At 30.3% G+C, this 122668-nt stretch overlaps 12 protein-coding genes across 16 annotated transcripts; 6 read left to right on the forward strand and 6 right to left on the reverse strand.

The window, feature by feature from the left end:
* Positions 1–9004: 9004 nt before the first annotated feature.
* Bma-igcm-4 (Uncharacterized protein) lies at positions 9005–18043 on the reverse strand (the record flags this gene model as incomplete). Its single annotated transcript, XM_001897693.2, has 8 exons — positions 9005–9275; positions 9536–9866; positions 10048–10300; positions 10694–10983; positions 11181–11339; positions 12053–12263; positions 13754–13890; positions 17737–18043. The coding sequence occupies 8 exons, from the start codon at positions 18041–18043 to the stop codon at positions 9005–9007; spliced, it is 1959 nt and encodes a 652-aa protein (XP_001897728.2).
* A 1906-nt stretch (positions 18044–19949) lies between these two features.
* Bm8552 (Uncharacterized protein) lies at positions 19950–21925 on the forward strand (the record flags this gene model as incomplete). 2 transcript variants are annotated; one of them, XM_001897691.2, is made up of 2 exons in its annotated part: positions 19950–20006; positions 21692–21925. In XM_001897691.2, the coding sequence occupies 2 exons, from the start codon at positions 19950–19952 to the stop codon at positions 21923–21925; spliced, it is 291 nt and encodes a 96-aa protein (XP_001897726.2). The 2 variants fall into 2 exon arrangements, with proteins under 2 accessions (XP_001897726.2, XP_042930467.1); XM_043074533.1 differs by lacking the exon at positions 19950–20006 and adding an exon at positions 21192–21206.
* A 7744-nt stretch (positions 21926–29669) lies between these two features.
* Positions 29670–50702, reverse strand: Bma-hlb-1 (Uncharacterized protein; the record flags this gene model as incomplete). Its single annotated transcript, XM_043074534.1, has 24 exons — positions 29670–29714; positions 30063–30176; positions 30555–30743; positions 30957–31094; positions 31193–31297; positions 31379–31489; positions 31597–31701; positions 31842–32052; positions 32453–32542; positions 32819–32900; positions 33093–33156; positions 33265–33400; positions 33483–33631; positions 33875–33979; positions 34157–34327; positions 34592–34653; positions 34894–35038; positions 35356–35487; positions 35637–35750; positions 36141–36242; positions 43807–43902; positions 46097–46255; positions 46737–46855; positions 50627–50702. 24 exons carry the CDS (start codon positions 50700–50702, stop codon positions 29670–29672), a joined length of 2820 nt encoding a protein of 939 aa, XP_042930468.1.
* A 3742-nt stretch (positions 50703–54444) lies between these two features.
* Bma-hpo-12 (Uncharacterized protein) lies at positions 54445–56466 on the forward strand (the record flags this gene model as incomplete). Of its 2 annotated transcripts, XM_043074535.1 has the most annotated exons (8): positions 54445–54564; positions 54943–55141; positions 55362–55486; positions 55571–55679; positions 55773–55835; positions 55921–56012; positions 56135–56222; positions 56354–56466. In XM_043074535.1, the coding sequence occupies 8 exons, from the start codon at positions 54445–54447 to the stop codon at positions 56464–56466; spliced, it is 909 nt and encodes a 302-aa protein (XP_042930469.1). The 2 variants fall into 2 exon arrangements, with proteins under 2 accessions (XP_042930469.1, XP_042930470.1); XM_043074536.1 differs by lacking the exons at positions 54445–54564; positions 54943–55141 and having other exon boundaries at positions 55424–55486.
* Positions 56467–57814: 1348 nt separating this feature from the next.
* On the forward strand, positions 57815–60346 carry Bm8554 (Uncharacterized protein; the record flags this gene model as incomplete). Of its 2 annotated transcripts, XM_043074537.1 has the most annotated exons (8): positions 57815–57901; positions 58002–58220; positions 58296–58476; positions 58612–58725; positions 58819–58897; positions 59136–59232; positions 59541–59702; positions 60239–60346. In XM_043074537.1, the coding sequence occupies 8 exons, from the start codon at positions 57815–57817 to the stop codon at positions 60344–60346; spliced, it is 1047 nt and encodes a 348-aa protein (XP_042930471.1). The 2 variants fall into 2 exon arrangements, with proteins under 2 accessions (XP_042930471.1, XP_042930472.1); XM_043074538.1 differs by lacking the exon at positions 57815–57901 and having other exon boundaries at positions 58110–58220.
* Positions 60347–62863: 2517 nt separating this feature from the next.
* Bm6312 (Uncharacterized protein) lies at positions 62864–65870 on the forward strand (the record flags this gene model as incomplete). Its single annotated transcript, XM_043074539.1, has 9 exons — positions 62864–62974; positions 63457–63558; positions 63946–64029; positions 64262–64372; positions 64472–64653; positions 64775–64830; positions 64923–65116; positions 65338–65581; positions 65749–65870. The coding sequence occupies 9 exons, from the start codon at positions 62864–62866 to the stop codon at positions 65868–65870; spliced, it is 1206 nt and encodes a 401-aa protein (XP_042930473.1).
* Positions 65871–68354: 2484 nt separating this feature from the next.
* Positions 68355–73102, reverse strand: Bm5203 (Uncharacterized protein; the record flags this gene model as incomplete). Its single annotated transcript, XM_043074540.1, has 8 exons — positions 68355–68456; positions 68577–68630; positions 69274–69599; positions 69973–70303; positions 70729–71012; positions 71390–71647; positions 71894–71956; positions 73033–73102. 8 exons carry the CDS (start codon positions 73100–73102, stop codon positions 68355–68357), a joined length of 1488 nt encoding a protein of 495 aa, XP_042930474.1.
* A 2805-nt stretch (positions 73103–75907) lies between these two features.
* Bm1904 (Uncharacterized protein) lies at positions 75908–78216 on the reverse strand (the record flags this gene model as incomplete). The annotated part of the gene is made up of 6 exons (XM_043074541.1): positions 75908–75986; positions 76106–76168; positions 76612–76729; positions 76962–77092; positions 77648–77756; positions 77952–78216. 6 exons carry the CDS (start codon positions 78214–78216, stop codon positions 75908–75910), a joined length of 765 nt encoding a protein of 254 aa, XP_042930475.1.
* Positions 78217–95754: 17538 nt separating this feature from the next.
* On the forward strand, positions 95755–99972 carry Bma-unc-129 (Uncharacterized protein; the record flags this gene model as incomplete). Its single annotated transcript, XM_001897683.1, has 9 exons — positions 95755–95902; positions 96022–96162; positions 96614–96675; positions 97056–97277; positions 97581–97731; positions 97938–98101; positions 99160–99348; positions 99533–99655; positions 99781–99972. The coding sequence occupies 9 exons, from the start codon at positions 95755–95757 to the stop codon at positions 99970–99972; spliced, it is 1392 nt and encodes a 463-aa protein (XP_001897718.1).
* A 4279-nt stretch (positions 99973–104251) lies between these two features.
* On the reverse strand, positions 104252–108043 carry Bm4325 (Uncharacterized protein; the record flags this gene model as incomplete). The annotated part of the gene is made up of 14 exons (XM_043074542.1): positions 104252–104476; positions 104673–104770; positions 104907–105006; positions 105133–105370; positions 105540–105659; positions 105808–105885; positions 105980–106059; positions 106191–106251; positions 106351–106412; positions 106579–106721; positions 106923–107028; positions 107162–107204; positions 107385–107608; positions 107924–108043. The coding sequence occupies 14 exons, from the start codon at positions 108041–108043 to the stop codon at positions 104252–104254; spliced, it is 1698 nt and encodes a 565-aa protein (XP_042930476.1).
* Positions 108044–110087: 2044 nt separating this feature from the next.
* On the forward strand, positions 110088–116951 carry Bm12605 (Uncharacterized protein; the record flags this gene model as incomplete). Of its 2 annotated transcripts, XM_043074543.1 has the most annotated exons (21): positions 110088–110211; positions 110522–110625; positions 110905–110975; positions 111220–111402; positions 111580–111762; positions 112309–112375; positions 112511–112672; positions 112948–113037; positions 113118–113287; positions 113475–113628; positions 113701–113842; positions 113975–114075; positions 114147–114245; positions 114650–114834; positions 115138–115231; positions 115305–115535; positions 115937–116039; positions 116176–116290; positions 116382–116472; positions 116632–116795; positions 116897–116951. In XM_043074543.1, the coding sequence occupies 21 exons, from the start codon at positions 110088–110090 to the stop codon at positions 116949–116951; spliced, it is 2688 nt and encodes an 895-aa protein (XP_042930477.1). The 2 variants fall into 2 exon arrangements, with proteins under 2 accessions (XP_042930477.1, XP_001897716.2); XM_001897681.2 differs by lacking the exons at positions 111220–111402; positions 111580–111762; positions 112309–112375; ... (13 more) ...; positions 116632–116795; positions 116897–116951 and having other exon boundaries at positions 110905–110979.
* A 1228-nt stretch (positions 116952–118179) lies between these two features.
* On the reverse strand, positions 118180–120847 carry Bma-map-1 (Uncharacterized protein; the record flags this gene model as incomplete). The annotated part of the gene is made up of 9 exons (XM_001897679.1): positions 118180–118314; positions 118420–118532; positions 118707–118744; positions 118855–118960; positions 119086–119220; positions 119344–119444; positions 119594–119760; positions 120033–120257; positions 120701–120847. 9 exons carry the CDS (start codon positions 120845–120847, stop codon positions 118180–118182), a joined length of 1167 nt encoding a protein of 388 aa, XP_001897714.1.
* Between the last annotated feature and the right edge of the window lie 1821 nt (positions 120848–122668).

Genomic DNA, 122668 nt, shown 5'->3' on the forward strand with positions numbered 1-122668 from the left:
TCTATCTATTCAAAAAATAAATAAATAACGGCAGGAATGAATTAGGAAATGAAAAGTACCAAATAATTAAAAACCGAAATTCATTTAAATTCCAGCATTTCTCACTCAAGTGAATAGATGTAATTGTAGGGAATGAAATGAAATGAAATGAAATGAAATGTGAAATGAAATGGAATGGAATGGAATGAAATGGAATGGAATGAAATGAAATGGAATGGAATGGAATGGAATGAAATGGAATGAAATGGAATGGAATGGAATGGAATGGAATGAAATGGAATGGAATGGAATGAAATGGAATGGAATGGAATGGAATGGAATGGAATGGAATGGAATGAAATGGAATGAAATGAAATGAAATGGAATGAAATGAAATGGAATGAAATGAAATGGAATGAAATGAAATGAAATGGAATGAAATGAAATGGAATGAAATGAAATGGAATGAAATGGAATGGAATGAAATGGAATGAAATGAAATGGAATGGAATGAAATGAAATGGAATGAAATGGAATGGAATGGAATGGAATGGAATGAAATGGAATGAAATGGAATGGAATGGAATGAAATGAAATGAAATGAAATGGAATGAAATGAAATGGAATGAAATGAAATGGAATGAAATGAAATGAAATGGAATGAAATGAAATGAAATGGAATGAAATGAAATGGAATGAAATGGAATGGAATGAAATGGAATGAAATGAAATGGAATGAAATGGAATGAAATGAAATGAAATGAAATGAGATGAAATGGAATGAAATGAAATGGAATGAAATGAAATGAAATGGAATGAAATGAAATGGAATGAAATGAAATGGAATGAAATGAAATGGAATGAAATGAAATGAAATGGAATGAAATGAAATGGAATGAAATGGAATGGAATGAAATGGAATGAAATGAAATGGAATGGAATGAAATGAAATGGAATGAAATGGAATGGAATGGAATGGAATGGAATGGAATGGAATGGAATGAAATGGAATGAAATGGAATGGAATGAAATGAAATGAAATGAAATGGAATGAAATGAAATGGAATGGAATGAAATGGAATGGAATGGAATGAAATGAAATGGAATGAAATGGAATGGAATGAAATGAAATGGAATGAAATGAAATGAAATGAAATGAAATGAAATGGAATGAAATGAAATGGAATGAAATGAAATGAAATGGAATGAAATGAAATGGAATGAAATGGAATGGAATGGAATGGAATGAAATGGAATGGAATGAAATGAAATGGAATGGGATGGAATGGAATGGAATGGAATGAAATGGAATGAAATGGAATGGAATGGAATGAAATGAAATGGAATGAAATGAAATGAAATGAAATGAAATGGAATGGAATGAAATGGAATGAAATGAAATGAAATGAAATGGAATGGAATGAAATGGAATGAAATGGAATGGAATGGAATGGAATGAAATGAAATGGAATGAAATGGAATGAAATGAAATGAAATGAAATGAAATGAAATGAAATGGAATGAAATGAAATGAAATGAAATGAAATGGAATGAAATGAAATGAAATGGAATGAAATGAAATGGAATGAAATGGAATGAAATGAAATGGAATGAAATGGAATGAAATGGAATGAAATGAAATGGAATGAAATGGAATAGAATGAAATGGAATGAAATGAAATGGAATGAAATGGAATTTGAAATGAAATGAAAAAGAAAAAGAAAAAGAAAAGAAAAGGAAAAAGAAAAGAAAAAAAAAACAGATGAAGTGACTATGAAATGATTGTTGTAGAATTTTGGTGCTATTAAAGTAAGTGCTGTTATATTTGATTTGTTGAAGAGGAAGCGATCAAATAACACATATTTCAATAATGAGAAGCTTATTTCGAAATGTTTGTGAATTATAAGCACTCGATGTTAAGCAATCTCTAACACCTTTTTCACAGGCAATTGGTAAAAAGTGAAAAAGAATATTTGAGGAATAGTGAAAAATCTTAATAGCAAACAAAAATTTTCAATTCTCATCACTTTCTTCAATTATTAGGATACATTTCGTTTGTTAGCAATGATTTGTAAAAGAGGTCAAAAAAAATTTTTTTTCTCAATTTTCATTGTAGGAGTTAAATTTGATTTAACAGTTTTTAAAATTACTGCGCTAAAAATCATTCATCTATCATCATTTTAACCATTAACAAAAACAAAAAGTCATCTTTCAAAGTTTAGCAAATCCAAACACAATTAAAATAAATGCTTCGCAAATAGCACTTATTCGAAATTTTCTTACGACATAAAATATTTGTTTATGTTATTTGCTATTTTGCTAGGCTGAACCTAAATTAATTTCAAAATTTCGATTCTAAATGACTAATTTAATCACAATTTTATACCTGCTTTATTTGTATATAATGTTAAAATGTATGTCATCTAGCTAAAGTAAAAACACAATTTCATTTTTCTTTTTTTTTAAATGAAGTCTATTTTCATCTTATAATTATTTCACAGAAAATCAAAAAGAATGGGTAGATAGGTTTGCTCTGATCCTATAAAAGTCCATTCCTTGCAAAATTTAATCTAAAATTCAATTAGAAAATGGAAGGCGAAGCTACTACTTTGTCCCAGAAACCTCATTTGAAGCAAAACTATACGTCAAAAAATTCATTTTGTCTACAGAATATTGGGATAACAAATTTCAAATTTGTGCATGTCAATGGACTACGAAGTCCAAAATTCATAATGCAAAGAAAAATGATATAAGTTGAATGGTATAAAATGCCAAATTGATATTGTTATTGAACCTATCAAAGATTCGTTAAAAGCTGCCGGATGTAAACAAAATTATTTCGAATTGCTAAACCTGTCTTTTTTCTTTTAAAAGGAGTTTTCTTACTTTTTTACAAAAAGCATAGGAAAAGGAAAAGATTATCAAACTTTGTAATTATGCCACTTCAACTTTCCAATTCCATGATGGAAATAATTGAGTGAGTATGCAAATATGTTTGAAATAGCCGGAAAAAAAAATTGTGACTTCTTAAAAATGAGATAGATGGCATCTGATGGTAATGACACTGATTCAGTATTTATCATTTCAATCTTCTTTTTTTTCCTTTTTTTTTTTTTTTTTTTTTTTTGGGGGGGGAGGGAGGGAGTAGAGGGGAGAAAGAAAAATAACAATAACTTTTCGTTTAAAATTCGAAGTTTAGAGTTTTGAAAAACTACCCGAAAGCTTTCGTTTTATTTCTGAATTCAAAAGCTTACATTTGTTTTATGTTTTCAAGACAATCAATTTCTGGTCATTTATTTTGTTGGTAACCATAAGAATTATCCATTTAACTATTCCATCAATTATAACATTGCTTTTAGATAATCTTCGTCATTTCATAAATTGTTTAACTCATATTTAAATTAATTGACAAATTTATTTGTTATGGCTAGCAATCAACCACATCAATGAATTTCTTGGCGTGCTTTTGACTTCGATAAATCTAAATGTTTTTGTAATTAAATGATGAATACGTTCCGATAATTACTTCGTTTCTTATCCATTACTAAATGAGCCATATGTTTATATATATATATATATATATATATATATATATATGAATAAAAATGATTGCGTAAAAATTTAGTATTTTTGACTGAATTTAAAGTATATGAATTTTTAAAAGTAAATTTTAATTTCAGTTCAAGGAGTAACAGTTATAAACTTATGACTTGAAATGTATAACATTTGTTAAGTGGAAAAAATGGTGGGGAAGTGAGGAATGAAATTCAGCAATGTAACAAATTTCAATGTGAAATTAACTGCAATTCAGCATACAGTTTTTAAATAAATTATCAAAAATATTGAAATTATCAATTAGTTCAAAAAATTTTTTTGAAAAGTTTTTCATCAAAAAAGATTAAAATTTTTAATTAATTTCTATATTATAGATTTAAAAAAAAAAAAGGCTAGCACTGATTTCAGCACATGTCTGTTTGCTTCAAATTACATTAAAGCAAATAATGTCAATTTTCTAAATGTATACATCAGCATTGTTTGCTTCAAAATTTCGTCTGTTTATTTTTGATTTGGAATATTTTGTTTGTTGCAAAAAAAAAAATTTGCTAAAATAAGTATGAAAAAAAGTTTGTCGAAAAAAACTTTGAAAATGTGATCGACTGATTGCGGGGCGGAGAAGGTGAGTTAAAAACAAGGGAGGAAAGAACTAAAAAAAAACGCTATTGTTTATTGATCATTTTGTTTATTATGTACAAATGAAACTAGTAGTTTTAATTGAAATTGAAAACTGTTGATGACAATAAGCAAATAATGCATCATTTTATTCCAGTGAATAATGTGTCATGATTTTTTTAGTTCTTTTTTATTCAAAATAAATTTATCACATTAGAATCGATTAACTGTATTAAATTTATATTACAATTTGCACTTTTTATAATATTATTTTGTTAATCAAATATTAATATTGCGCGCACGCAAACGAAAGAAAAACATTAAGTTCATTTGAATAAATAGGCGAAATTTCCCTTTTTTCTCTTTTAATAAAAAATAAACAAAAAAAGTTGTTAGTCATTAGAAAGAATTAAAGAAATCATACCAATCATGTGTCGAATTTTATTGTTCTAAATAAACATATATATAACATATTTGCGGGTAAAAAAAAATTAAATGAATAACAAGACAAACAATAATACAAAGTTATTTGTTCATCTTGTGGAATATGGAAAATTCTCGTCATCGCGAGAGAATCTTGATAATAATTTCATACAAATTACAAAAGTTTTTAATCATAATATATTGAGAGCAGAAAGAAATGAATGAGGATAATCAAAGGAAACGTAGTTTGATCTTGAAAATACTGAAATTTCGAAAAAAAATAATATATGAAAATCTTCACTTAAGAGAAAAAGAGCAAAAAAAATTACCTTTGAAATAACTTAGCTAATATCATAAAATTATAAACATATCGAAATGAAATAATTAATAAAGCAATCATTGTAACATAAATGTAATTTTTCTTCGAATTAAAAAATGATATTATTATTCGAATTTCGATCATTATATCATCAATTGAATGTTATGCCTAAAAAAACAAGAAATTGAAACAAATAACTCATTCACATCTAAATATTTAAAAAAAAAAAAAAAAAAAAAAAAAAAAACTTAAAAAAGCAATTTAAGCAATCATTTAGCAAATAACCGAAGTTAACTAATAAAATTAAAAATAACTGAATTGTATTTCAAAAAAAAAAAATAGAAATTAAAAGGTTTAAATGAAAATTAAGATTAGAAGTCCATCTGATTTTCGGTCAGAAAAAGAAAGAATTACAAGAAGGCGAACGACAAAGTTAGAACGACTTGGAAAATATATATATATGTATGTGTGTTTGTTGGACACTATTGAAATGTTGAAAAGTGTTGAGGAGGAAGTGAACTCTAAAGATGAACGAGCTAAAAGATGCTATCAAAAATCTGAGAATGTAGCTAAACAACATCAAACGTTCCATAATGGTCTGTAAACATAATAACCTCATTCATTTCAAGTTGCTATTAATGATTATAGATACTTGAAGAAATTGAAATGTGAACTATGAACTATGATATCATAAACATAAAATATTTGTGATACATTTATTAATCATTTGAATCTTATTAATTCTGAAGTGAGAATCAAATGATATTGTTTCGCGGTGATCGCTTCTGTTTTCTCTTTGTCTTAGGAAAGGAAAAAGAATTATTTATTTTGGGGTGCAATGGAAATTTCTGTTTTTAGACACTTAAATTCATTTGGTATGCTTAATAGTTAAAAGCAGTAATAAGATTAGTAACAAATATAATATTTTCGAAATATGTAAGTGATAATGAGAGCAAAGTTTCATGAAACGAACCTTATAATTAATAATAATAATAATAATTATAATAATTATTATTAATAATAATAATAATAAGGAAAATTCTAGCTACTCTGAGGAAATTCCAAACTTATACATGCATAATAAATCATTTTTTTCATGATTTCTTTGTGTTTTGATAATATTTAAAAAAACTTGTAGAAAAAAACACATTTATGTTAAATATTGTGATCATTTAGCATAACATCAAGGAGTCTCGAATGCTTTAAATAAAATAATACCATTTTTATTGTTATGAATTGATTACCGGGATAACTTTATAAATTCCCGATATGGTATGATTCACAGGACCGAATAAAATCGTTATCGTTGATCATAGTTATAAGAAAATGTTAATTATCTCTCAATTTAAAAAAGTGTTCATTTCTACCATTCAGGAGATTTAAAAAATCCATAGTATAATAAGATCAAAATATTTGTCAGTTACGAGGATTTCGAGTAATATGAAGAAATTAAATTATATCGATAATTTCTTGGAAATTTCAACAAAATTATAGTTTCGAAACAAAAGTAATACTGAGATTTTGAGCAAATAATTTGGCCATTCTAAGATAAAAATTATCAGTAATGTGTTTCATCTCATCAGGATATGTGAATTGATGTGCTATACTTGATTTATTGCCAAATGAAGTTTGAAAACTTGAAAAGTAATGCAGTATTTTGTCCGTCATTATCGTACTTCCATATTTTTTAAATTTTTACATACTCTCATGAAAAATACAATATTTACATTTGTCACTTAGTTCGTGATGACTGCTTGTCATGTTTATTTTTCTGTATTTGAACTGTAGAAAAGCTAATTGCTAGAGATATTTCGAAATGTAAAATTTTCCTCAGGATTATAAAGTTCACTCCATACTTTATGAACAAGTTCCTCACTCAAACTTTCATGAATTATATCAAGTGAAAAGTCAAAAGTCAGCAACGTAATCAATGACTTCCTTCCTATTTAAAAATTTTTATCCATTTCTTTTTATCATTTCTTATATATTTATACGTTTCTGAAAAATGTTTAAAATTGTATTTTATCCACATTTTTACACCAAATTAACAACAAAAAAAATATGAAAAACATCGAAAATTAAAAAAAAAAAAAAAAAATGAAACGGCACTACTCGTAAATACTCCATTTCAAATAAATTGAAAATAATGATGCAGATAAAGCTCTTCAATCAGAAAAGTAAATTTTTAAAAATTTTAACCGATAAACTATATTTCATTATATGTTAATGTCACCTAATCAAAAAGTTTTTTTTTTTTTTTTAATGGATGAATATTGATGTTTTTTTTTTTTTTTTGATGGATGAATATTGATTCGTATAGTTTATCGATCAATACAAAAAAAATAGCAATATTTTTTCATATTAAAAAAGGATAAAATTTGAACAAGCAAAATAATTTTATAGTACTTTATCCAAGAACTAGCACAAAATTTTGTTTTCTTTTTGAGGAATGAAGAAGTGCTAAATGGAGGAAGAACAGAAGAAATTTTTTGTCAACTTAGGACATTGGGAGGCTTCAAAAGCCATACCTTAAATGTGTTTAGAGAATAAGTGCACTTTCGACAAAATCAGAACTTATATTGAACAGGAAGCAATTTTAAGCTCATGCTTCAAAAATATTTCAAATTTCAGTGCGAAATTTAGAAGTTCGGAAAGCAGTAAGAGCAAAAAAAGTAAGAAAAATGAGGTCTGTCAAAAAAAAAAAACTTCCACCACTAATTTCTAAAATCTTATTTATTCTGGATATAAATACACAAGCATTTTAATAAAGATTTTACAAATTCAGTAAATTCAAAAATAACATATTACATGCTTTTTTCAGTTATTTAAGATTTTTTGACAATATGTTTTCGATTTATTCATTTCATTTACAAAACCACTAATTTAAAAAATAAGCAAAAAAAAAAAAAAAAAAAGAATGAGATCTAATTTGATAAAGGGAACGGCTTTTCTGATTAAAATTAAAAAAAAAAAAATTTATTCAATTAAGCTTTAACATTTCGTCCTTACCTGACTAAAAATTTCGAAAATTCACCGATGAAAAAATAATTTGAAAAACAAACAAAAACATAATGCAACGAGATAACATCCATACTTTTCAAAAAGCGAATAAAATTAAAATAAAACAAAAAATTGAATTCCACAATAATGTTTCGCCTAATTCAAATTATTTATGCATCTAATGGAATAAATCAAATATTGATAGCATATGTAAACATTCAAAGAGGCAAGAGAGAGAGACAGGAGAAAGGAAAAAAAAAAAGAAAAAACAGGCGGAAAATGAAAGTACTAAGCTCATCGTACATTAACGAAATAAAGAATTCCTTCAAAATAATTATAATTAATTATCATTTTGCACAAATGTGAAAAAGAAAGAAAAAAAAAAAAACACAAATATTTTTTAGCAAAAAAAATAAATCGTTGCTTGTGAATATTAAGGATTGAGAAATATATAAAAGTGGAATGATTTTATAACTGATAAAAGGTGAATTTCTTTGTTGTGAGGATTGATCGTAGCACAGAGTTGTATCATCAAATGATATCCTATTTCATCCCATAATGAAGACACATTTCAAATGTTTCTCTTTATGATGAAAATTTAAACAATCAAAATAAAAATAAAAATTTGGGCATGCTTCCGTGCCTTACTGATGTTTAGTTTAACTTCTCCTTAAATTCAAATCTAATTCTTATTAAATTTAAATTTAATTTTGAAATAGAACCATATTCAATGCATAAATTGCACCAACAACAACCAAAATCATTTTCAGTTTTCATATTAACTTGTTACATATATATATATATATATATATATATATATATATAAGCTGAATTAATTTTTTTGTTATATACTGCAAATTATTCTATTATAAATTAATAACCCGAAAAAAACAATATTTCATTTTAAATGTTCCTAAAATTATCAATAATTAATAAATTATCATAGGATTGATTTGTATCGCTAAAGACTAAGCAATGAATTAACTTTAGCAACAAAAACAAATGATAAGAAAATAATGGGATCAAGCTCATCGTCACAGTAAGAAATACCTAATGTTATACATAAAGAATGGTTACAGTTCTGAAATTATGCATACTAATCATTGGATGAGTCACCTTTTTTGTATATTACCAGTGGTAAGGAAAAATTTTTCTTGTTGTTGTCGATCAAGATTATCAGTCTGACCGTATGCTACTGATACCGGATTATAGCAATGTGTAGAACGATTTTTTAATAAATTTTGATTTATTTCAACGTCAGTATTATCACCTTTGATATGCATCCATTTAGACGAACTTACGTAATCATCTTTTAATTGATATTTTGTTTCACCACCATTTGTACGTCGGATTGGTGTTGGACGTGTACCACTTTCAATTATCCTAAATACAAAAATGATTTGGAAATTCGACAAACATTTTCTCTCTCAGTTAATTTTAATCTTTTGATTTTTTACATTTCACTACTACCAATATTTCATTATATTGTTCCTTCACATCTCAATGATACAGTCTTGTATTTCTTGGCTCTGCTAGTTTCTAAAAAATTTTATTATTAATTTAAATTTAGTAATTTTATTCATATTAGGTCCAGCAAATTGAAGTGCAAAAATTGAAGTACTGGAAAAAGATGAACAACTTACTTTTGCAACTTTTTATCTAGACTAGCACATTGAGGATAGTATGTTGTTGCTGTTGAATTGATCATATAACGATCGCCAAGTTGATTGTTCGGCATTAGTAGCTGTCGTTCAGAAGGTAATGCCGGAGCTTTCGGAGGTGGGAGATTTGGAGGTGGAGGCCTTAATGAAAATGAATACCGAGTGCTTGTAATACCTTGCGCCGACTGACTATTTTTAGCAGCTTGATTCTTCCGTAAAAAATGAATAGCATATGTTATTAATGTAAATACAATAATGAGCACTAGTAGACCACCGTAAAAGTAAAGATTTGACAATACACCATGATCTGATCCTGAAAAAAAAAAAACAATGTATTCGTCCTGAATATTCATTACGTCAGTTGATCTTTTTAAATAACATTTAGCTGTATTAACATTGTTAACAACAAATGAACAATAAATAATCTATCATATGACAATAAAAACTGGTCTTAAAATTCGAAATCAAAAAAGCGAAAATTTTCAAATGCTAACTTGCAATGACATGAAGATATGCCGATCGATAAGCGATATCACCATGAGCATTTGTCACCACACAAAGATACGTCCCAGAATGCTCATATCGTACATTTGGAATGATAAGCCTGTTTAGGCTTACACCATCCGATAATTCGGCGCTTGTTTCCGGTTTTTCCAGTAGTAAAAGATGCATATTGTTTGCATGAATTAGTGTTGCATTTGCATTTGTTTGACGAATTACATTCGGATCTTCTATCCGTTTCAACCACTACAACTATGGAAAAAAAATTTTTTATGTGCCACAAAATGTATTACTCATCTTACTGTTCCATAATTACAGGTCGTTTTTTATTCTGCACAAACATTTCGAATCGTTAAATAGTTTGTTCCCACTAGTTTAATTACTAGTGCTTTTATAACGGTTTATCTCTTTTTTAATTCAACACTAACTTTAAATTAAGCATTGACTACATATGACACTATCTATCTTAACGTTAATATCACTTAAACTTATATGAAAATCCGAACTGGCATCAATTTGAATATTATAGTAACATTGTTTTCAGAATGTTAAAAGTATCAGAATGAGGATAAGAAGTTGATATTAGTGAAACTATATGTGACGTAACCACGCCACCTTTAAGTGCGTAAATAATGATACCTTAATAAGCGGTTGTTGTTGATTTTTTACTTTACACTGAAATTGAGCAGTTCGACCAACTCGAACAGTATTGTTAAAGGGTTCATCAATGACTGGGTAAAGTTGTGCATTTGTCTGATCAATAGACCAGCTTTCACCATCCAAACCTTCGAAGAAATTTTCCACATAAACGTGAAATGATGCTTCAATGCTGCCATGTTCATTTTCTAGCTTACATACATATTTACCACCTTCACTAGGTTGTACATCGCTTAGATAAAGTATTGCCGAGGAATGGTGATAAGTAATTTCTGAAATATTAAAAAATTTTCAAAAAATGTCATTCAGAAAGTGTATGGATTACATTTTATTATGATAATTTGATTTTAAATGACAATTATCATTTTCTTAATTTTGAAAAGTAACTAATTACAAAAAATTTCATGAATTGATGTAGGATAATCGATAATAACTAATGTCATTTCCACATTCATTTCCAAATTAATACCTCGTTCTAGTGCCTTGCCATCTCTTAGCCAAGTGATATATGGCAGTGGATTTCCTTTTGCTGGACATTTTAGCAATAAAGCACCACCAATTGTTATCCTTATTGGATTTATCATCCAATTTCGAATTTCTGTTTCGTTCTTCCACACTGGTGGAGATGCTATAAGTATTCTGTTCAGATGAATAACTAAATATAATCTGAATCCATCAAATTTGAAATATATTTTCCTATTGTATTTGTTTAATTTAATAAATTCCAGTACAGATTAGCAGTGATTATAAATGAATAAACAATAATAGAATCTTTTTGCTTATTCTCCAACATTTGAAAAATCTGAAATATTTTGAGCTGAATAGAATTATTTTTTTTTTTTTAAAACAGATTTATCCACTCCGAAATGTCACTTATTTCATATTCTGTTGAAAAGGTATGATTTCAGTTTATTTTCTGATATGATATGAATATTGTCAAATGGCTCACAGAATTCTTTAAATTTTAAATACTAAAACCCCCAAAGAAACTTTCCTTTCTCACTCATTTAATTAAGAAATTCTTCCATTTATGGATTGATAGTTTTGCTGTTTTCTAATCGCTTGAAGCATTTTCGAAAACTTCGTCAATCATTACCATTCTTTCAAAGCAACAACTCTCAGTCAGATTTTCTCATTTTCTACTTATCTCTCGAGTGATAACACTATTTCCTTCCCTTGTCTCCTCCAGCTGCAAATAAAAATTCCAACTAACTATATTCCTATCCAATGATGTATCAACTTTTAGCATTCACTCGTACAACTTACATTTTCAAATACTGATTTCAAAATATCATCACAGTGCTTGAATTCAATTTGAATCAAGTAATTAAAATAAATTACCATTAGTAGTGAGTGTCAGTGTACTGTCAGTGTTTTCTTCATTCTCCACTGCTGGATCGTAAAAAGTTACGGTGAAATTTAATTCTCGATGTCCAAATCCATTAACCACTTGACATTGATATATTCCACCATCAGATAGCTGAGGATTACGAATTTTCAGTTCACGATCTGATCGAGCTAATTTGAAGTGATTGTTGAAATCGAATCCAATCTTTAGAAATATATGAGATTTTTGAATTAAGACATTTCCGAACAAAGGATTAATGCAAGTAATTTGAAATTTCTGTTGATTGCAATGCTTAATTCTTAAGAAGTTAAGATAAATGGATCAAATATAATTATTTACTATGTCATAAATTAATCCATGTAATCAGTAGCATAAGTTTTTTTATGTCTAGTATTTCTGTAGACCACTAGCTTCCACATTAATGACCTTTGATCTTAAAATGGTTGTAGTATTAACCTTCAATTCCCGCCTCAAGTACACAATTCAGTGGAAATAAGGAACTCCAGAGAAATCAAGAAACAGTATAATAATTAAATTTACGATAAATGATTGCGTTAGACTTCCTTGTGACCGGGAATCATTTTGAAAATGTTGCAAATATATTAAGTGTAATTTAAAAAATTAGCACTGAGTAAATTTGCTTTATTTTAAATATCAAATTTTAGGTTATCAAAATTACTACTTTTTATTTGCAATAATTCTTGTTTTCTCTTTCTTTTTTTGTGACACAAAGACATGCTGAATAAATTCACCTAATACATCCTCCTCTTTTCACAATATTTTCTCCTTTTTCTTTTTGGGGAGGTAATTACCTGAACGATACCCATACAACCAACATAATAATATGAATTAATCGATACGAAAAATATATGAATTTTCTTTTTTTAAGCTAAAATTTTATAAATTTACTAATTAAAGGCACTTTTTTAAAATATTATCTGAGTGACATAGCTTTCAGTGATAAGAATTTAACTGAAGTAAATATAAACATATAACGTGTGTGTGTGTCAAATTGTTATTCATAAATGCAAAATAGTTAGTGGGGTATGGATGATAAAACTTAAAAGAATGGAAAAGGAGTAAGAAAAAGAAAGTAAACTTTGGGAGATGATTGATAAGGTTTAGATGCATTATCAATTCAAATATGTTAGCAGATTCAAAATTGCTTCACAAAAAGTAAACTGTCCTTCTCTTCCATCATTTATTAGGAAGAGAATTTCACTTAGATTGAGAATATGAATTTGTTTACTGCTAGAATTATATTCTTAAATGGATAAATATATTAACTTTCAAGTATTGGAAATGATTAATAAAATTTAATTTTATATATTGATTATAAGAAAAATTGGTTAAGATAAAGGAGGAATTAGCTTTTCTTTCGCATATATTTTACCTTCGTTTAACTCCTTTAATCCATATAATTAGCTATAGTTTTGCAAAATTTAGCATTACTCAACAATATTGCCCCAAATTTCTAATGCAAAACCAATCATCAGAAAATTTCAATTAATTAACAGTAATTTAATTGATGGCTTATTTTAATACTGAAATTTTTATTATATATTTGAAAAGTTTTTTCAACAAATTCCAAGGATATTTTGAAGAGGAAGAGAAGATAGAATACGAGGGAAGGAAAGACAAGAAGATAAAGAGAAGACAACAAAAAAAAAATGGAAAGCTACAGATGAACTTACCGGTTCATCGTTTTTCTTCCACTGAATCATCAAAAGGTCATCGTTCTTCTCTTTGACAGGACAGATTAGTCTAAACTGCTTCGTTCCAACTGGAACACGAAATTCTGTTTGTGACGGTATTGATAAATCTGGTGGAGCTGAAATTTATTTTCTTTCTTCAGTCAAAAAAATAAAAGGTTCCCCAGTTGAATTATTGAAAATTTGACATGAGGAAAACAAATGAGCAATATTTGAATTGATAGATTGCTATTGCAAGATTTCATCGATCATAAAACTACGATTAATGTTAAGTTAGTGTAAGATAATGGAAGAAAAACAAAATAAAAGCAAAAGTTACAATTTTCACTATTTCAATAGAATTTTTTAATCTTTTTCATCTACAACAGTTTTTTATCAATCAGAACAGATATATTCAACATAAATTTAATTCAGCTGAAAGTGAAGGTATGAAAGGAGAGAAGAGATGATAAATTGAAGTTGTAGCCATTGTACCAAAAAAAGAAAAGATCGTTAAATTTGACCTTTTAACTTTAGAGTACATTAAATTCTTTACTGATGAACAATATAAATTATCATGTTTGTTTGCAATTTTTAATCTCAAACTTCCTTTTTTTTCTAAAAATTCTTCCAATATTTCATTTTTTCAACATTTTCTCATCCTCTTTCTCTTCATCTCTCCATTTCATTCGTATTCCATACCCAATGTGCTTTAAATATAAAGCAGTGTGACGTTTAACGGTGATAATTTTGCGAACATTTCAATCTTCTCTCTACCTCTTTCTTCTCGTCACATTGGGGACACTGAAGAACAAGAGAGGGAGAAGCGAAGAAGAGAAGAAAAGAATGGGTCTATTAAATAGCAGTCAGTCCATCAAACGAAAGAATCAAAATTATAATGACATTATCAGAGTGGACGATCTTTAGGAATAGCTAAATATCAGTGGCCAGTTTGCACTGGTATGAAAGAGCGAACAAACGATAATGAAGCAAAATGCAAGCGCCTATTCTATGTGTCATCTTTAAATTCTTCCTTTCCGCTTATCTTCCAACAGCTCCAATCTATCATAAGTTCTATCTCTATCAAGCAACAAGATTAAAATGGCAATTTTAGCAAATTTTGGGACGAAAGAGAGAAAAAGAAAGCTTGAGTCAGTCAGTCAGTACACTGTACTATATTTTTCATTTTTATTTCACCATATTTTCGAATTCAACTGATTCATTTGCTTATATTGGAAAGAACTGTCAAACTTTCATACACACACATACACACACACACACACACACACTCCTTTCATCATTACCCCTCTTTCTCTATTTTCGGGTGATATCTACCTATTAACACACTGGTAGCATAGAATAATTGAGAATAGTAGCCGGAAATAGTAGCAACAATTGAAATTCATTTTTGTTTGAAATATAAATCAAAAAGAAAAAAAATATTGTTTCATATTTTATTCTGAAAATAATATATTGCTGTTAATAAACTACTAATGAATGATTTTGATTTACTCATAACTTTTATAAAAATTACAATTTCATTTAGAAAAAAATAACGACAAAAAAAAAAAATGAAAGAAAATAGATTATAAATAAATTGTGTGCCAAATATAGATTAAGAATGATTATCAACATGATGAGCACTTTTTATTTAATGGATAATCAAATGCATGAATGAATCCATCTGATTTGCTGGAGATATGTTTTTGCTATCGTCCTATTATTAATACGCTAAATGACCTGTGCAAAATTTGAATAATCCGGATGAAATTTTGAAATTTTCAATTTCTACAAAGATCTTTCGTTTTTTTTGTTGGAACACCTTTTTTTTTCCTTTTTGTTTTGAATTTTAGACAATTGGGTTAACTTTATTGTGTATTCTTTTTCTTTTTCTGTATGCCAGCTTGATTTGACATAAAATAAAAAATTTATTCCTCCTCCACAATTTTTTTCGCAAGTAATTTTAGTTGAGCGGTGTAGCTCAAAGAGTGGCGGTTTTCAACAAAAACCATATTCATTCTTTCCTCTCCTATATTGTTATATTGTTGAGAAAAGAAACTGTTTCCTTTTTCCTTCCTTTTTTTTGTTAAATTATCAAAATTTCCCATTTTTCGGAGTATTTTCTATGGTGTCATTTAGGTGCCTTTAATGGAAGTAATTGAAAAGTCTTTGTGAAATAAAAATTCAGTGTTCCCTACCAACTTGAAAATTTTATGCAAATTCATGATAGAAATTGAATTTTAGTGTTCTGAAAAGTATATTCTGTATCATTTGTCGGTACATTTCAAAAAAGGAAGGGGAAAATGAAAAAAAAGAGGACGGAAAAAAAAACCTATTTGAAACTTCACACGTTTACCACTCAGGATTATCCGGACTGTCACCTGAATTCCATCCATTATTTCACTTAATCATCAATTTCACTATTTAATGAGAATTTAAAAAAAGAGAAAATTTGGAAATCACCGCTTTTTCAGTTTTAAACATCAAACACTGTCTGTCTGTCTGTTCATGGCAAGCAAAACATAATCAGTGGAGCAAATTTCCAGCTGATAAAAAGAATTTGAAAAGGAAACATGTTGCAGTGTTTGTATCGAGCACGCGCATATCATTTAGTAAAATATCAAACAATTTCGTCAAAATTCTCAGTTTTTTTCTTTAATTGGCAACATTAAGTATTCTTAATAGTCGAACATTTAATGATCCGAATAAAATTCACATACTGAACTAACTATTTCAATTGTACAGAATTTTAACAACAAAAATATTGATTAAAAAATGGAAAATAAAATTCCTAAACATTAATTTAATAATTATTACACAAAGTGGCTAAATTTATTTTCATTACTCAAGCATCAAATCATTTTGTCAACTTTTTATTTCAATGTTTTTTTCCAGACATTATAAAGCAGAACAATTTTGAAACTTCTACTGATGCCTGGCATTTTAGAGAAACGGATGATAATTTGACTCTAAGCTGGTGGACGATCTCAGGAGAGTTTGGAAAATATTATAAGTGGTCAGTTGTTGTGCATCTCACTTCAAACAGACATACATCAGTCATTTTATACGAAAAATGACCTTGAATACCTCAACATCGCAACTATTCACTAAATTACAAGTAATTATTAGGAATAAGCTATTAAAAATTTGACCAACTGAAGCAGGATAAAATGGAATAAGTTTGAAAATTAGTCAGCAGCATAATGGAAATCTTCCGGGCAACTCTATTCGGAAATATTCACGCTAATATCAGGAAATAATGTGAATGAATGAGTTGTCTCCCAGATCTCGATGATTATTCAGATGAAAATAGGTTATCTTTCAATGACAACTTTATATTCTGATTGCTTTCTAAATTCCTACAGAGTGAAGCTTAAACTTATCAAAAGATTTGAAGTGTATGAAATAAGAGAAATTATATTATTCACATCTGGAAGGTAAAAGTTGTCAAATTCGGAATAAATCATCCGGACTTCTACTTTTGTAAAATTTCATATTTCTGATTGCATAACCGTATAATTATCGAATTGAGAAATTGTCAAATTGTCAAGGGGGGGATAAGTTACTTAATTATTTTATCTATACTAATAACAATGCTAACAATGTTCTGTAATATCATCGCCCCATTTTAACTATGTATTTTCATTTTCATTTTTTTTTTTTCTACCGCCATAATTATTATGCCATTCTTTCATGGTAAAGTAGTAGAAATTTAATCCATTAATGGCTGCAATGTTATTTTTTAAACTTTTACCTTAGAAAAACTTCAGGAAAAAAAAATTTTTTTTTAAATCAATAAGACTAGAAATTCTATAATTAATCCCAATGAAAAACATAATTTAAATATCATTTAAGCAACAAAATAAGACGATACAATTAATAATTTTTTCCTGTTTTTGTTTTCTGCAAAGATCAAATAGAAGTGAAGAATAAGGAGGCAGAAATTGAACCAACAAGACATAATCAATAATAGGAAATAAACTAACATCGATGTTCGGTAACTGCAGCTGCTGCTGCTGCTGCTGCTGCTGCTACTGCTGCTGCTGCTGAATGAGTTTGTTCTGGAACAATTAGCAGAAGTGTGGTAATGAGTGGTAAGGCAATAAAGAATGATGAAAATGATGATGCATGAGACGAAGCAACAACATAAATGGTTGCCGTAATTGTAGCAGCTGTGGCAGCAATAGTAGCAGTAGCAATGGTAGTAGCAGCAGTAGCAGTAGCAGTTGTTGTTGTTGTTATTGTTGTTGTTGCTATTGTTGCAGCAATAATACTCGACAAACAATACTTCATTCGCCACAAACAATCTTCCCGCTACCCTCCTGCAAAAATAATTTATTGCCTGAGCAATAAATCTATTTCGCTCCTGTGTGCACATTTCAATTCTCCGCCCGAATTTATTAGCCCACTCCCTATCCCGCCTACCATCTACCCGCACCTCTCCCCTCCACCACCCCGCGCCTCACCTCTTCTACCTCCTTTTTTCCCATCCTTCATTTCATCGAGGACACAAACAACCTTGTATAATGTATTTAGATATGATAACCACTTCTTTCTACTGTCCTGTGCTCTTTCTCTTTCAATTCCTCCCCCCGCTTTTTCTTTTTTTTCTTCGCCGTAATTTGGCGATCATTCCGTAGATCCCGAAGGCCAAACCCAAATATTTTATCGATGATCTCATTCATTGGAGATAATTGCTTTTATTGATGTTTTGTACACCGTTAGGGAACGGTTAAATTTTTCAGAATAATGGTACTTAATGAAGTATTCAGTTGGACAACTAATTAATTAATTAATTGACTGACTGACTGAATTTAAATTCTACGGAACTACCAGTAACGTTCAGGTAATCTTTGATACTTGAAATTTTCTATCCAGTCAATAATATGTCACTAAACATGTTCCGTTCGTGCTTTCAACCAGTCTTGATGACATTCTCGTCCCTAATTTTCGCGCGTTTTTAGTGAGGAAAAAATGTGGTGCTGCTACGGCTGGCAAATTGTTGACAAAATTCATTTTTCCTAAATGTTGCAAATAAAGAAAAGGACGAAAAATTAAAACTAAAGGTTTCGTTAAAATATAATTGAAATGCTATGTAATGCTCAAAAATTTTTAATATCTCTTACAAAAAAAAAAATAAATATAAATATTTTAACAAGTATTTTACGTAAATTTAAATTTTATAATACTGGGACAAATTAAATTTGTTACGAGTGAAATGACTTCAAATTTCATAAATTTTTTCTTATTACTGCCGGAAGAAACACATTTGATATTATAATGAATTTATTATAACGGGTGGTTAGATATGAATGAGTGACAAATAAACGAAGTCAGAGAATAATTTTCAGTCATCCAAATTTTTAGGAAAATATAAGGCTAAAGAGAAATACAAGCATATATATATATATTGATGGAGAATGCTAACATTCAGCCAATGAAAGCTTTTGAGAATGACACATTTTGGTTTGATTTCATAATGAGATTTCCCGTCTGTCTTAAATTTCAGTGAAATGCAAATTTTGGTGTTGCTTTGATTGGCAGGCATATTCCAGAATAATGGCATTTCTTAAAAGTCCATAAAAATGAGATTGAATCCCCATTTTCGATTTCATTCTCTATTATTGTCTTTTGTTTTATTTGCATTTTGAGCATTATGTTCGAGTAGATCTATCTATATTGCTAATAATTCTAATATGCTAATTTTGTAGGGGGGGGGGGGGGGGGAGGGGGAGGGTTTATAAAAGACCAGAATTTGTTGTTAACCGGATAACTAATTAGGGGTAAAATTTTGCATCTCACAAAATTATCCTATCAAAAGGTATGAGAGGAAGAAGACCACAGGAAAGTAAATGAGGAGGGGAGAGGGGGAGAGGGGGAAAAGAGGATGGGATGAAATGGAAAGAGAAGAGGAAGGGTAAAGGAAGGTAAAATCAACACAACCAAGATGCCCCATAAAACATTCCGGAGGGCAATAATTTGTGAATGTAACACGAAAACAATTAATCTTCTGAAAATGACAATACATTTCGATATTCTTTTTTTTTTAAAAAAAAAAAGAAACTCTTTTTTAAGAAATTCCCAATCTACAGGAAGATGAGAAAACGCGTTTTCATATATTTTGTATGCTTGTCTGTCTATGTGTTTATTTTTGTCTCTGTGGCTATTTGTTGATTTGCTCGTTTCGTGAGAGGAAAGAATGGGTCTGGGGGCAGCTGTCTATCAATCGGGGTTAGCTCAGGAAGTAATTCTGGATGTTAGTTGTATAATCCGCTTACCAGTAACACATCAGAAATGTCCTGCGCTTAATTATCACCTGTAAATGACCCTAACAAAAATTCCCAATATCATTGCTTTCTCCGTCCAATCTTTTTCATTATAAGTATCATTTCTCAATTATATTCCACCACAAACATAGACAGGTATGTGAGACACACACACAGAGACATACATTCATCACATATGGTACTTATCATTACATACACATATATTGTCAGTGACATCATGCTTTAATTAACGATTGTTGATGTAAATAGTGCAGATGATTTATGCTGCTAAAGACTTTAAGTGATGAAATTATAATTGTTTATTCCTTAGCTGCTTATTTCAATATTTAAATAGTGCAACAGTTTCAAATCATATTTCAGACCAAATATGATTCGCATTTATAAATCGTAATTATCATTATTGTCACTTATCGTTTGATGATAATAGATTATTCATTTAGATCAGTATTAAAATTATGCTTATTATGATGCTTATTACTATTACTATTATTATTATCATTACTATTATTATCACTATTAATATTAATAATATCAATAATAATTACTGTTGCTAATTATTATTATTATTATTATTATTATTATTATTTTATTATAATTATTAATCATTCTTTTAGCATTTGTCTATTTTTAGTGAAGGAAAATCTGTCAACAAAAATTCTATATTTTTATCAATTTGTCCTTTTGCTGATAATTAATTTGCAACATGATGATAACCATCGCACTTAATCATCGCTGACATTACAATATACATGCCAATTCATTAGGTAAACAATGATATCAGCCATCATCTTTTTGGTCGGGAATAAATCAAAGGAAGTAAAATATTGCTTGCAAATATTTCTTAACAATTATTTCATTACAGTATCTTGATTTCAAGGTTAAAATGGTCGACATAAAGAAAATAAACAAAAATATATAAAATTGTGTTTGTCAAAAATATATTTTGGGCGTGTTATTAATAATAAGTTTGTAAAATGGTCTTTTTATAGAAATTTAAGTACACTGCTTATCAGTACAGTTAAAATAGTGAGGTAAGCATTAAGCAATTAAAAAGTGTTTATTCATTCGCTTCGGACTGTTTGGATGAACAGATAAGAGACTAATTGGCTAATTGTGGTTTATTATTTTCACATTAGTGATAAGATAAATTGGAAATGTCTCATACAATTGTATGTATTAAATTATTTGTTGAAATAATGTAACATCATAAAGAATGGTGTGATGATGAAATAAGACTAATGAAAAAGTGAAGGAAGATTTGACAAGGTGTATTGCATTATTCATAAACATAGAAGATAGAAAGTTTGCATCATAACGTCTTTTATCATAATTACAATATTAATAAATGAGGAAGGTAGAAGGATAGACAGAGAAAGATAGAAGTTAAAGACATAATGGAAGTTTGAAATTGATGAATTTAAGAAACAAAAAAAAAAAAAAAAAAAGAAAAAGCAGTTGCAAAAGATGCTAATTGCAAGAAAGCCATACTAATAAGGAGACATTAGTCTCCTTATTAGTATGGCTTATTTTTTGTTTTTTATTACCTCGTTTATTTTTTTGCTGATAAATAGCATGAAAGAGGCCATTTGTATAAAAATGATTTATTGCCTGCCTGCTCATTCATGATAGTGGTATTTAGTGGTGTTAAGTATAGTGTAATAATGATAATAATAATAATAATAATCGTGATGATGATGATAATGATAATAATAATAATGATGATGATGATGATGATGATGATGATGATGATGATGATGATGATGATGATGATGATGATGATGATGATGATGATGATGATGTTAATGGTAATGGTGACGATAATGCAGCTGGAGAGGGAGTTGAGATGGGGAAGGTTGGAAGAGGCGGATGGACAGACGCACTTCCGTGACCGGAGGAGGAAAAAGGATTTTGTCGAGACTTCTAACCTATCCCGCTATATGTCACCTCCCTTCAAAAGTTACACTGTATATTGTTTGTTGTTTGTCCTTTCTCAAATGATCTTTTCCTCCCCATGTAGGCGTTTTGAGAAGTGAAGTGAGTGATTTTGGAAGATGAGGAATAAAAAGTGAAGGAGGAGGAGAGTGATGAAGTGGACATTTAGATGTCCACTTCAGGTTCTTGGTTTATGACATACACAAAGAGATCCATTATGTGTCCAGGTAACTGCAGCAGTAATAGTATTAGTACTGTTATTAGCATTATTATTATTATAGTAGTAATATTTGATTGCCAATCATTGATGCGAATAGCCGAGGGAGACAGGAGGAAGAGGTAAGGGTACACCAGGTTGAGCGAGCGATCATTCGTAGTTGAGCAGTTGCGCATAAACTATCAATCGCACATACTCGTAATGGATCATTGAATCTACCGCAATGCATTTTGCATTATTTTCGTTACCCGATCATATATCCGCAATTCATTATCATTATTCGATCATTTATTTTCTGTCATATTTAACGAAAAGTATTGGGATATTTTCGACATTTGTATTCATCATATTGGATAAATTAATTATAACTCAATATTAAACTATATTAGTCAAAATTAAAATATAAATAAAATATATTTCAATGCTTATTAGGATTAAGTTTATCATCGATAACAGCAATTGATTGAGATATGTAAGTTAATAAGGGGATAAGAGGGGAAGGGCGAGGGACGGGGGAGGGGTGGGGAAGGGAGAGAGAGAAGGGACGAATGATTTCATTTGTAGGAAATTAGCAGGAAAAAATCGATTGAAAAAAAAAGTTGAGATTTTAAGAAATGGAAAATGAATGCTTTTTCTAAAAATCCATTTAATGTATATTTACATACATTGGAACGCGACAATATTTTAACTGAAGCAGACAAATTCTCCTATTGAATTTCTAAAATAAAATACCTACACAATGTTCTAGTTAATTTTAAAAGAAGAGAGAAAAAAATATTTGTACTTCTGTAAAATCGAATTGTTACAAGTTATCCTCGAATTTTAATCAAATTTAATTTATCAAGTGGGACAGTTGATGAATGGTGATAAAAAATAAGAACATGACAACTAATGCCAAATGATAATAGTTTTTTCTTAAATAATCAATGTTTAATAGTAACAGTATTAGATTGCATTTGAAGGTTTCTGTATTAAATCTGCAGTAAAGTGTTATTATCACAGAATTTCATGTAAAAACAATTTTATGAAATTACATGAAATTATCGTTCAAAAAGATTACCAAAATAACGTAGAAGTGTGAAGAGAAATAACAAATTTCACTTCTTTTTTTGTTTAAATGTAGCATTTCAATGTTCACTTTACTGTTTTTATTAACAGAGGACCTCAGTAGCTTTAATAAAAAATCATAAAAGGTATTGAACTATGAAATAACAATTAACATTTCTTTCTATTTGTCAGCGATAAAAAAAAACTTCTGTAAAGCCTAGGGTAACTTTTTTTTTTCTGAAATTTACCATTTATCATACGTTTCATCTATAAATGAAGAACTGCTGTTTTTATGAAAATTTTCGAACATTTTTAAACAATAAATTTTTTATTTCTTTTTCTTTTCCTTTTTTTTTTCTTTTTTTTTGGAAGGAAAACATTGAAAGGTTGGGAAAATTTTCTTTATTTTTCCTCTTCTTTTGAACTGTTTTAACTTCCGGACTAGCATCTGCTTCCTGCAATCAAATGCAGAAGCATCAGTCACGGTGGGTGATGGTACAACTGTCACCGTCATTTCTTTTTTACTCATCAAGGCTTGTCACTCAAGATTCCGTTATCTGCGAAGGAACTGTTCCTTCTTCCTTATGCTATTTTAAAACTGTTACTACTAAAAAGTTGCTTTGAAAACGAAAATAAAAAAAAGAAAATGCAAAAAAAGAGAGATTTGTTTTGTCTTCTCTCATAAAGGATATTCTTTTTTCATCCAAATTTGACAAATTTTTAACGATTAATATTACTACTCAATGCATATCAATCTTTCTTTTTAATTTGATATTTTCTTCGGCCTTATTAGGATCGATTTCGTTGATTAGCCTTATTATGAATATTTTAAATTTAATGCTTTCAAAAAAAAAAAATTTTTTTTATTCAGTAATGGATAAGGTATTAAACAAGGCAACTGTTGATTAAATAAAAGTGTGAAAGATTATACAAGTTAATAAGTTTTCATTTTAAATGCTAAATTCATTTGTTTAATAACTGCAATATATTTCGATGCGTTAACTTTCATTTGCAGTGCATTGAATTCATCAATATCTGTGACTTTCCGTCTTATTAAAGCTCGTTAGCATTAAATTTAAAAACAAATGAAGCCTTTGTTGTTAACGTCGTGGGACTGCTATGAATTTGCAATGAGTTAATTTCAGAATGAAAAGAGTATGAAGCAAATTAATCCTTAAGTTTTCCGTAATTTCAGAACAAAGTGGGGAATTCTAGCAGGGGTAAGATAAAATAGTACATAGACTAAATTTAAACAAAAATAGCTTATAAATGCTAACGGAAATCTTTTTAAATGCTAATTTATATTCGTCTTCTTTTCTTCTTTAAACTTTTCTTTCTTGATTTTTTTCTCTCTTCTGCACTCTCTTCTTTCAACTTTCTCCTCGCAAATAGCATCCCGAGAAATTTTCACTGAATAATCTAACACTTACTGAAAGTTGTAGTTTTAAGAAAAATTGGAAATTACGAATTAGTATTTTGTTAACTTCTGTTGTTCAGTCAGTTAATACAACAAACTGTGACTATCTCGTTTTTCTTCTCTTGCACTAACGAATGAATATCATTATCAAAATATAGTTGTAAATGACAAACGTTGACATTTCAGTCGAAAAATGACCTGTAACATCTGCTTTTTGAACAACAAACAAATAATAGTTAGCTTGAATTTAACGTTAAAAAAAAAGGAAAAAGAAAAAATGGGATAAATTTTGAGTGGAAGTTAAAAAGCTAAAAGTGTTTAAATTTTAAATTATCCTGCTAAGTTATTATATAAAACCAAATGTTATCTTTCCACACATCAGTAAAGTTTGTTAAAATTTATGAACGCATAAATATTAAACTGAATGAAATATCTAGACAATAATAGCATTTGACGATACATTTTCTTGGTTATTTAATGGATATTTAATAAATAATTTCTAATATTTTATAAACTTATAAAGTTTTCTTTTATGCATGTATCTATTAGATATAAACTGATCGGTTGCCATCCTATATAAATCATTAAATTAAACTTAATCATTCATGTTTTTTGGGAGTGAAATAATTTTCAATAAATAATTTAATTCAAACCTACATTTTGAATCTAATCATAAATGATATTATTGGATATCAGTAAACAAACGTTAACGAAATTCAAATTTCCAAAGCTTCAGAAACTATCAGCGTTATCTTCAAAATTTCAAGAAAAAAAAAACTTTATCGTCTTTCAAGACTTCAAGAAAATATAAAAGTTCTCGACCTTATTGTATAAAAAGTATTTTAAGATTTCGAATAATTATCACTGCTAAATGAAGTGAAAAATAAGTTTTTATTATTTCACATCTTAAATACAAAGATTATTAATTTCCTTATAATAACTTATAAAGATTCAAATTTTAAAACGATCAACTTTCTATGCTTATGTTCCAAAAAATTTTAAATAAGTACTATGGGTGAATGACATGACCTGGAAAAAAAATCTTTTTTTTTTTGATTTAAAGATTTCAAATTTTAAGGAAAAAGTCAGCAAAAGTCATCATGGAGATGCATTTAAAGTTTTTAGAAATTCATTACTAACAAAAAATATTTACTAAACAAAAAGAAAACCATTACACTTATGTTTAACGGATTTCGTTTAAAATTAATTAATTAAAAAAAAAAAAAACGATAAAAAATATGCTATCATTATTAGTAACCACTAATAATCGTAATTGATTATTTCTTAATCTCTTATTTTTTATATGGATTCATTAAATATTTCATCAAATTGATACTGGTGATCAAATCATTTCAATCACTGAATCCATTTATTAGCATTTATACAGTTTTACTGTTTTTATGGCAAAATATCAAATTTTACCATTTGATGTTTAAATTTGACCATTTAACTGAAATATGTTTTATAATTTGTTATATAATTATGAACTTATAAAGCATCCAATTATAAAAAAATTTTCAGTCACATTCCTAAAATACAATATGAGAAATTGACAGAGCTAAATTTCCGTTTGCTTTAGAGAGATGTAATAAAAAAAAGGTGAAATAATTAATTGTAATAAGTGGAAGAAACAAAATGACAAAGTTAAATGTATGATATTTCGAATGCAGCGTTTTAAATGTCTAAAGTCAAATCAAGTGAATATCTCCGATTTATCTCTTTGCACTGATAAAACTTCAATGGGTAATTTGTATACAATATTATTTTGCTTAAATAATAAACAAAATGTTTAAGCGATTAATATTGCAATAATGATTAAACGATCGTATCGGCCATACAGTTTCATTATCATTAAGAAACATATTGTACTAAATAAATGAAAAACCCTGATGATACGTAAGCAGGATTACGGAGATTTATAACTATCAGAAAATCGGTCCTTTCCTAAACTATTCAAAAATTATAGTTTAATCTTAGTTTTTTTCAAGTATGCTTTTGAAAAATTCTGTGAACTTCCGTAATACTTTAAATAAAAGATCATTTCTATGTAATAAAAAAAAAAAACAATTAAAAGTTCAGAAATCTCTGTCTTTACTCTCTAAGAGTAACTGTCAACTTCCAATTTATTAATTTCGATAATAAAGTTTACAATTAATTAAAGAAACAGTTAACATTCAATAGTTAAGCAGTCTACAAGCAGACTGCTTAATTATTGAATCGAATTATCAAACAATTCGACGATATGATTCTGAAACGTACGTTACAACGAAATGGACGAAAGTGATTGAGTCCAATGATCCTTTAATTAATTCAAATTAACCTCAGTACAGTTGCACTTATCTGATTATGTTGCTTCTTCTATTTAAGCACATAATTTTAAAAGGGATGGAAATTTAAATTCGAGGTTGTAGGCAAATTGAAGTTATATCGTACTGCTTAAGCCAAATTCATTTTAGCAGAATTTGGTGAAGAAAAATCAATTTAAATTCGCAAAATCAGCATAAAATCTTAGGTAGTTTCTTTTGCATCCATGAAAGTATGATTGTAGAGTGGTGAGGTACCTGTTAAATACCGGTGGATACCTGACGAAGCGATAATCCAAGAGCTGAAGTTTCAACATCTTTAAATAATGGATTCTGAAGAAATGAGTAAAATATTGCTGATTAACTTTTTCCACTTTAAAGAAGTTTAACTGCTGCTAAATTAGTTTCTTTTTCAAGTCAAATTTCTGATCAAATTGGTCCTCCTTCCACAGGATCAACTAAATGAGAGAACGAGTGCCGGAAATTATAATTCAGTAAAGTCACTTACATAACCGTAATAAACTGGAGAATTTCTTCAAATAATACATTCCGGACATATGTAGTGACTTCGGAAACTATAAAGTCCGTTTAGGAATAAAATTTGGGCATATTTTGATGGTTTTATCAGCAAATGCATTCCCATTTCAGAAACAGCGACGGAATGGATTACAAAATGCTTATGATAAGTTGAATAACGCCTGAAAAAAAAAATGAATGGTTCTGGAAATATCTCCATTTCACCATTACAATCTCGAATTTCTATATATATAAGCAGTAAAATAAATTTGATTATGATTAACAATCTGGCTGATTAGATCATTCCTGAATATTGTTAAAATTATATTTCTGAAATATATTCGCTTAAACATATTACTGTTTACTGAAAAGAATGATTAAAAGTAGTTCATTATAGGAAATCAGGTATAAAGAAGAGAAAAAGCATAGCATACACACTATTCTATCATATTTCCATTCAGTCTGTTCTTTTATCACCCGTGAAATTTTTGGATAATCCTTGCTAGGCTGCCTGTTATTTTCAAATGATCTAATCTTTGCAAAATCATTGCTAATAGTGTCAAGAGCATCTCTTTTATTATGAGATTTGGAAATTTTAAATCAAATTTTATATCAAAATTAAATTTTACTTTTCAGTACGACTACTACTATCATTAGTAACATCTAGTTTTCTCTACATATATATAAATTCATTAAGCAAAGAAACTTGCCGGGAGAGAAATTAAACAATTCGAAATGAGATTGTAGATGAGACAGTAGCATTTTACGAAGTGAAAAATTGCAGGAGAGGAAAACAGGAGACGGGGAATCCTTCTGATGACCCTTGTACAGATTGATTATGCCGCATTTAAGATATCACCACTATTAGTAAGATATCTGTATGGCATGCTTACCTTAATTACTTGCTGTAACAATAATGAAATATGTTCTTCAAAAATTTTTAAGTTCATTTTGACACCTGCATGGTTTTATAATCAGTAGAAATTTGATTAAGAATAGTATGCATATATCCAACCCTGTGGTTGAATCAGATTTGACTAAACATAGTTTACATTATACTGGCAAGCACAAACGCGTTTGAAATTTAACACTGACTATGAGCATTTTGATGGGAAATAAATTTCCGTTTTAAATTACGCTAGAGCTTCACAAAATTTGGACTTGTAGCGCCAGACTTGAACAGATCAAAGGTAAACGTATGTAAGTGATGTAATAAAAAATCAATACAGCTGTGTACTTTTTATGGACAAAACATATGCAAAATATCAAATATACAAACAAAATATAATTTTTTTTAAATCAGATAGTTATCAAAGCAAAGCAAAAAGAAAGTAGAATTCAAAAAAATATTTTAATGCTTTAATATTAAAGAGAAATTTACGAAAAAATACTTGTTTAAACATAAAGATAAATTGTATTATTAAGGTAATCAACAACTATTATCAACCAATTTTTTTAGTTAGATTTCAATGCTTTTCTTTGCCTGGAAATTTATTCCTTACCAACGAACAACTGATGAACATATGGAATAATTATTACAAACTTGCTAATTATGCAAAAAAATTAATTTAGAAAATATTTCCCTAGAGGAGCCTGAAGCTAATCATATTGGAATAAATAAGGACAATCGAATTTTAATTCAAATTAAACGCTGAAACCAAAATTGCGATTCCTCTAAAATTAATTCATTAATACCTAAAAATTCAATAGAATATAACAATATTGTTGAAAACAATTAGTTAATTTCAGTTAAACGACGCACAATAGTATCAAAATATTAATGCAGATCAGAAGAAGCAAACAGAGCCAGCATACAAATTCTGCTATAAAAAGAGAAACTGAACATTTAATTAAATGGCATCTGGGTAGGTAAACAAGCAAATAGTCAGGTAAATAAGTCATACATCCCTGCGACAAACTTACCTCCTCTTTACTTGCAATAATTTAAAACTCAAAAAGTAATCTGCGCTGTCTGAGAATTCAGAAGAGAAGAATGAAATGGAGGAAATTTTGCTAGGATATGATGATTTCAAAAATTCTACGTGGGATTACTTTTTTCGGATGGAAAGTATGAAATGAATATTAAAACAAGCATTTAAAAGAAATCATAAAATTTATATAAATATACCAATCCAAGATGCATCAGTTGAATTGAGCACAATCAAAAAGAAAAGCAAGCTTCAAGTAACCAAACAGAATATTATACGTTCGATGATTCAAGCGAATCCAGAATACTTTCCGTAATCTAAAAATATGGTATGATAACAGCAGACATAATCATTCCCAAAGCTGTAAATTTTTTATATATTTGAATAAGATAATCTATTATATTAGGTCCCCATACTTTCTAGCAAGTATTTCCGTTTCTTTATCAAATCACAGTTCAATCTAATTTGTACATAACTAAAGTGTTAACTTTTCTTCTTTCAGTTCCCTTATACTTTCATGTTTTCTTTGCTAAATTCCTCTAATTACTTTTCAAGATACATAATTATTCCATGAACAGGAATTTGGAGGAATAATTCCTGTAGAAACTTTTTTTTAATATTTTAAAATGGATTTTAAAAATGGACAGAAAAAAAAAATAGCAAACTTGTTTTTTATAGATGGATTTTGAATCAGAAGGTGGACAGACTGGTTCGTCTGGCTCAACATACACTTCATTTTTTCCTTTCTTACGTGACAAAAGGAAACCTTTCTTCAGGAGCTAAAATAAAAATTAGATTTACTTTTTTAAAACTTTTTATAAATGAGAAATTTTTCTTGCAATCAATTCAAATTTGAAAAATAATGTGAAAACATTTTTTGATGCAGAAAAAAGGGAATTCTCGTGAGATAGACTAATTCAAAGTTTCTTTTAGTAACATAGAACAGAAATTAACAAGAAGATTGGGTTTCGTTTACATCATATCTAAAAAGCATATCTAAAAAAGATAATAAATAACTCTGAAAAATTCTACTTGTCCTAATGAGAATAATCATTTAATTAAATATGTCATAAAAACCAATTCGTAGTTAAACTTATGATTTTGTAATGGTAACTTAATTTTTGGTATCGAAATTTTAATCGAGTGTTGTAACTTGCCTTAATTTTCAATAAGGGAGACATTTGGACGACAAGTGGTTGTGCAAGCACAGCTCTCTTATGACTAATTACCTCTTGACCTAATAACTGATTGAAATGAGTTGCAAGATGACGTCGAAGAAGCGTTTTGTGAGCAGGCATTTGCAATACTTCAGCTAATGTTTCTGCAGTGAAAGTTGGCTCATGCACCTATAGGAAAAGAGAAAAGTTGTATTTTCGAAAACAACAGTCAAATTTTATAAAATCTGGAAGCAAAACATCACCCTTAATATTCATTAAATTAACAAAAATGCTGTGAAAATACGAAACAAATTGCTTATACTATCTCAGGTAAAGGGCAAATGCCAACCATTAACATTAATTATCATTCAATTTTTATCACTGAATTTGCATAAAACATACCATCAGTGCACCATGAATTCCGGCACATAAAAGATTAGGTGTAAATTCAGCTAAATCAATTGCCTTTAGCCATTCACATGTACAATGATGTGACCATCGTTCTACTTCACCTGGACATGCTCCTTTGTGGATTAAATCCTAAAAAAGCATCCAAAATGAATTTCATACTACTTACTGAAGCTGAAAGACATATGCTATCTATTCGAATAATACAATAATGCAAGATGATTACTCACTGGATTAAACCTCTTTTCCAAACGATTTGGATAAAAATCAACCGATCGTAGGAATTGTACGCCACGAGCGATTGTCGCATGATGAAGAGCAGAAGTGATTTTCATCTGCAATAATTTCACGTGATAAGATACGATTCAGTTAAATTTTTCATCTTATTTTTTGAATTTAAAAATTTTTAAGCCTACTTCGATCAAGTCTTGCGCAGTTAATAGTGTTAACATTTGGCCGTCAATCATATTTTCAGCCATACTTTCACGATACTGTGGTAGTCCGATGTCGTCTAACCACAACAGAACCTTTAAATATAAAATGAAGTAGATTAAATTAATTTCAAGACAAACCGTTCCAACACTAATAATATGTCATCAACCAATAAAAGTGGAAATTCATAAATTTCACCAACTTGATGCAAATCCATACGATCCGCAGAATCTTTAATACCACGACTTATACTAGTCAATATGCAACGGAAACGCTTTCGATGTAACGGGTTCCTCATAAGTAATTCCTGAAAATCTTATCGTAATGCACGTTCAAGTATTTCGTTTGTTTACGCTTTACTAAACATATAAAATTCTCTCTTATACTAAATGATAGCAATGTCATGTAGATTCTAATAACTTTGTATTTTGAATTACTGATCAAAACCTTTTCGTATTCTTGATTTGTCATATTCAACAAATGTCGACCACTACGTATAAAACGCTCAACTTCGGGTACATAAACGCTGAAACCAATTTCCGCCATCCATTCACAAATCTGCTCTTTGCTCCAATCAACAAACTGTTGTAACGGTGGTCGAAGTGCTATAGCGCCGGATATTGGTCCGTAAATAGGTATCCGTGATGAATGTGCCGGTCTGAAAGGTACGATATATATTCGAATTTCCAGTGAACCGTTTAAACTTCTTAACAATTTTCCTAGCAAATTATGAAAAATTAAAAATTTGTCGTAATTCGTTACCAGTTACGTTACCAATTGCAGTTATCAGGATACCACACTACTACTCAATTTCCCTTCATAAGATCATATTATACCATTTTTTTTTTTTTGATAAATTCTTTTCTTAAGATTTCCTTTATGTCACTAATACACTACTAATACATTAACTTCCTGATCTACATCAAATCATATCAAAGCAAATGAACAATTCCAAAACTCTTTCGAGAGATAAATTTGAATGCATATTTTCCACATATCTTAACTTCCTCCTGCTATGCAATTCTTTTTCAATCAAAACTTATAAAAAGAAAAGAAACCTCAAGCCACCCGTATGTTGAAAATCAACAGATTTAATTTCTTGCGAAGCACTTCTTGTGAGTTTGCCAAATAAATTCTTTAATGAAGATCTGGAATTAGCGTGAAATATGATGCGCCTTACTGAAACAGTAATAATTGAATTCTGCTAGGGATTTTTAAATGGTTTTTGTTTTACATATCCTTGCCTTATCATTTCTCTCTGCTTCCCTCAATATTTCATATTTAAAGCAACATTGCATTTCTTCAAAGTATCAATTGAGATTAAAGGAACTATTCCAGAGGGATATCATGAAAACGTGGTATTTCTTGACTCCTCAACGGAATGAATGACACATGATAAATTAATCATGAACTTCTAAATATACCTTGTTTTTCCACGTTTAAATTTTCCAATTTCAATGGAAGATCTGGTTTGTACTCCTCGCATTATTTCATCATCACTTTCGGCTTTAAGAAAAGAAAATTTGAATTATGTGGAAATTTCAATCAATATAGATGTTTAAAACAAGAGCTGAAATATTGGAAATACATTTATTCTTTAAAAACCTGCTTTTTTTTTTTTTTTTTTTTTTTTGAGAAGAATCAATAAAATGCAGTACAGTTGAAAGGACTTATTCTTAAATTGGCAACAAAATTTACCTGATATACCTCCCGAAGATGTTGCAGAAAGCTTTTTACGTGGTAGTGTTAAAGTTGAAGCAGCCTGCAAATAACGAAAATACATATCAAGTCATATCAAACTATTGAAAATTTAACAAAATATGAAAGAAATGTAATTCTCAAACATCACTTATACACTATTTCCCCCTACCTTACGCGCGAACGACCTGGAAAAACTTGGATTCTGAAATGTATCGTGCTTATGTTGCATTTCATTTCCGATACGGCGCAATTCATCTAGTTCAGCAGCCAATTGTCGAGCAGCCGGAGATGATGGTGAATGATAGCTAAAACACATCAAAAATTTGATTTTCTGATTTCAGTAGGTAACTTCAACAATGTTCACATTTCAGGCATCTTAAATGATACCTGGGAGCAGTACGACTAATTGCTCTGGATGAAAGAGGTGGTAGAGTGATACTAGGATCGTAATTAGTTTGTAATCTTGGAGTACCCGAATTCGACCAACTATGTTGCGGTGATGCTGCTGATAATGATGAGGTATAGGATGATGATGACTAAAATAAAGCATAGTTCATTTTCTTAAACTCTGAAATTTTGCTGCGTCAAAAATTTTATGAATCAATTAGTAAAGTGATTTTTTTGCAAACTATTTTCTTTTGAAAGGTTAGAAGAAAGAAGTATTTATGGAGCATATGATTGCTGAAGCTCAGTAATTCATTTCAAATAGTTATAGTTCAAATTTTTTAAACTTTTCGCTTTCATCTTATAATTTAAAAAATAAACAATAATTTCTAAACCTGTACTGCTGAAGGTGCTCTTGAGGCGATAGCGCTTCGCTGCTGGGCATTACAAAGACTGGTTGGGAAAGATGAAGAATGAGCAATATGTTCGTTCGCGTCATCCTGAAAAAATCAAAAGATTTTGGTACGTCAGTGATAATTGTGCTACGTGGTAATATATAATATGATATGTCTGTGGAATGCCTGATGTAAGTATAGATAAAAATTGTTGAAATTCTTGCAAATTTAAAGATGAATTTTAAAAAAATGCATTTTTTTTTTTTGATAATGATAATTTACAAGCAGTAATCGTCTAAGCTGAGCATTGATATCGAACGGTTGAGGAGTTTCGAAATTATTTTGAATGTAACAACGTGGCAAAGAGATCGCAGGTACTGCACAAACATCACCATCACGTCCGTTACGACAATGCTCATCTAAGGCATTTCTCAACGAACTAATTTGGATATTCTATAAAAAAAAAAAAAAGAAAAAAGAAAGAAAAAAAGAAAAAAAAAAAACAGTGATCAATTTGAGGTGAAATTAAGTAGTCAAAAATAATTTAAACAAGTGAGAGAACATCATTTTTTTTTTCTTTTTTTCTATTAGTTCGAAATCTACATTATGTCAACTTCAATCATTCAAAACTTGTTTGAACTATACCATCAGATGCATGCAAATCAATTTCAACTTTCAGAAGATTATAAGTCAATTAAATAATTAAAACTATCTAACTTTTTGTTCATTATCCATAATAAGTCGTTGTACGGCCATTCGTAAATGTACCATTTCAGTTGCTAAAGAAAGTAGTATTAGAAAAATAAATAATCTATTTATATGAAATCTCAGGAAATTCACTCATTCAACTTTTTTTTTCACTGCAAATTGCTTTGCTAAAATAATTTTTCTCTATCGGAAATTAGATCCTCAATGGGAATTTACTGGAAGATTACGGTTTTATATATTAAAAGAATCAGGCAAATTCTGTGTTCTACTTACTGGGCCGATAAAATGAGCTAATTACGAGCATTTCTAACCTTGATCAGTTTCCGCACCGACATTACCACCAAGCACTTGCTGATATGGCAATTGGGAATGAATCTGAGTCTTGTAAATCTGTGGAGGGAGAGCATGTTGCATAATAAAACCTTGCATTGTTTGATTTAAATGTTCAATCTCAGCCTAAAATTCCATTCCCATTTTCAGTTTTTCCATTTTTGTAAACTATAATACATTACTGCTAAATTAAAAACAAAAATATAAATTATGGATAACAAGAGCAAAAACTCATCTGAAAATCCCATTTTTGCATTAAATAATAGCTTGTGCATAACTAATACTAATAACAATTTAGACAAGAGAGAAATAATCAATCATCCTTGATAATTTTAGACAAACGCCAAAAAAAAACCATATCACACTTCAAAAAAGTGCTATGACATGTAATGCTCAAAACGTTACCAAAGAAAAGCTGATCAAAAATTTCAACTTAAACAAACCTGAGAAAGTTGAAGTTTTCGCTCTGTTTCCATTTTCTCCTTTTCCAAGGTAGCATATTTGAGTTTTAAATTCGAGACTTCCGCTAAGAGATCCAATTTTCTCGACTCCAAATCACCGTTGCTATCAACACGCTATAATCATAAATACTCGGAATAATTCAGAGTTCAAGCTTTGAAATAGTTAATTTAGAGTTGAAAAAAAAAAAAACCTTGTTATGAAGGAATCAGCTAAATAAATGAAAGTGACTGCAAAATAAATGGTATATATAGACAAGAGTGACCTCTTGTAGCAATTCTTCGGTTGAATCCAAATTGTTCGCTTTAGTTGCCAAAAGATTTTCCAGGTCACGTATCTTTTCCTTCTGAGCACCGACTTGTTCTGTTAATATTGTTACCTAAAACTATCCATAGGATGGATAGCTTACTTGGAAGTCGTATTGAAAAGCAAAATGAACTTGGTGATATTAAAAAAGTTAATGATAAAATAATCTATAATAATTTTTTAGAATTGTTCAGAACATTTGTTGAGAAAAAAATCCCTTTTAAGCTATACATTTGTGGTAAAATTAAATCTGCAACCTAATATGTCATAAATCAGTCAATGTTTGAAATGATTTCAGAAGAGCAAAATTATCAATAGGACACTTAACTGATATTTATTGCTAGCAAGTAACAGAATCATTAAATTAATTGAAATTAGTATGAACCTCCACAGTGTTATAACAATTTTAGAACAGATTTAACAATCCCAAATATCACAGTCTTCTCAACAATGATGCAATTACCTGCAATGACAAACTATCACGAGCCATTGCCAGTCGATGCAATTTCTCTTGCAATTCTGGATATTCTGGACAAGATGCTGTTGACATAGATGGTGACGGGCTCTGCAAAAGGAATCAAATCTAGAACCTGGTGCATAACCAAAGCAAAAAATTTCACTTCAAATTGGAAATTTATAAAATTGAACTAATGTTCTAATCCAAAGGAACTGCTTATAAACATCACGGAAATGTAACAAATTCTTCATGATGACACACTAATCTATTTTTTTTTACTGCTTCATTCCCAGGCTCTAAATTCAGTGGCCACAAAAGATGTTACGCCTATTTCTTCTTCATTCGCTCCCAACACCATCTTATTACATATACATTCATTGCCGTGTTTGCTAAAACCTTATTTGTTTCAAAAACGACCAAAATTTAGATTTAAAAATTTGCTAAAAACTTCCGATACTGATCTCATTTCCATCAACTGCACCTAAATTAAAATTTAAATAAGCAGTTAATTCTAAGTGAAAACCTTAATTAGAATAATTAAATAATCCCTTTTTTTTGTTCCATGGTAACTCATTAGTGAGTACAGCAAACAAAATTTTCAAATTTAATCCAGCAAAGAAAAAGGCATAATAATTTCAGTGAAAGATAATACAACTAGGATGAGGTTTTTCCTCTTCTTTTTTTTTCAACAAAAATGCAATTTCAATAAGAAAGAAAAAAAAAGATGATTCGCTTCAGATTACGGCCGTAATGAGTTATGCCTCACATCCCTCAACTTCCATCCCTCTGTATATCGCATACCTCTTTCCGCTTTAAATGACATCCATTTGGAATAATTGTTCCCCAAGGATTTGCGGTTTCAAAACTGACATAACAAATAGTACTAGTTAAGGTGTTTCGGTCGAGAACAGTAATTGGTATTTCTTCAGAATAATAATAAAGAGACATAATTACGGTCATTTATGATTATTTTTCCAAGTATTATTTGATCAATGAAAAGCACACAACGTTGAATTAGTCACAGTAAGGCTTATGTTGCATTTTTCTTACAAAATGTTCTAGAGAATATTCATTAAAAAAAAAAAAAATGCCGAAATCACGATGAAACATCACCTAATTTAAAGTTTCAATAAAAACAGTCTGAGTTATTAGCCGCATCATGTGTACTTCCTATAGTTCATATAAAATTATTCAAGTTACACTCAAAGAAAAGTGGTGAAAAAGTTTTAGCAATTGCGCTATGCTCTCTTTTTTTTCCGTTTTTTTTTTCTCAGATAGTGAAAATATCGTACAAATTCAATAAATTAAAAAATTTCAGACAATAATTGCAAATATTTCTTGAAGTTGTATTAAGTTTCAGAGATAATTACATTTAAAATAAGTTCAGCATTTTATTCCAAAAATAGAAATTATAAAAGGAAAAAAAAAAGAAAAAAATACGGAAGCTACAATTCAGACTTATGAAAAAAAATTTGGCAAATGAAATAATGTTAAGCAGTGAAGAAATAGTTAACCAAATAGTTTTGCTTTCATACTCCCAGGATCATTTCCTAAAAGCAAGCGCAAAACCATCCGCGAGAAAATATCAATACTCATTAGCACCCAGGCTGCTTTCATCCTAGGAAGGAAGCTTAACGGTGGAACTTCGCCTTTAATTGAAATTCCAGAATTTTATAATAGATCGAATCAAAACAATCTAAAGAATGTATCTTTTAATTTAAGCTATAGAAAACATTTTTAACTTTGTTTTAAACATTTCTTATTTAATTCATAGGAAATAAATGTGAAGTTATTTCTCGAAATTATCCCTTAATAAATAAGATTAAATAGTAACTTTTTATATCACACTTTCCATAATGGACTAACAGCAATGATACTCGCAACATACTGAAGTGTAATAAACAAATGTGATTGAAGGCAAGTAATAAATTAGCAAATACTGCATATATCATTTTCAATTGATAGACGATTGTTGTTGATGATATAACAGATGGAAGATGGAAAATTGAACTTACTCTGGATGTCCAACTACCAGCACGTGGGGCACGATATAATTCCTGTAAATTGACACTGCCAGCATATAGACCGGTTGGAAGTCTCATGAGATAGCATTCAGTTGTTGAGCCGTATTTGGAGTCGCTCAAACTACGATGAATTCGGTGTTGTTGTTTGGTAGAACCACGAAATCCACGATAAGGTGGTGGTGGAGGGAGGAATGAGCAACTGGAACCACTGCTTAGCGTACTGGAGAAGCCCGAATCGCTATAGTGTGTCACGTATGGAAATAACGGACGTGATGTTGCCGTAGATGACGACGCTGTACTCCTTCAACACAAATGCAATGGCTTACAATATTAATGCCACTCACAATTCAGTAACCACAAAATCTTGCAACAAACACTTTTCAACACATTCACACTCACACTTATCTGTTCACGTATTCTTATATACTTTCACATACATAGATGCCAGATAATAGTGAAGTTGATATGTTTCCATGTAGCATCTTAAACCGTGTTGAATCAGGGTCATCTTAACAGTTGCTTTTGGTCGCTTTACTCTAGTGGAACTTTAGTTTAAATGTTTATCACTTGTTTTAGTAAGAATACCTTAGCAGATGTTTAACTATTGTGAAAGCAACTGATTGATTAACTGAGAAAGAGGCCTTTCAAGGGTCCAATCTTGGGCCCATCAATGAATGCAATAAACAAAAGACATTTTAGGGAATAAATAGAGAAGAATAGGGGGAGGCATAGTTGACAGAAAAATAGATCTGCACAACCAATATATTTATATGATATATATAACTAAATATATGTATCTATATACCACTCGGATGGATATGAACGTTTTAATTTATTCAGCAAATGAAACTTAATATAATAACTACTGATGTAATATTATCTTAATACAGCCGATTATATGGAAAGTGGGAGAGAACAAGAATAGCAAGAAAAATAACTATTGCTAATTAACACAAGATTCAGCCAAGACTAAAATAACAGTTAGGAATATATTGGTACTGGTAGTCCAAATTCACAGCACATTCACCAAAGCTCATTGATGTCAGCACGTTAAAAGGAAGCCCAGCTGATATCTTTGTCCTTCTTATCCTCTTCTCTTCTCTCCAAAACAAAGCAAAAAAAAAAAAAGTTTAACTTCATTAAAATGATTTGGATATGTGTGCATGTAATGTTAAACAATTATAGCAATATATAAAACCAGGAAACTCCGCTAAATGCAAAGAAAATGGATGAAGGAAACATCAGCAATCAGAAGGAAATACTCATATCGATAAGCTCATTTGCTAGAATGCAAATGAATGTCAAAAGCATGCTGAAGCACAAATTAGAAAAAAAATGCTTCCACTTTTTGGGGTGCCGTTTTTAATCTTTCTTTTCTTCTTTTTTTTGAAGCCAAGCTAATACCACTTTAAGGTCCATTCCTTCACTATTATCAGCTCCTTAGCATTGGTTGCTCATTCGTTTTGTTTCATAGACATTTTTTGATTTAGTTATAAATTACGCCTACCGTTTGATTGCATATTGTTTTTCATTCCAACGCTTTTTAGCATTCTTGTCGTTCTTTGAAATGTTGTTTATATATATTATGCATGAGTTTTTCATATATATATATATATACTAACATTTAAACGTAAAAAAAATTTATTATTTTCTTAGATTTGCTTCTTGAAAGCTCCAACAACATTATTATCAGAAGTGAGAACCTCTTAAAAGAACCATTACACAAGCTCTTGAATTAATACCAACATCACATAACATCATATTTATCAATTTTCACATAATCATATATTTATCAATTTTACGCTATGGAATCAGATTTTATTGGCCTTCTATTCCCGTTTTTCAAAAAATTTCATGAAATATTTTATGTGAAATTTGTTTTGTCTTTTGATAGAAAAAAAACTGTATCATTACTTTACAGTTTGTTTGTTAATGTTTCCATTTCAGAAATTTGGAATAAACTGTCTTTTTTACAAACTATTGTAACCATAATTGGTTTAGTTTTTAGGTGATTTTTTTTTGTATGAAATCATTTCAAAATTCAAAAATTTAAAAATTCACAAATAATTAGTTTGTGAATTTTTAAAAGTTTCAACTAACTCAAAAATGTGACTGAATGAACAATAAATTTAACACACTTTTGTTATTAACAACAAAATAAATTAAATGATTCGAGTTATATCTGAAGTAAAATTTCGAACCCATCCTTTCTAAATTGAAAATATATCAAACAAAATGAGATAGTCATACATAGGTCATATTCTATTTATACACTAATTTATGCAAAGCATAAATCTGCAACCGGTAATGCTCATTACATTTTCATATCAATCATCAAGACGAAGTACACACACACACCGTCATAAGTTTATCTCCTTATCACTTCTCACACAAGCCAATTTGAAAAACACCTCAACATCCCACTGCCAATATGGAAATCTAAAAATGGGAAAGGAAGTTCTATTGTAAAAACCTTATTGATGATCGATGATCTTTGAAAACAGCGCTTCCTGTACTACTTCGTAATGAAGCCAGTGATCGGATGCCAAAACCATCTTCTACATATCGATGACTTCCAATTTCGGCCATACTATTCCAGGAAATATCCAAAGCGTCAGTTGTTTTAGAAACAAACTACTAGAAAGTACGTTATCACAGATCGTCAGGATGAATGAACTGATATGAAAATAAATTATAGCTAGTACAGGTGATAATAACATGTCTAAACTTCTGGTGCAGCAGCATAAATATTGAACTTGCTAGGTTTGCAGGATATATTTGAAATGATTACAGCATCCAGGATGAACTACAAAATAATAATATACTGATCGGAATGTTTATTCTAGGCAGGATTAACCGTTCAAATGATCCGTTATAAACTTAAATCGGTTCAAAGTAGAAGCTTAAGCTGCTTCTGCTGCTACTGTGGCTGCCACTGCAACCACTTTAATTGCCAACGGTAGAAAAGTGTAGGAGAAACCATTACACATATGCTTCAAGATTTTGGAACAAATACACAACTGTTATCAGTGCTTCCTCCTCTTTATACCTTGCAAATGTATGGAGAATTTACTCTTATTCTCTTGCCTAAAATTTTGAATAGTGAACACCAAACAGATTATTATCATAGCAAGAAATGCACCGAAGAATTTTGCTGAAATTGATGCTTTATCCTATTATCATCATCATCAATCCCAATGCCATTGGTAAGCTCTAAATTAACTTTCAAAATGAAAAAAAAAAAAAAAAGATGGAAGATGAAAAAGGAGATGATAATTTCCTGATTGAATAATATACTTCGTAATGTATGGAAATCAAAGATTAACTGATGCTAAATTTGATAATTAGAAAGTCTTAAATGTTTTTTGATAACTTAGTTGATTAGTTACGATGATGAATTTGTTCATTACAATGATAAAAAAACATAATAGACAGCTAATGATATAAAATATTTATCAGTGCAACACTTCGAATTGTTGCAGTAATATTATTACTCTGTCACTCGATGTTATTAATGGTTATCAGATAATTTCAATTTTTTTTTGGAAAACAAAAAGTATTTCAAAATTGGAAATGTAAGGTTTCAAGCTAATTAATTTCCACTAAGGTATTACATTAATTGCTAATAGCACCTGATAATATTAGATGTTAACATCACCCTAACAAAACCGATAATAAGATAACCTTCCAACAAACTTATAAAGTTAAATAATTCATGTTAATATCATTAATAACAATAAATTATTCTTTCTCAAACAGAAGGGAATTAAATGAGAAGGTATGCTAAAATATTATTGTATTTTATAGTTTTTAACTTTAAATTATTTAATGTACTTTTTTGCTAAATTTTTTGCTAAACAATTAGTAGTTGGAATTTTAGATCTGAATTTGAAATGCTAAGTTGGCGTTACATTCTTTTCATCCGCAAATAATTAACATTGATTCAGGATGAGAAATATGATGTAAGCAAGAAAGATTTGCTAATAAGACATACATACATGCATACAAACACATATATATATATATATATATATATATACATTCCACAACAGCAACTGTTCCACAAATGAACATTCCTTAACTTTACAATTTAAGCTTTCGAGAAATTTTTTAAATAGCATTCCTCACCGACAATCTACCATTCATATGATAAATGCTACATATCCAAAAGTTTTATAATAATTGTATTAGTAAATGGTAATACAATAATGGACAAAATGATGAATTATTGCTAGTATGAGATGGAAATATGTTTTAATCCAACACTTTTTTCAATTTCAATTTTAAATCTTTTATTTATATGGAAATGATACAGCATATAGATTTAATCAATGCAAATCATAGATTTTAAAATGGAAATTACTACCCATACCTGAGATATTGAATTTAATAATTTAGTTTTTGATACGCAAAGATAATGATAATTAAATTATTATCTATAATGCACAATGACATTATCCTCTAAAATTTACATTAACTAATGATTGATGGCATACATATACAGAATGAAATTTGGACGAATTATCGAGGAATAAAATCCGAAAATAGAAAACCCGATAATAGTATCACTTTTTGCTCTTTTATTTGTTGCAAAATGCTGATGGTACCATTTCCCCATAGAATATTGCTTTCCTTCCAATATTCCATTTTTTTTCCTACTCATATAAAATTTGAGGTCATGAAAAAAATAAAAAGATTCCGTAAAATTGTCAATTTTTACAAACTGATATTCTCGTTACCCACCGTAATTAATAATTATATTTCTCGTTCACATGAGAAAGAAAAGATGGTAGTGGTTATTATCAATTATTATTTTGAATGTTTTTTATTCTTTCGTACAGTATCGAATAATTCTATATTTAATTATACATTCTTGAATGAGGAAAGAGTCTACCTAATAAACATAATATATACCTATAGAGCACAAGGTAGTTATTTGTTTTCAATAAACTATGATTGAAATCAAGATTCGAAATTTAAATTGAAGCTTATCTTACAATCATTAATGAGCGAGCATATCGCACCAAAATCAGGGCCAGCTATTCAGTTCACACACTGTCTTCCATGATTTCCCAAAAAAAGACTGATAGACCGATAAAGATGATATAAATCATTTGGCTATCAATGATTCAATTTTACAACAATACGTTATGGTATTTTCGAATTAATGGCTAGCAGTTGCAATTCTCATCATCGCCATCGTAACAAAAGGCATAACTTACATTTTATTATAAGCACCATTCTTTTTTTCTTTCTTTTTTTGAGTTAAAATAGATTTAAGCATATTTGATTACTAACACATTAAACACATATTTACTACTTCTGATTTTTAAGCATGAAAATGATGAAATTTCAAAACCTATATGTTTAAATTAAGCATAATGAAATAATTCACCAACACTAGAAATATCAGAGTGAAAAATAAGAAGTAAAAAAATAAGAGCAACGAAGATTAAGAGAAGTGAAAAAGACACTAAACTCTTTTTTTTTTTATTATTATTTTTTTCTCCTTTTTTTATTCAATGTAAAATTATCGAGGCAACATTAAATATGTCATTTAAACAATTTGTTAATCATTTTTTTTAAAACAGTCATATTAGGGATTCATTGCAATTTCCAGAATTGTAAAAATTCAAATAAAAACATACCATTTTGCTAATTTCCTCCGTAGCACATAACCAATTCATAATTTTCAATCGAGTTTCTAGATCAGGTCTACTTGATATCTCGTTTCGATCAATTGCCTTGAAAAATTTTTATATGCAAAATGAGTTGAAACAGATATACCGTACATGCATTATAAATATGTAATCGAAAACTACTAAATATTTATACATTACTCTATTATTAACAAAGCACATATATAATCTGTTTTGTTGCAATTTTTTGTTTTTTAAGTTGTTTCAAAGAGAATATTTCTACTGACCGGAAATTTCTCTTAAACAGAAAATTCTTTTCATAAAACACGAACAGAACAAATGAAACAGCATTTAATATATTTTAATCCTATCAGAAATTGGCTGCATTTCAGTTTTATGACCTAGCAGTGACTGTATTAATAAAATAAAACTTTTGTTTCTCCTTTATGTGCTTTTCATCCAATAACCATTACACAGCAATTGTCACTGAATCGATGTTAATATCAATGATATTTTCTTTCATTTATCTGTTACCCGTTGATTAGTTCATTAAATCTTATTCATATAAAATTTTCCAGAGGAAAATTTTCAGAAATGTAAGTATTATTGCATCCCTCAAAATCATTGTGTTTTAACCCAGTCCGAACAGCAAATTGTAAAGAAAGACAGTATCAAAAGTGGGAAAAAGCAAACTGTTTAATTGACATTACTTGATATCGGAGTAATGTTAATTTAAATGTGTGACATTCAAAAACTGACACTTCGGATAAATGCCTGTGCTCCAATGATGATACAATAAAATTCACGAAAATCAATTTCAGTAATTGTGATGAATCATCTCAACTATTTTTCAGCTAATTATATTTCTTTCTTTTTTTACCCACCTATTTGTTGTTTGTATATTAAGAATGTGTTGTGCATCAGATATAAGCAGTATGTATTTTTATGTTCATCTTATGCTACTATATTGACTGAAGTACAAATAGCAGCTGATTTAAACACTTAAATATAAAATGATTTGTTGCATATGTGTAATAATGTAGAAGTGAGTAATAGAATAATATCCGATTACGCGTATATATTGACAAATTCATCTTTGATTAATTCAGCTAGCATAAAATCATAAATAAGGGTTCAAATAAAGATATAAAAATTGTAGTGTCCGCTAGTAAGGAACAGTAGTAGACTACAAATGACTAATGCGGTTTAATGACCAGTCAACTAAACTTGCAAATTCAACATCAAAGTGTAAAACCCTCATGACATTTATTTCTCTCTCCATGAAGAGTATAAATTTCTAATGAATTGTAAACAACGGTTCATCTTTTGAAGGACTCTCTCACTATTAAGATATATTAGTACAAAAATTCCTCTAACTACGAAGAAACATTTTTATTTCTACTTTGAAAAATTGTACTTGAAATGGGATTCAATAATGCTAGATGAAATAATGTACACTGCATTAATTATTATTAAAATAATCAGATCATCCGTCACAAATGTTCTGCCAATAATGACACTAGCTACATACTGAACACAGACATTCAAGATAAACTCATCCTGCTAAACCACTCTGTTCCGTCCGGCAGATGGTTGAGTATTAGTTGTTCAGGACGTATGATCCTCGGCGATAAAAATATGGCGATGTATTTTCAACCTATTTGAATTCGCTCAAACTGATGTCTCATGATGCTTTGTAATTACCACGGTGATCCATTCAATCCAAGACAAAGTAACCATGTTTCAATTAAAAATGAGTAATGCACCTATGATAAGAATTACCAGGATTACCAAGTGTCCTTTCTTCCCTTCAGTGCATACAGTTATTTGTCATCATCAAAACAGATTTGCGTAAGCATTATACAAATCAGCTATAATCCTTGACCACTAAGAAAAAACAAATAACCACTAGGTCTATATAATTCAAAACGAATAATCATAGATAAAACAGATCCGCCTAACCCAGCTCAATAACCTAATACAATATAATAAGTATCCAATAGTTTTATGATTAACAATATTAATAATTCTCTGCTTCAACACATAAACAAAAGTCATGCCACAAAAAATATTCATATTAAATAACAAAAACAAACCAAATATATATATATATATAAACTATATAAATTGTATTCATTTCAAACATTTGTTTTGAAATTGTAAAACAACTTAACCTTTTGAAGATTGGAGTTAAGCAGTTCTGATTGTTTATAACAATGAAATAAAAAAAAAAAAAACACAACCAAATCATTTTTCAACTTCTGTATCCGAATAAATATACATACAAACTCAGTTTTACCTGCAGAAGGGTATCAAAAATACTGATGTTAGTTGAGGTAGTAGATGAGGTAGGAGCATCTGAAGTAGGCATGCCATCACTGCTACTTGTACCTGAATCTCGATGATCATCGTTTTCATAATCCATCCAATTATTCACCGACGAATTCCAATTTAATGCCTGCAGAAATTAAAAGAAATTTATTGTATTACATTGATCGCAAATAAACTATAAATTATTTTTTAACATGTTCAAAATTTCTTGCATATTTATAGATTAATAAAATAAAGAATAAATTTGCATGCATATTTATATATGTAAGGAAAAAAAATTAACTTCCAGTGATCTCTTTCTAATTTTGAGTAAAGACATCATAAAAACTAAAATCTCTCTGTCTTTACAAAAGTATCATTGTCATAAAATTCTGAAGACAAAAAGGGAATATTTTAGTAGAGTCAAACTATTTCTTCTACATGCAAATGAAAAAGTTGTTCTGCAATGGCCGCTCTTCAAAATCTGAGAACAACAATTTCAATGAATTGTTATACGGAGGCTCTGACGCCAATTTGCAGAACGTCAATGAACATTTTGTGAACAGAAATGAAAAAAATTTGTACAAAAAAGAGGGAAAAAAGAAAGATAACTGTAATGTACCACAAACCTGCACATCACCTACTGCAACATTAGCTTTTTCTGGGGCGCTATTGTCATTATTATTCATTTGTCGTTTCGTTTCAAAAATCGTTTCAGCAATCTCGATGCCACCTTTCTGTTCAGCACCTGAAAATTTCTTTCATATCCAATAATGTGCATTTTCAACTGGAATATAAGAGTGAACTATTAGAACCACTTTACAATTTGATTTGTAAGCAAAGAATTACAAGGACAGAATTACAAGTCATAGATACGATTATGGAATGAGATTAAATTATGATAGTTTAAAGTACATAAAAATTCAATTAAAGAAGTGTTTTTACTTTCTTTTATGAAAGTCAATAAATGATGCGAAATAATGAAGGGAATAATTAATGCAAATAATCATAGTCTATAAAAGCTAATTATATATATGCAAGGCTTGTTAAAGCTAATTGATATTCTTTAAGAAAGAGATTAACCTGAGACCAACTAATAAAACCATGAAGTAAAGCTTTATATCGATCAAAACTTATCTTATGAAAATCTACCTCAAGAACCGAAGCTAACTTGATATGAATTGAAAAAAAGGTATGGAATGCTTATATGTCTGTCCTTGACCACTGACCTGGTCAGAAACTTAAGGATAAGATTTTATGACTTGGCACAACTCCTTTATCTAATTCTATCCTAGCTCTCCCGGCATTCCTCCCACATCTCCTAATTTCATCCAGTCATGGCCCATTGCCATCATGATTCGAGACTCAAAATTAGGAATGGATCATCAAATGCGTTGCTTCATAAATATATCATTTTTCAACGCTTAAAAGTACTTGTTTAAATTTAATTACGGTTTATTTTATTTTATAGTAGAGAGAGCTAATCGTCTACATCATCCTGTAGTGTTTATAAAAGTTGAAAAAAATGAAAATTGCTTTTGAACATTCCAGAAAAAAAATTCAGAGAAAAAAACTTGATATTTTTGATGAAAACAGCGTAACAAGAGAAGGAATATAAAATGGTAAGGTTATTTTCCTCATTTTTGAATTCAAATATGATATTTTAGCCAACAGATATGCAGCTTTCTGAATCACTAATTAGTCGTTTGATAAGGTTGGAAAAAAGTGAGAATTATTACAGACAGAACTTAAAGATAACAGTTATATCACTGGTTTTTATTACAAACTGTAAATCTTTCAAAGCAAACGGAAAAGGATTTTTCGAACGGCTTATTTTTAAATTTAGTTACAAGCAATGATGTTTTATGAGATTTATTGAGCCAAGTTCATACAACACCTTTGCATGTTTATTTCTTTATAACTATAATTTGATTGACTAAGTTAAATCCAACATTTGAGTTTTCAGAAAAAAATACAATGGAACATTAAACATTGATTTTTGACATCTCAAATGAAATAATAAAATTTAATCAAAATTACTTGGATGATGTTGAAACGAATTTCTAAGTATCCAAGCTGTCATACTTTCTCTTAAATTTATCAATATGAACTAATAATGCCATTATAACTTTTTCTCTTAGAACATCTGTCTCCTGTTATACTTTAGTAGTGCCAACTGTTTCTGGCACTAACGTTGTGATGAAATATTTGATCAACAAAAGAAAATTTATTGAGATAATGATGATGCAATATGGCATAGTTTTCACAATCAGTTAAAATTTGGACATTCGGGCAATAACTTTAAGAGAGCGAACAATTAGTCGGGAAAAACTCAGTATTTTTTTTTGCGAATGATGCTAAGCTTTTTTCTGAATAAGGAAAAAAAAGTAGAAAAGATGAATAAAAATTAATTTTAGAACAGTGAGTTGGAAATGATGAATTAATGGAATATTCGGAGAGATTATAATAAATTATAAAAGAAAAAAAAAGAAGGCAAACATTAACTTAAACTAGCAACAAATGAAACATCATATAAATTTAAACTGTATATTATCAGTAAGTTTAATTTATCATTCACTATGAGGCAGTCAACTCGAGGAAAGAGAGAGAGAGAGAAAGAGAATTGAAGCCATCTGGTGAAAACAATGAGGGAAAATGTTCGAAACCTAAATCCTTATTTGAACCTGAAACTTTGTTCAACGATTAGCTATAATACCATTAAGGCAAAATGTCAGTGATACCATCTTATCCCACTTCAACCATTAATCTAACTTGTTTAGTGCAGTTGCAAAAATTTTTTAAGAATGAAAAAAGTTCAAAATGTTTATGAAATGTGATCCGAGAACGGTAGCAATTGTATGTTTGAAAAGACCGAATTGTTAAAAGGTAACGTCGATACTAGTGAATGGAATCACACACAGATACACCTAACTCGCACAGACACACACGCACAACAACGAAATAATGGACCGACCAATTGTGGAGAGGAAAGAATCGATAAGTTGTTAAATGCCTTCGAAAGAAAAGATGAAAAAGAAAAAAAAAACGTTGGAAGTTGAATGAACTTTTTATCCTTTAATGCGTGAATCACTGATATCAACGTAACCGTATCTCTTTCGATGTGAATGAAGCAATTATTCACTTCTTGAGATTTCTCTCATTTTTTTAATACCGCAAACACAATTACCTCTGAAGATGTTTGATCTTATACCAAAATATCCCACTTGATGATACTTGAAATATTCTGGAAAATGTTAAAATCGATCTGATAAATTATGCATTTTAAAAATCCCTCGATTCTTTTCTCAGAAAAGAATTGAATGTTGCTTGCATACAAATTTGATGAATATGTCTAAAAGTAACGAGGCACACAATTGAAATTAAACAAGCATCAAATTAAAAGAAAAAATTTGAAACGAAACAAATGGCAAAAAGTTTTAATTGAACAATCAGCTTATAATCTTTTTAATACGACACGGCGTAGAATTGTGTGATATCAATTCAGATTAACATTTATTCAGTTCTTCTGATGTGATCTATAAGATAAGATAATAAACCTATTATTCAGATATCAATAGTGACAAATGAAAATGAAATATGAGTTCCAATGAAAGATGCGGACTGGCACATATGGTTAAGTAAAATGAATTAAGTGATATTAATTAACAAATTACACAAATTAGAATAATTAAAATTATACATTGGTTCGAGAAGAGAGATAAAAGAAGGTGGAAGAAAATATAGCAGTATGTTGTATAGTTGCTGAAGTACATCAATCAACAACTCTCTCTCTGGTATTTCAAAAAAAGAAAAGAAAAGGTTTACAAAACGCTAAAAAGATGATAAAGATCTATTATTCAAGTAGCAATAGTGACAAATGAAAATGGAATATTAGCATTTTTTGGAGAGGAAAAAATGTTCTCATTCTTCCTTTTTTCTTAGAAAAACTATTAAGAAGAAATTGAATTATTTAAAACGGAAGAAAAAAAAGGAAATAAACATTGATAAAAAAAGAACATTCATAAAAGCAAATGATCTGTTCCGATGATGACACAAGTACATATCGCCAACGTGTATAATCGATTTCATCAAAAATTCTGGCATACAAAAATTTCAATTCGTCTATCAATCATGGCTTTAGCCAATTATAACTGATAATCTAATTTCCTCATGTATGTTGCGTACAATGCTCGAGACTTTCACATATCTCAATACTACTTATTTTTTACGATATGTACAGGATGCGTGATTGTGGTAATGAAAAATTATGGCTGAAGTATCAAATTTTAAAATTTATTTTTGAAAGAAAAAAAGCTTACTAGCTCGTTGAGCAAATCATTTCATTACCTTCATTTTTTGCTTAGAAGAATTAAAGACAAATTGGATTTATGACAAGTATATTTACATCGGTATGTCACAAATGAATGCTGCATTATGAATGAATAGAAAATTTTTATTAGAATTAGATTTTATAGTTTGAAAAATCTAATTAAAATTACAAATAATGAAATTTATTTACCATCAACGATAAAATTGAGCTCTTCAAGCGCTAAATTGAGTATTCGATTAGCTTCTTCCAAGCCACCTTTATTCATTATCACTCGTTTGTTCGAAAGAAAAAAAGAATTTCACGCTGTAAAATGAACCAACAATTAATTTTTATTACACACACACAAAAAAAAAAAAAAAAAAAAAAAAAAAACATCAGAAAGTTTCTATTGAATGCATTTAATTAAACTGTTTTCTTTTTAATACTGTAGTCAGTGAATTTTCGTGTTAGCTTTCTGTACCAAACTGTTTGATCAAAGTGTTTCAAGATGCATTTTAAAAGCAAAATTTAAAGAACATCGGTAGGAACAAGTGATAACGAACATATTGAAAAGAAGCAAAACACAATTTTAGAAAATAGCAAAACAAAACAAAAAAATCCATGATTCAGAAATAAGAAAAAAACTTTTAAATCAATCAATAAATAAAAAAAACTTTAAAGTTTTACAATCACTTTATTTTTTCTTCTCTTGTTTTTTGAAAACAAACAAAAAATGTCATCGCCCCATAATCAAAATGTATATTATTTGTGTAAGACATTTCAAAAAAAAAAAATTGAACATACATCATGCTAATAACGGCATTACTGAATAAATATTATACTAAATAACTAAGATATTTCAAATTTCTTTATAAGTAACATCTGGAAAGCATATGCAATTACTTTTCTCTCTCTCTTAAATGAATGAAATATAAGTAATCGGTATAAATCATGACAGCTACACACCGATTATTAATGATCGGAAGATCCCAATGCTTAAAGAAAAATTCAAATTCTAATACTGTGGAAGAATTAACGGCAATGAATTTTTGTTTGTTGGGAATGTGGCATACCGATCATAAGTGATTTTTCACTTCTGCATAAATTTTTATATATATATATATATATTTTTTTTTTGCAAATTGATTTGAAATTAACAATGATGCATATATATATATATATATATATATATATATATATATATATATAATGCATATTTCTACGTAACACTTATAATGCATAATAAAATATTCAAAAAAAAAAAAGATTCCATGATTGAAAAGAAGAGAGGAGAGAGAAAAAAAAAAGAAAAATAATGAAATTTAGCAACTAATGAGACTTGAAAGATGGTGATATTTCATCTGGTTATGATATGTCATATTTTGATAAAAATGAATAAATCAGTGTTTAATGGTGATTTTTTTTTTTTTTTTTGCAAATTGATCTGAAATTAACAATGATGCATATATAGTATGTACGGTAGCATTTTGTGAATGTTTTGTTAAACTGTCATTTTGTTAGGTCCTTTATTAATTCGAATTATATAATTTTTGTTGGTTAATATGTTGTCAATATTACTATAATTTGCTTTTAAAATTGTCAAAATAATATCCACGATTAACGTCTTTAATGAATGCTTTTCCCAATGTCCAAAATAACCTTGATTTATTAAAAAAAAAAAAAAAAAAAAAAAAAAAAAAAACCATATTTAAAAAAAAAATGAAGCTCTAACTTATTCTCTAACCAATATTTGGTTCTACTTCAACAATAGCCAAACTGATATGCCTTTTCCTTATTACATAATGTTTTGGCCAAGTTGGTCACTTTATGTGGAACATGAAAAACGAAAAATGAATGATCGATGACAATGACAAATATGGAATTTTCCAAAAGTATGGAGAACGAATGAAGAATGTTCCCAGCATATGTGATCGTCCTCCTCTTCTTGATAGGGCACTTTTTTTTATTATCTTTTTTTGTTGAAAGTCAAATAATTTCGCTGAATGAATGTGCGGACTATTATCGCTAAAATATGTTTTGCTTTTTTTTGTTTTTCAAAAAAGAAAGAGATGTGAATTTCTGATAAATGGAAAAAGAAGTTAGTAAATGGTGTTATGCTTTTCATAAACGGTAAAATTTTTTTGAAAACTTTTTCTCAAAATAAAATCACAAAAAAACAACTAACTAGATGAGACCAACAGAAATATGTGAAAGTAAAAGTAATAGTAACAATCCGTTGCACTAGCCAAACGAAATGCGGCTAAATGAATGTTGACAGGATAGACGGGGTGAGGGGAGAGATAGGTAGGTTAAGAGGGAAAGAAGAGGGAAGGGCAGCAGGTAAATGAGAAAGAAGACAAGGAGGAGGAGGCAAGGACATTCATTGTAATATGTGTATACGGTTGAAGACAGCTCAACAATAATGACAAGTGGTAATGTGACATCCATCGGTAAGGAAAACGTGACAGAAGGACAGAGGACAGCTCGCGTCACCAAAAAGCAAAAGGAGGATGGGTATGAGCGTCTCGATATTTTGTCGCTTATATTGTAGCGGTAATTACAACCCAACTTCCTCTGTATCTCTTATTCCACTAGAGTTCGGTTAAATTTTGACCTCAACTGGCTAGTTACATGCTAAATCCCATATAGATGGATATAACGTCTGCCGTTACCTGAGCAATAACAATTAGAATAAATTTTAAATTTTAATGAGACTTTCAAGAAATTATTTAAAAAAAAAAGGGACTGGATAAGTAACGTATGCTTGTTTACATACGTCATCATCCAAAAGTTATTTGCAGCTATTTTGAGTGATGACGTATGGAATTCAAATAATGGAAAGCACGACAGCTAGTTGTAATTAATGAAAACAACGAAAAAACTGATTTTAATTTGGCAGTTAAGCCGTTCAAATTTCTTCTTTTTGTTTTATTATTGAAGTTAGAAAAAAAAAAAAAAAAAACATTATAGTGATAAAGATAGGTTAGGTGATACAAATTAGTATCGAACATTTCAAGATTTTTTTCTTGTTTATCAGCTTTATTTATGAAACTCACCTACTCCATTTTGAATTCAATCGATCTAAAATTTTGTGTGAGTTTCTTATGCTCTTGCAGGTAATAAATGTTGAAATAGTTGGGTATATTAGTTGGAACTCATTAATTAAAATCAAATTTAAATAACTGACAAGTTTAGTGCGAACTAAAAAAAGTGATAAAATCGTTGAATCATTAAATAGAAAGTTGCAAAGAATGACCCACCAAAAATTAAATCTTTTGTTTACAATGTTTCATTCCGAATAGAGAGAAGGGAAGAAAGAGAGAGAGAGAGAGAGAGAGGAAGGAAAAAAGAACGGGAAGAAAGCTGTTGTCCCGTTTGTCGAACGTTTCAAGAGGGGATTTTGATGGTTTCTCGAGCTTGGGATTTGGAGTTGTTTGGAATTTAGAAGAAATCAGAATTTAAAAAATAAAGGAATTAAATGCAATGCATTCATTTTATATTATTACAAAGAATAACGTTCAAATAATGAACAATAAACATTTAAGGTGCTCAACATTGGGATAAGCTATCATCGAGGTTGAAATGAAAAGCTGACTTAGTTCGAGATGACAGTACTAGATTCAAATTTCAATAATTATTAAGAAGTTATTTGAAATTCTTGAAATTTAAAGCGAACTTGGCACCGAGTTCCGGAATTGTTTTTGTTTCAAGAAGGTGGCACAGGCACTTAAGGCTTTTTTATCGTATTTACGCATTACTGTGGATATGGCGATGGAGTTTTTTCAAACTTTTCAGATTTTCTTAACTAAAACAATTTCGATTTAGATACTGAGTTTTTCCAGAGTATTAGAAGTTAATGAAATGGCATATCATAATTTTTCCACTTACACCAATAAAACATGTTGTTCAGTATTTTAGTTTTCGAGGGAGAGAGAAAAAAAGCACGTCTTAAGAATAGTGAATAAAGGTATCAGTAAGCTGTGAAAATTATTTAAAAATCATTTGTTGGAAATTAATAGTCTGAAAATATGATTGGATATGGTACCCAAGAATTGACATCGGTTGAGTACAGTGAAGCGGGTTTGATTACTGGAGTTGCGACGAGATTTCTTGTACAACCTCTTGATGTTTTAAAAATTCGATTTCAAGTATGTAATCAGTTCAGTTACATAGCAAATTGCTTTTTTTCAACCAAGTTGTTTAGTACAGCATGTCTGAATAACAAATAGCTGGCTGCTCATCATTTTATTTTATTAGCACATTCAAAAGGCTACAGAATTGTATTAGGGGACCAGACTAAGATAAATCTGGAACTGAAGTAACAGTAGTGCAACTTTTAATATCCTGAAATCAGTTCAGGTAAAAATTCTTTAAAAAATGTGTCTGTTTAGAAATAAACTTCATATAGTTGTCCTTAAAATCAGTATTGGACAAAATCCTAGGCATTTATAGGTTATTGTAGTTTTTTCTCAAAATGTGACATAATTGCTTTTCTGTTTGTAAACTTATTGGCATTACTGTTTAAGGTGCAAAGAGAACCAACATTCGGTAAAAGTAAAGGACGGTATCATGGCATCTTTCAAGCTTGCTCACGAATTTATAAGGATGAAGGATTAGTGGCATTCTGGAAGGGTCATGTTCCTGCTCAAGGATTATCCGCCGTTTATGGAATTGTGCAGTTTGCCACTTTTGAGTTCCTTACTGAACAGGCAACTCAATACCCTCGTATGTTTCCACAACTTATTCGGAAAATTGTGTAGAAGAAACTGATAAAAAAATATTGTGAATACTCTTACTTTTGATTTTCTAATTTCATACCTTAATTTAATCTGAGAATTTCAAATAACAAGTTTTCTGGATTTGTTTTATTTCTGTTCACATATTACTTTCAGCAGTCGTTTTCCCCTTCTTTTTCAGTTAAAAATTTGTGAAAATTTATTTTAAGTTGCAAATGAAAATCGACGAATAACGGATATAATATGCGGAGCGTTAGCTGGATGTGGAGCCATGGTTTCCTCATTGCCGTTTGATGTTATCAGGACAAGATTAGTCATTCAAGACCAGCATAAAGTACATTTCTATTGGATTAGTATTCCGGTCTAACCGTAGTGTGCAGATATTAGAGATACAGTTTAGTAATTATTAGGATTACAGATTTATAATGGGATGTTACAAGCTGTGATCTTCATTTGGAACTCGGAAGGTTTCCGTGGTTTTTTCCGAGGAATCACTCCATCTTTAATTCAGATTGCTCCTTTTATTGGTTAGTCATTGAAATAATTCGGAATTCTATTGTGTTTTAAAGTTTATACCTGTTTCATTTTCAAATTAAGGTAAATAACTTTCTATTTTGCAGGCTTGCAGTTTTCCTTATACAATGCTCTGAGCAATTCATGGGAAAGACTTCCATATTACTTAGGTATGTCACGAAGTTTCTGGGTGCGAAATTTTGTTGTCACTCTTTCCAAACTTTGAATCATTGAATCTGATAGAAAAATTTTCAGAATCTTTTGGATCGTTGTGTTGTGGTGCCTTGGCTGGTGTAATATCGAAAACAGCGGTGTATCCCTTAGACGTTGTGCGACATCGTTTACAAGTTTGTTTTAAGTTAAGCATCAAAATTTCTGTTAGAAAGAGCGAATAGCATGAATTTTATATCATGTTATTAAAGGTCTATTGCCGAACTTAATTGTTACTTAATATAATTAATTTGTGTAGGCGCATGGCTTCGGTCGTTTCAATCAATCACCATGGCATTCGATGCATTCCACTATTACGACCATTCTGAGAGATGAAAAAGTTGCAGGTATTAGTTTTTTATATTTTGGTTTAGATATTTGTTATTAACTTTTTCCTTCTATTGCAGTTTTTTGGTTTTGGTTTAAGTATTTGCAATGTCTTTTTTTACAACCGCTTTCCCAGTGTTCCCTTCTATAGGACTGTTCAAAGGATTATGGCCATCACAGCTCAAAGCTGCTTGCAGTTCCGGTTTAGCCTTCACGTTTTATGAAATTTGTCTGAAAGTAATGCAAGATCTCAAATCGCACTAATTCATGTGATGATACTCTTTATATTGCTTGATCAGTTTTAGTTACATTCAAAGTTTATTATAGGTTGGATGTTTTTAAATTATGACTCATATCACATGGTTTGTATAATTTAATAAAGGTTTTTATTGTATCAGAGGAATAAATTATCTAGCCTTAATCATTTGGAATAATAAAAAAATGAATGGAAGAGTTCGTTCTAAATATGAGACTGTATGAGAATATTGCAGTCATAACCGTTAAGATTTGAGTAAGACAGAAGTCTTATTTATTTTTTAGAAATAAGTTAATAGTCATACTAATACTTCATCTCTGTCTTTTGTCCTGTGTTTCTTATCAATAGAACAGTCTGGATAAATTTTGTTATTCTTTTTCATTGAGTGAACGCTCGTTGTTTTTGTATTTTTTCTGGGTAAAGTCTTTATCGATTCCGTCATCTCAGTTGTAATTTCTATATATTTTGTTTCGAAACATGGTCAAGGGTACTTGATGCATCTGGAGTCTTCAGTGACTTCTAGATTATATTTGTACTGATCAAATTCAACTACATTTCCATTTTTAAGTTAATGCTTATAGTCACAATTGTCTTATATTATTTCTTTTAAAGCTTTATAATATATTTATATGTTTGAAATTTGCAAAGTATAGTACGTGACGCATATTGTTTATTTGATAGTACAAATTATGAAAATTATGCGAGGTATTTTTTGTATTGTACGAATGAAAAACATTTATTTGTAATCTGTTCGCTTGATCATAATGAGTGTTACTACAGCTTTATCTTTGAAAATTCGTTGTTGAAATCCCTGGCAGCTTCTACGTATATCGTTAGGAATATGTAGCGATGTAGTGAGTCATACTACAAATATTTAAAACAATCACAGTATAAGGTGTTAAATATCCTAGTCAGTTCCTCCGGCGAGCGAATTACTATTAGTTGTACTCATACTGAAAAGGAAAAAGCTTTATTTGAAAGTTTCATGTTGGGATTAGGTTCGATCGAAGAAGTATATGTTTCCGCACAAACGGACATCTGGTTGCTGTGACCAGGATTTTCGTTTTAGTTGGTCTCGGAGGTTTTCTTTTTGAAGAGAAAGTGCGCATTCTTTGTAACTCACAAGGTTTCGCATATTCTGACATAAGAGCTATTCAGGCATGTAAGGAAGACGCGAGTGTGTGTTAACCGTTTGATTGATTTTCTATAGCTTTGGATTTTGTAATTTCAGGTCGTTTAGAATAATTTTTGGTATTCAAGTGTATATATGTCTTTGTGCAGAACTCTTCAGATTATTGAGGTTCTATTGCGGAAATTAGGAATTAATGTCCAATTGTTTTTACGTTGCTATAATTGATGGACATTTCTGAACTGCAGTCAGTCTCGCTGGAAGTTGAGCTCGATAGTGATATATATCCATCTCCTGCTGCTATCACAAAAGAAGTTTTTTTATGAAAAATCACAATGCAGATTACTTATCAGTGTTTAAATACTATAGAATATATATATATGAATTAAAGGCGCTGGGGTTCTATTTTTTTAGGATTATGGAGAGGAATCGATTTCTTTATTCTCTTTCAATAGTCCTCCTCCATGTGCATGGGATTTGGTCCCGGAAATTTCCGAAAACATTCCCATTACTGGATTACCAATGCGTGGATTACAGGAAGTAGAACTTTACCTTAATCCTCCATCACGTGGTTCAATGCTGAATTGGGAATACGTTGCCGCTGAATTTGGTTTTTCTAATAGCAGAATCATGGTTTGTATAATTTTATAAAATTATCAGTTTTTTTTTTTTTTTTTTTTTTTTTTTCTTGATTGAAAAACTTTCTAGCACTTGCGAACATCTACAAACCCGACTGCGGATGTGCTACTAGAGATTATTCATCGTCCTTTAAAAAACTTACTTGATGTATTGGCAAAAATCAATCGAGTCGACGCACTTTTATCACTCCAACCTTATCTTGAGAATGTGGTTGGAACTGGTAATACGGAAATATCGAGTTCTGATTCAGGTTTATTTTATTTTCGCATTTGATCATGTGACTAAAGATTTAGTCAGCTTCATTTCCATAGTGAAATGATAAATTAATTTTAGGGTAGTTTAAATTCAGACTTTCGTAAAATTAAACAGAAGTATTTTTTTGCAGGTGCTTATATGAATGCGGCAAAAAGCGATGTCCTTATATATTCTTCATCTTCGAGCAGTAATTCAGTACGTCCTACTGCGTCGAATGCTAATACTATAATTAACAACCAAAAATGTAATCTTTCACTCTCAATGAAGTTCTTAAGACATTTCCAAAACCGAAACATATTTCTCTGAAGGGATATGAAAGAAATTTGATATTTTACAGTTATTTTGGTGACACATCATGAATTTGTTACAAATGTTGCGTTGCGGAAAAATTACAAATGGTTTCTGAAAAATTTGAGGTGATGATAGATTTTCTCTTTTTTAAGATAGTAATTGATTTCCTCAGACTCTGTAATTAGTCCATAAAATGTATGTGGTAATTCTTGAGAAATCTTTAATCCAATCTCCCAATTGGGAAGTATGAAACATATTTTTCTCCCCACATTTTACTAAGTCATTCTATGAAAGCTGAAATGTGTAAGCAGATATTATAATAAAGGGATTAGCAACACCTTTTCATAGTTCTATTTATTTCAGGAAGCAAGCTAGGGAAATTAGCATGTCAGTATTTGATATTAACGATTACTTAGAGGCAAGCTGCCAGTTCGAAGGCCTACATACTTTATTTGCTGATGTAAGTTCTTGTTCAATATTTAATTGTTTGAAAAAATTCTGGGCTTAATAACAAATATGAAAAACTGTCCAATTAATCAAGCAGTTAATGAAATCTCCCTCTCGTTTCACTTCCCAGTTTGTTAAAGTATGGGATGTCATGATTGGATTTGATTTTTTATATCCATTCTTTATATGATTTTTTTTTCTCTTTTATATTTTCTGGATTTCGTTTTAAATTATCCTCTCCCTCTATGATTTATTCCGGATGTTGGTTGGTACTTATTTAAACAAAACAAAAAAAGTTGAGTAAAACCCCAATCAATTTAGGCCTCTCATATTATTTGTGTTTTCACGGATGATTATATGGAAATGTTAAAATCAAATGGAAAGGAACAAGTAGTGACTGTGAAGCAATATTTGCATAAACTTATGAATGGTGAATTCATGGAGCAAGGAAGTAACCAACGTTTTTGTGCCGTAATTTTTCAGGTAACCAAAGTATGGATTTTTTCAACTGTTTATGTTATGTAGAAGGCAAAGGGCAATGTTTAGCAAAACTTTCCAGTTTCTGTACTTTTCTGCTACGAACATCTTTCATGATACGAGAGATGGGAAAATTAAGTAGTGTCGAAGGACGAAGGACTCATTCGGAAATTTCAGTCATTTCCAAAAGGACACTACTTGGCAGCTTTAGTCAGGCAGTCTAATCGACTAACAGTTCAACTATAATAGTTTGGCAACTGTGCTGACTGTAAAGCCGGAATGAGTTGATGACAGCACAATTTTTACTGAATTGTTTTTTAAAGGAAGATACAGTAGCTTACGATCATTCTTTTTTCTTTTGTCTAAAAAAAAGGATACTACTTGGCAGTTATGGTAAGTTAGTCTGACTAACAGTTCAATCCTAACGGTGAATTGGTATATCAATAAATGTCGAAGCGAACGAAGTTATATACAAAAGAAACTTCTGATGTATGAAAAAGTACAAAGGATAGAGTGGAAACGCCCAATTGTTAATATTTCAGGGAACAGGGCGTGATATGCTTCCCCTTGGCTGGGCCAAGAGTACACTAGTGTATGAATTCCCTGCCAATCATGTACAGCTGTTTCGAAAATTGTTTGCAAAACACTGAACTGAACTAAATGCATATATTTTCAGTGAATTCAGAAGAATGAATTTGTGTGATTTATATCTTTCATGTATGCCTGTTGTCACTCAAATTGGTAAGCTAATAAATTATATACAAATTTAAATGACAAAACGTGCTTTACTAATTAAAATATTGTGCAGTTTACTAACTGAAAATATTGTGTATTTGAAGAATTGAACCTTGAGTGAGCGATGCAGAAGGAAACAAAATATACATGCAGAATTATGGTTACTGCGAAAGAGGGGCTATGGGTAGAATAAGTCTCTCACACTTCACCAAAAGCACTGACCGTGGCCTTATCATTTATGATATTTTAAGAGCTTTTGATTTTCACCGAGAAGAGATTTAAGCTGATTATGATTCCGACTTCCTATGATGTCAGTAGGATTTTACTCGCTTATCTTACATAAATTGTCAACTATTTCAACTTAGACTTGACTAGTTCGACTTCTCAATACAAGCAATTAGAAACCATATGACAGCTACTTGATATGATATGTGTACGTGATATCCACAAGTATACTATGGTGCGGCAGTTTTTCAATCTAAACCCATTCAATCGTTCCCAGGCAACCTTATTCGTGTTGTCGTTGATGGTATTACTGTATTCTATCACCTTATTCAACTTATAAATTTAAAACAGAACAAGGAAGAGACGATTTCGCCACTTTGTTTGAAATCCCGGAAGACAACGAAAAGAACCTAAGCTAACTGGTTCATAGATGTTATGCATAATTAACACTGGATAGAGTTAAATAAATTTCCGCTAAAAGTAAGCTTTCTGAGCTCTATATAGCACTGGACAATAAAAGAGGAAAGGATAGGAAAGATAAAAGGTGATAGGAATTTTCGGATATTATAGCAAAATCCTGATGCCTACGACGTCTCGGGGTGTTTTCGGGATGAACAATAATTATGTTGTAGCATTGTGACAAGTGGTTGAATTTTGTGCTGGGAATTGTTTTTTTTTTTTTTTTTTTTTTTCACTCTTTTTGCCTCGAATTTCCCTTTTCCAGGAAATTTGTTACTAACAGGAATATCTTGTAAATCCTTCGATGAAGTCAAAAGATGCACAAAAGTAATACCTAGATAGAAAGACCACAAAATCTTACAAAGTGTCGAGGTAACAGGTTTCCCAGTAGCAAGACAAACCACTTATTAGATTCGCAAAATGGCCACAAACCCAAAGGCGATAGTAAGCTTCATATCGACTGAAGTGAGTGTTGAAAGAATGACGAAGTTGACAGATGTGGCTGAGAATTGAGAGTAGGAGTTATGGCCCAGTGGTTAGTCATTTCTAATTCCTAAATTATTAATGTATTTCTTATCATCCCATGTTTGTTTGGTAGCACATTATCATTGTACTGATATATTTTTCGTGTTCTACCAACGATTTTCATTTAATTTGTTACCAGTTTCTTCACTCTTTGTTTTGTCCATGTAACGCATCGAAAAATTTTTTTCCATAATAAAGATTTTGTGGTTTATTTAATTTTAGTTAAAGTAATCAGGTCTTGGCTAAGTTTTGTAGTACAAGTAAGACTGAAATTATGTAACGCAGTAAATATCTCACGTTGTGGATTTGTGAATCTAATCTAACAGATGGCTGTTCATATTGTTTTGTTGCTTTTGCTATTAGAAAAGATCAATTTTACCGCTGTTAATTTTTTGAATAATGCAATTGGTTGTTTAAGAATGGATTATGATTATTTTTGTAGAATTTTAATAAAATATATCCATATCATTTCGGATTACGTCAAAGGAGTCAACATGAAGATAGGATGAATAAATTCAAGCTAACTGATATATTTCAGGTTACTGTATGAGAGACATGTGGCTGTGAAAGTATATGTCGATCGGAAAAAATTAAGTCTTCAACTCTGTAATCTGCAACAGCACACTCTAAATTTTGGTGACAACTAAACGTTAACATTCTATATTCTTTCCTGACATTATCGCAATTACATTGAACGTATGTTTATTATTTTGTTTGTCCTTCATTAATCTGCTAAATGCTTTGTCATACCTCTCACGAATACATTGATTTTAATATTTGCAAGATGAATTATGAATTACTGTAATCCTTTAAAATCATCTCTCTTCGGTCTTGCACATTCTTTTTTACCTTGTAAGGATATATTTGAGAACAGTTCATTAAGCAATACTTGTAACGTTGCGAGATGATTTAGATCTGCAGTAGGTTTCACCGAAGACTTAGTAATTCATACTTCGACATTATTTTTTGGGATTAAAGGTTTGAGGTAAATAATATTTTGTTTTATTATATATACGGAATGTACATTAAGATATTCCTTTATAACGTAGTTAATTTCTCGACTATATATTGTTGGTAGTGTGACTTGTATTTATTTTATATGTCTTTTTTAAGCGCAGAGTTGTAAGAGGAAAAATTATCTTTTAATTTATAAAAAGTAACTCTTGCTTGTAATGATTTCTTTTCTTCAGCTAATCGCGTTATTCACTGCTTTGGTAACAGAGATGAGTAAACAGTTGTTCTCCTCGAAAGCGGATAATCGAATAACTACTGTGGTCGCTACACCTGGTTATGGACCGGATCGACAAGTTGAAGTACAGTACTCCGATACTAAGGTCATTGATTGGAATTTATGTTTGCTGAAGTAAAAAATAATGCTAAATTTAATTCTAGTCTTCGTGGAAACAATGAAATACAGTTATATACATACCAGCATTTGTATGATGCTCAGGGTTCATGGTTTTTTCGTCCTTTGTTGGATAAGAAAGACCAAAATTATCATCTGTATTATGAGATTAATAACATAGTCCGAAGGATAGTAAACAGTACCTCATTTTGGCATACTATGATGTACTTTTTTTTTGTTCTTTATCCGTGGTAACCATTGCCCTCAGTTAGAGAAATTGTCACGTAAGATAATGGATTTTGTGCAAACAGAATCGCAATAAGTGATAAAATCTAGCAGTGTCAAAGTATAGCGGAAAAAGACATTGATATGACACTTCCAAAAAAAAAAAAAAAAAAACGAATTTAATTTCTGAAGTTCTTTTATATTAGTTACTTATTTGGTTATTATTATTTACCATACCATTTGCAGGTAATAGGCAACGGTTCTTTCGGAGTGGTTTATCTTGCCAAACTTGCTGATACTAATGAGCTTGTTGCGATCAAAAAAGTTTTGCAAGATAAAAGGTTTAAGGTAAATTTTAATGAGTGAAATTCAGTAATTATTCATTATAAATGCATAATTTTTCTGTTATTACGTGATATTTCATGTTTCTGATGAATACCCATACATTTCATTGCAATGGAAAACTTTAGTCATAGTGGGAGCTGAATACTATGAAAGGAATTTACGGGAAAGCTTCTGCAAATAAGTATGCTTTATTCATATGATTATTGCTGTAAAGGCCTGTATTCTCGAAGGATATGCAGTGTTCGATTAATGGATTTTTCTTTGTTCTCGATCTTAAATTGTCAAAGTTTTGTTTTTACTGTTGTCTTATATGGACGTTTGTTTAGTCGTTCTTGTATTAAATGAGTGATAGATTTTGAAATTAGAAATGTTGAAGGTGAAGCTTTTCAGAATCGCGAACTGCAAATAATGCGCAAATTGGAGCATCAAAATATTGTAAAATTGAAATATTTCTTTTATTCTAGTGGGGAAAAGGTATTTCATTTCATACGACTTTTATCAATGCTTTTGTATAGTATGTTTTCATCACATTGTATATCACACTGTTTCTGTTCTTGTACACTTTTTTAACGTTTATATGGTGGAATATTACTTCTGTGATAAACCACTTAACTTAGATAGAGGTTGGTAATTCTTCTGTTCTCTTTTGATTTGTTTTTTTTTTTTTTTTAATCTAGTAAAAAATGATTTACTTCATTTGCTTCAGAAAGATGACTTGTTCTTAAATCTTATACTCGAGTATATACCAGAAACTGTTTATCGTGTTGCACGGCATTATTCGAAACAGCGACAAATAATACCTGCACTTTACATAAAGGTGAAATTTAAATAAAATTTGTAATTACGGACCTTTTTTCCAATTAAATTGCATCGACATATGAAGTTTAATCGGTGTTTCAAAGCATTCATGTTACAGCTATATATGTACCAGTTATTTCGAGCATTGGGATATATCCACAGTTTGGGCGTTTGCCATCGAGATATCAAGCCGCAGAATTTATTGCTTGATCCAGATTCAGCAGTGCTGAAGCTTTGTGATTTTGGTTCTGCAAAACATCTTGTTAGAGGGGAACCGAATGTGTCCTACATTTGCTCTCGGTACTTTTACCAATGTTGTTATGCTGGCATATGTTTGTTTTTTTTTTTTTTTTTTGTGTAAATTCATGTTTTCTTCTGTTTTATTTGATTATTTTTTCTGCATATACTGTTCTATTTTTAGCTACTATCGTGCCCCCGAATTGATATTTGGCGCGACGGACTACACAACGAGCATTGGTAAATACTTAAATATTTCATTTTTTCATATTGCTGTAAAATAGTATTTGAACATGGAATCAGTTTTCCATCGTTAAAGTTTTTGATTTCAGATGTTTGGTCGGCAGGAACGGTGCTTGCGGAGCTTTTGCTGGGACAGCCAATTTTCCCTGGCGACTCAGGTGTAGATCAGCTCGTGGAAATCATTAAAGTGTTGGGTACACCCACACGTGATCAAATACAGCAGATGAATCCAAATTATACTGATTTCAGATTCCCGCAAATCAGAGCTAATCCTTGGCAACGTGTATGTCTATTAACTCATTACTTTCTGTTTTTATATTTTTCGAAACTAAAGTTGTGTAATGTATACTATCATTCATCATTATCTTAATGTTACTGGATTACATCATGACATGAAGCTAATATATCATCTCTTAACCAACACAGATCATATCTTTACAATGAAGTCATCACTCGTATTATTCATCAGTCATGTTCCAGGAGTATAGAAACTCGTAATTTCAGGTGTTTCGTCCACGAACTCCCTCGGAAGCGGTCGATCTCGTCTCACGTCTTTTGGAATATACGCCTAACGCTCGGCTGTCACCACTTCAAGCATGTGCTCATACATTTTTTGATGAGTTACGCCATCCTAATTGCAAACTGCCAAATGGTAGACCAGTGCCACCAATTTTCGATTTCTCTGAACAGGAATTGCGCATCGAACCTAATCTTAATGCTGCTCTTTTACCTCAGAACTCAGCAAGAGGTCTGGTATTTTTCATTATTACTAAATTTGTTTAGATTATGTTTAGTTTGAATTTCTTCTTAATGAATATTAGAACAAAATCTTCATTAATTTAGTTGTTCGTGCTTATGATGTTTTTTTATCTGTTTTTTTTTTTTTTTCTGCTTTACTTATTTGTTGATTTTTAGGACCATCAACGGCAGCAGTAGGTAGTTCATCATCGTCACCAGTGGAAGCTTCATCAGTGGCAGGGGCTCCAAGCGGTTCCACTTCAGCTGTTAATAATGAGCCAACTTCCACGGATGCGTGAACCTCATACAGTGAAAACCTGTTTATGAATTTTGCTGCAAGTCTTCTGTCGGTAATGATAATTGCTGACTTCTTAAAATCTCTTTCTGTCTTTGTTACTTCTTGTGTGTGTGTGTTTTTTTTTTGTACATATTTACAGGTAACAATTAAATTTGACTGAATATTGAATCTAATTTTTTTTTTTTTTCAAGAATTTCGCTTTTCATTTTTTCAATTTGAAATTTCATGATAAAACAATATTATTTTATTATCCTGTGGAATAAGTCATTTGTGATCCAAAAAGGTGATCCTTACGTGATTCCGGATGGTTTCGGATTTCAGATGTGATTTTCTTTTATTACATTTTCGCTTGTTTAAGTTGCTTTTTTTTTCACTTTTATTGTGTATACGCAATTGTAAGAAATTCTCTTCAAGGGAGTGGATCTGCATTCACGAAAAGCTTAATAACTTTTTTGTTTGATAAATTTTTGGTTCGACATTGTATAACTGTGCAGCTCTGTATGATTTAGATGTTCTGATGAACTCAAAAAATTTCATCTTTCTATGGTAATTTGCACTGCATCAGCTTTATCCATATGTTGTCGGCAAATATTTCACTGTTTATTCTTACCCATCAATTTCTTCATAGAGTAATATTTTAGAATTATGTTATTTCTTTTTGAAAACATGTGGAAGTAAATTTGATAGCTGTATTTCCTTTAAAGTTTTTCCACATTGCATAATATCTTCATTTTTTATCAAATTCTTGTGTTCTAGAACTTATCATTTGCTCTGAAAGAATTATAAAATTTTTGCAGTTCTTGTAGTGCATTTTTTGTACTTTAATAGATTAATATTATTAGCACGTGCACCTACTTATACATATTCTGTTCAGTTCTGGTTTTTGAGCAGTTTCTTTTTAGTTCATTTGCAGTTCATATCTTGAAGTAAAGCAAAGAAACTCTTTAGAGTGTGGGAAGATGCAAGTTTCTTTTTTTTTCCTTACACTAGCATGTAATATGTGATCAGTAATTTCTTTAAGTGAAATTGTGGCAGAAGTATAACTTTTGCAGTTGGTGATTATTACTGCCTGCTTTCTACATGTACTACTGCTAATTAAGTTTTACTTTAAAATCCACCCATTTGAACAATAATTTCTCCATTCGTAATTACGTTGTGTTTATACATATACAAATATTTTGCTGTGCTTGTCGCATTTCATATCTAAAATGTGACCGATACTTTCTGTATTTTCTCTCAACAGCAATACTAAATGATTTTCTAACAATTCTGATCAGTTTAATCGTTTCTAGTTTCAGTCGTTCAAATATTTGTTTCGAATTGTGTGAAACATGTAAGAGCTCAATTGTGGGCTGTTTTTTTTTTTTTTTTCTTTTTTTTTCTTTTTTGTGTGACATATAAAGAACACCACAGTTGTAAATGTTTCTTATTCTATAGAGATTCCGTACCTTACCCCGTTTTTATGAATCGCATTTTCTGTCTATTATGGTTCTATACAATCAGAATATTTATTAGATGATATTACCGGTTTATTTAGCAGAAAAATTACTACTAGTTGCTTATTATTCATTTCGAACGTACTTTCTGGTTTATCAAATTGAGTTTAAATCAGTTGTCAGAATATCAGCGCGAGTGTCCTTCCAGTCCAGTGCAATTTATGACAGATCTCCATTGTTGTAACGATGAGAACCCCATCTCTTAATGTTAATAAGCATCTTTATTAGCTTTTATTATATGTAGCAGTGAAATTAGTGGAAATTTAAAGTCCTTTTTTTTTCGTTCCCTATATTACTGTCCTGTAAGTATCATGAAGTTATCGCTATGTTATTTATCGATAATGACATTTAGTCTAGTTAATTTGATTTGATAGGAAAACTTTGGCAGAGACGGAGACAATGTAATGCGAAATGTTATCAATAATGTTAACTTCTTTGAGTCTTAAGTATCGTTTGTTATTTACTTAGTGCTGAGATTCGTGCTATTCTCTTTTCTGTAAGTGTAAGCAATACTATATAAGCATGTAAGGTATTTCAATGGTAAGGATGACTTATGTAAGACACTGTTGACTGGGTAAAAAGAATTTAGTTGGATTTTGTTCCGATTACTTAACTAATTACAATCGAGTTAAATTCATTGGTGTAATGGGTTTTTGAGTAGCCATGCAGAATAATGAAAGTCTGAAATCCTTTTTTTATTGGAGGGGATTGTGCTACGTACTTCCAACTGTATAAATTTAGTTTCAAATTTGAGTTGAAGGTGTAGTTTCAAATGAAATTACTCATTACTGAAGAATTTTTTACCCAAACAGTCCTCTGCGTTTACCACAATCTTTGTTTAAAATCAACATATTTATCTAAAATGTTTTCCCAGAAAATTCCTTTAAATTGTATTTTTTTTTTTGCATATAAATATTCATTGATAAGAATACGGACAGTTATTGAAGATAAAGATTTTTGAAAGTGCGCAATAAATTTAGCATAACTCCTCAGCAGATAGGATCGTTTCCATCCAGATCTCGACTCAATCGTAATGGAACGAAACCAATATCACCTTGATTTGGACCATTGTTTTCAGCCGAAACATATATCTGTATAAAATATTCTTTCTTTAAATTTGAAAACTTCAACTGAGATTTCAATATTTAATTCAGTGATTTAGCATTAAGTTTTTCTGAATGAAACGAATGCTATGAAATTACTGAATCAACCTTATACGTTCCAGTCGGCAGTTCGGTGCATTGAAAATTCCATCGTCTGCTTTCCTAAGGAGATTCTAATAAGTGATTTGTATTTCAAAGCAGAGATTGTAGAATTCGTAAATTCTTTTCAGTTTCCTAATTATAAAGGCATAAATATATGTATATATATATACTTCAAAAACACCACAAATCAAGATTTCATTTGAAAAATGAGTTGTTTTTGCTTAGAGGGAGTTCCAAAATAGTAAAAGTCTATTCAATTTACTTATTCAAGCATAAAAACTCATTTTAAATATTGATTCAGTAGTAGTAATGTCAGTTAAACTTGATACTGTAAACACCTAATAATTGATCAGGAAAAGAGACTTCTATATAATTTCTATAATTTTAATGCTTGAAATGGGGACAGTTGGAAGCCATGAGCAAATTCCAGTTTTACGACTTACAAATTTTATTCATCACAGATTTTGTAAAGAGCGATTGAACAGCTTAATTTATGTGATATAAATTGCATTTGTACTTATTTACTGAGTGTTTTTTATTTCGATGCAGAAATTATTTCGCATTATTTTGACATCGTAATTATAATTTTTTCTCGAATTAACATGCATCTTGTCTGCTACATAGTTACGTTCTAACTGCAGCGCATTTTGCACTAAATTTTTACTTTAAACAGTTTAATGATGAAGCAGATTTCGTTCATTACCTGTAAATGGCCATCCTTAGGGATACCAGTTTTTGAGTAAAAACATTTTTTGTTAAATTCATCTGTACACATTGTGAAGCGTGCTCCTTCAACAGCAAAATATTCATAGAAGCAGAAGTGCACTGGATGTGTCCAGGTTGAAATACTTAGCATCGGGCTGATAATCTGTCGGATAGAATTTTCGGAATTACTGTTATAAGATGCTACAAGGAATGCATTCGTTCCAGCAGGTGGTACCATAATACCGCTCAACGGATTTGAAAAGCCGTCAGTTCCTGTCGATGCCATCCATCCAGAAATGCCTTTTTGCCATCCACAGTATTTCTCTGTAGATTCATAATGCTTAAATTCTAACAAACTGGCTATAGAATACTTGGTAGACAATTTTACGGAAAGATACTACAAGAAATTGTGCGTGTTTCTGCTAGGTAGTTGAGATGTATAACATTTCATCTCATTTTTATTTCTTCTTATTAAAGATGATGTGCGAGTTATTTGTGAGCAACAGCTAGTCTAAATGATGATGCAAATATTTCGACTCGATACGACGTAAATGCAGTAGATTCTGCTTAGGGCAAAGTCTCAACGTCTTTTTCTTTTTCAATACAAACTTTCTTAGTCTTCATCAGTAGTGGTCAAAATTTGTTTCTTTTTTTGATGGGTAAAAATATAAAAACAATTGTCACAACAACACCTTACCAGCAGGATTGCAGGACAGTTTCAAGCATTCAAGCATTAGAGAATCTGCTAATAAAGGTGATGCGAACTGTAGTATGGATGACTGCTGTAGATTGGACATTTTTTGTGTGGGACCTAATTCTTGAACTTCAACAAGACTGTTGCTAGAATCTTGGAAGTTATGCAAAGGAATCAATCGTTTAGCTTTTTGTTGCTGTGGTTTATTGAAATTTTTGGTTGTAAGTGGTGTTGTTATGATGCAGTCTGGTACAAGATTACCACCCACAATGATATCCTGTACAAATATAGCACCGCCATATTTTCCAACAAAATTATCACCTACTAAAATAATCTGAAATATAGCAATTTTAAGAAAAGTTCAACATATTTCTATCACTACAATTTGAAAATTTTCGATTTTTCATATTGAGAGATTAAATTGTTAGCATGCAGATATAATTTCAAATAATGGACGTTACTCTGTTTTCAAGAAATTTTGCGATATTTTGAAGGGAAATATCAAGGCAAGATTATTGCTCTTCAAATGACAAAGTGGAATTCTGATGTGATTAAAATTTAGTACTATAATTTTATTAACTATGAGTTCAATTTTAGATAGAAAATCTTTTCTTTCTTTGCTTATCAGTATGCTTCTTGCTTATTTGGAAATAAATCAGTCTATTTTTGAGCACTAATATTATCATAAATACATTCTTCTGAATTACATGCATGCTTAATTCGGGGACTTTTTGACCAGTCATAAAATTTAAACAATACCTGGGCAGGTGTAGTGGGATCACGTGGTTCGGGTATGTTCACAGTAACCGGCATGCCATTTTGTATAGGAAACAAGATGCAATTTGAATGGGTTTGATCGATATTGGTATTACGACTACAAATCTGTAAATTTGGTTGTTGTTGAAATGGTCCATCTGAAGAAGATCGCCAAACTGTAGCGGTGAGTTGCAGTGGTAATATAATACATGGCAACAAATCGGAAACAAGTTGTCCACTACCCCATGTACGGTGATTACCGGATAGAAGTACTGCTGCTGATGCATCTAAAAATGACTGAAATGATTCGGTGAAGAAAAAAAAAAAGACTGATTTAGTCATTGAAGAATAGCTAAACGATCAGCTATTACATTGTTTATAGTAGATAGTATGCATTACTTTTATCTGTAGATTTTATATGTGTGTATTTGAGCTTTTCAACAATCAAATAACGATTTTTTATAATTTACCAAACGTTCTGAATTATCGAAAATTCAACTGACTGATAAGTTAAATGAAAAATATGAAAAAGGATTGCAATTGGTATTTGTGGCTTTCACGAGACTAATGAACATTCAGAGTTATAAAATCATCGAAATTATATTGACCAGGTGAATATTGTTACCTGGATCGAGATTATATACCGTACGGATTATTGTCTGACCTGGATGATGAGTTGTTTGAAGCATACTGATCCATGGTTCTGCTTCCGGAGTGGACAGCAACACTTTCCAGTCCAGTTCATCTTCATTCGTATTGGACCATCGACAATTATTATCAAATCCATGACAATTCAAGTCAGAAGCCTCCTGTACAACATCCAAATTTTCTTGTACATTTACTGGTGCAGTGAGCAGTGATAGGTACTCATCCTTTACAGCATTAAAATCAGTTGCGTCCATATACGATCGTAGACGACCAGCTTAAATTTTCACTTTTAATTTTTTGAATCTTCATACTTCCTACGAAATGTTAATCGGAAATTTTGTTAGATAACAGAAACTAAAGTGAAAAAAATTATGGGCAACATTGAAAAAGTACAAAATGGTTAAAACTGATGTTCTAATTGGTTTTAAAAATTTGTACATCAAGAAGCATTAAATGATGCCAACCGTATTAAAAGTTTTTGCAGTATTTAGGGATTTAGAAATTATTACAATAAAAATACCTGACAGAGCCAGCGGATGGTGTGGATAAGTTTCATAATAGACTGGTGGAAAGCATCCATTACCTGTATATTAGATTAATTATCTTACTTCTATGTTGACAAAAAGTTTGACATTTCAAGTAAAAATAAAAAATTTTCTAAAAAATCCTTAGATAAAAAATATCTCATAATTTTTTTTTCCATAAAAGTGTTTGTTGCAGCTGCAGAATTTTCCCTTTTTTTGCGTTCAATATAAAATATCAATGGCAAAATAATGTACAGTTTGACTAATATCAAGTTATGACCTTTTGTCTATTTTTAAAGTAGTGATTAAACAAATGCAACTCCAGCATTTTGTAATTAAGGTAGAGTTAAAAGTTTATAAGTTAAAGTAAGCTCCTATAAATATTGAGCTAAAAGGCAAATCATTAAAAATAACTTATTGAACAAGCATAACTAGAAAACATATTGCAATAACAATACATTTAATTTTACTTCTTATAATTTGCTGATAAAGATATGTTAGCAATTTATGGATGATAAGCTTGCAAAACAGGGATAGAGTAAAAGTAGCAAGAGAATCAAACAACTCAATACATGAAATTGTATTTTATCATCCAATGGTCTGAGAAGAACAATAAGTTGGCAATGAAATATAAATATTTCTATATCGGTGGAAAAATAAAACTTCTGAGCAACTTTTCGGACACATTTAATTTCTAGATACTTGCAAGAATTATTGCTATAATCTTTATTGCCACTGATTTTTTCGTTTAGGAATTCAAAAAATTTTCGGACTTACTCTACTTTCAAAATCAATTTCACCATCTAAAAATTTTAGTGATTTGTTAATTAACATTTCATATTAACACGTGAAATTAAGGAAGTGATAAGAAATGTTATAAGAGAAAATGAAAATGAGAAAAATATTTTCACCTTCATATTTGTATTATTAATATGTGTTGATCGTAAAATGGTGATGATCATGATAATGATTATGATGATTTTTGTAGTTGCTATCGCCATTCTCATTATCATAATAAGTAAATTTACTATTATTACCAATCATTACCTTCCCCTTAATCAATAAATTTCAAATTCATCCATGATTATTTCAATTTTAGATGTGTCAAGAAAAAACGAAAGAAATTCTAACTCACATATGAGTAAAGAAGAATGGAAGTTGTAGAGAAAAAAGCAAATGGTCAGTGGTTGGTGAAACACCACCATTTCATGCGAACAGTATCGTTTAGTTCAGTTCAGGAATTGAATCACCACTGCCAGCTCTGTCCCGTCCAATACTCTTATCGGATATCCATTAATTTCACTCCCTTTCCCTCCCCCTTTTCCTCTTACCCGTTATCCGCCCACCTATGGAATGCTTAATCATTATATATTGCATTTAATCGGGAGCATTTAAATATTTGTTCGTCCAGTTTAGCTGAATTTAATGCTCGCGTACAATATTCCCTTTTCCTCCTTAACTTCATCATCTGTCATCGTTCTGTCCAATCCCTTTTCCTTGTCACCTCAATTCATCCTTTCTCCTCTTTCGAATTCATTGACCATTACCTTTAAAATTCCATTAAATTTTTTAAACACGAAAATAATCAGTTTTACTTGTCAATATTGAATACTTTCGGCAACTTGATAAGCATTTTTCTGATGCATTAGATTTTCCCATTAATGATTGAAACAAAACCCTTATGTATTTAGTTGTCATTTCAGGATTTCCGGGCATGTAAAATTCAGAATTGTAGGATAAGTAGCATTCAAAATTTATGAAACCAGAATAATTCACCGCTTGAGTTTTACTTGAAATATTCATGTCCCCATAAAGGAGATGAAGGCAAAAGGGTTCATCACAGAAGAGGTCAATGAGGTTCTCTTTTTCGCATATTCAACACTGTCACGAAGGATCTCTGACTCTATTTCATTGGTCAACGGAAGAACTGGTTAAACCGATTAACGTATTCGAGTCTAATTCAGAGAAAGAAAAGAAAAACACCCTTACATTTAAAATGTTCACCTTCATTTGGAAATATATATATATATATATTTGGAACAGTTTGGTATGCTTTTGGAAGACAAATAGGAAAAAAAGATGGGAAGTTCAAAAATATGCATGCATAGATGGCGCAAGTTGAAGCATGCAGTGATTATTATTATGTGCAACAAAATTTAAGTGAAGTGAGAATTTTCTGAATTCCTCTAAACTTTAGACTTCAACTTCATACCGAGTATTACAAAGAAACAGAAATGAACAACGAAACCCATGCCAATGATTTTACTGAACATCAATTGTAGCAGAAAATTAAGGTACGCTTTTCAGTAATTTTAATTCGTCAATAATATGGTTTTTGAATTAGTGGGAAAAGCATTTTAAGAAGGAATTTAACAACGGCTAGTAGAACATAGGTAAAAGATGAAAAGGATAACTATGATGTAATTACTGTTTAAGCTAAGGCATCAAGAAATGGGCCATAAATATTTTCATGTGATTTTAATAAACATGCCTTTTTTTTTTTTCAAACAATTTCAAACCATAACAAGATATTAAAAATGCCTGATCGATTCTTGCATCTTGCATAACAACGGTAAAAGAAATATTCCGGATGGGAATACCGTTCCTTACCGGACATCTTACTGTAGATCGTGTCTTTTCTTTTTCTTTTTTTCATATATTGTATATTGATATATGTAAAAGGTGAATGAAGTGTAAACTGCAATCTTTTCAAATATATTTATCAAACTGAGATCAACCATAGAAATTACGAAGAAAAAAAAAAACACTGAAATCATTTTACATGAATTTAGATTTGATATAGTTATAAAAGCACTAATTCTAACAGGGCAAAGTAACTCTAAGGAAGCATTGCAACCGTAAACAAATACATTCATGTATCATATGAAAGGTTGTAGGATGCATAAACTTTGGCAGTGTATTTTGACAGAAAATGTTTGGCAATTTAATTGAAATTTTTCCTAATTCACATTAATATTTTCAAATTCTAACCTTCCATATAAGTATATGAATCAAATTTCTGACTAACCTAACATTACCGCATCATTTCAAGCTTCTCGTTTATTACAATATTTCTAGAATTTGAACGAATGACTAGATGAGTATAATACTGAAACTTTGTTGCCCACAAACTCGAACATATATAGAGAGGAATAAATATTTTACAAGGAGCTAATTATATATAGTTACAAGGAAGTATTTACTTATTCTCGCCTTCATTCTTTTAAAATAGATTAAAAATTTGAATATAGTCCACATGACATTTCTGATTTGTTTCCTCCCTCTTTGCTCACCAAAAAATATGAAAAAATTATCGAGACTTCCTAAAAGGTATTAAATTAAAAGTAATGATTCATGCATTAGTTAAACTAAGCAAAAGTAGAAATAATATATATTGAAATGAATTTTACTTTGCATTTTACGTTTTGATGTTACAAGTAAAATGTTAACATGACGACTACATCAAAACAATGAAGAAATCATTTTTACCTTATTAATTAACAAATAAAAATGCCTGGCAAATTTAATAGTATAATTTTGTGAAGGAAAAAAAAAGAAGATAAATAGAAAACACACAGCCTTTTCACATCAACAAAAGCGATGTGATCAAAAAAGAGGACATTATTAATTATTTGTTGAAATTCTTTTTTGTTCCCGGAAGAAAAGGAGAGAGAGAGAAATATTCCAGTAACAATTATGAAAACTGATGACAAATGCAGTAACATCCTTAACAACCAATTACATATGATATTTTAAACATTAAAGCGCGGATGGGCAAAATAAACTAATATGAAAGAAAAAAGAGAAGAAATTTACTTAGGGAAAGCAAAACATTTCTAAAATGTATGGTTTTATTCAAAATTTTAGTCATATTTTTGTTACAAACCGTTGAATATTGATGGAAAGTTTAAATTCAATCAATTTTCCGAGAAAATTTTATGAGATTAAGCTTTTTTCTTTCTTGTTTTTCCATTATTTTAATTATTGGAACGTCGGAAAAAAAAGTCATTTTACAGTGGAATCAAGCAGAAACATAGAAAAGCTAAAAATGTGACAACTGGTGAGAACCAAATAACTATCGCACCACATCTAAAATTATGGAATTAATATTTTTGATGCTAACATAGCTTTTTGATCTTTTTTAGCAATTTTATGAGTTTTCCCTGTATTACAAAAGCGGACTATCATCAATTACGTTAATTACTTACGTTTGATTGGCAGGGCACTTTTTCTCACAAATTTCTCCATAAAATAAATCCTTGCAACTGCATCTGAAAGCATAAACAATTCACTGCGTTCCGTTTATTTGGTCAATAAAAAGTACTGAAAAAAAAAGAAACATTTGGAGAATTTCTGAAACCTTATGGATATTTGCCCAATAAACTTACATTTGAGAAAGATTAGAAATCGTCAGTAAATTAAGAATATTCTTTTACAGTTAAATTTAGCACACCAGAAATCCCTCTCAAATATTTTTCAAGTGCCGTGGCTAAGAGGATGTGGTACATCCGCATGAGAAGCTAAAATGACACATAAACGAAAGTAATAAAATGTTGGGATGCAAGTAAAATGTATTATTTATTGCATTTTCCTTTCAAATTATACCGAATAGGTAAGGGATCCGGTCCGGAATGCCTTGAATTGAGTTAAAAAGGAGAAAGTCGGTAGTGTTGTGAATATTGTTCATTTGAAAAAAGATGTAAATGATGAGAACCTTCCATCAATAACTTCACCATCATTCCTACATTTGATAATCTTATCACAATTATCGCCTTCATATTCATCGGCACAACGACACTTATCACCCGCATTGCGCCATCTCCTTTCATGCTCTTCAAAACATTCAAAATGAATAATAGCTTTGTTATTAATTAAACCATAATTGGTATGAATAACCATAAATAAAGGATCGAAAAGAATATTAGCATATCGACGCATTTTTTTTTTCCTTTCCCTCTCTCTAACAAATGCCTCATTAAAAAAAACTTCAAACTTGGTAATTAGTTAAAACTTGAATTAAATGATATATAATCAAAGCAAATGTGAGCGGAAATATCTGGTTACCTTTCGGAGCCATACGCCAACAGGCAAGTCGTTCGCAATTTCGTCCATCCCATGGGGCCTTACACATGCATTCAATCTGTTTAGAGCCAATAGCAATCGTTCCATTATGTTGGCATGAATTTGGTGTACATCTAAATATTGTTTCTGTTTTTTTTTTTTTTTTCTTCTAAAGTTTTCCAGTCCGAAATCGACAATAGCAAGAGTGATGTCTCCATAATCACTTAGAATGTTAAGGACATTAAATTTACATCAATGTCAAGGTGGCACTTTTTCAGTCATTTCATAAATTATTAGATTTACTTAGAATTATTGGAATAATGATAAAGAGAAATTAGAGTATTACGGATCTTTCATTTTTTTTTAATGTACTGAAATCATTTTAACATCAAGAATGATTAAATTGGAAGGATTTTTTTTTTTTGGAACACTTGTAAATGAAGTTTCATTGCACGAGAACAATTTTACCTATGATGCCAGTATTCATTCTTTTAGTTCGAGAAATTAAAAAAAATCTCCTTACGGTAAAATCTCTGAATATGGAAGGATATAAAAAAAAGAAATTATTCAAGGATTTACATTACAATTTCGAATTGTTAATTTAACTGACAAAATTTTCACTTTTGTCACATAATTGAAGATAATTATGGATGTAAAAATTAGCAATCTGAATAGAAAACAAAGCTTACACGCTGTTGTATAGGGAGAAACCAGTTGGACAACCATAGTATTCATTACAGATAGGCCCCTTCCATCCAGGCTTGCATTCGCATTTATTATTTTTCATTCTTCCATGCACTAAATATGAAAAGTTTATTTTAGAGTTTTAAATTTTAAAATTGTTGATGTGAATCATTTTGTAATTTTTTATGAAAATCTAAGTCACGTTAAAAATATACTCTGTATTATGTCTTGAATTAATCAATGCTAATAATTGCTTAGCTATAGGGAAAATTTCGTCTAAATTTTGCATTGATATTACGAAAAATTCACCTCTCAAAGTACGACATTTGATTTCTTCATATTCGGAACTGAACTCTTCACCACCAGCTTTAGCTTCTGAATATTTATCACATTTTTCCAGACTTCCATCTATGATTCCATAACCATAGTAGGAATCCAAACTACAACCTTCTGGTATCAAATTAAGTGGGACCAAATCAACGTATGCATCATCTTTATCCTTATGTCGCTGTTGACATATTATAATTGGCGCTATTGACATGCACACTAATAAGTGTATCGCTCCAAATTTCATTACTGGAATTTTAAAAAAAATAAAAGAATTATTCATCAATGTTTAGTAAGAAAAAAAAAAGCAAATAAATGCGTAAACGTACGATGGATTTTTTTTTTTAGCATGAATAAAACGAAGAATAAATTTCATTACAATTATAAATTCTTATCAAGCTAACTATCTCCTTTGAATCGAGAAATATGAAGTAAAAAATTTATCACCTTAAATAATTACATTACTCATTGACATCTGTGAAAGTCGTATTATCATTGATTACATCATCATTTAAATGATGTAAAAAAAAAGAACAAAAAAAAAAATGTTCAACAATAAGACACTTTTTTTTCTTAAAACAATTTTTAATGTATGAAAAATAACGAGAAAATAATACATTTTTAAATTTTGTTTTTGGCTTAAAATGAATGGTAAAAAGAAGTATGAAAAACTCTGTGGAAATTTTAAATAAAGTAATATATGCGAGAGAATCATTTCATCTTTTCCTTCTTTCCTCTCTCTCTCTCCCTCTCTTGATGACGATAATAGTGAATTTAGATCAATAGAAAAGCATGAACGGATGTTAGGAATAAAGAAGGAGGGAAAAAAGAGATAATTAAAAAGATGAGACGAGCTAGTTTTATTTTAAAAAAGACAACTGAAAAAGGTTGCTAAGAAATGAACTAATCATTACAAATAAGTATTAAGTAACTTAAATTCACAATAATTATAATAGTAACATCAAAACAATAATGAAAGAAAGTGTCGGAAAAGCGGAAAAAATATTTATTACACATTAAATGTTTAGAATAATGTTAAAGATTCATTTCTATGAACCAATTCGTTATTCCTTTGTTATTTCTCATTTTTGAAACAGCGAATCCTTTATCTAAACCTCAAATAGTAAATATACATCTGTCTTCATTATAAATGTTAATTTGCTAAGCTAACCCACTTCCTATATCTTTAAAAATCTTCTCTAATTAGTTGATAAAATAGACACGATCGGTGGCAGTCTTCTCAACCTCCTATTCAATAATACCATTTATTCCTCCGCTGTTTCGATTATTCAACTGCATATTGTCTCGACGCATTTATAAAGAAAATGAACAATATCTGGGTTGGTCTTGCTAGCAGATAAAGAAATAACGAATAACAAATTCAAAGTAAGTCAAATGAACTTAACTAACCCAAATCATCAATTCTTCTGACCAAAAAGTTACTTGAAATTTACTACAGAAAGGTAGTAAACGATATAGGAATAGAAATAAATGAAAACTCGAAAAGGAAGAAAAGATATTGGGAAGTTGACCAGAAAGAATAAATTGATCAGTATGAGAGGATAAATTACAATTATAATAAAGTGTAGAAAACAAAAGAATCAACACTTAACAATGCCAGATGATTGATAATTTCATGGCATATGTTTTTAACGTCACAACATTTATGGAAATATTAAAAACAAACCTAATAGATGCAAAAGGAAGGAAAATTGGATAAGTGATAAATGTTAAGAATAATTATTCTTCTCTTTTCTATTTTCTTTTTTCCATTTTTAAAGTGATCCTGATTGAAGGATTTTCTATTTTAAATTATAAATTAAATTTGCAAGTTGGTAAGCTTTATGAATTTCATTGAAGAATAAAGTTTCTTCCGCCATTTTCATATCTTCAGTAGCGCTTCTATGCTGTGCCAAGCAACTCTCGGAAGCTGATGTACGACTTGCATTCTTGAAATGATTAATGAATAAAGCCTATTTTTTTTCTCTTTAAGGTTTAATTATTCAAAAAAAAATATCAAAAATATATACGAAATGCTGAGGACGGTTATAAGATTGAAATGAATTAATGAAGTGGTTAATTTTGCAAATGGATAATTTACTTCCGTAATTTTTTCGACAGCATTATACTTAACGCTCGAGATAAAAGTAGAGAATTTCTTTGGTATATACATTACCTGAAGGATGAGTTGCCATGGAGATTGTTCCTGAGAAATCTATGCTTACCTTTAATACAAAGTGTTGAATTTATCCAAGAACTTCAAAAATTCTACAAGAAAACTTACATGCAAACTTGCCATTTTAACCAAAGGGGACAACTCCCACTAGGCCCTCGATTGTTCTGTGGTCCTAACCTAAATCATTGATGTCTGGCTCATGGAGTAACATTTCTTTTTTGCCGTAGTCATCGATAACAGATCAGTACATTGCATATGCCAGGCAGGTTAAGAAAAGATTTTCGAATGAAATAATATTTGGTTTATTTAGGGTTCGTATGAATTGTTTTTCAAATTAAGCAATTTTAGTTCGAAATTTCTTTTAAAAATTTGTTTTAAATTAACAGTGAGAAGATCTCATCATGCAATTCGCATAAAGTGAAAAATGAAACTCTTAAAATCGAATATACCTATAAGTGTTTTTTTTTCTTCAGATGAAGAGCTCAAGAAACAATAACGATCTAAAAAACTTACTATTAGTTATTAATTCTATGCTACCGATTCACATGCCATGAATAGTTTGAGAATGCTTGATTACGGTTCGTAGTTTACAAATAAATTTAAATTGTAAATCCTAAAATGCGACAAATGTCAGAATGATGTCGGTTGCTAATCAATAATTCCGCCATAATTTTAGATAAACTACCAATCCAATAATGAAAGTATAAATTCAATTCCTATAATGCACATAATTTGGTAAAACCGTTTGCTCAACTTTCGCCATCAGGAATGATTCTTTACGAACATAATTAGTGGTTGATATTAAATACACTTTTGGATTATTGTAACTTAAAAATAATTCTTGAGTTAGAGAATTATGCTACTGGGTAGATTTGATTTATTAAAAAGTAACAGCAAAGATTATGAAAATAAAAAAAAAAAAAAGATAAACAAGTAAGTTAAGAGGAACAATAAGAATAAACAAAATTACACAAAATTGATGTTTGATCAACATTATATGCTATGTTTTCTGAATGTGCGCAATATATACGAATAGAAATTTGGCGTATTTAAAATGAATGCTTAGCAAAAGAAAATCAATGTGGAAGTAGTTAGTATTCAAGGAAAAAGAGTTGTGAAAGAATGAAAGTGAAATTGAAAGGCCATAGAATTAACTTCGTCATCTCAGATAACACATATCTTTGAGCATGTCATTGGCAGTGTTTTATTTTTCATTTCATTTTAATTCATTTTCTCAGGATGAAACAAAGCAGGAAGTGACACAAACACATTGGAAGTAGGTAAGAATATGATTTAGTGAGTTTAAATATAGCACTGAAAGAGGAATTCTATTTTTCTTTTACACTGTCAATGTTCGCTGCTAAAAACATCACATCACATTTTTGAAGTGAAAATAACATAAAGCTATTCACATAATAGATGTAAAGCAAAATTTTGGTTGGAAATATAAACAAGCATTCACGAAAAGTTCTCCTTATCATCTTGTCATCATCCTGTCTTATTGTTATCTCTCCTTTTGTTATTATCTTCCATAATATGATTTATTAAATCTTGTGATGCAATATGACAGGTCGTAGACATCTTTTAGAAATGACACAATGCTAATTAAAATTATTGAAACGGACTAATAAGTTATCATTGTGCATTAAAGATCTTTATTCAGCGGAAATTAATATTATTATATATAGAAAGTTTGATGAGGAAAATCACTTGACTGTTATAATTTGAAGAATTATTTTGCTAGCATATAAAATGATAAAATACAAAGATCAATGGAAAAATGTGTGAAAATTTCTGATTGAAAAGACACCAACAGCAAAAATATTAATAAAAAGAGGATTTTCGCATCTTTGTTCCTTTTCCCTTCCTTCCCGGGTTTCCCCTTTCTTCCTTCCTGAAGAGCAGTTTAGAAGTCTCTCAGTCTTCCTGTATTTCCTTCTCTTCTTTGTGTTTGATAATGTTTTTTTCTTTTTTGTTTTAATTTGTTTTATAATTTATTCTTTTCCACACTAATCTTATCTCCTTCTATCTTCTCGACTTATTTAATTCCATCTTATCCATCCTAATGTTGACAAAATCCCATGAGCTTACATTTTGTTTACTCTTCCATTTAACATGGCACATTGTATTTCCCATGTTTTGTAAATTTTTTCAATCAGCAAATCACATCATTCCATTAACGTAAGCAAAGTAACGCTTTCAATGAAAAAGGGGAATGAACTAATGTCCGGACCATGTCTCTTTTTGTGTTCCCAAAAAAACATTTCGAATGGAAGTGTTCAGAAGTAGTTAAACTTTATATTAATATATTAAATTTCTCGCAAACCATTACTGTAAGTTTTTTCACACACATATATCTGTGAATCATTTTTAAATTTGATGGGAAAAAAATGAGGAAAAGTGCAAGAAATCAATTATTCAATGTACAACGAAAGCGTCTACTAAAAATATCATTGTTGAGAATACGATATCAGAGTGAAAATACCTCAGTTATAGGAAGAGGATGATTAAACCAATTACATTGAATCACTAAAACAATAATAATTATTTAGGTAGTAAAACAAATCTAATAAACGTATGAATGAAGAAGGTAATGTACTACTAGAAGGATCTAAATTTAATTCCTCTGAGAGTTTAACTTTATCGATGGTAATATTAGTTATAGTGCATTGCTTAATAAAGATGAAATTAGTTGAAACTTACGCAGATCACTTGTCTCAGTCCAAATGCTGAGTAAGAGCTCTCTTCTAAGGAATAAGATAGAATTTTAATTGCAATCCTTGATCTATACTATTTTGTTGTTTTGAATACAAAGAATTATGAGATGTTAAAAATAGTTTGAGTTTAAGAGAAGTTTAAAATCTTGGAATAGAATGCTTGATGTATGTTCTCTTTCAGTCTTTTGCAAATGTTTCATAACTTCAATAAGCATCAATAATTTCAAACAATGATGAAGTGAATTGCTATTTTTTTTTTTCTAATATTGCAAATGATATCTATGTCTCTGAATATCAGTCGTACAAATACGAAATGTGAAATACCAATAATTTTTTTTCGAAAAATTGGAAGAATATTCAGAAGTGCATCGAGTGAAGCAGTCTGATACCTGATATATGATTATGTCTGACATGTAAATTCTCCAATGACATGATATGCTAACGAATAGTCCTTCCTAAGAGGGGAAAAACTTTCCAAATTCTTTGAGAGTCTCTGTTTCAATAGAAAATATGCTACAGTAAGCTAAATTCGGCGTTGTGATTTTTTGTTTTAATATATTGAAATTTGTTGAAAATTTGTATTTCACTCATTTTTTGCTTTGTTGTTTCACTGTTTTATTTTGTTATTTTTCACGTAAAAAAGATTACTTTTTTCATTATCATTCGCTACTTTTTCACGAATTAGTAGTGATAATACAAACTGCAATTTTACATGTTTCAAGAAAGTAAATGAAGTGAAATTTCTTATAATGAAGCATATCAGATCTGCTTATAATATCGAAAATTTCTCTGTAAGTAGTTTTTCCTAATTAGCAGTTATAGTTTGTAAGTTGTCAGATACACAAAGGCAAACATAACTTTAAACGTTTTAGTAAATTCCTAACTGTACCATTTTTTTTCTTTTTTTAATTTCAGTTCAAGGTATCCAACTGTTCAAACTTATATTAGTTGATAAGCGGTTAATTATAGGATAGTGATAATTTAGTTTTTGTAAATCTATTAATCCCTCACCCCAGGATTTTCACTCTCATAGTAGCTTAGGACCGTGAAGCGTGAGAATGAGAATGAGTTTGTAAAATATAATAAACGTGTTTGTAAATAATGATTTTTTGGGTGCATATTATAGAAGATAATATATATATCCTCTATTCTCGAAGAAAAAAAAAAACCTTTATAACATTAAGCAATCGATTACTGCTTAAATGTTATTGTCTCTTTTTTCAAATTATCATATATATATATATATATATATATACGCACACTTCTTTCTTTGATTTCAGAATCAAGAAATTTAGTTTTCATTGGACAAAAAAAAAAAAAAGACAGTCTCAAGAACGAAAGCTTAAATAACAAAGTCTCATATAGATCAATTTTGTTCCCCAATAAAAAGCATCGCTTATACTATTTCAAGAATAATATGTTAATATAATTTTTAATTTGCTGCACACAATTAACAAATTTTAAATTTCGTAAATAATCGAAAAAGGATTTCAATATGTAAAATAGATGAGGAAATGAAATTAGAAAAACATCGGTACTGGTATGAAGAACTTTGCAATTTGATTATTTGAAGATACTAAAATCTAATGAAACATAGGAAGTGGTATTGGCACAACGACGAATTATAGGTTGTCGATTTAGTCAACAAAATTGAAATCGAATAATACTTAATGGAGAGTTCAACCGTTTCAACAATTATTTCTGTTTAAACCTCAGTTCTTCCTGAATACACTGAAAAGCGGCAACAAGTTGCACCATCTAAGAATTTCATCATTTTCCTCTTCATAATTATTATATATGGCGGTCCTATCACCATCCCTTTATTGTTGCTAGCCTAAACTGCTTTCCAAGTGAAATTTAAATTTCAAAGATGGGAAAATCAAAATCTTTTGAAAAATATCTAAATAAAATATACATTTAATAAAAAATAAATTCATACCGTTTTATCCCAAACTTTAAACTTTTGTAACTTGTAATGGAGAAAATTTATAGATACTTTAGTATTTAAACAGTACGAAATATGCGGAAATTTCTGATTTCGTTAAGTTCTCTCGAATATGTAATATCTATAATTAGTAAACTTAAATATGTAAACTGTAAACTTAAATACCTAATATGAAATGTAATAAAGTGGTAAACTTAAATACCTAATATGAAATAGAGCAGTCTTAGAAGAAATTACTTAATTCATTAATAACTAAAATTTTCGTATTATTAAGAACATAAGGACACTATGATATTATATCAAAACTACTTCTTAGCAGATATTTCGATGATACTAAAGCATACTGATTTTCTTTAGATTTCCAATCATACCAATCAATGTAATTTCAATACGAAACTGAATTTAATTTAAATTAATACAAAGAAAAATTTTAACTGGAGAAAAAGCGAAAGCGAAAAAGACAAAAATATCGAAAGGGAAAAGGTAGTGGAGACAGAAACGATTACAATTTTATTTCTGAAATTGTTGCAACAATAAAAAAAAGTGAAGAGTGAAAGTTTATGAAAACGAAAGGAAAGAGATAACATTAAATGAATTCTAACTGATAAGAAGGAATGAAAAGATGTCCAAAATGTTATCGGAAATAGGAAATCAAGGGCAAAGGCTATGTTGAAGAGGGCAAAGAAGGAAGCGACAAAGTTAGTCTATTCAATATTATTACTTTTTGCACCGTTTTTCGAAAAAAAAGACTGGCCATAAGCGATAAGAAGAGAGGATAAGAGGGACAAAATGGAAAGAGAAGAGCTGCGCTCCTGTCCTGAACTGAACTGCAACTGCTGCTACGACTAGTAGACAGAAACGGAAAAATAAGCTTAAAATTGCTACGATGAAATCGTGGACACATTATCCATGCATTCTCTTTCCAGCCACTCTCCTCCTCCGGCTTCATTTTCATTTGTTCTAATCTCTTCTCCATCACCGGAAATTCTTTTCACACCACTAATGACGGCAAATTCATTTACCCTATGCAAAAGTTAGTTTTCTGATCGAAAATCAGAGAATCATAAAAATTTCATCAATGATTTAGAAAATATTCAGCTTGTACAAATGTCCAAAAGTTAACTATAGCAATTAAATTTTCTCATGATCAGCTCTTAAAAAGAGCTCACCATGGATTTTGTTTTTTAACTGATTGGATTTTGTTTGGAAAAGAAATTAACATTAGAAATAAATGCTAAGCATTTCTCGAATTTCATGTCATCTATCAAAAAATATTTATCCCCGCAATTGCACTGCTAAATGCATATGTACTAATTTTATATAAGATGTCGGATAAAAATGCTTGATTAATTGCAATTTTCATATTTTGTTTTCAATAAATCAGCCTAAATTTTTATGCATTTTCCTTTCAAACCTAAAAATAATTATCATGTGTTTTTAAATATTAAAATTTTGTAAATATGTATGATATCATTATAGGCTATGAAGCAATTTCAGTAAGAGAGTGTAGCATGCAATTTATCAAAATAAGTTGAGCCAGTGTATTCGGGAAATACGAATACAAGAATTTAAATGATTTTCAAATATTAATTTCAAAATATTATCATTAAAATTTCCTATAATGGTTAAAATTGAATTAAGATCAGCAGGAAAGTTATTGAACAAAATTCTGGGATATAGATTTATGCCAGGTGGTTTGGTAAACTTTATTGAACAAATTTTGGTTAGATCTAGAAGCAGAAATTTCGGGAGAATTACATCTCGAAAATTCTTGAAAATACTATCAAATGATATTAATACATGATCGAACAACTGATTAGTTGGAATAAAGGATTTTCAAAAGGAAATTAGGAAGATTGAAAAGAAAGGAAAAATAGTAGCTATGTATGAATTTAATGAAATTGAAAAAGTTAGACATGAAGCTTATGCTAAATTAAAGTTAATGCCTTAGCATTACTGATTAAAATAAGCTACTCATTATCATTATCATTGTCAACACCATCCTAATAGTAATCATTAATACATTGGCTATTATCATCATTACAAATTAGTCCCAATTTTTGTTTTCCCAAAACTTTCCATTTATAATTAAAATTCTGTTTTGATCATTTTTTTCTAACCAGCCAATTTTTGTTTTACACTTTCAAACATTTAGTAAATAGGAAGCGCTTCAGCTTCAACGAATAGCTTCTTATCGAACATTTAACATCTTAAGCGAAAAGAAAACAGTAGTAGTAGCGGAAACAACTTACTTGTAGTTTGCAAAATAAATTTCAAATACTAAAAGGATGGACAAATAAATGGTAGAGAACTAGCAATGGTATTTTATATTTTACTATTACTCTTCTAAATTTAGTAAATAAAATTTGTTTATTTAATTATAAGTGAATGAGAAAATAATAGCTAAAAAATATGAGAAGCACTGATAATAGCATAAATATAGTCTTATAAACGATTATGAAAAAATACCACTAGCAAGGAACATTGCATTCCATTCAAACAAAAGCTAATGTTTTGATAGGAAAAAATATCGTCGATCGGATTGATAAGGAATTTTCCTGAAAAAGAATCGGATTATAGAATGAATATAGATCTTGTGGAGATCTGTTTGACTGGCTGTAAAAGTTAGATTATCAAGAATAAATGATCTCCAGATTCAAAAGGCTAAACATAACAAACGGTAAATTTATGGAAAAAAATTTTATACAAATCTGTGAAAATTAAAAAGAAATTTCCAAAATGATAACATGATGATAGAGCAATGCTGATGAAAATACTATTATAATGGCGCTGCTGGGCAAATAATATGTGTGTTGAACAACGGATGAATTAAATCATTGGATAATTGCCGAAAATACAAGAACTTAGTGCTTCATAAATTGCGTACAAAAACTATCACATTAAAATATATTAAAAATTTAATATTAAATAATCGCAACATGAGATCCCATTCGATTCAGCTCATATTTTTATTACGAATGAGTTGCAATATTGATGCTTGAAACCTTTGTGAAATTTCTGTTAATTTCCAAGACTAAATCTTTCAAAAACGTTTTTAGAGTTAAAAAAAAAAAAAAAAAAACAACGGTTATATATAATCTCTAATATACTTCTGAAGGTGTTGCATTAATCCTAAGAAATTAATAAGATTAGTGAGAATTCTTTTTGAAGTCGAAACATTAAAATTCAATTTTTTAAAATAAATTATTTAGTATTTTTAGAGAAAAAAAGTAGGTTAAATGAAGATGAATAGCATAATCGATCTGCAAATTGTAAGTAAACCTACAGGAAAGTAAAATGATGACGACAAAAATGATACGGCTAATATGGCCAATGATTAGGGAAGAATATTTATCATTATATCGATCTTTTTTTTCAAAAAAGAATCAAACCAAAGAATTAACTGATGCAATTTCCAGTTCGGCACTTTCTTATTCATTCAGGAAGTATTCCACCTTAGTGACGTGTGTGTGTGTGTATATGTGTAATACATGTGACAGAAATATGCCGTCACATGAAAGTACTTCATTGTCATAAAATTTATAATCACTGATGTAAATAATCATAAATTAAGAAATTTTTGAAATAATCGAAAAAAACTTTTTTAAAAGAATTAAGCCTTTTAATTTTCAACATTAACTGAAATTTTTGATGTTGCCGATCTTGAACTTCACTGTACAAATTGCACATACCAATCATATAAGTTAATTGAGAAGAAAAAATTTAACTCTTTTTGTTTAGTTCAAATTCACAATTTAAATTAGGTCTGCACAAAGGATTTACTGCCTAGAAATCGCATTCTAATCATTTGTGCAAACTTAATTTAAATTACATCGCATCGATAGTAATTGAAATTTCATCAAAATGAAAAGCAAATTATTACGCAGTCACAGGAAATACTGCCTGCACATTTTCGATTTACAAAAAAGCTTTTTATACATCGACAATATACTGATATTATTTAGTAAAAGTATCAACTAATTTAGCTATTTATTAAGATTTTTTTTTTCCTAAAATATTATTTACTGAAGAGATTGATAAGGACTTGTAAGATGAGCAAAAAAACCAAAATTTCATATATTAAATCAATTTTTCTTTTACAAAGGTTGAACAATAGATCCTTCGGAATATGTGAAAAAAAATTAATAAAATAAGTCGATTTGCAAGTAATAGACTTGAAGCCTTGACACATTTGTCAAGCAATTTGAATTTTTCCGCTTCCTTAAGTGGAAGAAAATTTAATTGAAATTTTGCCAAAAAATCATTATATATAATAACAGGAGATATTCCTGCATAGTTTCGATTTATAAAAAAAAAAGTTTTTATACAGCGTAGATTTAAGACTTCAATACATTGTGTATTGCTTCAGAAAATTTTTGCAGCTTTTGCTAAGTAATTCGGAAATCTTTGGTATGTCTCTGAAGAAAATTTTGTTTACTACCTATAATGATATGATAATTTGCTTTTGTACCTTTTATCAATTGCTATAGCAATTTAGCTAAAATCCCGAATTAGTCGAAATGGAAGTGCAAAGAGGGAAATGCTTTCCCATTGATTTTCATTATTAAAAAATGTATTAAGGAATGAAAGAAAAGAGCTGCTGGATGGGAAGAAATATATGAAGTGATTAAAAGCATAAAGGATAAATTCAGTGAACTATTGGCATACAACCTGTAAGTCAATCATTCTTACCAATAATGTTTTTGCTAAGCAATAAATAATTATTTTAACGTCGATTGTGCAAGCGAAATCTTTCATTATTATTCAAAATTTTGGTTGTGTAGCTTTTTGTGAAACTTCAGCATTTAGCTCTTATTTAACCCTTTTTTCCTACTTGTTTTCCGTTTAAAATTTGAAAATTATTTTTCAAAAAAATTATTTGTTTATGGTTTTTAAATTTCAACAATTTAAACATGTTAAATAAAACGTAGATGTAAATGAAGTCCTCGAGCTTTTTTAAAACCATAAACAAATGAATTTTAAATGAAATAAAACTTATCCACTGACAATTACCACAAGATTATTGATCAACAAAAAGAAAATACTGGCATAATTGCTTAATATAAACATTGCATAATATAAGAGAAAGTTTTGGACAGAAAGATTAGCAATTTTTAAACTAAGATAAATTGTGCGGTGAATTAATCTGCTCAAAACAGAAAAGGCTCATAACGTTGTTTTGAATTTGATTAATTTTAACTCAAATAAATCGCTTTTGAGTTACGAAATCATATAGAAATCTATTCATTGGTTTCTCTTATGCTTCTGCAATTAAGACTGCTTATTTCTGATAATGTTACTGTGAATTAAACATAGAAATTAAAATTTTTCAATTAAATAAAACATTTTTTTACCTCGTTCTTTTCTTTCTTTCTTTCTCTCTCTCTCTCTTTCCTTTTCTGTTTTCGCTCTCTTTACTTGGTTAGTTTAACTGACTTAAATTTTTTCCTCGATTCCAATACTTTTTTCTCATCGTTTCAGCAAAATTTATTTGTTAATATTAAAATTGCTTTAAATAATTACTACTTATAACATTGTTCCATATAAGCCTTCAAGACAATAAACGAGAAGAAATGCATACCTAAAAAAGCTTTAATTACATCTGAACTGTCTGGACAAGTTGATAGCCCATGCTTATGTATCTCTTAACATCATTTTTTTAGCCAACTTAAAAAACTTATGAAGGGAAATTTATGTGAATTTTCAAAAAGAAACTGAACTGTCTTATTTGATTAAGCTGAATTCTTGAAATGACGAAAAGAACTTGGGATGAAATTTAAGCAATACAAGTACCACATCAAAAATACTGTCCTTCAATGTTCTTTAATACTGTTTGCATTTCACTTGTTATTGAAATCATAAAATTTTCCAAAACTTGTTAAAAATTATTTAAATCATAAAATCAAATTCATTTTAACATTTTATTTCATAATGTTATCTTACGCTGCATTATCACCCTGAAAGTTTTACGTAACTCAAGTGTGTAGGCAATTATTGCTGCATTATATTATGCATGTTTTTCTTTTTCTTTTTTATTTTTCTCGTTTTTTAATTTTTTCAGCTGAATCGATTATCCTATTGCTTAACCTTATTTCCATAGACGGCCCTCGGCTTAATAAATCTGCTTTGCGTAGACCTGTCCTAAGCGGATACTCTATGCTTAACCTATTTTGCTATATTTCGTTATATGTTTTTCTTCTTTACCAATATGGTATCTATATATTTGCAATATATGCCATGTACCTGTGTTTGATATCTATCTTTTTTGCATCATCCACTCTTTCCAATTGCGCCACGTTGATGAGTAAACCGATTTTTCTCTCAAAAAAGATATGGGAAAAAGAAAGAACAAAAATTCATTAGATGAACGGATGACTGAACATAACAAACATGAAAAAAGGAGAAAAAAGTGGAAAAATTGCGTGACAGTTCACTGACTGCCGATTTTTCAAAAATGTGACAGGCAGAAGAGAAATTGTGTGAATTTTTCTTTCCTTATTAAAAAATGAATCAAAATAGTTTGGAAAGTTTTTTAAGGCTCCAAAGCCTGAAAATAAGCTTATTTTACTTAGAAGATGATCAATCAATTCATAAAATGTTGAATGGGATACAATTCAGCAGTGTCAAGGAAAGGTATTTTATGAACTTAAATTCAAAACTTAATCCCAACATTAACAACCTTTATGGAAGTTTATCTGGTTCATTAGCTGCTGAAAAATTAACATTACAATATATTATATAGAAACATCAATCATTGCTAGCATTTCTTTCCTATGCTTTCTCTTCCATCCTATTTGATTTCTAAAATTATAGATATTATTTTTATTGAACTTTAAATGGCTTGCAATTGCTTAACATTTTTAGCCTATCCTTAATATCTCAGAATGTATATAATTCAACAACGAAACAGAATTCGTTCATCAAAATAGATGAAGCTAATTAATAAACATTGAAATATAGAAATCAATTTTAGGCAAATTCAATGAATATAAGTGGAATGAGGAGGGAGAGAGAAAGAGAGAGAGAGAGAAGGAATTGGTATATTTAAAGTATAATGATGACGCTCTGCAAGTATAAATCTTAAAAAGTATGAGATTACAGATGTACAAAACATTAGAGCTACAAGAATATTACCGCGAATTTCTGAAATATGTGATAATGAAAGAATTAGTTGACAAACATCTGGAGACTCATAAATATTTTGCAAAAATGTAACTTATTAAATGACTAACTAGTTGAATTAGATAACCGACTTTATAAAATGAACAGTTTCATAGCAAATTTTCCAAATTAATCATTGCTACAGAACCACTCAAAATTAAACATACCGTGTATCGTTCCTTCCATTTCCTCGTGGAATATTTAGAAAAAAACATGTTGAATGTTGTTTCTTCAACAAATCTGAACGATAACAAACATATCATAAGCATTTGAGATTCTTCATATCTTCCTTCAGAACAACGAGAAAAGCAAAATCCTCCATACAAGCTAATATTACACTTGAAAATGCCCATTCATCTTTTAGATCTCACTAAACTTTTCATTATTGTTCCAAATAATTAGATAAAAATAAATGAAACACCTGGAAAGCATTTGTTTTATACATGTAACTTCTTTCTTTCCTTTTTTTTTTTTTGGACGTAACAAGGGATTTCAAAAAAAATCTCGAAGTAAATTAAATTCAGGAAAAGGGAGAGAAAAAAAGATCATTGGTAACTTGGACATGAATTAACATGAGTCATTAACAAGTTAACAACTGCGAGTTGAAGTGGTATGCTGATTAATGACCTAAAGGAAAACGAAAAAGGGCAAATGATAAAAACGAATTATGCACTATCCCACGAAACTGAATGTGACGTTTAATTTGCTGATATTTGAGTAAAAAAATACTGACAAGAATTTGATTTTGAGTGTTATTCCAAGGCAGTAAGCTGAAGCTATGAATTATTAAAAGTGTTCAACTTAATCAGATGATGCAATCAGAAATATTACCATTTAATTGAAAACACTTATTTCCTCTTATCTTTATTTAAAACCAATGCTTTATGTATTAAATAATGATATTTTGCTTCGTGATTTCAAATTTACAGTATTTCAATAGCTCCTAATAACTCGAAAGCTTTGAAAACTTCCAGTTACCTAAATAATTGTAATTTGCATATTTCATGACACTAGATGACTACTGCGTAAAAATTCATTACTTATTTAAGAGATTTATGCTATTCAGCTTATTTCGACCTATTTTCACCAATTCTTTGTAATTATCATCGCTTCAGTTCATTTCACCTTGCATTCAGTTGCACCTTTTATAATTTTCTGAATTTATCAAATTATCCAAGACCATATCTCGCATTGAAAATTCGAATTTGCTAACCATGACGACATTATGATAAATCTGAATTTAAACTTTATGAGTGCTGTCAAAAATACAATTAAATTTTAAGAAACTTTTCGTTTTTTGAATATTTATTTGATGATAGCAAAGCATTATTGCCATTTTATTTACAGTAGTAGTTGATTATAATTGATCGTGATATAGTGAAGTGCTGATCTTCCTGATCAGATATGATAAATGATACAGTATGAAGGAAGACTAATTCATCTTTTTATTCATAAAAAAATTAAAACATCAATTAATGATAAAGCAGTCAATCTCTGCTGTAATAGAATTATGCTATGAGTATATAAATAGCAATAAATTGAACAGTAGATAGTAACAAAACCATTTAACAATAGTTGGTTAAATTTTCGAGGGGGTAAATGACGAAGAGAAGAAGCTAAAATTGCTTGCCAACTCGTTCATTCGGTACTTTAGGATGTTGTTGGTGATGGTGGTCAGTTGTGTAAGTTTGTGTTTAGCGGATGAATGGATCAGTCACTTCTTGTTGCTTACCCCATACATTTTAAATTGGGTGTGTTGCTAACGTAAATGTTATTGCAAGTGTTTGAGGCGATTGTTCAAGAGATAGATAGAGGGATGGATGGATAGTATAATGGGTTTGATGTGGATGGATGTTTAGGATGAGAAATTGCTACTACAACAACTGTAACTGTGCCGAATTTGTCCACCTTTCACTTTGTCCTTGTTTTTCTCCTTTTTTTAGCTAATCAGAAATTCTTAACACCTATCTTTAAGTTACTTACTCTTCCTTCATCTTCTGACCCCCTTTTCCGTTTTCAGTTTAGCCCTTCTTCCAAATTTCCTCCTCCTCCACTAAACAACTGTCCTATCTTTTACATATGTTCTTCCTTGTCTTTAATCAACCCCTCCCCTAATTCTCTCTACTATATTACTAATTCTTCAGCAGATTTTACAAATTCATAGATCCGCTTGTTTAACTTTTTCTTTGTTTCACTTCCACTCTACCAAGCAATAATGACGAAAACGGTACTGTTTCTACTCTTAATGCATTCATTTGACATACAGCAAAACTCCAAACGTCACCTTTCAGTCTGTTACAATATTTATTTTTATTTAATTAATTTGAATTAGCAATGTATTGATGGACAACATTCAAAAATCATTTTAGTCCCCTTTTTATTTCATTAATTTAATTAATTTGATTCAATATTTAATGAATTGGTGCCTGAAATAATCAGCTCATATTCATCTTTGTGCTAATTATTATTATTATTATTATTATTATATATTGCGATAAATAAGATTGGAATTAATGAAAAAATGATGAATAAGCATCCAAACAAAGGGATAAAATGCTTAACAGACAGTGATAAGAGGAAACAATGATTTCATTAATAGCACTTTCAAAATAATGTAATAAATGAGAGGATCATCATATGGATGACGCTTTGGCTAGATTTAGTGATTATTAAGAAATCTATGAAGCCTTAGCTTGACTAATCTGCTATAGAAAACTTGTAATGTCTAGCAAATGAAGAATATGTAACATACTGTCAATATCCTTATTAAATTTAGGTCCATTCCTTATTTCTGACTGACTGCACTGTCTCTTTACTTTCCAAGAAAAAGGCTAATGAGAAATTCCTTACACAAAAATTTCTTATCAAGTTTTTTTTACAGGAACTACAGTTTTAAAAACTTTAATAAAGCTTCTTCATCTTTGATCAATTTTCCCGTACGAATATTTGCACACATCAAAACTCACATGCACTTTGCATTACTTCATTCGACATTTTGCAATAAGTCATCTGCCTTTATTCCAATATTACGATAATCATTATCTAGTGATTTGGTTACGGTTCAAGTTTCACAGCTACGACTCTCACTGTACATTCGTAAGAATCTGTTCTACGATTTGTTCACCTCTCTGTTATTATTATGATGGATATCAGAAAAAAATAAAACAAATCTTTACGAGTTGTAATACTTTGGCAGAATAGCTGCTCAAAGTAATCACATCAGTAGAACTATACTACATATATTTTAATTACCGTACACATCTTAATTTTGAGCAGTCTCCACATTATCCGTTATATAAATTATTCGCAATTGATATTTACTTCATAATTTAAATGTCATTTTCCAATAATTTCTGCAAATTTTCAAATGATCTATTATGTTTAAAAATTTTCATCTCAGATACAAGCCCAAGTTAAGTTGCTATAAGAAAGATACTGCTGGCTGATCTACTAAAATGTAGTAGTAAAGATTAGGTAAGGCTTATTATCAGTTATAGTAGGGTTGTATACTGTAACTGATAATCACTTTTGAAATTATTTTCATTATGGTTTAATAAAATTCTTACCTATAAATTTGCTATTATCATAGAGTTAACATATTATCAAATATATATTTACCCAAAAAAGCTAAGCTGAAAAAAAATTACTCTTTAAAGAAAAAATCAATAATAATATTAATTTTTAAAATGGTTTAAACGATTTTAAGACTTTGTTCAAGTAGTTTTTTATACGAAATGTACAAATAATTGACACAAAAATGATAAAATAAATGATTACAGAAATGAAATGAAACACTTAGTTGATCCAAAATCGTTACTATTACTGTCATTGTGTATTCGCTTCATAAGTTGTTTAATTTTGAAACCAAATGAGAAGCAAATAGCCATTTTGCAAAAAACTGTCAAAGAATTATTGGCTTTCGAGCAGTTACCAGGTAAGTTCTTCTTTTGTTTCTTCACTTTTCCATCTTCATTTTCATTCTCTGTTATTGTTCATTCATCATATCTCATTCCAACTTTTTTTTCTCAATGAAACGCTGAAAACTTACTGCAGGTGATGTGGTACGGTCCAAATTACGTACTGAAAACGCTGCTTCAAAATATATGCTACGTTTATTCAACAGATACAAAGAAAACAACGATACACAGCATTACCCGCTTGGGAACATTGTTAGAAGTATCAATCCCATAACTGGTAAAAAATTTTTCAAAATAAACTAACGATAATATAAATGATTTCTATCCCCTCTGCTGTTGCATGGTATTGCATTTGTTTCATTAAAATAACCCAGATGGCGCACTTAGTAAGCTTTGGGTTCGGAATCGCAGATAATCTTTATAGCGACTAATAATATCCCTTCATCACTCTTCCAGAGTATAGTTTTTTTTTTCATACCTGCAAAAAATTAATTAGCAATTGTCCGTGGATGACATATTTCTCAAAAAGATATTTTGATTCACTATGAAGTGATTTCAATTAAAATTTGCGAATGAATTTTGAAAAAACGAATTGTTCTATACATTAATATCATGCATTATATCATCATGCATTAATAAATTTTTACTTAGGAGGAAAAAAAAAGTGGGCAGAAAAACTACTGTTCATAAAAAATTGCATTATCCTTGAGAACATGATCATATTTCAGGGACACTGTTTGATGAAGAGCTGTTGATATTTAAGCTGAATACAATTAAGATAAGTGAACAGGTGTGCAGCAATATCATATATATTAGATGTACCAATTTATCATTGCCATTTTTTATTTATAATACAGCAGCTGCTTTGAATTATTACTTAGCAAACTTGTGCTAAGTAATAATTAGTTTTCAGATGTTAATTAATTATCAGTGAATTTAGTTTTTTAATATTGAAATGTAGACATCTGTTATTTGTAGCTTTTTATCGCTTAATTTCGATGAAGTAAATTATTCCTGCAGTATTAGAGCATCGACTAATTATAATGTTGTTTACGTAATTATGGTTGCAAATTAAACTTGCAAAAAAGTAGAATTCATATCTTGTTGAATATTTCTGAATAGCCACATAAGATTCCTGGTAGTATGAGTCTAAGAAAGTTCATATTTCAGGTATTTCAAGCTGAATTACGTTATAAGATTCAAAACAAGCGTCGTTTCATTTGGAAAGAAATAAGAGAAACCATAAAAGCACTTGGAATTTTACAAAATAATGCAAAAGCGAAAATCGTACGACTAGCGCCCACAGCAATTTTTCCTTATTGGCTTAGTTTCAATATGACTAAATTGGTTAACGAAGCATTACAAACAAATCAAACTATCGTTGCTGTAAAGGTAAGTGTTGTTTCTGGTACAACTTGCCTGATTTACTCATTACAATATTTTTTATACGCATTGGGTATAATTATTATAATTATCTGTCTGGTACTAGCATATATCTTTCCTGATATAGGCATGAATGGATGCAAAATAAGCCCATGAAGATTCCTATCAAAACTTGTCGCTAGTGATCTGTTTACTTTGATAGAAATTTCAACAAACTTTGTGCTTATACGAATTATAATTTAGTCTATTCCATTGTACCTTTGATTAATATGAAATCTGACTAAGGTATGGCAGGAAAACTAGAATTTTCAGTTCTTGAGAAACGGAAAAAAGATTAAATATGCGGAATTGATTAAGCGGAATACACCCTTCTTGCTTGTACATGCCGATGAGCCGATGCTTACTGATGGCACAAAATTTCAATCCGCATTTAATGCTAAAGCAATTCCTGATTTACATATTGGTAAAATTAGTCAATATTTTAAATTTGCATGTTTCGAGGAACTGTTAGAAAACAATTCCTTTTCAATAAACAACAGTATTTTTTTTTTATTTATTATATGCCGACAATTTAAAATAGAGTGTGAAGTATTTGATGTCTGTTAACAAATCAGATGTCAAAGTTGTGCTAAGATTTTCATTTCAATATAAAAAAAGTGCTTATTTGAGATGCTACAAAGAGTAAAAAGCGCTCCAAAAGGATGTCCCAGTACTACGTATATTCGGCGAAAGAAAAGCAGAATGGTAATGATGACAATTTAGAAGAACGAACCGAACAATATCTTAAAAAATTTCGGAATTTAGGACCACGAATACTTCGGGACCGGAAACAAGTATTTATTTAATTTTCTGAAGCGAAAGGAATTTACATATCGAAAATTTCTGGAAATTTGATTTTATTTACTTATTCGTTGATAACGTACGAATTGCATCACTTTTGATTATGATATTTTATATATTACGAATTATACATTATATTATATATTACATTATAATTATATATTACTTGGTGACACCGTAACATACCACCGTTACTTTCTTCGTACTTTTTTTTTTTTTTTGGATTTCATTTTAATGAATCTTGACAATTAGCAAAAACAAGAAAGCGGAACAAGCGGATAATACCATCAATCTATTATTACCATTTATCACTATAAAATACTTTTTTCACTGGCTTTAAACGATGTTTACTTTTCTTCATAATTTACAAAACTATCTGCAATTAAACATATAATACGAAACGGTCACCGAGTATTATTTATTTAGCAGTTATTGCAGTGAATATTTTTTGAAAAATATGTGCATTTTATCTTTTCATTTTTCATTTCCTGCCATTTCTGTAGCATTTTTTGCTTTTTGTGTTATTGTTTTTGGAATCAGGTCCATGGAGTAAGTATGAAAAGAAGGCCAAGAAAAAAAAAAAGAGTTTCTATACACAGTATCCTCCTCATAGTACCGAAATTTTGCTGTAGAAAACTGTGGTAGTCTTATAAACGAAAAAATTCCAAAGATATTATCTTCGTAAATTATTAAATGTCAAGAATGGATAGTCTAAATGTAGTTATAATCTCGGCTTCATTCTTAATAACACTTCTTCTATTTGGCTTATTTCTTAGCAGCAAATATGCATATGTTTCATGTAGTAGAAATTTACCCTCCTATAAATACTTGACCAAATATAAGATTTAAATGGTATGTAAATAAGCTACTAATAATGCATTTTATGTTAGATAGCATTATTTCATATAAATTTAGCTGTTTATGCTTTGTTATATGGTACACAATTAGATTTATTTGCGTAAATATAGGACAGAGTAATTTTTATTTGAAGCATAATTTTTTCTAGCAGTATAAAAATGCTAGCAAATATTTGATGAAATAATTTTTTCAGATTCGCGCATTACAAAAGAACAAGGAACAAAAAATACGCAGTACTTTTAGAGGTGATCCAATGATGGGATTTGGTATGGTGAAGAAATTATCAAAAGTTGCGACAGTTCGACCTTTACCCTCTATAGAACAGAAAGATGGTGATGATCTGACGGTAGTATTACTTCCACGAAAAGCTTATTCGTCCCAGGTATTATTGATTACTATTATTGTCTATCAAAATGTTAAGATTTCGACGTTGAACTACTCATCATCTTGAACGATTTATTTATCTTTTAAATTGTACTAAAGTGAACTAATGATTAATGATGTCCGTCTTGCAAAGTTTTAATGAGTTTCTATAATGAATTGTGTCTAAGAAAATGCTTCTTCAGAGCTGCAGAGCAGAAAAATTGAATGTACGCTTTCGAGATATAGGATGGGAGCATTGGATTATTGCGCCAACATCATTTGAAGCACACTACTGTAGTGGTGTATGTCCTTTTCCGCTTAAAAAGGTTCTGTTTTTCTTTTTTTTTGTTAAACCTTTATATCATATGAATAGAAATTTCAACTCCTACTCAACTTTCCAATTTTCATTGATATAGAACTTTTTTATTTTGAACTTATCTGCATGATTTAGGAAGTAAATCCATCAAATCATGCAATTGTTCAATCAATAATTCATCGTCTTGGCCTGAATCCGTACGTTCCCGATGTATGCTGTGCACCGGATAAAATGGATTCATTGACATTACTTTATTATGATGAAATGGATAACATTGTACTGAAAAATTATCCACGAATGACTGTTACTTCTTGCGCTTGTCTGTAATGCGTTGGCAGTTTTGAATTTACGTTTGGAATCAATTGAAAATCAATCGACACTTCCTTATTTAATTGCGATATTCTACTGAAGGAAAGATATGATCTAGCTAATTAAAATTTTTCAGTTTTTCTCTTATTTATTTTTGTAGAAAACATGTTTCTCTTCAAAATTTGTTTTGTATTATCTCATGGATACCTCAGCGAACCGTTGACACTATTTTGTATTTGCATTATTAGAAATCCATATTTTGCTACAGTTATTACGACCATGAAAGTAATAAAAAGTTAATGTCTGATGTGTTGTGTTAAAAATGAACGAATTGTTACGGAGTGATGGAACTAATATGCATGCTAGGCTTGTTTCAGATATTGTGGAAAGATTTGAATGAGGAAACTGCTTTCGATGTGTGGAAATTTCATTATTTTATAAGATTAAATCGAGTTTTGAAAAATTTTGAACATTACATTTAGTCTTTCCACAAATACTTTGCTGACAACGCTGCATCAGAATTTACTGTCATACTTTTTTTTCTTATTAATATATGAAACTGAATATGAATTACAACTCATTTCACTTATGTCAACAGAATTTGACAATAAGGAAAAATGTCTTAAAGCAGATCATTTACTATATGCGCGGGTAAAGCTAACAGTCGGAATTGCATTTTGTCTGTCATACATTACTGGTATCGATATTAGCTAAAGCACTTCAGTGAGTAGAATTTGCTTTATTATTCCTTTGACAGAAAGTTATTCGTTTTCTGGTTTCATTTCTCCGTACTGTCGAAAAAAATAGTGGCTACCTTTCTTTCTATCTGATCAAATGCGAATTAGTTTCAAAAGTTTAAAATATTCCAATCACTTAAATTATTCAGATATTTGCATTGCTATTAATAGAAAGGTTTAAAAGATTAAAAAGTCTTATTCTGTGCATTATTTCATTTTACAAGTTTGTTTCCACCCCGAATTTTCATGGTAAACCAACCGAAAACAGCAAGAAATCTTCAAAATTACACCGATTACTTGATAGATGTATTAAATTAACTGCACATTTACTCATTAGTTTAAAAATCTTTGATGAATAAATGCAGTATACTATTGAAGTGAATATATCCTATTCTATTTCTGAATCACTATTTTTCGCTATTTGGTGATAATACAATTGTTAAAACGATTCCCATTTTTCCATCAGTTTCAAAAAGATTTGTCAATTTGAGCTTATTTTCAATTCAACCAAACCATTTAGAAAATGATTGTAATGAAATTTTTAAATATATAATTTACCTGTATCGTCAATGTTGGCCTCATTAACTACTTATCAATCAGGTATATATGGGTATATTGTTGTCGCTGTTCCATTGTATTCATCATATTTTCAACATTTCCATTTGCTTCTACATCGTATCAATGCTTTGATTCGTTTTCGTTTTGTTAAGAAAAAGGAATAAATTTCCTAATCAAAATAAATGCTTCCTTATTCTTTCATGTATCACTCCAATTAACTAATTATATTGTATATAAGTATTTGCTTTCAACTATCAAACAATTTGTTAGAATACAATTGACAAGACTTACTGAAATCTATGAATTGTGCGGAAGTTATAAATGATGAAATCAGTATAAGTAGAAAAAACTGATATCCAAAAAAGAGAGTTTATTTTCTGTAATTATCAGAAACTCGAAAAAAAAGCTGTGCACTGAAAAATCAATTAAAAAAAAGGAGCAAGTAGTCAGAATAACATATTATTCAAAAATAACTCAAGCAAATCTCCGAAATTTTATGGTCAGTAATATTTTCATTCGAATTAGTTGGTTTGAGTGTTTTAAAAGAATTTTTTAAGTTTTTTTTTGAATTGCTTCTAATTTGAAATAATCAGAATACAAGGAACAAGAAACAGGTGTAAATATTGTCTTGAGAAAATAACTTTAAAAAATAAGTTCTTTAAAGATTTGTATTACCGCCTGAGAAGATGCTTAATTAGCCAGTATGCTTGTTTACTTTTCCTTATGTACAACAAACTTCTTTTGGAAAAAACAGTTTTATGAAGTGTTTTAAATGAAAAGTATAAATTTTTTATTGGGAAAGACTACACATCACGTAAATTTTAATGTATATGTTACAAGTTTCTACGAATTTCTTTGGTTTTCAAATGCTTTAATTGTAAAAATAGCATCTGAATTTTAAAAATTATTTTCGGGATGCAGAGGAGGCTCAATATAAACCGATATTACAATGAAATATCCGTTAGTGTTCATGAATTGATGAATGGGTGAAGAATGAGATTAAACTACATGATAAGGAGAATTCTTCATTAATAACATTATTTTTTTAAGAGGAAAAAGATCGGAACTATGATTAAATGTTTTATCAATAAACAAGGTATAGAATATTAAAGAAATTTATGTTTGTAATTTCATTTTTCATCTGTAAAAACTTCTTTAGTACAACCCACCACTGTCAATAAATAATATTTATGAAAAATGCTTTAGGTTTTGAAATAGAAATACAGCAAATTCCTGATTAAGTTCAAAATTTTCGAAGTCTCGCTATGAAAATGTTGGAAAATAAAATGCAACAGTAGGAAGAACTCTGTAAATTATGTCTCCAAAGCTCATTGTTTTTTTTTTTTTTTTCATTCGTACATTAAAAGTTAAAAGTAAGCGATTTTTGATAAATGAAGACGAAACGTGCAAATAGCGACCTTTTAAAACGTTTAAATCCCCGTTTTGCGAATTTGGACAGATATTTTAAATCATATTAAGTTGATAAACAATTCATCAGAACTTTGTGTCCTGATGAATAAAATGTTCGAGGATTGTAAACAGTGCGACTGATGACAATATATCATGACCAACCCCATGACCTCTCCTCCCCACTCCATCATTTTTATACTTAGAAAGTGCTGATCATAAAAAAGTTCGACTTTGAATGACAGATCATTTTGAATCAAACTGCAGAGAAAAAAGGAAATGGAAGTAGTTGAAACAAAATTTAACAAATCTTCCAAAACTCACTTTAAATAATTCAGATACAGCGTAAAAAGTCCGGAAAATCCGTTTCACAGATGAAATTTATACTTTCAACTAGTAAACAGCTGAACGCGAATTTATATTCCTGCTATTAACAGATGTCTTAATTACATTTATTCAACCTTCTCACCAAACAAATAATTACAAAGCAACGGAATACTGCAACCTTCCATTAGCTTCCATTGTAGAGTTATATATAACACGGATGAAATAAAGGGAAACTTTTATTTCTCTAACTACCCGTAACAAGTAGAATTTAACAATTCAAAAGAAAAGGCAAGAAAACGGTAGAGCGGAAAACATTATGTTGAAGTAATAATGTTTGACAATTATCGAATTGCAGGTTGATAATAGCTAATTTTCCTAGAAAAATACGACATGTTTCGCTAGCTTTTGCTGAGCAGAATTATGAAATTACATATACTAATCCTACATTTTTTTAATGCTGTTTGGTAACAACATCTGAGACATATAAAGAAGGAAACATAACAAAGATAATATTAATAATTTAGAAATACAATATAAATACACAATAACAATTGATTATGCAATCTACATAAGGCATAAAACCTTGCTGAGCAAATTGAAAAAGTTAATATAAAATTCACTCACGAGGGCACAAAAAAAGTTCACTTGCACTGGCAATAATAAAAAAAAGATAAAATTTCCGAAGATATCTGAATCTACTCACTTTTAAAACATGAAATATTTGAAAGCTATATATAAGTGACTCAGGTATTCTGGAAAAAAGTTGACATTCAAGTAATAACAGTGTGAGATGATCAAATAGGAGTGCATGGTTCGTAGCTGATTTTGATATGATAAATGTTATGCTGTTATTACTTGAATGTTCCACATAACTTCTTCATTGTTAACGTGAATTTTCAAGAACTTCTAAAAATTCAACTCTTGCTGACGTATCTAAAACTGGAAAAACCCATATTACTAAAAGAAGTTAATATAAAATTCATTCATATTATTATATTATTATTATTAGTATTACAAATACTACATAACTTCCTCAACTACTCCTAACTTCGACACGTTTCTTTAAACTTACATGCGTTTCATATTTCTCGAATACACACACAGCTTATTGCATGAGATAGTTAAGTTATTCGAGGATTTTTTCGACTCCAAAAACTGGAAAAAACAAGAATTGAAATTCTAACAGCATATAACATCATAAAATATATAGCAATTAAAGACTGAATAACATAATTCAATTACATAACTTACATATGGTCACAGCAACATTAAATACAATCCCTCAAAGAACCATTAGACAGCAAAACTGATTTTAAATCATCATCCACACATGATAAAATAGCAGAAATTTGTGATTGCAACCGAACTCGCGAACTTTCCGATGCTTCATCCAAATTTTGGATGCGATCATTTAGTTTAAGGACAAGATCAACGACTTCAACTTGTGGACGTTTATGAAGTGTTTGCTTGTTGAAATCTGCGCTACACAGCATCTAAAATGAAATATTTATAGACTCGTACTTGAAGCCTTATCCATTATACCACTTCCTAGATAACCTAAGCTACATTTAGGGAATATCAAACAAGAAAAAAAGCTACAACACCATCATTTCATTTTCATTTTTTCTGCTTCTTCGCATATCATTTCCTCTCTTTCGTATCTTGAGAACAATTTTAATGTAAACACACTTCTAGATGTAAAAGTCGCAGCTGCCGTTCCAAATCAGCCTTTTTGCGAGACAACCAATCTTGAAAGTTCAGTGAAGTTGTGAATTTTTGATATAAACCTGAAATAGACATGCCAATTTAATCAGCTTTAATTATATCACTTGATTACTTTATTCGAAATGTTATTCAATTTTTATTAGGAAATGAGTAAATTCTAAAGAGTGGAGAAGAAAGAAAAAAGAAAAAAAAAATTACCACGCCAGTCACCTCTGATACCCGATGTCTGTATAATTCTTGTCTCATCCAAGGCAGAAAAGAAGTTCTCTACCACGAACGGATAAATCTGTGGAACATTCTACAATGATTAATATAAGAAATAATTGAACACTATGCAGAGAGGAGTACAACAGCGATTGAATTATTTTTGAAATTCGCTAACCATAAACAAAAAAAAACTCATTTATGTAAAAAATAAAGGTACCTTGAAAGGTGACAGATGCTTTTTCAGAGGCATTAATGATGAAACGTAATTCTCTAAAGGCATCAAGAAATTCTGCGTCAAATCAAGTATCCGGCGTTGTAGTTCTGTCCCATCCGTGCAATCTGAATTGCTGATCTTCAAAAGATCTTTGAAAAGCGTCTTGTCTTTTTGAAGAAACATTTTGTATTGACTAAATAAGCCATACTTTGTTTCAAGGGCACGTTTATTCCAGATTTTTCTGCAAAAGTTTCCATCATTGTAATAATAGTCGAGGGACCAAACAAAAAAACGAGTTTATGGAAACGACTAATTAAAGCATTTATTTACTTTAATTAAAACTGTCTTCTAGATTTTAGTCAAACCAAAAATGAAACATTTCCTAATAAAAAATAAAACAGTGGACATACTTCCTTTTTCCTCCAACGGGGATCTGTTGCTCCTGTGAAGGAACCAGGCGAATAATATGAGGCCAGTTTTGAAATATTTTTGTAAAGAATGGATTTGTCACTCCAAGAATCACATTTGGCCTGGAAAAAAGTGTGAAACGTCAAAAAAGTTTTAAGAAAGTGAGGGCATTAAATGACTTACAAAGTTAGAATTCTTGGTTTAATTTAACAACTACGTCTTAGTGCCTCCTATATGTTCATACCCAACAGAAGTACAGAAAATGAGTACCATGGATCAGTCCTCGACGAATATTCCCGAAATTCAGTATCATGAATTGTGAAAAAGGGTCGATAGTCACTGGAATACCTAGAATTATCATGATGGAAGTTAAAAGACAAATTTTGGACACAAATATCTGAAAAGCAAGAAAGGAAATAATACTATATTTGCATATAAATACCTTAAAGGCCATATCAAAGAAATCAGAGACTGCACGAACGCAGAACAATCCGACGGATTTTGAGCTAGCACCACAACTGGCTGAAATAATTTTCCTTTTAATTAGACATTTCATCTCCAAATTAATACAGATTTCTTCAATTTATAATCCTCATAAATCTGACATGAAAAGAATATGTAAGGAAAATAAACTATAAGAAAAAAAAAATTACCTCTCCAGTCAACACTAATTCCCATAATAACTGCACATGGTTAACAACAAACAATAAACTTCTGAAATAAACTTTTTCTTTTTAAATGTGATGCTGAAATCAGCAACATTTCCCACTTAAGATATTCAGAAAACTCAGTCGAATAAGTTTGTCAACTTACCCAGGAATATTCGATTTATTCATTATGGATAATAAAACTGGACTTTTATTGGGTGACATTAACTGAAAAATTTAGAAACACATAAATCACCAATTTTCAAAATGAATAATACCGTTTTTAGTCTACGACAAAGCGAAATCAGATCTAAAACTAGAAGTTGAACTCGACCTTCCATCTTTCTTAAAATCTACCGTACGATGACCGACTTCAACCCCAACTGAAACTTACCTTAACATTCATAAGATAACTTCTTTGGGGTGAATATACATCAATTTGGCATGGAATCCGACACTGTATCACATTCCCCATTAGTGGCAAACAAAGCACGATACCAGGGATGGGAATCGACCACTGATCAATGTGATGACAAGCTAAAATTCGCTATCTTGCCACTACAAAAATGTTCTTGGTAATACTTAACATAAAATATATAAGACAGTAACTCTGTCAACTTAAGTCTCAAGCTATTCTTTTGAGATCACATAACATTGCAAAAGGTATTTATTACAAATAAAAAAAAAGACGATTATCAAAATGTATTGAAGCTTTACTGCTTAATGCTATAATCATACCTGCTTCGATCGCTGGTTCTCCAGAATCGAAAAAGCCTTGCGCAATTACACCAACAACAAGTGAAAACAAATCAAAAAGAGGCAATACTGTTAGTAAAACAAGACTCTGAAAGTTATTTGTTTAAAAAATACATGTTCATTTAAAAATTAAATGGAATTCATATATTCATTCAAAAATTAAATAAGTGACAAGACTAATTCCTAACAACCAAAAAGCTTAATAATTAGAAGAAACAAACCTTTTGAAAGTAACCACGTGGCAAAGAAGAATCTTTCTTTTGTCTACAAATCAAACCAAACATAAGAAATATGTGAGTGACAAGTAAGCAAAATATCAGTTCAAGATACAAACGTAAAATATGTTCAATTAAAAAAATGATTGAATATTTCAGAATTTTGACAAATAAAATTACGAAAAAAAAAAACTTATTGTTCCGAGTAATAAAGCCGCATACAACAAACCTGGAATGAACAAACCCATAAAAATATTGAGGATCGGCATCAATAGCTGCTGGCACTCGTTCCGAGTATGTACCATATGCAGATAACTTAGAACCAGATGATCGACGTATCCGGAAGTGAAAATTGGTGTCACGTGCCATGCCACAATTGGAATCCGGGAATGACAAGTAACATATACTACTTCTCTCACTAACTGTCAACTGTGCATCACCGGGATAGACTACCTAAAAAATTAAGAACGATTTATAGCACAAAAAAATCATCGAATTCGAAGTTCGAATTGCAAATTTCCACGTTTAACCTTAAGAAATTCACGAAAACTAGTCTGTAAAAATCCTAACTTTTGTCTAGGTCTCCATTAGTTCTATTCAACTATTCAACTTCAAGTTTACTAACGACATAATGGATGTCGTAACATGGCAAAAATTTTGTAAACAAATACTTTAACTACTACCAATTCTGCTATTTCTTGACTTCCTGTTAGATAAAATTTAGGAGAAGATATTTTTGGAATTAACTCAATTAAACTCAACACTTACTTCAATTGACTGCCCCAGTTCAAGATCGAATGTCACTACACAGATGCAATACACCCAACGACCGAACTTCTCCCACGGTGGTGCATCAAATGTTTCCATGTCGTTTGTCTTTTCATTCATGTTAGCTTATAACTAATTACCAACTGATAACAGAATAATCACTTCATTCTAGGAAATTTGTTAAGTTGATACACTGCTAAGGTTGTCCTTATAGTGCATCCCTTACACATGAAGAATACAAACTTCGCAAAACATCAGCTGGCGACTAACAAAACTGAAATTAAATTCAAAAAGTAGTGAGAGACAACAATCACACAAAATGCTTCATAAAAATAAAATGACACTAACAAGTGGAACAGAGTGAAAATTAGGTGGATGGAAGATTGATAGTCTTTGAATAGCGTTAACGGATATCAGCGATTTAAAAACATATATGATAAGAAGCGGAACAATGATGATTAAAACGATCATACACAGACTGAGAAAATTGGAGACACTCATACTTATTAATAATAGTAAAAAGTACATGTTTCTAGAAGGAAACTATAAAGTTTCATATAATTCAGAAGGAACTACACAAAGAGAAAGCCATTCAAGCAACACTATTCAGGTCAAACAATTAAGCCGAAGAAAGGCTATTGCACGGGTTCGGATGCAAGTTGCGGCGTACTGCACGGGAGTTCCGCTGTAGTAGTATGTTACTTGTTTGCTAACTTGTTCAGTCAAAAGGACAAGACTAACAATTGGAGTACGACTTATTACAACAGCATAATACAATACTGCATCTATTATTTGGTATTTTTTTTACATTAGTTTTACCATTACTTTTTATGCAATCAAATTACATATGTCGTATATCTGGCAATATTTATCATTCCGATTGAACTATTAGTATATATTGATTAAAGCAAATAATCCAAGTAAATCTGGTCCACACCTTTTCTACCTCTTCTTACTGTTTTTAATACTCTAAATAAGAGATGAATTAAAAAAAAAAAAACGAAATGTATGTCATAACTTGTTTTATTTTAGAAAACATGTAGCTCACATGTGATACCATCATATTTAATGATATACATGCGCCGTAATTACATCATATTTGATAATACGACAAACTGATATACGACATGTTTAACTACTACCACAATATACATTGTGTCTGTTGGTAGATGATATTACGTAATATACATCACACTTTTCGAAAAACAAAGGTTAAGATAAGTTAGGAATTGGTAATCATACTAATGTAACTGCTGAGGTACATAAATGATGAGTGGTATATAAGAGTGCCTTATATTAATTGAATGGAAGAGAAGGAGGACGAAGAAAGGGGGAACCAGTTTTAGAATATCAATTTGAAGAAGGCCAAGAAATGACACGGTTACCGTTCTTCTTTCAACAGTTGTATCAAGAAAAACAGGACGGAAAGGGAAGGAAAGAAATAGAGGATAGTATTCGGAAATGTCAACTATATTACTGGAAAATACGGAACACTTTCGTTTACTTCATTCCTCCTAATCCCCACCAACAAGCAACAGTGGTGGACTGTTTATTTGTTGCATCCCTAAACACATTCATTTTTTTCTTCTTTTTCAGTTATAATCAGTATTACGCTAAGCTTGAATCCATGGTTTCAGCATAGCTCTAGGAAAAGGAGAGAGAGAGAGGAAGTAACGTAATGTCATGTTATAGAAATAACGTCTCTTGAAAAATGAAATGTAAACAAATGACGTCTCAATATGGCTCATACTATTAGTATTGCAACAGCTGAAGGTTTCAGTTTTAGCATTCTTTGACGAATAGTACTCGAGTAATCAGTTTAATTTACTTTAAAAAGAGGTGTCTAACTAGGATTGACAACTGTTTTGTTTCATCCCTATTTATTTTCTTCTGATTCAACATTCTATAATGAGAATGAAGAAATACTGCTGCCCTAGAATTACCGACTTTTGATTTAAACTTCCCGGCTTCCTTTGAGAACTTTTTGGCTTTTCATCATATTGATTTCATGCTGTTCTGTTATAAAAGTAGTAATGTATTCGATATTTGATGTTGTATTTCAAGTTTGATTATTTTAGATGTGGTCGCTTTTTTCAAATTGTTCTTCATATCTGTTGATTTTGTTTTCAGATTCGTTATTGTCTTATGATTGCTGCTTAAATTTATGCACGAATTAAGCCAGATCCCACATTTAAATGGAAATGTCAAGCAAATATGTGCTCGACTTGAACATGATCAAGCGTCCGATAGCGCTATCATCAAAGAACTTTCATCATGTAATAATATTAGTAAGTCAGGTTGTTATTACTTCAGGCTATATATATTTCACTGTGTAAATGCAAATCTACCAAGCAGCTACTAAGGTCGATACTAACTAGTCAATGAACTATTAACAATACCGAAATTTAATACAACATTCGAGTTTCAGGATTTGTCTCTAAATTCGTCTTGTCCTGTAACAGCTGACTTTGAATGATTCATTCATGATAAATTTGTGTTAAACCCATTTTGTTGAAATTAAAATCATGTCTACATTTGGCTAATGCAGTGCTTCCAATTTTTGATTGAAAATAAAGTTCAACTTCAAATATTTTTTAGTAGAACAGAGGAAAATACTTTTCGAAGGTAGTAAAATTATTAATGAACAAAATTCACCAAGAAGGAAACAGAAGCCCGCTGTAGCACGGAAACTATGGAAAGGCGTAAGTCATTTGAATGCCCGATTTAAATTAGTATAAACTTCACAGGTGACATCGTACTTGGGTTTGAAAGCAGTAATCAGAGAAGCTAACGTTGAACTGCAGTTTTGCTTTTTTAATATCATAAGTGCTAATCGTGATAGGAATTGAGGAATAATTAGCCCTCCACTTTTCTATTATTTTTTCTCTGTGATTTATCCACTCTTAAAATTAGAAAACCAGAAAAGAAAAAGAATTGTATTTGGCGAGACCTATATTTTCTAATTTAGCTTTATATTTCAGCCAACGCCTCTACTTCCTCCAATGAGTCCAGTGCACCGTGAAGATGGTTTTTTTCCCATTAATACTGCAAGGTAGCTTTTTTGCTGGTTTTTATGTAATAAATATTAGGATAATCCGGGATGATAGAGACTCATAGTTTTGGAGCTTCATAAATTCATATTTCGTATTTTTAAACCTGAATTTTATGTACAGAAGATCTTGTTTTCTAATTATGAAGATCACTTTTTATACCGGCTATATACTTTTCATCTTTTTGCTTCGAGTTTATTCTATAGTTTTCCATTTTCAGGATTTTTTTTTACTATCTTTCTTTAGATTACATAACGACAATCGCATAACTCCAGCAAGTTCAAGCATCGCTTCGGATTCCGATAGTCGGTGGCATCATGCGAAAGTGCGAAGTGCAGTTGCATTTTACGATGATTTAGTTGAAACCGGACTGATGGTGTCACCAACTGTTTTTCGTAGTCCAAGAGATTCATCACTTGACCAACAAATGTGTTATTTGAGTTGTTAATGCTTTTATCTTATTTTTGGCTTTGTAGGCAAGTTTGCGTGTTCGAGACAAAGTTTCGATTGTTTTGAAGAAAGGGCTGATGACATTAATGAAATAAGACCTGCATTTGATTGGTTTATCCGATGATTTGCAGTTTTTATAGTGTTGTAGCATTGCAGTTCTATGAGGTCGTCGGTTATTTCGGATGGTTCTTGGATAGATTTCCAGCTTAGTAGTCCACTTTCTAGTGAAATAGAATCGTTGTGTTCGGAACAAAGTTTTGATTGTTCTGAAGAAAGAGCTGAAAATACAAATGAAAAAACTTTGATTGCGGAGAAAAATTTCGAATCAGATGTAACTTTGTAAGCTTTCTGCTTTTATAAAAAATTTACAGTCCCACGGTTTCTGCTGAAGATCGTATTGAAAATGTTATAGCAGAGTTGCAGTTTTTTTTTATTAGTGAGTAAATTTAGGTCATTTGACTTTAATTTGTTAACAGTTAGATTTATTCTGCACAACTGTACTTCAAAGATGTATTTTAGTATCTTAGTTTCGATGTACACAGTAATACTGTGGTTCTAGGAGTAACTTGCTTTAGTTTTATTTGTTAATAGGGATAGAACGGAATCTAGAAAATATTAATTTTCGGATAATTATTGGATGTAGTTGTAGTAGAAGACTTGAAAAATAGTGTTTCCAGAGAAGCTCGTTCATGATAGCCATTGTTGATTAAAATAATTTCGTTTTTATAATAATCATATAAGTTTTGTACATTCAATTTAGAAAATGAGCCAGAAATCGGATATAGATCAATGGCAAAATACGTTATGGCTTAACTTTATTTTTCCTTTCTTTTTTGTGTTGATATCCTCTCTAAACGTTTTAATGTTTTTCCCTCTTTCTTTCAGGACATCGAAAGATGTGATGGTGTATAGTTCGAATATTGCTGGCAATTCGAAAATACGGAAATCAAGGGTGATTTTGCACAAACGAGTCGTTCTGCCAATTTTTTTTTTTTTATCACAAACAAATTTAAATACTGCACATGTCAGATTCGTTTGGTAATTTTTTTTTTTTTTTTTTTTAAAAGTGAAAGCATGGGTATTTTAGAATCTGGAATCGAATTGCGAACTGTTGCTTTCTTGCGATTCTGAAGCTACGTCATCAAGGCCTAGTAGTGATGCTTACAGCTTAACTAATACGCTTTGTCGTACTAGCATAGTCAGCCCAACAATTATGGACACTGTCTACAACACCGGTTCTCAGGAAGAGGTTTCTTTTACAAAAAAATAAAAAAAAAATTGCGGCGGTAAGGTGGAAATAGAAGAAAAGATTACGGACGAATTTAGAATTAGAATATGATGAGGTGAATATCTTATTGGGAGATGTTTATTTGTAATTAGTACGAATAAAATGAGTATTTTTATTTTCTTTTGTTTTTTATTTTATTTATCCATAGAGATGGAAGTCAAGTCTCCACTGGAGATTTTGTGCAAAATGAAGTTATTCGAAAGTCATCATGAAAATGAATGAAGTGAGGATTATAGGATCAGAGATTAAAGAAGCTTCACTATGCTGCAGTCGAGATTTATACAGTTGAGAAAAAATTTGTTGAACAACTGGAACTTATTGCTGTGGTAAGTATTTAATATTTAGAGTTGACGAATACTATTTTTTACGAAGTACTTTTTTTTCTTTATCTATGATTATTTCTCAGAAATATCCTGAATTTTTGACAAAATATGGGAAGGAACTGGGGATCGATTTCTTAAAAACGCTACCAAATGGATATCCTCATTTGATCAATCGGATAGCTCAACAGCTTCTGATGGTTAAAGAAGCACATAAGTTTTTGTTGGAGAAAATTTCGTCGAAAATTGAGAATTGGTATTTTTTCTTTAAATAATAGTTATGACTTTTCCTCATTAGAAGAACATATGATCTGAGGCGATATAAGGAAAATCATTAAACAAAAAGCGTTCGAATAAGATTTTGCTGACTCTGGGTAGCGTTAAAAATTATTATGAAATATATTTTGGGAGTTTATATAATGATGAAAATTACATAATTCTAGGGATTCGAGAGTTCCAAGTATGGCAGAATGCTTAAAAAACGGTGCTGGCTTATTGAAATGCTGTCTACCTTACCTCAAAGAAAAGAGGAAGCATGTTGATGATTTCATCAGACTGCTTCAAGAAAATGAAGAATTAGCTCGGGCAACAACAAAGGTGAGCAGAATTGGGATATTTCGAAATGAATTACTGTTATTTAATACGTTTCTCTAGGTTTGCTGTTTTCAGTTCGAGGAAGAAGTAATGGGAAAAATATCTATAATTCAGCAACTTGATATTGTTCATCAAAATGTTGTGCGTTATACAATTTTACTAGAGGCATATAAAAAGCACCTAGTGCCTGAATCTGACGAATTGGGAGTATGTATGGGTTAGTTTCAGTTCGAAGCTTATCTTTGGCATTCCGAAAAACATTTTTTTTTTTCTGTTTTTAAGTGGCCTCACACATTCATACTACCGCTTTTAGTAAAGTTTCATAAAGGAGAAATTTTGTATTATTCAGATGCATTGGTGCAGTTATCAAAAGTATCAGAATTAGTTGATCGGCAGATTAGTCGAGCTGAATTGGAAAAACGTTTAATTGACTTGTATCGACAGCTTGAGGTATTTTTTTATGACTGAAGAGAAAAGTAGCCTAAATATTCAGTAGTTTGCATAAAAATTAAAATTTGCAGGGAAGGTTTAATGTTTTCGAAGCAAATCGTCACCTTTTATTTGAAGGCGAATTGATGAAACAGTCGCGGAAAGATTTACAGCCGCGTTATTTGATATTAGTATGTCCTTTTTTCCAAGAAAAAAGTGTTCATGATGTGGATTTTTCTAATTCGTTTTTTCTTTCAGTTTAAAAGATTCCATTAGGTAACAGAAAATTGCTTGTTAGAAAAGATATGTTATTTTATTGAGGATAACTGAAATCATTTCTTCTTGTAGAATATTGAGGCACATTGTCGTCTAATAGCGGTATTCTATTCAGGCTCTTAGTTATAAGATACATAATCATGAGGATATCTATTCGCAACTGGTTTGAAACACCAACATGAAATCTCAGTTCACATTTGCCAAACCATTAGGATAGCAAAGCTCATGAAAGTAGCAGATGTGAAAAAGACGTAATAAATCTATAATGTTATATTCTATAAAAATATCTAAGGTTCGGACAATTTTTGATGTATTGCAGTTCTCGGATGTGTTATTAATTTGTAAATATTCAAGAACACCTTCGCTTGGAACAGATGCCAATTTTCATTCTGAATTTTATAAATTTCTTGTTTCTCGGATTCGTGTTAAAGCAGAAGAACATGGCGAATACGAAACTCATTTCCAGTTGTACACCACACAGAAAAGTGCCGTTTTTATCGCAAAGTATGTTTTATTTTTTCTGAAGGTTTGTTCATTCCAGGCTCATTGTTTTGTTTATCACTAAAGCAGTTAGGTAAACTGTCACAAAATCTAATCTGCTCGTCGTAAAGGGCGAAAAACCATAACAGCTAAGCAGTGTAGAAGAAACAGGTACAACATGTCTGTTTCTTGTACAGGATGTTGTACTTCCACAGTAAGGAACTTGCATTGTTTGATTGATTTGTACTAATAATTTAATTCTTGAAACTTTTGACAAAAGAAAGAATGTAACATTTTAACAATGAAAGAATTTTGCTGGATCTTTAGAACGAAGCGAGAAAGAGATGATTGGGTGAAACGAATCAGCGAAGCAAAGATGGAGGCAAAAGAGCTTCGTCACATCAAAGCTGCAAGAAATAAGGTTATTCCTAGATGATTCATGTAAAGTTATTTGATATCTCTTTTACTCCTAATTTTCCTAATTTCATTTTTAGATCCTCAATGTTCGAGTAATGCATGTAGATGAGCCAACGGATGAATGCACATCGGATACGAAGACATCAAACAATGGATTAGATAATGGTATCTCACTGTCCATTACTGGGAAGCACAAGTATACACCATTATGGATACCTGATCCAAAAGCAACATCATGTATGATGGCTGGCTGCTCTACAAAATTCAACGTTCTGAATCGTCGCCATCATTGTCGTGAATGTGGATACGTTTGTTTTTTTATATTTTCCTGTTGGAGAAACAGTTTTCAATTTTGATTTTACAACTGCTATAAACCTTTAGGAGGAATAATTTTTTTTTTTTTTGATTTTATCAAGGAAATTTCACTTAAAATATGTTACAAAAAATATGTTATACAGAACTTGTATGTTGATATCACCTTGTACAATAATATGAGAAAAAATTTTTGACATATTAAATGACGTTATTGACCGAGAATTTTCATCGCGGATTACATTTTTTTTTTGTTTTGTTTTGAATAAGTGAAATTTTCATTTCGGATATAAAGTCGCTTTAAAGATTTTTTTCTAGTAAAAGTTTTGAATGTCACGAAAATTTTTGGATTTCGCTGGATCGATTTCCTAGTTAGTTGTTAAACATTCATTTACAGTTGATATGTCGTTCTTGTGTTGGTTATGCTCCAGTCAAAACTAGCAGTTACTATGTGCGCACCAAAGTTTGTCCAGAATGCTATGTTAAAATCACCAAAAAATGTTTGTTCAATACGATTTTTTTACCCATCTGAAAATTTGCATCTTCTATTATATTCTAGAAAGATTGAATTTGCTTTGAATAATTTCAAATTGCTTAATTTTTTGTTTTCCTAACATACACTAAATGTGATTTAAGGGAAAGGAGACTTAGGAAATACAACTTTCACAGCTCCGGAAAATGAATCACTTACTAAAACTAATGTTCCCAGTCGAAATGCCGAAGGAGTAGTATCTGGTACTGTATTTCTCAGGTTACTTTTTTTCACTCCGCATTAGATTCATTTCTGTTATAATGTATTACGATCATTTTCATGTTGCTAATGAATCTTTTATTCTTTTCAGGAATCAAAAAGGTGGTGAAAATGAAAAGTGGGGTCGGCTTACATCGCATGCAGATGGTGTCTTAGTGCTTTGCTTTTATGATGCGGAGTTTGTGAGTTTATGTAAATGCTTTGTAAATTATAATAGTCTTTTCCGATGAAAAAGATTTTTACGATGTCTCCAATTACAGAGAAAAAAGTGCTAATAACAGACAAAGGGGTCTTGCAGGGTAATTGAAGAATTTGTTAATTGAAAATTTATAACATTTGAGGATGTGGATCCTGTGGCGCGCTATGTTCTTATAGGATTTACACTTTGTGTTCAAGAATTAGATGATGGTGGTCGTTTGTTTGAGCTACGGCATGCTAATCAAGTGAACAAGAGTAGTTGTATTTCACTTCATTTTCGAGTTGCACATTCAGGAAGTGCTGAAAGGTTATTCATTTGGCGTTGATTATTAATATATTGTCGATTAAAGAGGTGTCCTGATATTTAAATTTCAAGTTTCAGGATTTTAATCTTCTATTCTATTTTAGGTGGTATAAGATGCTAAAGAGAGGGCTGGGAAATGGTATTACTATATATCCGTAACTGGTGGAGTTGGAGCTTCACTTCATACACTTTTTTATCAACTTCTATTGACACCTATTTTTATAGGTGTACCTTCGTCATCAACACTTATTTCTGTTCATTACTTATTTCTTTAGTGTTAGTATTTCAGCAATTATATGAGTTTAGTGCACAGAATTCGTGCATATATGCATATATTTTGTTCAACACATATTCCCATACTTTACAACACTTGCTGTATTTATAGACTCTATTTCAATTCCAAGAATTGTATTAACGTCTTAATAATTCGTTTAACCCAAGGATGAGTAGATAAGATATTACACGTTGTATGGATTTTATGAAAATAATAATGCAATAGATTTCATGAATGACATTTGGAATTCAAATTAGCGTTAGTTTCCAAAGTTTCGTTAAAAAATTTTTGATATATAAAATGCTCCGAGATCAGTGAAATCTTCAGTTCTGAGGGATGACGTTTGAAGGGCCGTGGTGGGGATGACTTAGCTAAATAGTGGTGTCATATAAAGGATAAACTTGTAACCATTCAATTGAGAAAAAAAAAAAAAAAAAAAAAAAAACCTTTCAAGGGGAAAACAAGAAACAAAGAATGAAGTGAGAGAGGAAAGATGTGATTCATTTATTTTACTCTTATATGTTGTTCTATACGGCTATAATATGTTCATATACATATATGCTCCTTTTGTAAACATTTTCTATTAATATCGTAACATGATGGACACTTCCTATAAGTTCCAATATAAAGAAATTAGCGCTAAGAGATCAAGAACATAGAATGATTTTAGGACTAACTTGGAATTGTACTGAGACAACTTGAATTATATCTCGTACGGAGAGAGGAAAGCAGATGAGAGTTAGGGAGTTACAACTTACTTTTCTTACTCACTTTTGTTTTAGATAAAATGTGGTACAGATTATAGGCCAATAAGACAGTTTCACAAGCAATGAATTTACAGTTAGCGTCACAACTGTGACACCGAGACAAGGCTTCAAATCAAATTCCGAGATGTTTATTTCTCACGTATCAGTACTGCGGGGCTAAATATAACTGGTAAAAAGAAAATACTAAAATAAGGTCACAAATGATCATTAAATACCAGCAATGAATGTGTATTTTCAATTGGAGAAGAGATGAAATCATGGTTTCGTAAAATCTGTCTAATGCAGCAAAAATTTCTTCGATATATCGAAGTGAAAAAGAAGGTGGAGAGGTGGGAAGCTACGTAACCTAATTTGAGGAATAACTTTTTTCTAGCTGATCCATAAACCAGGGGCGGCCTGTGTTTCGAGCTGTTAACACGTCACATCCGGACTCAGTCACCAACAATGTCTGTTCGAATTGTGCCGAGGGCTTCCCATCACTCTAAACTAGTCAAATAATTACCACAATGAAACTCATTTAATCTTCTAAAATCCGGAAAATTTACTTCATCTCGATATTAGAGAAAAAATACTGTAGAAAACGCACAGTGACGGCAGTCCAATTGTCCGGCCAACGTTCGTTGTTATGTCCACCAGCGTTAACCATTGGCTCGATGGTAAATGTATTGCCAGCCTTCATAACTCCTGTCACTTTGTTTTCTAGAAAAGATAACCAAAAAAGCTACTTGAAATAAAAGCGAATGACGTTTAGGTCAGACCCGGAAATCATTCACCATTGTTTTTAATATTTGGAAAATGTTCGCTTGTTTTTGATTAAGAGAATAGAAATGAAATCTTAAACACGAAGATAAATGAATAAAACCAAAGCATTACTTGCATAATGTGGCACATTCGGAAGAGTGTGGAAAAGCCTGAAACAGTGGTCAATAGGAGACAAACTATTGAAAAATATCGAGACTTCGGAATTTATTCTAAATGAAAAGTACCAAAAGAGTTCAAAAAAAAAGAGGTGCCCAAAAACCTGTGAATTCCGTGTCCACAATATGATTTAACAACCGATAAGCCATGCGCATTTGCATGTTTTTGGATAACATTGCCAATTTCACGGAAACGCACACCCGGACGAACTGAAGTAATTAAGCGTTTAACAGCTTCCATTTAAATCCATAAAACGGTGTTTTTGATGAGAAAAAAAAAAGTCTAGTGCAAATTCTACATGTGCGAAAAACCACTTTTAGATAGCTATAATCACCGAGATCAATAGCATGCTGCAAGCATTCATATGTAACTTTCACCAGTTTCCTCGTATCTTCCTTAACCCTATCACCGATCAGAAATGTTTCGTTTAGATCGCCATGAAAGCCACGATGATATACTGTCACATCAACTGAAAATTATGTTCATTTAGCATTTACTACCAATCACTTCATGCTGCAAAATCAAAAAGCATTAGGACGCGTCTGAAGATTAACTGAATAAAAAAAGGAGTAGCAATTACACTAAAAAGTACCATTGCAAATATCGCCATTTTCAAGTTTTCGCATATCTGGGATCCCATGACAAATGACTTCATTAACTGATGTACAAACACTCTTCGGAAACTGATGATATCTAAATAACTCTGAATGGTACAATTCTAAACAGCTTAATTTTGATTTGATAATAAATCTTGAAGTATGATATCCATCATGACAACTTAGTGTGCATGCATGGAAGTTACCTGAAGTAATAAATAAGTTATAATTAAACTAAAATCCTACCCGAGAGGAGAAGGGTAACAGTCTCTTTCGATACAAGCTTCATGCACAACAGCATCGATGTGATCTGTGGTAATACCAGGTTCACAAACTCGAGCCGCTTCATCCAGCACTTCCCTAGCCAGTTTACAAACTGTTCTCATGCAATCTATTTCATTATCATCGAGAACCTGAAATGCTCAATTTCATACTTATTCCTAAACAATATGGTATTAGCTCTTCAAAATGATGTCCTTTTTCACACAGTAAATTCAGTTTTTTAATAAAATATTACGATTTTGAGCCTCAAATTTTTACTCGTTGTCAAAACTTCTAAAAACTCAGAAATTAATTCGATTATTTTAAATCGATGCTTAGTCTTACAAAATGAACTACAGAAGAAAAAGCTTGCAAAACGACAAAATTGAAAAAACCTTCCACTTTTTAGCATTATTGAATTAACCTTAATCTCATTAATATTTCTTGCAAGTTGTTCGGCTTCCGAAATCCCATCTGCACGGAATGCATAATCAGGTTTTGCGATAGTATTTGGAACCCCGCGCTTCTGCCCCATTGGTGCTGGACGTAACAACCCGGTAAAGTGATAATAAGGCCATGGATTGTATTGTTCCGAAGTACATGCTAAGTGGATCAATTTATGAAATGCCCAGCTATTTTTGAAACATGCCTGGAAAAATGAACCTATTCGATTAATGTTTAGTTTCAGAAAATTTGATAAATAATAAAAAATGTAAAAAATAAGTAAGTCTACAGCTCGAACTGGACGGCAGGCTACCAAGAGACTAGTATATTGATGAATTCATGACGTGACCATACTTTTGTATAGTTTCTACATCTGTTTCGGGAAGTACCTCAAAATGTCAATCATATCGAAATCCATTTTTTGGTAAAACTTTCTGAGATCCGAATACAACAATGACGATATCCAGCATCTCCCTAATGGCTTCATCCGTAATCTATTTATCATACTCTCCTAATTCTGGCCAACACCGGAAAATACTCTAAATACCCATCCTCCTCATTATTTTTGAACATTACCTTCAGTTTAAAGTGAAATTCCTCTGGAACGTGACGAACTATTATAGGTCCGAACTGAATAATAATACTAACCTGGGAGCAAAAGTAGGAATCCTTCAATTTCAGTTCGATGCACGTAGGGCAACGCAACCTGGCTGTGTTGCTGCACTCCGATGCGCTGCACAAAATACCATTCATCGGCTGGTCGCCGCCTCCCAATACGCCTATTGATGAATGCATCGCGGAAGCGCAATGACGAAAACCAGCAAAACTCGACCAATTATTTGCTCGCTCATACCTTTGATGAAACTTATTACGTATCACGTGCTTTTTGACGATTACGGATGAGAGCAGAATACATTTCACTGATGCAATCTCTTCTAGCTGTTGGTGAAATTATTCTATCCAACAAGTTTAGTTTCCAAGAATATAACAGGTGCAAGGTGCACGGTGAGGAGTTAAATATAAAAACAGGGATTCAAGCAAACAAACCTATCGTAGTACCATTTAAAGACACTGAAACATGATCTATATATGGCATTATTGCTAAGGATAATTTGCACAATTAAAGTATTAAGTCAGAAATCTCGAGGAATGTTGGCATCATTTGGGGAACAGAGAAAATTTAAAGCAGAAAACTTGAAACGGGTGATCTTGAAATCACTTAATAAGAAATTTCATGTGAGAAAAATATTAATGTCTAAAATCTTTAGAAAAATTTTCCTGACCTTTTGACCTTTGACTTATTAGTGAACTTTGGGTATTTTTGGGATTACAAAATGAAGCGGAATGAGTCAGTAATCCCGAGGGTTGTTGGTACCGTCTAAGGGCAACATTTGTACATCGTAGAATTCCGGAATGTTCTGCCCTTAAAACATAAATGAATCATTTAAGGAAAAACCTCACACTATCCATTCCGTACCATCTATGAAAAAAGAGGGAATAGTTATTGAACTAAATTCACCCATATTTGATAAATTGAAAATTTAAATATTTCTGTTTCCTACCTAGCTATATACATTTTTTTCCAAAAATTCCCATCTGGGCAATTTTCCCAAAAACCGTCATCCCGATGAAGTCCAGGAATCTCCTGCGCGTAATTCGGCTAATCACTATGGTCTCTTGTTTCACTTTCGAAATTTTATCTGAAAGCCTTTGGCTTCCTTTTTTATTCTCAGTCACTTTTTTTATGTTTCAATATAACTTGAATCATAACTAGGCATCCATTGGTGGAATCAGTTGTTGTTACTGAGTATTATTTCAGTCCGTCTAAAACTCAGGAATTATTTCATGGATTAATTTCTATCAAATATTTGCTGTTATACTCCTTATATATATATATATTCATTTCATTCCTATGTATATATATATATAAGGAAGAAATGAATGTTTGAAAGTATGACGGTTATTGCTTTTATATTTAGCATATTCCCACTTTCGTTTCCTTCACAGAACTTACACTTTTACATGTTTTTTTTTTCTTTTTTTTTTCGATTACCAAAATCATTTTCCAAATCTGATGTCACCCTTCCTTGTAGTTAAAAATACTCAAAACTATCGGAAACGGGGAGGGTCAAAGGTATGAATTACATCATATATTAAAGTGCATATATTTTGTTCGTAAACTATTTCGAATTTAAACCTGTAGATTATCATGAAGTATTCAGACGTAAAGTGTATTATTTTCAATATCACGAATTATCGTACCATGGAAATAGACTGAACGAATTATTTTTGTTTTTGTTTTGTTTCAAAAATCATCAAAAATACTTGGAAAATTGGGAAAAGATTAAAATTTCATACAAGCATACAAACACATATAAATAGGCATAAATATACGGAAGCGTAGCATATGCTGTGTTACGCTATTGGTATGCGGAATTACAGAGATAATTGTGACGGAAGGGAAAACATTTGCGATCTAACAAATGGAAGCTTTTTTCTGATATGTGACAAGAAAGAAGAACTAGTTTTATGACACTGTACGAGCAGAAATATTTTTCACTTGCATGAGGACCGAAAACCAGTAAGTAGTCTCGACATGAGAAGGGGATGGGGACG

Source organism: Brugia malayi (genome assembly GCF_000002995.4).
Source record: "Brugia malayi strain FR3 genome assembly, contig: Bm_v4_ChrX_scaffold_001, whole genome shotgun sequence".
NCBI lineage: Eukaryota > Metazoa > Nematoda > Chromadorea > Rhabditida > Onchocercidae > Brugia > Brugia malayi.